This window comes from Pecten maximus, chromosome 18 (assembly GCF_902652985.1).
Source record: "Pecten maximus chromosome 18, xPecMax1.1, whole genome shotgun sequence".
Lineage (NCBI taxonomy): Eukaryota > Metazoa > Mollusca > Bivalvia > Pectinida > Pectinidae > Pecten > Pecten maximus.
Genome location: NC_047032.1, coordinates 23,882,168 through 24,024,516, shown reverse-complemented (window position 1 = coordinate 24,024,516; position 142,349 = coordinate 23,882,168). Strand labels below are relative to the sequence as shown.

Here is a 142,349-nt window from a genome sequence, read left to right as displayed (position 1 = left end):
ACTTCATTGTTCTTTTGCCTTACGGAATATGAAAATAAAAGTGCCCGATACCATTTAGTGGTGATCACAAACCCGGTTTTTATTCTGAGAACATGATCAATTTGAGCTAGATTTACATGGAGTGTCACTCCAGAAGTAGAAGACGCTTTACATTCCGGAACACTGGTCTTACTTTCCCATTTAATGATTTCCATGTACCTTCATCGTCGGATACACACGGCTGATTGGACTAAATATGGCAGGCCAAGTTGTCAGTTATTCACGGAGCAACGTTAATCCAGGATTTTACCAAATTATATAAGATAGCTTATAAACTTTATAAAATATCTTATATACTTTATAAGAAATCTTTTACATGTATAATACATGAGATATCTGATATACTTTTCGTTATAAGATATGTAATATAATAAATAAGATTTATTGCATTTTTGCCAGTGAAATATAGAAAATCAAACTAATAAAACTTATATTTTCACTGCAGCGATGAGCAGTGAAAATATAAGACTTTGCAGTGAAAATAAAAAAAAGTTTTGCAGTGAAAATAAAAGTTTTCCGTTTTTGACCAATCAGAGCGGAACTTTGTATTCACCTCGTTGAAACTTGCCGATTTTTCCAACCGAAGCGGAGATAGATAAATTGGTTATTTTGTCCTTTCAAAATGGCGCCGTCAAGTTGACGTGGAATTTATGAAATGCAATAAAAAGACAATTGAGTGGTTTCCCGTTAAATATAACATATATTTCACTCGTATGACAATATTTCGATATTTTTCACTCGTGTTTCGCACTCGTGAAAATATCGATACTCTGTCATACTCGTGAAATATATGTTATATTAAACGGGAAACCATTCAATATCCCCTATATCTTATATAATCAATAAAATATCTCATAAAAGATATAAGATATCTTATATATTATATGAGATATCTTATATATTATATACGATATCTCATAAACTTTAAATAAGATATCTTATAAACATATAATATATCTCATAAACATATAAGATATCTTATATAATTTGGTAAAATACTGGATCAACATTGCTCCACGAATGACTGACAACTTGGCTTGCCATAACTACACTACACATTACAAGTGTAGTGTAGCGTAGTGCAATCACCTTATATAATATCGATTTCTTCATACTTGCCCTCGTTTTCGATTTCGAATTATCACTATAATTTCTCACTTTCGAGACCGTTTATGTGTGCAGGTTGTACATTATAAATGGTATCTATTAACGAGGAGTCTATATTGTTGAACGATTGAATAATGTCAAGCGAGAAGACGATGAAGAAGATCATCTTTATTCAGCCACTGAAACGTTCAGTGGTAACAAGTCTGGAAGCAATAACAAGTCCATCTTCGCTAGTCAAGGCTTCCGATTACCCTTCACTGCACATTGGTGGAATGAAACCCAATCAGAAGCCTTGGCTAGTGAAGATGTATGAAGTCTAGAATGTCAGTAGATTCGACACGTATACAACCGTGTAACTTCGCTCGCCAAGCATAGTGTTCAATACGACACACTTTATGAAAAGTTTATCATAGTATTGGACAAGCTTGTTTGACGAAATCGGCATTGTCGGCCCCAAGGAGTCCTCTCTATCTTTCACTCGTTTGACCCATTGGAGCACTGGCTTGAATTCTTCGGCTTTACAGGAATATTCAAATTTTATCGACTAATAAAAATGCTTCTTAATTATTAATGAATCTCGTTTTAGCCTAGAAAATAGAAACGGTATACTAAGATGGCTGAGCTCATGTGGCGGTATGAGTTTGTTGTCTGCCAAGGAATATAATAAAACGACGTATCTGATTGGTAGGATTTTCGTAGCCATTTTCTACAGAACCAATTAGATTACTATATGTTGGCACAACAGAAGAGGATAGAGCACGAAGCCATGGTGTTTTCCATGACCGATGATAATTCTATCTTTCTCATTGACAGATTTGACCCCCGTAAAAATCCGAATCCGAGTGTTGTACCTAGTATTGTACCTAGTGTTGTACCCATCGGGTCCGCCGGTATTGTACCTAGTGTTGTACCCATCAGGTCCGCCGGTATTGTACCTAGTGTTGTACCCATCAGGTCCGCCGGTATTGTACCTAGTGTTGTACCCATCAGGTCCGCCGGTATTGTACCTAGTGTTGTACCCATCAGGTCCGCCGGTATTGTACCTTGTGTTGTACCCACCAGGTCCGTCGGTATTGTACCTAGTGTTGTACCCATCAGGTCCACCGGTATTGTACCTAGTGTTGTACCCATCAGGTCCGCCGGTATTGTACCTAGTGTTGTACCCATCAGGTCCGCCGGTGTTGTACCCAGTGTTGTACCCATCAGGTCCGCCGGTGTTGTACCTAGTGTTGTACCCATCAGGTCCGCCGGTATTGTACCTAGTGTTGTACCCATCAGGTCCACCGGTATTGTACCTAGTGTTGTACCCATCAGGTCCGCCGGTATTGTACCTAGTGTTGTACCCATCAGGTCCGCCGGTATTGTACCTAGTGTTGTACCCATCAGGTCCGCCGGTATTGTACCTAGTGTTGTACCCATCAGGTCCGCCGGTATTGTACCAGTGTTGTACCCATCAGGTCCGCCGGTATTGTACCTAGTGTTGTACCCATCAGGTCCGCCGGTATTGTACCTAGTGTTGTACCCATCAGGTCCGCCGGTATTGTACCTAGTGTTGTACCTAGTGTTGTACCCATCAGGTCCGCCGGTATTGTACCTAGTGTTGTACCTAGTGTTGTACCCATCAGGTCCGCCGGTATTGTACCTAGTGTTGTACCCATCAGGTCCGCCGGTATTATACCTAGTGTTGTACCCATCAGGTCCGCCGGTATTGTACCTAGTGTTGTACCCATCAGGTCCGCCGGTATTGTACCTAGTGTTGTACCTAGTGTTGTACCCATCAGGTCCGCCGGTATTGTACCTAGTGTTGTACCCATCAGGTCCGCCGGTATTGTACCTAGTGTTGTACCCATCAGGTCCGCCGGTATTGTACCTAGTGTTGTACCTAGTGTTGTACCTAGTATTGTACCTAGTGTTGTACCCATCAGGTCCGCCGGTATTGTACCTAGTGTTACACCCATCAGGTCCGCCGGTATTGTACCTAGTGTTGTACCCATCAGGTCCGCCGGTATTGTACCCAGTGTTGTACCCATCAGGTCCGCCGGTATTGTACCTAGTGTTGTAACCATCAGGTCCGTCGGTATTGTACCTAGTGTTACACCCATCAGGTCCGCCGGTATTGTACCTAGTGTTGTACCCATCAGGTCCGCCGGTATTGTACCTAGTGTTACACCCATCAGGTCCGCCGTTATTGTACCTAGTGTTGTACCCATCAGGTCCGCCGGTATTGTACCTAGTGTTGTACCCATCAGGTCCGCCGGTATTGTACCCAGTGTTGTACCCATCAGGTCCGCCGGTATTGTACCTAGTGTTGTAACCATCAGGTCCGTCGGTATTGTACCTAGTGTTACACCCATCAGGTCCGCCGGTATTGTACCTAGTGTTGTACCCATCAGGTCCGCCGGTATTGTACCTAGTGTTGTACCCATCAGGTCCGCCGGTATTGTACCTAGTGTTGTACCCATCAGGTCCGCCGGTATTGTACCTAGTGTTACACCCATCAGGTCCGCCGGTATTGTACCTAGTATTGTACCTAGTGTTACACCCATCAGGTCCGCCGGTATTGTACCTAGTGTTGTACCCATCAGGTCCGCCGGTATTGTACCTAGTGTTGTACCCATCAGGTCCGCCGGTATTGTACCTAGTGTTGTACCCATCAGGTCCGCCGGTATTGTACCCAGTGTTGTACCCATCAGGTCCGCCGGTATTGTACCTAGTGTTGTACCCATCAGGTCCGCCGGTATTGTACCTAGTGTTGTACCCGTCAGGTCCGTCGGTATTGTACCTAGTGTTGTACCCATCAGGTCCGCCGGTATTGTACCTAGTGTTGTACCCATCAGGTCCGCCGGTATTGTACCTAGTGTTGTACCCATCAGGTCCGCCGGTATTGTACCTAGTGTTACACCCATCAGGTCCGCCGGTATTGTACCTAGTGTTGTACCCATCAGGTCCGCCGGTATTGTACCTAGTGTTGTACCCATCAGGTCCGCCGGTATTGTACCTAGTGTTGTACCCATCAGGTCCGCCGGTATTGTACCTAGTGTTGTACCTAGTGTTGTACCCATCAGGTCCGCCGGTATTGTACCTAGTGTTGTACCCATCAGGTCCGCCGGTGTTGTACCCAGTGTTGTAACCATCAGGTCCGCCGGTATTGTACCCAGTGTTGTACCCATCAGGTCCGCCGGTATTGTACCTAGTGTTGTACCCATCAGGTCCGCCGGTATTGTACCTAGTGTTGTACCCATCAGGTCCGCCGGTATTGTACCTAGTGTTGTACCCATCAGGTCCGCCGGTATTGTACCTAGTGTTGTACCCATCAGGTCCGCCGGTATTGTACCTAGTATTGTACCTAGTGTTACACCCACCAGGTCCGCCGGTATTGTACCCAGTGTTGTACCCATCAGGTCCGCCGGTATTGTACCTAGTGTTGTACCCATCAGGTCCGCCGGTATTGTACCTAGTGTTGTACCCATCAGGTCCGCCGGTATTGTACCCAGTGTTGTACCCATCAGGTCCGCCGGTATTGTACCCAGTGTTGTACCCATCAGGTCCGCCGGTATTGTACCTAGTGTTGTACCCATCAGGTCCGCCGGTATTGTACCTAGTGTTGTACCTATCAGGTCCGCCGGTATTGTACCTAGTATTGTACCTAGTGTTACACCCACCAGGTCCGCCGGTATTGTACCCAGTGTTGTACCCATCAGGTCCGCCGGTATTGTACCTAGTGTTACACCCATCAGGTCCGCCGGTATTGTACCTAGTGTTGTACCCATCAGGTCCGCCGGTATTGTACCTAGTGTTACACCCATCAGGTCCGCCGGTATTGTACCTAGTTTTGTACCCATCAGGTCCGCCGGTATTGTACCTAGTGTTACACCCATCAGGTCCGCCGGTATTGTACCTAGTGTTACACCCATCAGGTCCGCCGGTATTGTACCCAGTGTTGTACCCATCAGGTCCGCCGGTATTGTACCTAGTGTTGTACCCATCAGGTCCGCCGGTATTGTACCCAGTGTTACACCCATCAGGTCCGCCGGTATTGTACCTAGTGTTGTACCCATCAGGTCCGCCGGTATTGTACCTAGTGTTGTACCCATCAGGTCCGCCGGTATTGTACCTAGTGTTGTACCCATCAGGTCCGCCGGTATTGTACCCAGTGTTGTACCCATCAGGTCCGCCGGTATTGTACCTAGTGTTGTACCCATCAGGTCCGCCGGTATTGTACCTAGTGTTGTACCCGTCAGGTCCGTCGGTATTGTACCTAGTGTTGTACCCATCAGGTCCGCCGGTATTGTACCTAGTGTTGTACCCATCAGGTCCGCCGGTATTGTACCTAGTGTTGTACCCATCAGGTCCGCCGGTATTGTACCTAGTGTTACACCCATCAGGTCCGCCGGTATTGTACCTAGTGTTGTACCCATCAGGTCCGCCGGTATTGTACCTAGTGTTGTACCCATCAGGTCCGCCGGTATTGTACCTAGTGTTGTACCTAGTGTTGTACCCATCAGGTCCGCCGGTATTGTACCTAGTGTTGTACCCATCAGGTCCGCCGGTGTTGTACCCAGTGTTGTAACCATCAGGTCCGCCGGTATTGTACCCAGTGTTGTACCCATCAGGTCCGCCGGTATTGTACCTAGTGTTGTACCCATCAGGTCCGCCGGTATTGTACCTAGTGTTGTACCCATCAGGTCCGCCGGTATTGTACCTAGTGTTGTACCCATCAGGTCCGCCGGTATTGTACCTAGTATTGTACCTAGTGTTGTACCTATCAGGTCCGCCGGTATTGTACCTAGTATTGTACCTAGTGTTACACCCACCAGGTCCGCCGGTATTGTACCCAGTGTTGTACCCATCAGGTCCGCCGGTATTGTACCTAGTGTTGTACCCATCAGGTCCGCCGGTATTGTACCTAGTGTTGTACCCATCAGGTCCGCCGGTATTGTACCTAGTGTTGTACCCATCAGGTCCGCCGGTATTGTACCTAGTGTTGTAACCATCAGGTCCGCCGGTATTGTACCTAGTGTTGTACCCATCAGGTCCGCCGGTATTGTACCCAGTGTTGTACCCATCAGGTCCGCCGGTATTGTACCCAGTGTTGTACCCATCAGGTCCGCCGGTATTGTACCCAGTGTTGTACCCATCAGGTCCGCCGGTATTGTACCTAGTGTTGTACCCATCAGGTCCGCCGGTATTGTACCTAGTGTTGTACCCATCAGGTCCGCCGGTATTGTACCTAGTATTGTACCCATCAGGTCCGCCGGTGTTGTACCTAGTGTTGTACCTAGTGTTGTACCCATCAGGTCCGCCGGTATTGTACCCAGTGTTGTACCCACCAGGTCCGCCGGTATTGTACCTAGTATTGTACCTAGTGTTGTACCTATCAGGTCCGCCGGTATTGTACCTAGTATTGTACCTAGTGTTGTACCCATCAGGTCCGCCGGTATTGTACCCAGTGTTGTACCCACCAGGTCCGCCGGTATTGTATCTAGTGTTGTACCTAGTGTTGTACCCATCAGGTCCGCCGGTATTGTACCTAGTGTTGTACCCATCAGGTCCGCCGGTATTGTACCTAGTGTTACACCCATCAGGTCCGCCGGTATTGTACCTAGTGTTGTACCCATCAGGTCCGCCGGTATTGTACCTAGTGTTGAACCATCAGGTCCGCCGGTATTGTACCTAGTGTTGTACCCATCAGGTCCGCCGGTATTGTACCTAGTGTTGTACCCATCAGGTCCGCCGGTATTGTACCTAGTGTTGTACCTAGTGTTGTACCCATCAGGTCCGCCGGTATTGTACCTAGTGTTACACCCATCAGGTCCGCCGGTACTGTACCTAGTGTTGTACCCATCAGGTCCGCCGGTATTGTACCTAGTGTTACACCCATCAGGTCCGCCGGTATTGTACCTAGTGTTGTACCCATCAGGTCCGCCGGTATTGTACCTAGTGTTGTACCCATCAGGTCCGCCGGTATTGTACCTAGTGTTGTACCCATCAGGTCCGCCGGTATTGTACTAGTGTTGTACCCATCAGGTCCGCCGGTATTGTACCTAGTGTTGTACCTAGTGTTTACTAGTGTTGTACCCATCAGGTCCGCCGGTATTGTACCTAGTGTACCTAGTGTTACACCCATCAGGTCCGCCGGTATTGTACCTAGTGTTGTACCCATCAGGTCCGCCGGTATTGTACCTAGTGTTGTACCCATCAGGTCCGCCGGTATTGTACCTAGTGTTGTACCCATCAGGTCCGCCGGTATTGTACCCAGTGTTGTACCCATCAGGTCCGCCGGTATTGTACCTAGTGTTGTACCCATCAGGTCCGCCGGTATTGTACCTAGTGTTGTACCCATCAGGTCCGCCGGTATTGTACCTAGTGTTGTACCCATCAGGTCCGCCGGTATTGTACCCAGTGTTACACCATCAGGTCCGCCGGTATTGTACCTAGTGTTGTACCCATCAGGTCCGCCGGTATTGTACCTAGTGTTGTACCCATCAGGTCCGCCGGTATTGTACCTAGTGTTGTACCATCAGGTCCGCCGGTATTGTACCTAGTATTGTACCATTGTACCTAGTGTTACACCCACCAGGTCCGCCGGTATTGTACCCAGTGTTGTACCCATCAGGTCCGCCGGTATTGTACCTAGTGTTGTACCCATCAGGTCCGCCGGTATTGTACCTAGTGTTGTACCCATCAGGTCCGCCGGTATTGTACCCAGTGTTGTACCCATCAGGTCCGCCGGTATTGTACCCAGTGTTGTACCCATCAGGTCCGCCGGTATTGTACCTAGTGTTGTACCCATCAGGTCCGCCGGTATTGTACCTAGTGTTGTACCCATCAGGTCCGCCGGTATTGTACCTAGTATTGTACCTAGTGTTGTACCCATCAGGTCCGCCGGTATTGTACCTAGTGTTGTACCCACCAGGTCCGCCGGTATTGTACCTAGTGTTGTACCTATCAGGTCCGCCGGTATTCTACCTAGTATTGTACCTAGTGTTACACCCACCAGGTCCGCCGGTATTGTACCCAGTGTTGTACCCATCAGGTCCGCCGGTATTGTACCTAGTGTTACACCCATCAGGTCCGCCGGTATTGTACCTAGTGTTGTACCCATCAGGTCCGCCGGTATTGTACCTAGTGTTACACCCATCAGGTCCGCCGGTATTGTACCTAGTGTTGTACCCATCAGGTCCGCCGGTATTGTACCTAGTGTTGTACCCATCAGGTCCGCCGGTATTGTACCTAGTGTTGTACCCATCAGGTCCGCCGGTATTGTACCTAGTGTTGTACCCATCAGGTCCGCCGGTATTGTACCTAGTGTTGTACCCATCAGGTCCGCCGGTATTGTACCCAGTGTTGTACCCATCAGGTCCGCCGGTATTGTACCTAGTGTTGTACCCATCAGGTCCGCCGGTATTGTACCTAGTGTTGTACCCGTCAGGTCCGTCGGTATTGTACCTAGTGTTGTACCCATCAGGTCCGCCGGTATTGTACCTAGTGTTGTACCCATCAGGTCCGCCGGTATTGTACCTAGTGTTGTACCCATCAGGTCCGCCGGTATTGTACCTAGTGTTACACCCATCAGGTCCGCCGGTATTGTACCTAGTGTTGTACCCATCAGGTCCGCCGGTATTGTACCTAGTGTTGAACCCATCAGGTCCGCCGGTATTGTACCTAGTGTTGTACCCATCAGGTCCGCCGGTATTGTACCTAGTGTTGTACCTAGTGTTGTACCCATCAGGTCCGCCGGTATTGTACCTAGTGTTGTACCCATCAGGTCCGCCGGTGTTGTACCCAGTGTTGTAACCATCAGGTCCGCCGGTATTGTACCCAGTGTTGTACCCATCAGGTCCGCCGGTATTGTACCTAGTGTTGTACCCATCAGGTCCGCCGGTATTGTACCTAGTGTTGTACCCATCAGGTCCGCCGGTATTGTACCTAGTGTTGTACCCATCAGGTCCGCCGGTATTGTACCTAGTATTGTACCTAGTGTTGTACCTATCAGGTCCGCCGGTATTGTACCTAGTATTGTACCTAGTGTTACACCCACCAGGTCCGCCGGTATTGTACCCAGTGTTGTACCCATCAGGTCCGCCGGTATTGTACCTAGTGTTGTACCCATCAGGTCCGCCGGTATTGTACCTAGTGTTGTACCCATCAGGTCCGCCGGTATTGTACCTAGTATTGTACCTAGTGTTGTACCTATCAGGTCCGCCGGTATTGTACCTAGTATTGTACCTAGTGTTACACCCACCAGGTCCGCCGGTATTGTACCCAGTGTTGTACCCATCAGGTCCGCCGGTATTGTACCCAGTGTTGTACCCATCAGGTCCGCCGGTACTGTACCTAGTGTTGTACCCATCAGGTCCGCCGGTATTGTACCTAGTGTTACACCCATCAGGTCCGCCGGTATTGTACCTAGTGTTGTACCCATCAGGTCCGCCGGTATTGTACCTAGTGTTGTACCCATCAGGTCCGCCGGTATTGTACCTAGTGTTGTACCCATCAGGTCCGCCGGTATTGTACTAGTGTTGTACCCATCAGGTCCGCCGGTATTGTACCTAGTGTTGTACCTAGTGTTACACCCATCAGGTCCGCCGGTATTGTACCTAGTGTTGTACCCATCAGGTCCGCCGGTATTGTACCTAGTGTTGTACCCATCAGGTCCGCCGGTATTGTACCCAGTGTTGTACCCATCAGGTCCGCCGGTATTGTACCCAGTGTTGTAACCATCAGGTCCGCCGGTATTGTACCTAGTGTTGTACCCATCAGGTCCGCCGGTATTGTACCTAGTGTTGTACCCATCAGGTCCGCCGGTATTGTACCCAGTGTTACACCCATCAGGTCCGCCGGTATTGTACCTAGTGTTGTACCCATCAGGTCCGCCGGTATTGTACCTAGTGTTGTACCCATCAGGTCCGCCGGTATTGTACCTAGTGTTGTACCCATCAGGTCCGCCGGTATTGTACCTAGTGTTGTACCCATCAGGTCCGCCGGTATTGTACCTAGTGTTGTACCCATCAGGTCCGCCGGTATTGTACCCAGTGTTGTACCCATCAGGTCCGCCGGTATTGTACCTAGTGTTGTACCCATCAGGTCCGCCGGTATTGTACCTAGTGTTGTACCCATCAGGTCCGCCGGTATTGTACCTAGTGTTACACCCATCAGGTCCGCCGGTATTGTACCAAGTGTTGTACCTAGTGTTACACCCATCAGGTCCGCCGGTATTGTACCCAGTGTTGTACCCATCAGGTCCGCCGGTATTGTACCTAGTATTGTACCTAGTGTTGTAACCATCAGGTCCGCCGGTATTGTACCTAGTGTTACACCCATCAGGTCCGCCGGTATTGTACCTAGTGTTGTACCCATCAGGTCCGCCGGTATTGTACCTAGTGTTGTACCCACCAGGTCCGCCGGTATTGTACCTAGTGTTACACCCATCAGGTCCGCCGGTATTGTACCTAGTGTTGTACCCATCAGGTCCGCCGGTATTGTACCTAGTGTTGTACCCATCAGGTCCGCCGGTATTGTACCTAGTGTTGTACCCATCAGGTCCGCCGGTATTGTACCCAGTGTTGTAACCATCAGGTCCGCCGGTATTGTACCCAGTGTTACACCCATCAGGTCCGCCGGTATTGTACCTAGTGTTGTACCCATCAGGTCCGCCGGTATTGTACCTAGTGTTGTACCCATCAGGTCCGCCGGTATTGTACCTAGTGTTGTACCCATCAGGTCCGCCGGTATTGTACCTAGTGTTGTACCCATCAGGTCCGCCGGTATTGTACCTAGTGTTGTAACCATCAGGTCCGCCGGTATTGTACCTAGTGTTGTACCCATCAGGTCCGCCGGTATTGTACCTAGTGTTGTACCCATCAGGTCCGCCGGTATTGTACCTAGTGTTGTAACCATCAGGTCCGCCGGTATTGTACCCAGTGTTGTACCCATCAGGTCCGCCGGTATTGTACCTAGTGTTGTACCCATCAGGTCCGCCGGTATTGTACCTAGTGTTGTACCCATCAGGTCCGCCGGTATTGTACCTAGTGTTGTACCCATCAGGTCCGCCGGTATTGTACCTAGTGTTGTACCCATCAGGTCCGCCGGTATTGTACCTAGTGTTGTACCCATCAGGTCCGCCGGTATTGTACCTAGTGTTGTAACCATCAGGTCCGCCGGTATTGTACCTAGTGTTGTACCCATCAGGTCCGCCGGTATTGTACCTAGTGTTGTACCCATCAGGTCCGCCGGTATTGTACCTAGTGTTGTAACCATCAGGTCCGCCGGTATTGTACCCAGTGTTGTACCCATCAGGTCCGCCGGTATTGTACCTAGTGTTGTACCCATCAGGTCCGCCGGTATTGTACCTAGTGTTGTACCCATCAGGTCCGCCGGTATTGTACCTAGTGTTGTACCCATCAGGTCCGCCGGTATTGTACCTAGTGTTGTACCCATCAGGTCCGCCGGTATTGTACCTAGTGTTGTACCCATCAGGTCCGCCGGTATTGTACCTAGTGTTGTAACCATCAGGTCCGCCGGTATTGTACCCAGTGTTGTACCCATCAGGTCCGCCGGTATTGTACCCAGTGTTGTACCCATCAGGTCCGCCGGTATTGTACCCAGTGTTGTACCCATCAGGTCCGCCGGTATTGTACCTAGTGTTACACCCATCAGGTCCGCCGGTATTGTACCTAGTGTTGTACCCATCAGGTCCGCCGGTATTGTACCTAGTGTTACACCCATCAGGTCCGCCGGTTTTGTACCCAGTGTTGTACCCATCAGGTCCGCCGGTATTGTACCTAGTGTTACACCCATCAGGTCCGCCGGTATTGTACCCAGTGTTGTACCCATCAGGTCCGCCGGTATTGTACCTAGTGTTGTACCCATCAGGTCCGCCGGTATTGTACCTAGTGTTGTACCCATCAGGTCCGCCGGTATTGTACCTAGTATTGTACCCATCAGGTCCGCCGGTATTGTACCTAGTATTGTACCTAGTGTTGTACCCATCAGGTCCGCCGGTATTGTACCCAGTGTTGTACCCATCAGGTCCGCCGGTATTGTACCTAGTGTTACACCCATCAGGTCCGCCGGTATTGTACCTAGTGTTGTACCCATCAGGTCCGCCGGTATTGTACCTAGTGTTGTACCTAGTGTTGTACCCATCAGGTCCGCCGGTATTGTACCCAGTGTTGTACCCATCAGGTCCGCCGGTATTGTACCTAGTGTTGTACCCATCAGGTCCGCCGGTATGGTACCTAGTGTTGTACCCATCAGGTCCGCCGGTATGGTACCTAGTGTTGTACCCATCAGGTCCGCCGGTATTGTACCTAGTGTTGTACCCATCAGGTCCGCCGGTATTGTACCTAGTGTTGTACCCATCAGGTCCGCCGGTATTGTACCTAGTGTTGTACCCATCAGGTCCGCCGGTATTGTACCCAGTGTTGTACCCATCAGGTCCGCCGGTATTGTACCTAGTGTTACACCCATCAGGTCCGCCGGTATTGTACCTAGTGTTACACCCATCAGGTCCACCGGTATTGTACCCAGTGTTGTAACCATCAGGTCCGCCGGTATTGTACCCAGTGTTACACCCATCAGGTCCGCCGGTATTGTACCTAGTGTTGTACCCATCAGGTCCGCCGGTATTGTACCTAGTGTTGTACCCATCAGGTCCGCCGGTATTGTACCCAGTGTTGTAACCATCAGGTCCGCCGGTATTGTACCTAGTGTTGTTCCCATCAGGTCCGCCGGTATTGTACCTAGTGTTGTACCCATCAGGTCCGCCGGTATTGTACCTAGTGTTGTAACCATCAGGTCCGCCGGTATTGTACCCAGTGTTACACCCATCAGGTCCGCCGGTATTGTACCTAGTGTTGTACCCATCAGGTCCGCCGGTATTGTACCTAGTGTTGTACCCATCAGGTCCGCCGGTATTGTACCTAGTGTTACACCCATCAGGTCCGCCGGTATTGTACCTAGTGTTGTACCCATCAGGTCCGCCGGTATTGTACCTAGTGTTGTACCCATCAGGTCCGCCGGTATTGTACCTAGTGTTGTACCCATCAGGTCCGCCGGTATTGTACCTAGTGTTGTACCCATCAGGTCCGCCGGTATTGTACCTAGTGTTGTACCTAGTGTTGTACCCATCAGGTCCGCCGGTATTGTACCCAGTGTTGTAACCATCAGGTCCGCCGGTATTGTACCCAGTGTTACACCCATCAGGTCCGCCGGTATTGTACCTAGTGTTGTACCCATCAGGTCCGCTGGTATTGTACCTAGTGTTACACCCATCAGGTCCGCCGGTATTGTACCTAGTGTTGTACCCATCAGGTCCACCGGTATTGTACCTAGTGTTGTACCCATCAGGTCCGCCGGTATTGTACCCAGTGTTGTACCCATCAGGTCCGCTGGTATTGTACCTAGTGTTGTACCCATCAGGTCCGCCGGTTTTGTACCCAGTGTTGTACCCATCAGGTCCGCCGGTATTGTACCCAGTGTTGTACCCACCAGGTCCGCCGGTATTGTACCTAGTGTTGTACCCATCAGGTCCGCCGGTTTTGTACCCAGTGTTGTACCCATCAGGTCCGCCGGTATTGTACCTAGTGTTGTACCCATCAGGTCCGCCGGTATTGTACCTAGTGTTGTACCTAGTGTTGTATCCATCAGGTCCGCCGGTGTTGTACCTAGTGTTGTATCCATCAGGTCCGCCGGTATTGTACCTAGTGTTGTACCCATCAGGTCCGCCGGTATTGTACCTAGTGTTGTACCCATCAGGTCCGCCGGTATTGTACCTAGTGTTGTACCCATCAGGTCCGCCGGTATTGTACCTAGTGTTGTACCCATCAGGTCCGCCGGTATTGTACCTAGTGTTGTACCCATCAGGTCCGCCGGTATTGTACCTAGTGTTACACCCATCAGGTCCGCCGGTATTGTACCTAGTGTTGTACCCATCAGGTCCGCCGGTATTGTACCTAGTGTTGTACCCATCAGGTCCGCCGGTATTGTACCTAGTGTTGTACCCATCAGGTCCGCCGGTATTGTACCTAGTGTTAAACCCACCAGGTCCGCCGGTATTGTACCTAGTGTTGTACCCATCAGGTCCGCCGGTATTGTACCTAGTGTTGTACCCATCAGGTCCGCCGGTATTGTACCTAGTGTTGTACCCATCAGGTCCGCCGGTATTGTACCTAGTGTTACACCCATCAGGTCCGCCGGTATTGTACCTAGTGTTGTACCCACCAGGTCCGCCGGTATTGTACCTAGTGTTGTACCCATCAGGTCCGCCGGTATTGTACCTAGTGTTACACCCATCAGGTCCGCCGGTATTGTACCTAGTGTTGTACCCATCAGGTCCGCCGGTATTGTACCTAGTGTTGTACCCATCAGGTCCGCCGGTATTGTACCTAGTGTTGTACCCATCAGGTCCGCCGGTATTGTACCTAGTGTTGTACCCATCAGGTCCGCCGGTATTGTACCTAGTGTTGTACCCATCAGGTCCGCCGGTATTGTACCTAGTGTTGTACCCATCAGGTCCGCCGGTATTGTACCTAGTGTTGTACCCATCAGGTCCGCCGGTATTGTACCTAGTGTTGTACCCATCAGGTCCGCCGGTATTGTACCTAGTGTTACACCCATCAGGTCCGCCGGTATTGTACCTAGTGTTGTACCCATCAGGTCCGCCGGTATTGTACCCAGTGTTGTACCCATCAGGTCCGCCGGTATTGTACCTAGTGTTGTACCCATCAGGTCCGCCGGTATTGTACCTAGTGTTGTACCCATCATGTCCGCCGGTATTGTACCTAGTGTTACACCCATCAGGTCCGCCGGTATTGTACCTAGTGTTGTACCCATCAGGTCCGCCGGTATTGTACCTAGTGTTACACCAATCAGGTCCGCCGGTATTGTACCTAGTGTTGTACCCATCAGGTCCGCCGGTATTGTACCTAGTGTTGTACCCATCAGGTCCGCCGGTATTGTACCTAGTGTTGTACCCATCAGGTCCGCCGGTATTGTACCTAGTGTTGTACCCATCAGGTCCGCCGGTATTGTACCTAGTGTTGTACCCATCAGGTCCGCCGGTATTGTACCTAGTGTTGTACCCATCAGGTCCGCCGGTATTGTACCTAGTGTTGTACCCATCAGGTCCGCCGGTATTGTACCCAGTGTTGTACCCATCAGGTCCGCCGGTATTGTACCTAGTGTTGTACCCATCAGGTCCGCCGGTATTGTACCTAGTGTTGTACCCATCAGGTCCGCCGGTATTGTACCTAGTGTTGTACCCATCAGGTCCGCCGGTATTGTACCTAGTGTTGTACCCATCAGGTCCGCCGGTATTGTACCTAGTGTTGTACCCATCAGGTCCGCCGGTTCTGTACCTAGTGTTGTACCTAGTGTTGTACCCATCAGGTCCGCCGGTTCTGTACCTAGTGTTGTAACTAATGTTGTACCCATCAGGTCAACCAGTATTTCTCTTGGTTTGGAACCACCACGTCAACCAGTATTTCTCTTGGTTTGGAACCACCAGGTCAACCAGTATTTCCCTTGGTTTTGACCCATCAGGTCAACCAGTATTTCTCTTGGTTTGGACCCACCAGTTCAACCAGTATTTCCCTTGGTTTTGACCCATCAGGTCAACCAGTATTTCCCTTGGTTTGGAACCACCAAGTCAACCAGTATTTCCCTTAGTTTGGACCCACCAGGTCAGCCAGTATTTCCCTTGGTTTGGACCCACCAGGTCAACCAGTATTTCCCTTGGTTTGGACCCACCAGGTCAGCCAGTATTTCCCTTGGTTTGGACCCACAAGGTCAGCCAGTATTTCCCTTGGTTTGGACCCACCAGTTCAACCAGTATTTCCCTTGGTTTGGACCCACTAGGAAAGTCAGTATTTCCCTTGGTTTGGAACCACCAGTCAACCAGTATTACCCTTGGTTTGGAACCACCAGTCAACCAGTATTACCCTTGGTTTGGACCCACCTGGAAAGTCAGTATTTCCCTTAGTTGTGACCCACTAGTTCAACCAGTATTTCCCGTAGTTTGGACCCACCAGTCAACCAGTATTTGCCTTGGTTTGGAACCACCAAATCAACCAGTATTACCCTTGGTTTGGACCCACCTGAAAAGTCAGTATTTCCCTTAGTTTTGACCCTCTAGTTCAACCAGTATTTCCCGTAGTTTGGACCCACCAGGTCAGTCAGTATTTTACTAATTTTGAACCCACGAGGCCATCCAGTATTCCCTTGGTTTGGATCTACAGGCCAGCCAGTATTCCCTTTGTTTCGACCTACAGGCCAGCCAGTATTTCCCTTTGTTTGTACCTACAGGCCAGCCAGTATTCCCTTGGTTTGGACCTACAGGCCAGCCAGTATTCCCCTTGGTTTGGACCTACAGGCCAGCCAGTATTTCCCTTGGTTTGGACCTACAGGCCAGCCAGTATTTCCCTTTGTTTGGACCTACAGGCCAGCCAGTATTTCCCTTGGTTTGGACCTACAGGCCAGCCAGTATTTCCCTTTGTTTTGGACCTACAGGCCAGCCAGTATTTCCCTTGGTTTGGACCTACAGGCCAGCCAGTATTTCCCTTTGTTTTGGACCTACAGGCCAGCCAGTATTTCCCTTGGTTTGGACCTACAGGCCAGCCAGTATTTCCCTTGGTTTGGACCTACAGGCCAGCCAGTATTTCCCTTTGTTTTGGACCTACAGGCCAGCCAGTATTTCCCTTGGTTTGGACCTACAGGCCAGCCAGTATTTCCCTTGGTTTGGACCTACAGGCCAGCCAGTATTTCCCTTTGTTAGGGGTTCATTGGGTCCGTTGCTATTTTACCTAGTTTTGGACCCACCATGCAAGTCTGTCAGTATTTCCCCAGTTTAGTGCTCATCAGGTCCTCCAGAACGGTACCCTGTACTAGTGATAAACTAGGTAAGAACAAACAGTGGTCTTATCTCTAACCACCCTTTAGGTTAAATAGGATTAAAGGGAACCACCCCCAGTAAGTTTACATTTCACAGACTCGTAGATATGAGAGGTCCACACAGAATGTCATTGACAAGAGCACGGCGTCAAAGTGTGAATGTAGTGGCATTTAGTTTAGGTGAGATATAATGAATCTCCCAACAGGTTTTATTTCCTTTAGAGAGATTTGATTCGAGTAAAGCATTATCAGGAGCATGATATGTTTTGATGATTATTTGAAGTAACTAGATTGTTTTAGTTTCATAATAGTTTTCAAAAAGCTGGAAAGCTTTAATTTTAGTTGAATATGATGATATATTATGCTCACCATGTTCTGGTCCGTGTTAATTTATTTTCTGGTATTTCTGATTTTTTTCTACACTTATTCTGTATTTTGTTAAATTTCGCAGAGCTTATATTTTGCGGTTAACTTCCAAGGTGGAAAGTCGCTAGTTATTTATTTTCGTGCTATATCTAATGATCTGGAATATACAGAAATTAAAACCTCGCGAACATTACCTACTATGCAGTATTACGCACCGTCACTGAATTCTGGTGTTCATCATATGACATAATGGTATCTTTATCTATACTTAATTTAGTTTTTATCACGTAACGTTTCCCTTCTTCAAACTTGATATCCTAGTATCAGTATGTAAATTATGACAAATAGCGACCCTATACAGAATCCCCGTTTAAATCCACTTTTATTGATGGACTCTTCTTTTAGAAATTATTACGCCGCTGTATCAGCCAATCAAAAGCGGCGTTACAACGGCGACGTCGTTCTTTTACGTATAAACAAAAAATATATAAATTATAAATTGAGCAACATTTTTCGCATCCATATTTTTTGTATTTTATTTTAAATTATGTACAGTCCTAGGGCTGGTTTTCTTTGGTATTTGATTGACTTACCAGATCAACTGCAACTCTCCAACTGAAATTGTAACCAGAATCAACAAGGGAAAACAAAGATTATTTACATAGGTTTATTAAGAAAACGGCAAATTGCTGTTTTCCCGTTCAGGATTGGGATACCACGACAAAAAAATTCTTTCAGCGGTTGAACATTTGCCAACTAATCTTATGGATATATCAGTTTGTTATTCAGAATATCAACGAATGAAACGAAAAGAAATATCAGTATTTAACAGTTTACAGCTACTAGACATAGGATCAAATACATCTTTCACTAAACAATGAGAGTTAGATACAGTAGAGCTAAAATAATGAACTAAACTGCATCATATATTTGTTTCGTCATTCTATGACTCGTCAGGGCCTGAAGCGAAACTCATAATAGATCGAAAGAAATTTCATAATCTTGATAGGGAAGTCCAATTACCCATATTCAATCAATTTCATAATAAATTGGAGTTGAATGGAGCTCCAAGTGCTACCAGTTTTAGCTTAGCTGGGAACTGATCAGAAGTCAGATGTAGAAATATCTCAATTTGAAATCGATTCAGTAATGTCTGCATGCTTGCAAGCGTAATAAGAACCGCAATATATTTAACCGATCTTAATAGCAAGGTATAGTGCATAAAGGGGCCAGTTTCATCACTATTCTGTAATCCAAGAACATTCCTTAGCTTAAACTTTCCTATAGGAAAGCATTGCATATTTTAAGGAAGGTTCCTTTACTAAGATTATGTCCTTATATAATGCTTTCCTAGTGGGGTGACTAGTAACCTTTAGTATCATACAGGAGATAAATGTTTAATGCCAAAATGAAAATGATGATATCGGAATACTGTACGATTTTCTTATTCAGATCAAATAGCATCACTAACGAGGCATAGAAGGACAAGCAGCTATATGACGTCTCTAGCATCACTGACGAGGCCTAGAAGGACAAACGGCTATATGACGTCTCTAGCATCACTGACGAGGCCTAAAAAGATACACAGCTGTATGATGTCTCTAGCATCACTGACGAAACCTAGAAGGATGAGTGCAAGGACAAAATAGCTGTATGATGTGACTAGCATCACAGAAGAGACCTGGACGAATAAAATAGCTTTATAATGGTCATAATATCACTGACGAGGTCTAAAAGGATAAATAGTTGTATTATGTCTCTAGCATTATAGACGAGGCCTAGAGGAACGAAATAGTTGTATGATATTCCTAGCCTCACTGACGAGACATAGAAGGACGAAACAGCTGTATGATGTCCCTATCATCACTGAAGAGACGTAGGACGAAACTGTTATATGTTGTTACTGGCATCAATGACGAATCCAAGGAGGAAATAGCACTATGATGTGCCTAGCATCACTGACGAGTCATGGAAGGACAAAATAGCTGTATGATGCCTCAAGCATCACTGACGAGACCTACATGTAGAAGGATGAAACAATTGTATGCTATTTCTAGCATAACTGACGAGACCCAGACGGACGAAACAGCTGCATTGTGTCCCTGGTATCAAGGACGAGTCCAAAGACAAAACAGCTGTATGATGTGCCTAGCATCACTGACGAGACATAAAAGGACGAAACAATTGTATGATATCCCTAGCATCATTGATGAGCCCTTGGACGAAATAGCTGTATGATGTCTCTAGCGCCACTGACGAGACCTAGAAGAACGAAACAGTTGAATGATGTCATTAGCATCACTGGTGAGACCCAGAAAGTTGAAACAGTTGTTTCATGTCCCTACTAACACTGACACGAATGAAATGATGGATTAGCACATTGTCAAATTTAAATAAATTAGTGTAATGATGAATTACCACATTGTCAAATTTAATCAGATTAGTGTAATGATGAATTAGCACAGTGTCAAATTTAAATAGATAAGTTTATGATAAAGTAGCGCATTGTGGAATTTAAATAAATATGAAATTGATTTTCGCTAAAAATAATTCGTATACAGTATATCTTTATACGATATTGATATTCAATTTGGAGATATCTTATTTGATATTTTTTACATAAAAATGTGCATTATAATGTTCTTTTGAAATTTAGTCGTTCATGAACACAATCGTTTAAGTTTTCAAATAACGTTCCATGTACTTTTATTTATTTGAAATTTGGTGCATGACGTCAACGTTAGTCACATTTCCTAAACAAAGAAACATGGACTTGATTAGACTTCAAACGCATCCATTATCAAATGAGTGCGAACTACTAATTCTAATCATTATCTACGTCACCGTTTACAGAACCATACGATATTTCTGTGGTACTGTAAGGTGTGAAATACGCTCTGACGCAGGTTACATTCAAATACGTTGCATTTCGATAAGACGCGAGGTGGTTAAAATCGGCTCATTCTACTATATCAACCTTATCAGTGTATATATATATTGCTTCACGATTTCAGACGTTGCCTTGTTTACTTTCACAATAATACTATCCTAGACCTCGAAGATGAATCAATATTACTGTAGCTTTAAATCCACGTTTTGTGATATTTCTTTATACGATAGCTTTTAAAGGCAGGGTGGACGTATGTGGCTAACGTCAGGACTTTTCATGTGTAATCAAACTGTGATTTTTCTTACCTGATGGGCGTTTACCGTCGGCAGGTAAATAGCAAACTTCATCTTTGATTATGATGAATGCTGTTTATATGAGTGTATGGGCGTTTTTGTACGTACATTGGCTATTTATAGTGATTTAGATGGGTATTTATTAATGTTCTCTTGATGTTCACTTACTAGCATAGGATACTAAAATATATCTGACTTTCTAAAAATAGTAAAACTGCAAGGACGCAGATAAGATAATGTTCTTGATTGGTTTCTCGGTAAATAAACCTATTTTACTAGGGAGTATAGCTTTAATTATATTGTTATGATAGCCACCAGCGTGTACAGCCATTGCCGATATAAAATACGGACTATCAGTACATGGTGTACTTAAGAAGCATTTGAATAAAACAGTACTGGTCTCTTGAATGATAAACATCCTGCGTGTTTGAGAAGGATTAAACTATGATATGTATTATTCATATCAAGAGGTTAGATGTGAAAGGAAATCACTGCTTGAAATTATTATCAGACGTTATATCTATCAAGATTTTTTTCGTAATTGCGAAAATGGAAAAAAACCAGCAATTACGTTTTATTAACACAAAAACAAAACGAGGTATGCCCTGCCTTTCGCATATATTGCTGCTCGTAACGCTGTGTAACCGTGTTTGTCGAGAGAGAAACACGACAAATGTTCAAAAACGAGAAAGTGAAGACGAAAAACAACTAGATTTATTACAACAAAATGATCAGGGAGGTTTATAGCTTCCTTCTTAACATTCTAGGTATACCGTACACATAACAGCCGAGGTAAACATCGCTAAAACCCGAAAACATACATCTTATCAAGTAAAGTCCACGGTGTACGATAGTGTATCATCAGTTATTATCATCAGTTATTTTATTATTTATACAGTAAAGTCCACGGTGTACCATAGTGTATCATCAGTTATTTTATTATTTATAAAGTAAAGTCCACGGTGTACAATAGTGTATCATCAGTTATTTTATCATTTATACAGTAAAGTCCAAAGTGTGCCATAGTGTATCATCAGTTATTTTATTATTTATACAGTAAAGTCCACGGTGTACGATAGTGTATCATCAGTTATTTTATTATTTATACAGTAAAGTCCACGGTGTACGATAGTGTATCATTAGTTATTTTATTATTTATACAGTAAAGTCCACGGTGTACAATAGTGTATCATCAGTTATTTTATTATTTATACAGTAAAGTCCACGGTGTAACATAGTGTATCATCAGTTATTTTATTATTTATACAGTAAAGTCCACGGTGTACAATAGTGTATCATCAGTTATTTTATTATTTATACAGTAAAGTCCACAGTGTACGATAGTGTATCATCAGTTATTTTATCATTTATACAGTAAAGTCCAAAGTGTGCCATAGTGTATCATTAGTTATTTTATTATTTATACAGTAAAGTCCACGGTGTACCATAGTGTATCATCAGTTATTTTATTATTTATACAGTAAAGTCCACGGTGTACGATAGTGTATCATCAGTTATTTTATTATTTATACAGTAAAGTCCACGGTGTACGATAGTGTATCATCAGTTATTTTATTATTTATACAGTAAAGTCCACGGTGTACCATAGTGTATCATCAGTTATTTTATTATTTATACAGTAAAGTCCACGGTGTACGATAGTGTATCATCAGTTATTTTATTATTTATACAGTAAAGTCCACGGTGTACAATAGTGTATCATCAGTTATTTTATTATTTATACAGTAAAGTCTACTGTGTACAATAGTGTATCATCAGTTATTTTATTATTTATACAGTAAAGTCCACGGTGTACAATAGTGTATCATCAGTTATTTTATTATTTATACAGTAAAGTCCACGGTGTACAATAGTGTATCATCAGTTATTTTATTATTTATACAGTAAAGTCTACTGTGTACCATAGTGTATCATCAGTTATTATATTATTTATACAGTAAAGTCCACGGTGTACGATAGTGTATCATCAGTTATTTTATTATTTATACAGTAAAGTCCACGGTGTACCATAGTGTATCATCAGTTATTTTATTATTTATACAGTAAAGTCCACGGTGTACAATAGTGTATCATCAGTTATTTTATTATTTATACAGTAAAGTCCACGGTGTACGATAGTGTATCATCAGTTATTTTATTATTTATAAAGTAAAGTCCACGGTGTACAATAGTGTATCATCAGTTATTTTATTATTTATACAGTAAAGTCCACGGTGTACAATAGTGTATCATCAGTTATTTTATTATTTATACAGTAAAGTCCACGGTGTACCATAGTGTATCATCAGTTATTTTATTATTTATACAGTAAAGTCCACGGTGTACGATAGTGTATCATCAGTTATTTTATTATTTATACAGTAAAGTCCACGGTGTACGATAGTGTATCATCAGTTATTTTATTATTTATACAGTAAAGTCCACGGTGTACGATAGTGTATCATCAGTTATTTTATTATTTATAAAGTAAAGTCCACGGTGTACGATAGTGTATCATCAGTTATTTTATTATTTATACAGTAAAGTCCACGGTGTACAATAGTGTATCATCAGTTATTTTATTATTTATACAGTAAAGTCCACGGTGTACCATAGTGTATCATCAGTTATTTTATTATTTATACAGTAAAGTCCACGGTGTACGATAGTGTATCATCAGTTATTTTATTATTTATACAGTAAAGTCCACGGTGTACGATAGTGTATCATCAGTTATTTTATTATTTATACAGTAAAGTCCACGGTGTACCATAGTGTATCATCAGTTATTTTATTATTTATACAGTAAAGTCCACGGTGTACCATAGTGTATCATCAGTTATTTTATTATTTATACAGTAAAGTCCACGGTGTACCATAGTGTATCATCAGTTATTTTATTATTTATACAGTAAAGTCTACTGTGTACAATAGTGTATCATCAGTTATTTTATTATTTATACAGTAAAGTCCACGGTGTACGATAGTGTATCATCAGTTATTTTATTATTTATACAGTAAAGTCCACGGTGTACCACAGTTTATCATCAGTTATTTTATTATTTATACAGTAAAGTCTACTGTGTACAATAGTGTATCATCAGTTATTTTATTATTTATACAGTAAAGTCCACGGTGTACCATAGTGTATCATCAGTTATTTTATTATTTATACAGTAAAGTCCACGGTGTACGATAGTGTATCATCAGTTATTTTATTATTTATACAGTAAAGTCCACGGTGTACCATAGTGTATCATCAGTTATTTTATTATTTATACAGTAAAGTCCACGGTGTACCACAGTGTATCATCAGTTATTTTATTATTTATACAGTAAAGTCCACGGTGTAACATAGTGTATCATCAGTTATTTTATTATTTATACAGTAAAGTCCACGGTGTACAATAGTGTATCATCAGTTATTTTATTATTTATACAGTAAAGTCCACGGTGTACAATAGTGTATCATCAGTTATTTTATTTTTTATACAGTAAAGTCCACGGTGTACGATAGTGTATCATCAGTTATTTTATTATTTATACAGTAAAGTCCACGGTGTACCATAGTGTATCATCAGTTATTTTATTATTTATACAGTAAAGTCCACGGTGTACCAAAGTGTATCATCAGTTATTTTATTATTTATACAGTAAAGTCCACGGTGTAACATAGTGTATCATCAGTTATTTTATTATTTATACAGTAAAGTCCACGGTGTACAATAGTGTATCATCAGTTATTTTATTATTTATACAGTAAAGTCCACGGTGTAACATAGTGTATCATCAGTTATTTTATTATTTATACAGTAAAGTCCACGGTGTACAATAGTGTATCATCAGTTATTTTATTTTTTATACAGTAAAGTCCACGGTGTACGATAGTGTATCATCAGTTATTTTATTATTTATACAGTAAAGTCTACTGTGTACAATAGTGCATCATCAGTTATTTTATTATTTATACAGTAAAGTCCACGGTGTACCATAGTGTATCATCAGTTATTTTATTATTTATACAGTAAAGTCTACTGTGTACAATAGTGTATCATCAGTTATTTTATTATTTATACAGTAAAGTCCACGGTGTACCATAGTGTATCATCAGTTATTTTATTATTTATACAGTAAAGTCCACGGTGTACAATAGTGTATCATCAGTTATTTTATTATTTATACAGTAAAGTCCACGGTGTACCATAGTGTATCATCAGTTATTTTATTATTTATACAGTAAAGTCCACGGTGTACCATAGTGTATCATCAGTTATTTTATTATTTATGCAGTAAAGTCCACGGTGTACGATAGTGTATCATCAGTTATTTTATTATTTATACAGTAAAGTCCAACGTGTACGATAATGTATCATCAGTTATTTTATTATTTATACAGTAAAGTCCACGGTGTACGATAGTGTATCATCAGTTATTTTATTATTTATACAGTAAAGTCCACGGTGTACCACAGTGTATCATCAGTTATTTTATTATTTATACAGTAAAGTCCACGGTGTACAATAGTGTATCATCAGTTATTTTATTATTTATACAGTAAAGTCTACTGTGTACAATAGTGTATCATTAGTTATTCTATTATTTATACAGTAAAGTCCACGGTGTACAATAGTGTATCATTAGTTATTTTATTATTTATACAGTAAAGTCCACGGTGTACAATAGTGTATCATCAGTTATTTTATTATTTATACAGTAAAGTCTACTGTGTACGATAGTGTATCATCAGTTGTTTTATTATTTATACAGTAAAGTCCACGGTGTAACATAGTGTATCATCAGTTATTTTATTATTTATACAGTAAAGTCCACGGTGTAACATAGTGTATCATCAGTTATTTTATTATTTATACAGTAAAGTCCACAGTGTACGATAGTGTATCATCAGTTATTTTATTATTTATACAGTAAAGTCTACTGTGTACAATAGTGTATCATCAGTTATTTTATTATTTATACAGTAAAGTCCACAGTGTACAATAGTGTATCATCAGTTATTTTATTATTTATACAGTAAAGTCCATGGTGTACCATAGTGTATCATCAGTTATTTTATTATTTATACAGTAAAGTCTACTGTGTACGATAGTGTATCATCAGTTATTTTATTATTTATACAGTAAAGTCCACGGTGTACGATAGTGTATCATCAGTTATTTTATTATTTATACAGTAAAGTCCACGGTGTACCATAGTGTTCATCAGTTATTTTATTATTTATACAGTAAAGTCCACGGTGTACAATAGTGTATCATCAGTTATTTTATTATTTATACAGTAAAGTCCACGGTGTACCATAGTGTATCATCAGTTATTTTATTATTTATACAGTAAAGTCCACGGTGTACCAAAGTGTATCATCAGTTATTTTATTATTTATACAGTAAAGTCCACGGTGTACGATAGTGTATCATCAGTTATTATATTATTTATACAGTAAAGTCCACGGTGTACAATAGTGTATCATCAGTTATTATATTTTCTTATAAGAAGAATAAAGGAATTCCTTAATATGTAAATTTTGTCACTTTTCTCACAAACGTGAATTATAAAGTACACTCAACAGAAGGTAACTAGGACTTGGTCAAGGATCAGACGACACGGCCAAAATTATCGTCGTCATCAAGAACGGACATCTTCGGGTTTACGAGTGAGATCATAAGTTACGTCGAGAAAAGTGTATCGTGTATCGCTTTACTATCAACTGATAGCTTATTGATAAGAAGAATTCGCTGTATCTGGTTATATAAGATTTGCCACTTTAAACGTATGACCATCACTAACAATATCGGATCATATATTGGTAACTAGGGTTTGGTAAAGATTCAGATGAATTAAATCTGAATTATCGGCGTCATCAAAAACGGAAATCGTAAGTGTGACGTGAAAAGTAATATTTTCGTTCATAGGGTAAGGAGTCCTCTTAATCTGCCACATGACTTAATAATCACAAGTAGGAGTACATTGTGTTTTAAGGAGAAGATATATGAAATTGTTTGAACATTTCTGAGGTACCAAGATAACAAACAGCGTGGTGACAATTTTGTTATCAGTGTTTTACTGAAAAGTGACAAAGTATAATACATAAATGTCCAATAACATGTTTGCCAATTGTGGTTATTGAATCCAATATTCCGTTAACCCGTTAATATAAAATGCATTTTGATTTCACGTAGATCCTTATCACACCAAGTCAGGTTTATAAACCTGTGCTGAAGGAAGGGGAATATGCTTGGTGTCGTGCCATTTAATGGTCTGTGGAGCACACTTACTGGTCGAGAGTAGTTTCTTCCATGTCGTCCACTGATGAGACAAAGCATTAGAGGCGACTGAAATAAATAGAGGATATCTAACAGTGTCTTCAGTAATACCAAATATATTTCACGAGTGGGGCTAATATTTTGATATTTTTCACGAGTGCGCAGTGAAAAATATCACTTTTATAGAATGAATAATTTTTGACATTTCACTGGTAAAAATGTAATAAACCTGGTTCTGAATATGTTATTGTCTTCCATATCTTTTTAAATTATTTATTATTGATTATTCAATTGAAACAACATGATCTGCTTTCTCCATTTGAACACTAGAAATCTTTACTTATAATATCCCTTAGTTCCTGTTCATTTCAACATATGTTTATTGGGAAACAAAAAAGACAAATATATGAGACTTGTTCTACTAAGAGAAAATATATGATACACAGTTGATACGTCACCCCTACCAAAGTCATAACACCTGGTCATTGTTTTTCTATATATTTGGTATTTCAACGATATCTCCCCAGCCACAAGAGATGAATTACATCAGCTATCTGAATGAGGGTCGATCTAGAGCGAAACAAAGTAAAAAACAAAAACAGGATACTGATCCTTGTTTACAAATCCTGACCTAAAGATCACCGAGTACAGGTCTACTTACTTGGTGGACAACTCAGTAAAACGTAGTTGCGGTTTTCTTGTGGTCTGTGACACACGATAATACGAGATATTGTTATCAAGTGTACGCACCACACTCTGACAGAGTTCCACAAGTACATCGCAAGTACTATCAAAACAAACCCTATAAGCTTCGTCACATTTTTAGATGTCGCTGTTTCCAATATTATAGCAAATAAGGGACTAAAAATAGTGTTAGTACAATGAATAAAATTGCATGATTTACGAAGTAATACACAATGCAAAAGAAAAACTCGACAATATGTCTTTAGCGCTTCCGTCGCATCTTGGCGATTCTTCTGACTGTTTTATTCAAAGACAAGTCTTGTGACGTCATATATGATATATTATAATATATTATTTATTAATTGAAAGGAGTTTCCAGGGTTTGGAAGCCCTGGTTTATTTCCCAAGGTAATAATGTATCCTCGCGCAGGATAGTTTCACATTGCACACATTTGGAATTGAATATTGAAATGTGTTTTAAAAAGAGAATGAAAAAAACAACATCAGTATGAATAATGTATTTTTACAAATTGATATCATATTATCATGGTTGTAAGGTTTACCATAGTTCATAGAGACCCAAAAGCTGGAAAAAAACAAATGCCAGTATATTTTTGAAAAAGATTAAATCAAAATTTCATTCAGTAAGAACCCATAACTCCATATATTCAAAAACAATCAAGCCAGGAGAAAAGCAATTGCAAATAATATTATGTTTTAATTTTAAATGCATTATGAAATATTTCAATAGCCCGTGCTTGAGCTTCTTTAAGATTTTTAAGTCGCCCAAATTGGGGCAACACTAATGGTATCGTAAGATTTTTCCAATAATTATCCATAGTGGATTTCAAAAGAACGTAAAGTACGTATGGATATTCTTAACCTTGTCACTAGTCAAATTAATTAAAACATGTCAATCAGGTTACGGCACATCTATTAAGGACAGCCTTAAAGAATTGGATAACACAGTTACCTACACATGAACTAACACTGACAAAAACGATATCAGTAAGATTTGTTCTCTCTATTGTCCTAGCGTTTCCTAGTATCAGTTGACACCTCATGTCGTATAATCGTGATATATGCTGAGAGCTAGCATGTAGCGAAGGTAATAATTCTATGTAGAGTATTTATTGCCGGCGAAATTGATATTTACTTAACACAAGTTAAAATGCTGACACTAGCAGTCTTAAGTAAAATGACTCGGAGCATTTTTTCGTGTTCACTAAGAAATAACAGTGGTGGACATATTTTTTTTGTGATTCCTAAGACAAATAAATGGAATTGTAAAATTCATATTTCAATTCAAATAGTTTTTTTTATTTAGTGTATATTTTAAGCATTTTCATTTACAAAGGCATTTCTCGAATGTTTACTAAGCTGAGATAAATGGCGACATGTGGCTATCTATGTTGTGTTTCTCTCTATAGTGACCGTTTCTATCATTAGTATTATATCACAGTCGTTATACCTTTCTTAGCGACCTACGAATTGGTATTTCTAGATAGAACAATTCCTAAATTCCCTTCCTGCGGTGTTGACGTGCCACAGAAAACACATATATTCCAGACTTGTTCCTCAGGGTTTCCGTCACAGATATCGGCTACCGACGGAGGACACAGGTTGATGAAGACCATGGTACATTTCATCGTCGACATCATGACTTCATTCGGAAATATTCTATTTTTTATGCGAATGAAGTCAGACGTGTTAAATGCTTGTTGATATGCCTTGTGGTTCAGTTGTCACCGTCATAACCCGATATTGTGACTTTATTCAGATGCTTAATATTTCAAAGCCCCTGGTTTTATTCTCCGTTAACTGTTTATGGGTCTCTGTACAGAATCTATATTTTTGTTCTAGCGGATCCAGGGGGGGGGGGGGGGGGGGAGGGGGGTCCTGGGACGCTCGCATTATCACTTAATTACTGGACCCCCCACCCCCCTTTCGAAAATCCTGGATCCGCGCCTGATGTCAGAATCAATTTTATTTCCACCCGATCTGTACAACTATATATGTTTCAGGTACAATATGCCTATCATGTCTATACTATCTGACGCGTTTTACATAAACTGGTGCTGAGGATAGGGTTTTAACACGGGAACTATGTAAGGTAAACAAGAGACCTCCTGGTCAGGTAACCACTAATAACATATACACAGCAACAAAAGGGATGATAATAGTAAGTCAGGTTTCTTTGTTCCACTGGATACATAATCCAAACTCTCTTTGTAGTATACATCAATGCACAGGTCATTTTAACAGTACCGAAACAGTACCCCTACCCCCAACCGTGAACATGAAAGATACAAATTACAATGCACCCATTTACTTTCTTTATATATAAACTCTTATCATGTCGGTATTGTTCGGTCATCACAATAGATTAGTAATTCCGCTGAATATCATCAATTTTACAGAATAATTTTATCTAATATGATTTAGAGATTTTTACATTTCCATTGAAGGCGTAAACCATTAATTTTCACAATGTACCGTTATCACGTTGTGGTTGACCCCTGGCGTTATTTTGTCGGGTATCTCGACTTCGTGGGGAGCTTGTTTGTAAAAGTCACATTTACTCCTAAAATAAATATCATTATCAGAGTAACTTAAACCCACAAACATTGCACAAATCAAATAGAATATTTCCTGTTAGAAAAAGAATCAAAATTAATTTTCAAAGTATATAGTTTTAAGAGTTAAAGAAAATAAAAGTGTAGATGTAAGCAATGCGCCTGCGCGATGTTTACCTTTAAGTGACCTGAGAGACGTATCTCGACCTGCGTTATTTTGGCCACCCTTATCATTGTCAGTCACCATGTCCTTATATAACATGACACGACTGTCAGAGCCGGGCGGCCTACCCCACTAACCAATGTTATGACTAGCTCACTTAGGTTGATAGCACGGTAGATGGCTTCGACTGTGTACACAAAACTACCAATATTCTCTCTATAGGTCAATACACAGTTGATAGGAGGTCTGATCCCGCAGAAAGTTTGTAACCTGTATTTATCTGACGATATCCACTTTATAAAATGTCCCCTTAAGTTTTCAGAATACATTGTGGCAGGAAATTGTCACTAATTAATAGTGTTGACATCTCTTCCTATAATTTGATATTTGTTTCCATCAGTTTTGAATTTTCTGACATCTTTTTAATATTAAAAACACACTCATGCCAACGACAACTGTCCCTAATGAAACATTTGGGACCTTAAATCCTTCATTTCTTTCCTCGTCCCTCTGTTTTCCATTGCTTTGTCTTCTTATTCTGTGTGTTTCCTTGACATCAGTCCTCACTGTATAACATAAGACATTAAAGGAATTTTGTAAAGACATTGTACAAAACAACGATACTTACTACGTGTCTCACTGTATTTATAACAAGTTTGATTTTATTAATATGTTTTAAATTCAGCTGTATTCAAACCCCGTGTTTGACAAAAGAAACATTTGAAGCAGCCAAGACGAACCAGCACTTTTCCCAAATATAGCTTGAACGGAATGCCAATTCCGCCGAAATTCAAATGAAATGTTTACATTTCCCGACCAATCGTCTATATAACAAGGTGAAGAATTTAATTCAATTGCTTGAAGAAGAATTCATAGTTTTGCAATGTTAAACCATTAAATAAAGTTTAAGAGACCGTTTTGGTACATAACATAGGGTTAAGGAATATTATCGAGGATGATTAAATCCGGAAAGAAACACTTCACTGATTTGAAGATGATATGATAATTAGATCTATGAATCTAGGCGTCAATGGCTCCAAAAACTTATTTGCATTTTAATGCAGGTTTTTGAAATAATTCCCAACGTGTTTTGACGACTGATATATCGAAGTTAAAGCAGTCTGTTGTTATACATCTAGTGGAGCAAAAACAATAGATAATGAAATAAGTAGCCTCAAGAAAACTCTCAAATTCGACAAATAATGAAAGTAAAGAGAATACGAATATGTATTATCTGAACAAAATAAACAACATCTGTAAACCCTGGATGACGTACAGACAGTGGTATTGAGGAGGTAACGCAACCGGGCATCTTATACTCTCGTCATCATGACCTCATTTCTAGGAATGTTTTACTTCCTTGAGCAATATGAAGCTTGGCTAGTCCCGATCACCATTATTGTGTTTTTTATGAAGTCAGATGCTCTTTCTATTCGATAACACATTGTATGTTTATCTTTGTTCTTTTGTCTTGACCTACCATTCGATCTTCCTTTGGTCGATATTCCCCCATTGTTTCTTACAGGTAAAGGTATGTTTATACATGTAATTACTTATTTTTTGTTAAGAGTAATTTTCTCCTCAACCACCGGGCTTTCTTCTGTCCATAATCTAGGACCGTGTAAAACTGCAAAACCTTGGATTGACATAAAGGTACTATGACATTATAGGAAGGTAGAAGTTAGATCGTTTATATAAATTCAATATTTTTCACTAGGAATGACATCACAGACAACAGGTATCTTACCGTCGGTATGACGAAGGACGTAGGAAGTGAAACTCGTTAATCTCTAATAGTACAATGCCATATCACAAAGTATGTTGCACTGAGTGGCACAGTGCTGACCTACAAATAAAGACAAAAAATATTGTGTCATATATGACGACAATCGCGCCGAGACCGACTCGCTTTATTATCAGTTTCGAGAATTGTTAGTTTTGGTCGAATATGCAAGGCTTTGCAGCGATTATGATAATTTCTATATTTCTGTCAATGAATCATTGCGATATTAAATAAAAATGCATGATGTAGAGTTGTCCATATAAAATCGAATGTGTAAGTTTTATATATAATACTGATATCGATTTGCAGAGATCAAGCTTACAAGACTCTACTTTTAAAATCAATTTTCAAACTGATCTACTGGAAATGATTTCTCATGCGTCTACGTTGTGTCGCCAAACATTTTACGCGCGAAAACCAAAGGTCATGACAACGGATGATAAGAGCTCCAATTAACACGATAACCTGAATTTCCATTGGACTGATGGACAAACGCGAGTTTCTTCTGATAGGACAAGGGCGTAGCGTACCACGTGCTCCAAGTTTTAAAAGTGCCGGTCTCTTAGACTCGGTGCCCAGATCTCCTGAAGTCACCACACACTAACCATGGACGCTCGTCTGATCCTCATCCTGGCTCTCTCCTCATGCTGCCTCGCCATCCCACAGAGACAGGTCAGTTCCTATTTACAATTTAATATTTCAGAATTAATCAATGATGTATCTATCCATAGTGTTGCAGGCCTCAGGCGCTCTTGTATGGTAAAATTGGTGCTCTAGTAAAATCATCTTCCATTAGACTTAAATAATTTGTTTATGGCATGTACTTTGTGTTTTCTGATTATGTTATATTGCTTCTTTAGATTTTTTTGTATTTCAGGGTAAATATATATTATAGGTATTATAAGTCAAATGGTTTCCATGAAATTGATATTTCTTCAACATTTTGCCACAGTAGGACCGAAAACCACAGTCTATTATCAAGTTGTCAATAACGAATTAAAATTTCAGCATCACCTAATGACTCATTTTATTTTCTCTGATGATATGTAATTGATAAATTAGATCCCATCTTTTACCTAGATACTTAGGGATCCTTAACATCTTTGATTTGTAGTTAAGATACCCTGTGCTCTGACATCCTCTGACCTACTGAACATGGCCCAAGCTGATGTAGGCGCTAGAAACTAAGAGTTTGACATATTTCAGTAAGCGTACATAGTCAAGGTACTGCAAGTCATTGTTATAGGAATCCGAATACACATAATGCAATACATAAGATAAGTGAAACGTACGTTAAATGAGGGAGTAGAATATTCCATATGAAGAGTAAATAAGATATCTTGATTAAAAGAATAGCCAGATTTATTGAATAAAGTCAGAATTATCAGACGCTGGTGAAAATGTTATCCAACTTTTCCAAACATCTTAATCATAATGTTAACTGCAGTTGCAATGTTTTTGCTGTTTATTTATTGGTTCCATTCCGTGTTTTAATCTTAGCCTAAGATTATCTAAGTAAACTGGAAATCAGATGCATTACTGCCGTGTTAGATTGTTTTCCGTTTACTTTTCATTGCAGTATTAAAGAAAACGGTTTTCAAGTAGCATCATTGCGTTCCTCGTGACGATGGATTTTCTGTTACAAAATACTAGTATATGGTTTGCTTTTCGTACACATGAGTCTGATGTGAAAATAGTCATGACAACTGTTATAATAAGGAATAAATGTTTGACTGTGTCAGTAATGTCTAGCACCTGCGTTACTAGGTGGCGGTCGTGCCCCAGACACCGTGACTGTCTGACATATCACTTGCCCCACATCATATCTCACATACATGGCGACAAGGTATCTTATCTCTGACCTCCATAGACGACACACAATTCTTTACCTTTTTTTTCAAAAAACTCTGCTATCTAGTATCTATATTACGTATCTTCTTAGATATAGCTGACTTTGCAAAATCATAAGTGTATTTCATTATAAAGGATTGCAAAGAAAATACTTATATTGTGTGTGAGAAGGTACTGTGTTACTTGTAAGTGTTTCATAAAGCGACGGTACTTGAGATGTTTTCTATTTATGCGTGTTTATAGAGATTGGAAATTCACGACTGAAAATATCATTGTCAAACTCACCGAAATAGCAAAATAATTGCGTATTATGATTCGATCGATGAATTTCAGATATATAACAATATAAAATCAGAAAAGATTCCGTCATCATTCAGGGTCTTTTTGAATATAGACATTGTTTCCAGAATTTCTTGATATGTTAAGTTCAGCCAAGAACACTTTTACTTTTGCCTCTTCAAAAAGACAAAGCATGAAACATTTGGAGAGTAAAGATTGACCTGACATCAATTGAACCCTCCTTGTCTATAACGTCGTATGGTCACGTACGATTTCGACAATCCACTGTTGTGAGGATACACCGGTATCTAGATAGCTCGCCACTAGGTCACAACGTTAACCGTGTCACGAGCTTCCATCACTCGGGTACGCAAAAATCGGTTTGTCATTGAGTTTTCTCATGGGCTGGTGTCAAGGTCATTTTCTTGCAAATTTTATTAACTTACATTCTCATACTGTCATTAATGCATTTCCATGTTGTTAAGAGTGAATCGGAACCATACTTTGTAAGAAATTTCTTCTCTTTTTTTTTTAAATTTCAGTTTCATATATAATTTTCTGAAATATTCTTTTTATGAAACAAGCTGTTTTAGACCTGTCCTGAATATGAAATTAGGGGTGTCTTTTTCAAACATTAGTATTATTGTTAATAGCAAATAAAGCCTAAAATCACCTTACGATGATGAAATGGTATATCGGTTAGTTAGATCTGAAGTATTCCCGTGGTCTTTCTTTGTTATTAAGTTGTGTATTATGTATCGCTTACACTTATCTGATATCGGGCTCACTGATGGAACGTTTGCAAAGCTATCCACTTAAGTCCACGAGCAACATAACCGATAAGATTGCTGCCCCGGTAATCCTGACCTCCGTGGACATCAGAGAGGCTAAGGGCAAAGTATTATCAGCTTAAAGGTTTCAAATTTAATTGATTAGTACACTCAAATAATATTGATTGAATCACTTAGGCTTCGGTGAGTGCTTTTAATTATAGTAAGATTGTGATGACTGGCAATGACGGCGGATATATACATTTTGTTTAAAAACTGGGGTTTTTTTGTGTTGAAACATGGAAAATAATCGTAAAGAAATTGGCCTAAGAGTTATTTCAGAGGATCTGTTATCGGACTTCCCTAAAGACAATCGGTGTTCTGTACGAAAAGATTGCGAATATATATCGTGATTTTGTAAAGGTTTATGCCACTAGCCAGGTCCTATGTCGCTTACCATTCTTTCTGTCTTTCCATTTTCCATGCTGCTAATCGCTAGTCTACCTTTCGCTTCAACACACAATAACACACTTCCTTTCTCAAAAGTGGCATCTCAAAGAGGACTTTGCAAAGCACTGTACCCTGGGCGTAGCGAATTGTCCTATACCGTCGTTTCCAATTTTTCTTGTCGTTGATTTTTGTATTGTTTTCCCTTTCCTCTGAATGTCTCCTCAGTTCCAATTTCTATTTGCTCTCAGCTCTGAAAATGGCCCTCTTCGTTGAAATATTTTCAAACAGGTTTAAATTGACGTAGTCGTCGTCGTCGTCGTCTTTGTTGTTGTTGTTGTTGTTGTTGTTCTTCTTCTTCTTCTTCTTCTTCTTCTTCTTCTTCTTCTTGAAAGCCACACAAAGTTATTAGTGTCTTCTACAGTTGGCATGCAAAGAATAACACATTGCTAGCCCTAACAATAATGCAATCAGATCGAGTAGAAGTTGAGTAGAATGTAACCGATCATTTGTGATTCTCGGGAACTGTTAGTTGCCATATGACGTCAGAAAAAAAAAAGATTTTGATAAATGTAAATGTGGTTGTTATTTACTTGCAGAAACGCAACATCCTCACAGATAAGAACAGACTATGGCAATTTGGTGTCGTCCCAGTCGAGTTCGACAAAAGCATTGGTAAGACTTAACATACAGGATAAGAACATCAGTAAGGAGAATATAATACTGATTTGTAAACAAAAACGTAATTCCAATCGTTCAAACTCGTTTCCTGGAAAGGTATGAGTCTTTTGTTTAATCCTTGAATGACGTCAGGAGAACTAAAAAAAGTTTTTGTGAAGTATTTGAAAAGAGGATGGCTGCAGTGGCATAGAGACCAAACGACAAACGCCTAAACGCCGTCAAAATGGCGAGAGAGAAAAGAAGAGTTCAAAATATGCACTTAATGCAAAATTCTAATAATTGATAATTGTTTTGTGTTATATTAGATGGATTCACATTGGAAAAAATCCTGGCATCCATGCAAGAGATTCAGATGAGCACTTTCAGCGGATCCAGGGCGTGTCTGGCATTCGTACCGAGGACAGACCAGAAGAACTACGCTCTCTTCACAGTCGTCCCTGGGTAATATCCATTTCTAATGTAAACGTGGTCTTCTGAAATTCAGTACAAAATAGTACACCTCCCCGTCCACCCTCCCCGTCCAGATTTTCATATTTCTTTCGATGTATTTTGAGTTTCCTTCGTCGATACATAGTGATTTAAGCCCTAGATTCATCACTGTTATAAAGTTTTGTTTTTGTCTCTACTGTATCTAACCATCTACGTGTATTTGTATACTGGTAATACCTGTCTCAGTAGTATAATGTTTACGGGTTCCCATGCCATTTGCCCACCATACATATTGCTGCCATATCGACAATAACAACATTAAAACCACTGTTCATTGCTTAAGTGAAATGTTTTATTAAGTCTTGCATGTAATGACGTTTTATTTATATTCACACTCACACAATGTACAGCTTACATGAATTAAAGATATGCTACAAGTTTTGAAGGTGTTGACATAATACCGACCATATAATTATTAGACACCATGGTTCCTCCAATCTTTCCACTCCCCAATCGGATGTGATCTCTCTGGGTATTCCGGTTACATCCCACAATAGGGTCCTCTCGCTCCTCAATCTAAACAAGAGTGGTTAAGATAACTTCTTCACGATTGTTGTAAAGGGATGAAGTTTACTGTTATATCACATCACGTTACGTTAGGATATTTGATATATATGACCCGTTTATATATCCTTTAGTGTGTCTGGTGACGGTCAGCCAGGAATGTCTGGTGGTGAACAGACTATCCATCTATACCCCAACATGGCCAAGGCTGACATTATGCAGGTGCTCGTCTACACCCTCGGCTTCTACAACGAGTTCCGTCGTCCTGATCGTGACAATTACGTCACAGTCAACATGGACAACATCGACGACAGTACGTACAAACACATTGAGATCGTTTTAACGACTATGTTTCGTGCTTCATTTTTTATTGCGATAACTTGGCATCAATAAAGTTGTTATGGATAGTAAAAAAAACATAAATCCATGTACATTGTACAATTCATAGTTACAGATGAATATACCAGGAAGTAGACAAATACTGATTGAGATTTTGTTGCGAGAATAAAAGCGAAAAAATATCATTTTCTGCTCAACTGTGTTAATAAAAGGGGAAAATGATACGTATTGATTAATCTGATATGGAGGCCCATTAACAAGAAAATAATAAATAAGATATAACTCTGATTTCGAAATGTATCTCCATGGCCAACTGGTTGCCGAATATTATTCTATAATAGAAAAACATAACTATGAATAGCATTGACAATAATGACGGTCATTCTTATGTTGAATTCACTATCTCTCATCCCAAGTATGAATCATACACCATTTCAATTTATACATTTTAAAATACCTATATGATTTGAGTATGTATATACCACAGAGGTAACTCTTAAAACACGTGGGTTGTTTTCTTAAGAGTAAAGTATTTGCTACATAATTTTATTTTAGTGATGTTATTTATCTATTTAAAGTTCTCTTAAAGAAAGTATTTTATTACATTTTTACCAGTGAAATATCAAAAATTATTCATTCTATAAAAATATCATATTTTTCACTATGAAAAATATCACTTTTGCTAATTTGACCAATCAAATTAATGATTAGAAAATACCAAAATAATTGACCAATCAGAAAGCCCGACATATACATGTATGTCAGCACCTGGACAGGGGGAACTACTTTTTTGTTTACAAATTATCGCTGTAGGCCTAGTTAGCATACGGGGTAGGTTTTTCGTTGATAAAAAATATAATAAACAGAATATCTAACAGCACTCGTGAAAAATATCAAAATATTAGCCCCACTCGTGAAATATATTTGGTATTACTGAAGACACTGTTAGATATCCTCTATGTAGTATTGCCTTGGTCGTCTTGACTTTTTGAGTACTGTGTTCTACGTTGTATTCATTTCAATTTCTACACCAAATATTCAGTACAATTGTTCAATTTTTCTTCCACATTATAGAAGATCAAAAATACTTCACCATTGGAAACCAAACAACATTTTTCAACTACCCATTCGACTTTGAGTCCATCACATTCTTTTACCCCTACGCATATGCTAAGGATCCCTCAAAGCCCACCATTCAGGCCAGGTACGAAAGCCAGGTATTCCCATGGAAGGTCAGTCTCAGCGGTTATGATGTCAGCAACCTCCAGAGGATCTATGAATGCGGAATAGGTAAGATATCAGCTGACGATCAAAGTCAGTTTGGTTCTGTAAGCATTAATAAACTACTGGCATATACCTAAAAATAGTTTTACTCTTTTTTTTACGATGTTGTAAAACTCTTAGTCAAAAAGCAAAACTCACGAAAAAATTGACTTGTTATTTCTTCTATGTAGCATTAAGCATAACAGACTTATGTCCCTTCTTAACAGACTTGTGTCCCTTCTTAACAGACTTGTGTCCCTTCTTAACAGACTTATGTCCCTTCTTAACAGACTTGTGTCCCTTCTTAACAGACTTGTGTCCCTTCTTAACAGACTTGTGTCCCTTCTTAACAGACTTATGTCCCTTCTTAACAGACTTGTGTCCCTTCTTCTTTCAGATGTCTTGAACATCTGCTCTAAGCTAGACAAATACCAGTTAGTTATGAAAGTGAAAATTTTGAATTTCGGCATTACCTCAAGCTAAGAAATGTTGATGAAACCGGTGCAAGATATGTATTTTTGCTGATTGAATATTGATTATTTCCATGTTTATCGATTACTATTATCGATTACTATTATGATTTCGTACTTTCAGATACCAACAATAGACTCGACCTTCTGTCAGGTAAGAAGAGTTCGTTTACCTTTATGTCTGGATCCGTCCACAATAATCGCTGCATTTTTTGTCAATAGTGTTGCTTTGTTATACAAAATCGCAAGAAAAGTTCGGAGATAAATCCGTATCTAAATGTGGGTGGTTTCGGACAATAGTAAATTCCGAGATAAATCCGTATCTAATTGTGGGTGGTTTCGGACAATAGTAAATTCCGAGATAAATCCGTATCTTATTGTGGGTGGTTTCGGACAATAGTAAATTCCGAGATAAATCCGTATCTTATTGTGGGTGGTTTCGGACAATAGTAAATTCCGAGATAAATCCGTACCTAATTGTGGGTGGTTTCGGACAATAGTAAATTCCGAGATAAATCCGTATCTTATTGTGGGTGGTTTCGGACAATAGTAAATTCTGAGATAAATCCGTATCTAATTGTAGGTGGTTTCGGACAATAGTAAATTCTGAGATAAATCCGTATCTAATTGTGGGTGGTTTCGGACAATAGTAAATTCGGAGATAAATCCGTATCTAATTGTGGGTGGTTTCGGACAATAGTAAATTCCGAGATAAATCCGTATCTAATTGTTGGTGGTTTCTGACAATAGTAAATTCCGAGATAAATCCGTATCTTATTGTGGGTGGTTTCGGACAATAGTAAATTCCGAGATAAATCCGTATCTTATTGTGGGTGGTTTCTGACAATAGTAAATTCCGAGATAAATCCGTATCTTATTGTGGGTGGTTTCGGACAATAGTAAATTCGGAGATAAATCCGTATCTTATTGTGGGTGGTTTCGGACAATAGTAAATTCGGAGTTTTAAAGTGTAATATCAAGACTATATGTATGGTCTCTCAAACAGATTTAACTGTTTATTGTCAACAGATTGAAAAGTGAGTTGTTTTAATTATTGGGAAAAAAGCAATCAATGTAAATAAAAACCTATAATCAAGAAAGTGTACATTGTTACGCATACTTAAATAGATATACAGTAGTTCTCATTGTTGCTATAGAAACAATCATCAGAAATCATCATAGTATGCAATGATTTCAATTGTTTCAGGCATGATCTCAAAATGTACCTTCGAGTTCAATTTCTGTGACTGGGAACAAGACACCACAGATGACTTTGATCTGGAGAGACACATGGGGCCAGCGTCCAACCTTGAAACAGGACCACAAGCCGACTTCAGTAGCGGAATCGGTAAGGAACCAAAATCAGTTTGGCATGCTCCATAGACTCAACTTTCGTGACGAAACTGAATGATTTCTTCACATAAATACCACAAGAGATTGATTTCTTTGAAGGTAGTACGGGGAGGTATTTGAATAATTTCTTATAGATATCGCAGATTCATTCTATTTGCTTTCATATCATTCGTGTTAAAACATTTCTATTACCGAAAAGCTTACGAGGACGTATCCGCATTATTTTCACTCTGTTAATAATACTGACGAATTTCCAGTCAAAACGGATATCCAAAAATCGGGTTACGGTTGATTAGGTTTTACCCGATGTTGTTAATTGAATTATTAATATGACTATTTTCACTAATCCGGAATTAAAACACTTGCTGAATTATCTACGGCACACTGGTCCTCTTCACGTCTGATATGTAGATTAAAGAAATTGAAAAAGAACACTCGAATCTCAACTGCCCAAATCTTCTATGATTTAATTTGCCCGTGTCAGTTTAAAAAGTCGAAAAAACACTTTCTTCTCAGTTGCCTGTTAAGATATTTGTTCAAGAACCAATAGAGGTTTGGGTATTTGGATTGGTAATATGTATGTTTACAATCAACAGGTTACTACGCTCTGGCTAGTGCCAGGAATAATCATAACTCTGCTGCCAGGGTGATCAGCCCGGAACTTCCGGCCGGAGATTATTGCATGCGATTCCATTACTACATGTACGGAGGTGATGTCAGGAAGGCAAGACTGGTGCGCAGGATGGGCGGAAATGACGAGGTCTTGGCAGAAATAGAAGGAAGCCAAGGCAACTTGTGGCACAGATACAGTGAAAGCATATCTAGTACCGATAAATTTAGGGTAAGAATATATTTTATCTGGTAATTAAATTCCACATCAAGCACAGTGTTCATAGTGGCTCTATATTAGCTAAGACTATTTTAGTGTGATGGAATTTAAAAAAAAAAACCCAGATATTATGTACCTTAAATAAAAAAAATCAATTAAGAATTTGAATGTTACAAAAATGTATCATTGGCGATTAAAATATTGAGATTTACAAAACAGTAGATGATGCATTCGCATGTTTATTTGGTATAATCATGATATATGAAGTAAAAAATTTAATATGTAATTGAATTGTTCTATGATATAATTAAATTATTGTTTATTTTGTCTTCCCAACAGTTCGTTCTCGAGGCTATGACTGGCGGAAGTGACACTGGGGATATAGCGATTGATGACGTGTACATCTTGAGAGGAAAATGCCTTGTATAAACATTTTTATATTGCGGAGTAACTTTTTTCATAGAGTCTATTGTGATGGAGTGATTCAACATAAATAGTTCATATTCACCAGATTGAATTTGAGTTGAAACACTCATATTCGATTTTTTCACATAAAACTATTCTATATATCTTTTGTAATTCATTATTAAATTTCTGTAGTGTTCCGATATGTCTTCATGTTTTGGTCCATCCCGTACTACTTGTCGCCTAGGACTGTCGTAAGACTAGTTACAAAATATATAGGGGTACATTTGTGAAACCATCGTGTTTGTCTTGTTAGTTTCTGAATAAAGTATATGGTCACAATCCCTTCTTACTGTCTTATTTACTTGTTTACCAAGGAACACTACTCATCCTACTGGTTAAAGAGGCCGTGGTAGCCGAGTGGTTAAGGTGTCCCGACACTTTAACACTAGCTCTCCACCTCTGGGTTGCGAGTTCGAAACCTACGTGGGGCAGTTGCCAGATACTGACCGTAGGCCGGTGGTTTTTCTCCGGTTACTCCAGCTTTCCTCCACCTCCGAAAACCTAGCATGTCCTTAAATGACCCTGGCTGTTAATAGGACGTTAAACAAAAACAAATCAAATGATCCTACTGGAGCTGAGTATGGAGAAGGACACGCCCACCTGTCACTTATTCCTTGCGAAATATTGATCTAGTACTTTACCAAATTATGTATACATGTATATATTTTGTAAGATATCTTAAACTAATTCACTAAATTGCAAAAGATGTCTTAGGTACGAGGGCTGATTGATAAGATGTGAGCCTCGTATTGATAAGATGTGAGCCTCGTATTGATAAGATGCGAGTCTCGTCTTTTAGGTCCTACTATTCTCTGGCTATATAGGGCCGTGTATTTTGGTCTCATTTGGTTAGTTTGTATCGACGAGGTAGCACTATAAGGACCAACCAACCAATTGTTTTTCCATAGACTTTAGTGTTAACGTTTTTGAGTATATCATTAAAATTATTTAATTCAACATGGCAATTATGGTTTATAACAAAAGTGTAGGGTCGCATATAACACGTAATAAAAAAAGTTGGGTCCTTGAGCTCAAAGTTTTTCCAGGGTAGCCATTTTGAAAATCGGTGAATTTCGCAGTAAAATTCTCAAAAATCTGAAATGTTAACCTGTTAATTATTATTACCTGAACTTTTGGAAAAACATTCAATCGGACTTAAAAAAATTATCAACATTTCTTATGGATAGTTACCTATCAGGCTACATATCTATTTTGTTACTTCATAACATACTGGCCAATCAGTGGCTGCCAGACATTTTGTTACTTCATAACATATTGGCCAATCAGTGGCTAACAGACATTTTGTTACTTCATAACATACTGGCCAATCAGTGACTGTCAGACATTTTGTTACTTCATAACATACTGGCCAATCAGTGGCTGCCAGACATTTTATCCCTGGCTCAACTTTCTATAAACAGGAGATGTTTCAAAAGTCTTTTTTTCAATTGGTTGGTTATTCCCTCTAAAGTAAACAAGACAAGCCGCTTTTCCGAAAAGGACAAAATCGGTTAGGGTGAAAGAGTCATAGCCGCCATTTACGATTAAGGCTTTAAATTGATTGAGCATCCGCCTTATTCACCTTATCTCGCTCCATCAGACTTTCATATATTTCCAAAACTGAAAACAGCTATTTCAGGCACCCTAACCCTAACATGCAGTGGATGACACCCTGAACAGCCAAGAAAAGGAGTTCTATACAAGTAGAATTGAGGCCCTTCTGATGGTTACATGTCAGACGTTCTATAGGGTGTCTGATGGTTACATGTCAGACACTCTATAGGGTGTCTGATGGTTACATGTCAGACGTTCTATAGGGTGTCTGATGGTTACATGTCAGACGTTCTATAGGGTGTCTGATGGTTACATGTCAGACGTTCTATAGGGTGTCTGATGGTTACATGTCAGACGTTCTATAGGGTGTCTGATGGTTACATGTCAGACGTTCTATAGGGTGTCTGATGGTTACATGTCAGACACTCTATAGGGTGTCTGATGGTTACATGTCAGACGTTCTATAGGGTGTCTGATGGTTACATGTCAGACACTCTATAGGGTGACTGATGGTTACATGTCAGACGTTCTATAGGGTGTCTGATGGTTACATGTCAGACACTCTATAGGGTGTCTGATGGTTACATGTCAGACACTCTATAGGGTGTCTGATGGTTACATGTCAGACACTCTATAGGGTGTCTGATGGTTACATGTCAGACACTCTATAGGGTGTCTGATGGTTACATGTCAGACACTCTATAGGGTGACTGATGGTTACATGTCAGACGTTCTATAGGGTGTCTGATGGTTACATGTCAGACACTCTATAGGGTGTCTGATGGTTACATGTCAGACGTTCTATAGGGTGTCTGATGGTTACATGTCAGACGTTCTATAAGGTGTCTGATGGTTACATGTCAGACGTTCTATAGGGTGTCTGATGGTTACATGTCAGACGTTCTATAGGGTATCTGATGGTTACATGTCAGACACTCTATAGGGTGTCTGATGGTTACATGTCAGACACTCTATAGGGTGTCTGATGGTTACATGTCAGACGTTCTATAGGGTGTCTGATGGTTACATGTCAGACACTCTATAGGGTGTCTGATGGTTACATGTCAGACGCTCTATAGGGTGTCTGATGGTTACATGTCAGACGTTCTATAGGGTGTCTGATGGTTACATGTCAGACGTTCTATAGGGTGTCTGATGGTTACATGTCAGACGTTCTATAGGGTGTCTGATGGTTACATGTCACACACTCTATAGGGTGTCTGATGGTTACATGTCAGACGTTCTATAGGGTGTCTGACGGTTACATGTCAGACGTTCTATAGGGTGTCTGATGGTTACATGTCAGACACTCTATAGGGTGTCTGATGGTTACATGTCAGAAACTTTATAGGGTGTCTGATGGTTACATGTCAGACACTCTATAGGGTGTCTGATGGTTATATGTCAGACACTCTATAGGGTGTCTGATGGTTACATGTCAGACACTCTATAGGGTGTCTGATGGTTACATGTCAGACGTTCTATAGGGTATCTGATGGTTACATGTCAGACACTCTATAGGGTATCTGATGGTTACATGTCAGACGTTCTATAGGGTATCTGATGGTTACATGTCAGACACTCTATAGGGTGTCTAATGGTTACATGTCAGACGTTCTATAGGGTGTCTGATGGTTACATGTCAGACGTTCTATAGGGTGTCTGATGGTTACATGTCAGACGTTCTATAGGGTGTCTGATGGTTACATGTCAGACGTTCTATAGGGTGTCTGATGGTTACATGTCAGACACTCTATAGGGTGTCTGATGGTTACATGTCAGACGTTCTATAGGGTATCTGATGGTTACATGTCAGACGTTCTATAGGGTATCTGATGGTTACATGTCAGACGTTCGATAGGGTGTCTGATGGTTACATGTCAGACGTTCTATAGGGTGTCTGATGGTTACATGTCAGACGTTCTATAGGGTGTCTGATGGTTACATGTCAGACGTTCTATAGGGTGTCTGATGGTTACATGTCAGACACTCTATAGGGTGTCTGATGGTTACATGTCAGACGTTCTATAGGGTATCTGATGGTTACATGTCAGACACTCTATAGGGTATCTGATGGTTACATGTCAGACGTTCTATAGGGTGACTAATGGTTACATGTCAGACGTTCTATAGGATGTCTGATGGTTACATGTCAGACACTCTATAGGGTGTCTGATGGTTACATGTCAGACGTTCTATAGGGTGTCTGATGGTTACATGTCAGACACTCTATAGGGTATCTAATGGTTACATGTCAGACACTCTATAGGGTATCTGATGGTTACATGTCAGACACTCTATAGGGTGTCTGATGGTTACATGTCAGACGTTCTATAGGGTGTCTGATGGTTACATGTCAGACACTCTATAGGGTATCTGATGGTTACATGTCAGACACTCTATAGGGTGTCTGATGGTTACATGTCAGACGTTCTATAGGGTGTCTGATGGTTACATGTCAGACGTTCTATAGGATGTCTGATGGTTACATGTCAGACACTCTATAGGGTGTCTGATGGTTACATGTCAGACGTTCTATAGGGTATCTGATGGTTACATGTCAGACGTTCTATAGGGTATCTGATGGTTACATGTCAGACGTTCTATAGGGTATCTGATGGTTACATGTCAGACACTCTATAGGGTATCTGATGGTTACATGTCAGACGTTCTATAGGGTATCTGATGGTTACATGTCAGACACTCTATAGGGTATCTGATGGTTACATGTCAGACACTCTATAGGGTGTCTGATGGTTACATGTCAGACGTTCTATAGGGTGTCTGATGGTTACATGTCAGACGTTCTATAGGGTGTCTGATGGTTACATGTCAGACACTCTATAGGGTGTCTGACAGTTACATGTCAGACGTTCTATAGGGTGTCTGATGGTTACATGTCAGACGTTCTATAGGGTGTCTGATGGTTACATGTCAGACACTCTATAGGGTGTCTGATAGTTACATGTCAGACGTTCTATAGGGTGTCTGATGGTTACATGTCAGACGTTCTATAGGGTATCTGATGGTTACATGTCAGACACTCTATAGGGTGTCTGATGGTTACATGTCAGACGTTCTATAGGGTGTCTGATGGTTACATGTCAGACGTTCTATAGGGTGTCTGATGGTTACATGTCAGACACTCTATAGGGTGTCTGATGGTTACATGTCAGACGTTCTATAGGGTGTCTGATGGTTACATGTCAGACACTCTATAGGGTGTCTGATGGTTACATGTCAGAAACTCTATAGGGTATCTGATGGTTACATGTCAGACGTTCTATAGGGTGTCTGATGGTTACATGTCAGACACTCTATAGGGTGTCTGATGGTTACATGTCAGACGTTCTATAGGGTGTCTGATGGTTACATGTCAGACACTCTATAGGGTGTCTGATGGTTACATGTCAGACACTCTATAGGGTGTCTGATGGTTACATGTCAGACGTTCTATAGGGTGTCTGACGGTTACATGTCAGACGTTCTATAGGGTGTCTGATGGTTACATGTCAGACACTCTATAGGGTGTCTGATGGTTACATGTCAGACGTTCTATAGGGTGTCTGACGGTTACATGTCAGACGTTCTATAGGGTGTCTGATGGTTACATGTCAGACACTCTATAGGGTGTCTGATGGTTACATGTCAGACGTTCTATAGGGTGTCTGATGGTTACATGTCAGACGTTCTATAGGGTGTCTGATGGTTACATGTCAGACACTCTATAGGGTGTCTGATGGTTACATGTCAGACGTTCTATAGGGTGTCTGATGGTTACATGTCAGACACTCTATAGGGTGTCTGATGGTTACATGTCAGACGTTCTATAGGGTGTCTGATGGTTACATGTCAGACGTTATATAGGGTGTCTGATGGTTACATGTCAGACGTTCTATAGGGTGTCTGATGGTTACATGTCAGACGTTATATAGGGTGTCTGATGGTTACATGTCAGACACTCTATAGGGTGTCTGATGGTTACATGTCAGACGTTCTATAGGGTGTCTGATGGTTACATGTCACACACTCTATAGGGTGTCTGATGGTTACATGTCAGACGTTCTATAGGGTGTCTGACGGTTACATGTCAGACGTTCTATAGGGTGTCTGATGGTTACATGTCAGACACTCTATAGGGTGTCTGATGGTTACATGTCAGAAACTCTATAGGGTGTCTGATGGTTACATGTCAGACACTCTATAGGGTGTCTGATGGTTACATGTCAGACGTTCTATAGGGTGTCTGATGGTTACATGTCAGACACTCTATAGGGTGTCTGATGGTTACATGTCAGACGTTCGATAGGGTGTCTGATGGTTACATGTCAGACGTTCTATAGGGTGTCTGATGGTTACATGTCAGACGTTCTATAGGGTGTCTAATGGTTACATGTCAGACGTTCTATAGGGTGTCTGATGGTTACATGTCAGACACTCTATAGGGTGTCTGATGGTTACATGTCAGACGTTCTATAGGGTATCTGATGGTTACATGTCAGACACTCTATAGGGTGTCTGATGGTTACATGTCAGACGTTCTATAGGGTGTCTGATGGTTACATGTCAGACGTTCTATAGGGTGTCTGATGGTTACATGTCAGACGTTCTATAGGGTGTCTGATGGTTACATGTCAGACGTTCTATAGGGTATCTGATGGTTACATGTCAGACGTTCTATAGGGTGTCTGATGGTTACATGTCAGACGTTCTATAGGGTGTCTGATGGTTACATGTCAGACGTTCTATAGGGTGACTAATGGTTACATGTCAGACGTTCTATAGGATGTCTGATGGTTACATGTCAGACACTCTATAGGGTGTCTGATGGTTACATGTCAGACGTTCTATAGGGTATCTGATGGTTACATGTCAGACACTCTATAGGGTGTCTGATGGTTACATGTCAGACGTTCTATAGGGTATCTGATGGTTACATGTCAGACGTTCTATAGGGTATCTGATGGTTACATGTCAGACGTTCTATAGGGTATCTGATGGTTACATGTCAGACACTCTATAGGGTATCTGATGGTTACATGTCAGACGTTCTATAGGGTATCTGATGGTTACATGTCAGACACTCTATAGGGTATCTGATGGTTACATGTCAGACACTCTATAGGGTGTCTGATGGTTACATGTCAGACGTTCTATAGGGTATCTGATGGTTACATGTCAGACACTCTATAGGGTGTCTGATGGTTACATGTCAGACGTTCTATAGGGTATCTGATGGTTACATGTCAGACGTTCTATAGGGTGTCTGATGGTTACATGTCAGACACTCTATAGGGTGTCTGATGGTTACATGTCAGACGTTCTATAGGGTGTCTGATGGTTACATGTCACACACTCTATAGGGTGTCTGATGGTTACATGTCAGACGTTCTATAGGGTGTCTGACGGTTACATGTCAGACGTTCTATAGGGTGTCTGATGGTTACATGTCAGACACTCTATAGGGTGTCTGATGGTTACATGTCAGAAACTCTATAGGGTGTCTGATGGTTACATGTCAGACACTCTATAGGGTGTCTGATGGTTACATGTCAGACGTTCTATAGGGTGTCTGATGGTTACATGTCAGACACTCTATAGGGTGTCTGATGGTTACATGTCAGACACTCTATAGGGTGTCTGATGGTTACATGTCAGACGTTCGATAGGGTGTCTGATGGTTACATGTCAGACGTTCTATAGGGTGTCTGATGGTTACATGTCAGACGTTCTATAGGGTGTCTAATGGTTACATGTCAGACGTTCTATAGGGTGTCTGATGGTTACATGTCAGACACTCTATAGGGTGTCTGATGGCTACATGTCAGACGTTCTATAGGGTATCTGATGGTTACATGTCAGACACTCTATAGGGTATCTGATGGTTACATGTCAGACGTTCTATAGGGTATCTGATGGTTACATGTCAGACGTTCTATAGGGTATCTGATGGTTACATGTCAGACACTCTATAGGGTATCTGATGGTTACATGTCAGACACTCTATAGGGTGTCTGATGGTTACATGTCAGACGTTCTATAGGGTATCTGATGGTTACATGTCAGACGTTCTATAGGGTATCTGATGGTTACATGTCAGACGTTCTATAGGGTATCTGATGGTTACATGTCAGACGTTCGATAGGGTGTCTGATGGTTACATGTCAGACGTTCTATAGGGTATCTGATGGTTACATGTCAGACGTTCTATAGGGTGTCTGATGGTTACATGTCAGACACTCTATAGGGTATCTGATGGTTACATGTCAGACGTTCTATAGGGAGTCTGATGATTACATGTCAGACGTTCTATAGGGTATCTGATGGTTACATGTCAGACACTCTATAGGGTGTCTGATGGTTACATGTTAGACGTTCTATAGGGTGTCTGATGGTTACATGTCAGACGTTCTATAGGTTCTCTGATGGTGACATGTCAAACGTTCTATAGGGTGTCTGATGGTTACATGTCAGACACTCTATAGGGTGTCTGATGGTTACATGTCAGACGTTCTATAGGGTGTCTGATGGTTACATGTCAGACACTCTATAGGGTGTCTGATGGTTACATGTCAGACACTCTATAGGGTGTCTGATGGTTACATGTCAGACGTTCTATAGGGTGTCTGATGGTTACATGTCAGACACTCTATAGGGTGTCTGATTGGTTACATGTCAGACGTTCTATAGGGTGTCTGATGATTACATGTCAGACGTTCTATAGGGTGTCTGATGGTTACATGTCAGACACTCTATAGGGTGTCTGATGGTTACATGTCAGACGTTCTATAGGGTGTCTGATGGTTACATGTCAGACACTCTATAGGGTGTCTGATGGTTACATGTCAGACGTTCTATAGGGTGTCTGATGGTTACATGTCAGACACTCTATAGGGTGTCTGATGGTTACATGTCAGACACTCTATAGGGTGTCTGATGGTTACATGTCAGACGTTCTATAGGGTGTCTGATGGTTACATGTCAGACGTTCTATAGGGTGTCTGATGGTTACATGTCAGACACTCTATAGGGTGTCTGATGGTTACATGTCAGACGTTCTATAGGGTGTCTGATGGTTACATGTCAGACACTCTATAGGGTGTCTGATGGTTACATGTCAGACGTTCTATAGGGTGTCTGATGGTTACATGTCAGACGTTCTATAGGGTGTCTGATGGTTACATGTCAGACGTTCTATAGGGTGTCTGATGGTTACATGTCAGACTGTTCTATAGGGTAGTCTGATGGTTACATGTCAGACGTTCTATAGGGTGTCTGATGGTTACATGTCAGACGTTCTATAGGGTGTCTGATGGTTACATGTCAGACGTTCTATAGGGTATCTGATGGTTACATGTCAGACACTCTATAGGGTGTCTGATGGTTACATGTCAGACACTCTATAGGGTGTCTGATGGTTACATGTCAGACACTCTATAGGGTGTCTGATGGTTACATGTCAGACGTTCTATAGGGTGTCTGATGGTTACATGTCAGACGTTCTATAGGGTGTCTGATGGTTACATGTCAGACACTCTATAGGGTGTCTGATGGTTACATGTCAGACGTTCTATAGGGTGTCTGATGGTTACATGTCAGACGTTCTATAGGGTGTCTGATGGTTACATGTCAGACGTTCTATAGGGTGTCTGATGGTTACATGTCAGACGTTCTATAGGGTGTCTGATGGTTACATGTCAGACACTCTATAGGGTGTCTGATGGTTACATGTCAGACGTTCTATAGGGTATCTGATGGTTACATGTCAGACGTTCTATAGGGTGTCTGATGGTTACATGTCAGACACTCTATAGGGTATCTGATGGTTACATGTCAGACGTTCTATAGGGTGTCTGATGGTTACATGTCAGACACTCTATAGGGTGTCTGATGGTTACATGTCAGACGTTCTATAGGGTGTCTGATGGTTACATGTCAGACGTTCTATAGGGTGTCTGATGGTTACATGTCAGACGTTCTATAGGGTATCTGATGGTTACATGTCAGACGTTCTATAGGGTGTCTGATGGTTACATGTCAGACGTTCTATAGGGTGTCTGATGGTTACATGTCAGACGTTCTATAGGGTGTCTGATGGTTACATGTCAGACGTTCTATAGGGTGTCTGATGGTTACATGTCAGACGTTCTATAGGGTGTCTGATGGTTACATGTCAGACACTCTATAGGGTATCTGATGGTTACATGTCAGACGTTCTATAGGGTATCTGATGGTTACATGTCAGACGTTCTATAGGGTATCTGATGGTTACATGTCAGACACTCTATAGGGTATCTGATGGTTACATGTCAGACACTCTATAGGGTGTCTGATGGTTACATGTCAGACGTTCTATAGGGTGTCTGATGGTTACATTTCAGACGTTCTATAGGGTATCTGATGGTTACATGTCAGACGTTCTATAGGGTATCTGATGGTTACATGTCAGACACTCTATAGGGTATCTGATGGTTACATGTCAGACGTTCTATAGGGTATCTGATGGTTACATGTCAGACGTTCTATAGGGTATCTGATGGTTACATGTCAGACACTCTATAGGGTGTCTGATGGTTACATGTCAGACGTTCTATAGGGTGTCTGATGGTTACATGTCAGACACTCTATAGGGTGTCTGATGGTTACATGTCAGACGTTCTATAGGGTGTCTGATGGTTACATGTCAGACGTTCTATAGGGTGTCTGATGGTTACATGTCAGACACTCTATAGGGTGTCTGATGGTTACATGTCAGACGTTCTATAGGGTGTCTGATGGTTACATGTCAGACACTCTATAGGGTGTCTGATGGTTACATGTCAGACGTTCTATAGGGTGTCTGATGGTTACATGTCAGACGTTCTATAGGGTGTCTGATGGTTACATGTCAGACGTTCTATAGGGTGTCTGATGGTTACATGTCAGACGTTCTATAGGGTGTCTGATGGTTACATGTCAGACGTTCTATAGGGTGTCTGATGGTTACATGTCAGACGTTCTATAGGGTGTCTGATGGTTACATGTCAGACGTTCTATAGGGTGTCTGATGGTTACATGTCAGACACTCTATAGGGTGTCTGATGGTTACATGTCAGACGTTCTATAGGGTGTCTGATGGTTACATGTCAGACGTTCTATAGGGTGTCTGATGGTTACATGTCAGACACTCTATAGGGTGTCTGATGGTTACATGTCAGACGTTCTATAGGGTGTCTGATGGTTACATGTCAGACACTCTATAGGGTGTCTGATGGTTACATGTCAGACGTTCTATAGGGTGTCTGATGGTTACATGTCAGACACTCTATAGGGTGTCTGATGGTTACATGTCAGACACTCTATAGGGTGTCTGATGGTTACATGTCAGACGTTCTATAGGGTGTCTGATGGTTACATGTCAGACGTTCTATAGGGTGTCTGATGGTTACATGTCAGACGTTCTATAGGGTGTCTGATGGTTACATGTCAGACGTTCTATAGGGTGTCTGATGGTTACATGTCAGACGTTCTATAGGGTGTCTGATGGTTACATGTCAGACACTCTATAGGGTGTCTGATGGTTACATGTCAGACACTCTATAGGGTGTCTGATGGTTACATGTCAGACGTTCTATAGGGTGTCTGATGGTTACATGTCAGACGTTCTATAGGGTGTCTGATGGTTACATGTCAGACGTTCTATAGGGTGTCTGATGGTTACATGTCAGACGTTCTATAGGGTGTCTGATGGTTACATGTCAGACGTTCTATAGGGTGTCTGATGGTTACATGTCAGACGTTCTATAGGGTGTCTGATGGTTACATGTCAGACGTTCTATAGGGTGTCTGATGGTTACATGTCAGACGTTCTATAGGGTGTCTGATGGTTACATGTCAGACGTTCTATAGGGTGTCTGATGGTTACATGTCAGACGTTCTATAGGGTGTCTGATGGTTACATGTCAGACACTCTATAGGGTGTCTGATGGTTACATGTCAGACGTTCTATAGGGTGTCTGATGGTTACATGTCAGACACTTCTATAGGGTGTCTGATGGTTACATGTCAGACGTTCTATAGGGTGTCTGATGGTTACATGTCAGACACTCTATAGGGTGTCTGATGGTTACATGTCAGACACTCTATAGGGTGTCTGATGGTTACATGTCAGACGTTCTATAGGGTGTCTGATGGTTACATGTCAGACGTTCTATAGGGTGTCTGATGGTTACATGTCAGACGTTCTATAGGGTGTCTGATGGTTACATGTCAGACGTTCTATAGGGTGTCTGATGGTTACATGTCAGACGTTCTATAGGGTGTCTGATGGTTACATGTCAGACGTTCTATAGGGTGTCTGATGGTTACATGTCAGACGTTCTATAGGGTGTCTGATGGTTACATGTCAGACACTCTATAGGGTGTCTGATGGTTACATGTCAGACGTTCTATAGGGTGTCTGATGGTTACATGTCAGACACTTCTATAGGGTGTCTGATGGTTACATGTCAGACGTTCTATAGGGTGTCTGATGGTTACATGTCAGACGTTCTATAGGGTGTCTGATGGTTACATGTCAGACGTTCTATAGGGTGTCTGATGGTTACATGTCAGACGTTCTATAGGGTGTCTGATGGTTACATGTCAGACGCTCTATAGGGTGTCTGATGGTTACATGTCAGACGTTCTATAGGGTGTCTGATGGTTACATGTCAGACACTCTATAGGGTGTCTGATGGTTACATGTCAGACGTTCTATAGGGTGTCTGATGGTTACATGTCAGACACTCTATAGGGTGTCTGATGGTTACATGTCAGACGTTCTATAGGGTGTCTGATGGTTACATGTCAGACACTCTATAGGGTGTCTGATGGTTACATGTCAGACACTCTATAGGGTGTCTGATGGTTACATGTCAGACGTTCTATAGGGTGTCTGATGGTTACATGTCAGACGTTCTATAGGGTGTCTGATGGTTACATGTCAGACGTTCTATAGGGTGTCTGATGGTTACATGTCAGACGTTCTATAGGGTGTCTGATGGTTACATGTCAGACGTTCTATAGGGTGTCTGATGGTTACATGTCAGACGTTCTATAGGGTGTCTGATGGTTACATGTCAGACGTTCTATAGGGTGTCTGATGGTTACATGTCAGACACTCTATAGGGTGTCTGATGGTTACATGTCAGACGTTCTATAGGGTGTCTGATGGTTACATGTCAGACACTTCTATAGGGTGTCTGATGGTTACATGTCAGACGTTCTATAGGGTGTCTGATGGTTACATGTCAGACACTTCTATAGGGTGTCTGATGGTTACATGTCAGACCGTCTATAGGGTGTCTGATGGTTACATGTCAGACGTTCTATAGGGTGTCTGATGGTTACATGTCAGACGTTCTATAGGGTGTCTGATGGTTACATGTCAGACGTTCTATAGGGTGTCTGATGGTTACATGTCAGACGCTCTATAGGGTGTCTGATGGTTACATGTCAGACGTTCTATAGGGTGTCTGATGGTTACATGTCAGACGTTCTATAGGGTGTCTGATGGTTACATGTCAGACGTTCTATAGGGTGTCTGATGGTTACATGTCAGACGTTCTATAGGGTGTCTGATGGTTACATGTCAGACGTTCTATAGGGTGTCTGATGGTTACATGTCAGACGTTCTATAGGGTGTCTGATGGTTACATGTCAGACACTCTATAGGGTGTCTGATGGTTACATGTCAGACGTTCTATAGGGTGTCTGATGGTTACATGTCAGACACTCTATAGGGTGTCTGATGGTTACATGTCAGACGTTCTATAGGGTGTCTGATGGTTACATGTCAGACACTCTATAGGGTGTCTGATGGTTACATGTCAGACACTCTATAGGGTGTCTGATGGTTACATGTCAGACGTTCTATAGGGTGTCTGATGGTTACATGTCAGACGTTCTATAGGGTGTCTGATGGTTACATGTCAGACGTTCTATAGGGTGTCTGATGGTTACATGTCAGACGTTCTATAGGGTGTCTGATGGTTACATGTCAGACGTTCGATAGGGTGTCTGATGGTTACATGTCAGACGTTCTATAGGGTGTCTGATGGTTACATGTCAGACGTTCTATAGGGTGTCTGATGGTTACATGTCAGACACTCTATAGGGTGTCTGATGGTTACATGTCAGACGTTCTATAGGGTGTCTGATGGTTACATGTCAGACACTCTATAGGGTGTCTGATGGTTACATGTCAGACGTTCTATAGGGTGTCTGATGGTTACATGTCAGACGTTCTATAGGGTGTCTGATGGTTACATGTCAGACACTCTATAGGGTGTCTGATGGTTACATGTCAGACACTCTATAGGGTGTCTGATGGTTACATGTCAGACGTTCTATAGGGTGTCTGATGGTTACATGTCAGACGTTCTATAGGGTGTCTGATGGTTACATGTCAGACGTTCTATAGGGTGTCTGATGGTTACATGTCAGACACTCTATAGGGTGTCTGATGGTTACATGTCAGACGTTCTATAGGGTGTCTGATGGTTACATGTCAGACACTCTATAGGGTGTCTGATGGTTACATGTCAGACGTTCTATAGGGTGTCTGATGGTTACATGTCAGACGTTCTATAGGGTGTCTGATGGTTACATGTCAGACACTCTATAGGGTGTCTGATGGTTACATGTCAGACGTTCTATAGGGTGTCTGATGGTTACATGTCAGACGTTCTATAGGGTGTCTGATGGTTACATGTCAGACACTCTATAGGGTGTCTGATGGTTACATGTCAGACGTTCTATAGGGTGTCTGATGGTTACATGTCAGACGTTCTATAGGGTGTCTGATGGTTACATGTCAGACGTTCTATAGGGTGTCTGATGGTTACATGTCAGACGTTCTATAGGGTGTCTGATGGTTACATGTCAGACGTTCTATAGGGTGTCTGATGGTTACATGTCAGACGTTCTATAGGGTGTCTGATGGTTACATGTCAGACACTCTATAGGGTGTCTGATGGTTACATGTCAGACGTTCTATAGGGTGTCTGATGGTTACATGTCAGACGTTCTATAGGGTGTCTGATGGTTACATGTCAGACACTCTATAGGGTGTCTGATGGTTACATGTCAGACGTTCTATAGGGTGTCTGATGGTTACATGTCAGACGTTCTATAGGGTGTCTGATGGTTACATGTCAGACATTCTATAGGGTGTCTGATGGTTACATGTCAGACCGTCTATAGGGTGTCTGATGGTTACATGTCAGACGTTCTATAGGGTGTCTGATGGTTACATGTCAGACACTCTATAGGGTGTCTGATGGTTACATGTCAGACGTTCTATAGGGTGTCTGATGGTTACATGTCAGACGCTCTATAGGGTGTCTGATGGTTACATGTCAGACACTTCTATAGGGTGTCTGATGGTTACATGTCAGACGTTCTATAGGGTGTCTGATGGTTACATGTCAGACGTTCTATAGGGTGTCTGATGGTTACATGTCAGACGTTCTATAGGGTGTCTGATGGTTACATGTCAGACGTTCTATAGGGTGTCTGATGGTTACATGTCAGACACTCTATAGGGTGTCTGATGGTTACATGTCAGACGTTCTATAGGGTGTCTGATGGTTACATGTCAGACGTTCTATAGGGTGTCTGATGGTTACATGTCAGACGTTCTATAGGGTGTCTGATGGTTACATGTCAGACGTTCTATAGGGTGTCTGATGGTTACATGTCAGACGTTCTATAGGGTGTCTGATGGTTACATGTCAGACGTTCTATAGGGTGTCTGATGGTTACATGTCAGACACTCTATAGGGTGTCTGATGGTTACATGTCAGACGTTCTATAGGGTGTCTGATGGTTACATGTCAGACGTTCTATAGGGTGTCTGATGGTTACATGTCAGACACTTCTATAGGGTGTCTGATGGTTACATGTCAGACGTTCTATAGGGTGTCTGATGGTTACATGTCAGACGTTCTATAGGGTGTCTGATGGTTACATGTCAGACGTTCTATAGGGTGTCTGATGGTTACATGTCAGACGTTCTATAGGGTGTCTGATGGTTACATGTCAGACGTTCTATAGGGTGTCTGATGGTTACATGTCAGACGTTCTATAGGGTGTCTGATGGTTACATGTCAGACACGTCTATAGGGTGTCTGATGGTTACATGTCAGACGTTCTATAGGGTGATCTGATTTCATGTCAGACACTCTATAGGGTGTCTGATGGTTACATGTCAAGACGTTCTATAGGGTATCTGATGGTTACATGTCAGACGTTCTATAGGGTATCTGATGGTTACATGTCAGACACTCTATAGGGTATCTGATGGTTACATGTCAGACACTCTATAGGGTGTCTGATGGTTACATGTCAGACGTTCTATAGGGTGTCTGATGGTTACATGTCAGACGTTCTATAGGGTGTCTGATGGTTACATGTCAGACGTTCTATAGGGTGTCTGATGGTTACATGTCAGACGTTCTATAGGGTGTCTGATGGTTACATGTCAGACGTTCTATAGGGTGTCTGATGGTTACATGTCAGACACGTTCTATAGGGTGTCTGATGGTTACATGTCAGACGTTCTATAGGGTGTCTGATGGTTACATGTCAGACGTTCTATAGGGTGTCTGATGGTTACATGTCAGACGTTCTATAGGGTGTCTGATGGTTACATGTCAGACGTTCTATAGGGTGTCTGATGGTTACATGTCAGACGTTCTATAGGGTGTCTGATGGTTACATGTCAGACACTTCTATAGGGTGTCTGATGGTTACATGTCAGACACTCTATAGGGTGTCTGATGGTTACATGTCAGACGTTCTATAGGGTGTCTGATGGTTACATGTCAGACGTTCTATAGGGTGTCTGATGGTTACATGTCAGACGTTCTATAGGGTGTCTGATGGTTACATGTCAGACGTTCTATAGGGTGTCTGATGGTTACATGTCAGACGTTCTATAGGGTGTCTGATGGTTACATGTCAGACGTTCTATAGGGTGTCTGATGGTTACATGTCAGACGTTCTATAGGGTGTCTGATGGTTACATGTCAGACGTTCTATAGGGTGTCTGATGGTTACATGTCAGACACTCTATAGGGTGTCTGATGGTTACATGTCAGACGTTCTATAGGGTGTCTGATGGTTACATGTCAGACGTTCTATAGGGTGTCTGATGGTTACATGTCAGACGTTCTATAGGGTGTCTGATGGTTACATGTCAGACGTTCTATAGGGTGTCTGATGGTTACATGTCAGACGTTCTATAGGGTGTCTGATGGTTACATGTCAGACACTCTATAGGGTGTCTGATGGTTACATGTCAGACGTTCTATAGGGTGTCTGATGGTTACATGTCAGACACTCTATAGGGTGTCTGATGGTTACATGTCAGACGTTCTATAGGGTGTCTGATGGTTACATGTCAGACACTCTATAGGGTGTCTGATGGTTACATGTCAGACACTCTATAGGGTGTCTGATGGTTACATGTCAGACGTTCTATAGGGTGTCTGATGGTTACATGTCAGACACTCTATAGGGTGTCTGATGGTTACATGTCAGACGTTCTATAGGGTGTCTGATGGTTACATGTCAGACGTTCTATAGGGTGTCTGATGGTTACATGTCAGACACTCTATAGGGTGTCTGATGGTTACATGTCAGACGTTCTATAGGGTGTCTGATGGTTACATGTCAGACACTCTATAGGGTGTCTGATGGTTACATGTCAGACGTTCTATAGGGTGTCTGATGGTTACATGTCAGACGTTCTATAGGGTGTCTGATGGTTACATGTCAGACGTTCTATAGGGTGTCTGATGGTTACATGTCAGACCGTCTATAGGGTGTCTGATGGTTACATGTCAGACGTTCTATAGGGTGTCTGATGGTTACATGTCAGACGTTCTATAGGGTGTCTGATGGTTACATGTCAGACGTTCTATAGGGTGTCTGATGGTTACATGTCACACGTTCTATAGGGTGTCTGATGGTTACATGTCAGACGTTCTATAGGGTGTCTGATGGTTACATGTCAGACACTCTATAGGGTGTCTGATGGTTACATGTCAGACGTTCTATAGGGTGTCTGATGGTTACATGTCAGACGTTCTATAGGGTGTCTGATGGTTACATGTCAGACGTTCTATAGGGTGTCTGATGGTTACATGTCAGACACTCTATAGGGTGTCTGATGGTTACATGTCAGACGTTCTATAGGGTGTCTGATGGTTACATGTCAGACGTTCTATAGGGTGTCTGATGGTTACATGTCAGACACTCTATAGGGTGTCTGATGGTTACATGTCAGACGTTCTATAGGGTGTCTGATGGTTACATGTCAGACGTTCTATAGGGTGTCTGATGGTTACATGTCAGACGTTCTATAGGGTGTCTGATGGTTACATGTCAGACGTTCTATAGGGTGTCTGATGGTTACATGTCAGACACTCTATAGGGTGTCTGATGGTTACATGTCAGACGTTCTATAGGGTGTCTGATGGTTACATGTCAGACACTCTATAGGGTGTCTGATGGTTACATGTCAGACGTTCTATAGGGTGTCTGATGGTTACATGTCAGACGTTCTATAGGGTATCTGATGGTTACATGTCAGACACTCTATAGGGTGTCTGATGGTTACATGTCAGACACTCTATAGGGTGTCTGATGGTTACATGTCAGACACTCTATAGGGTGTCTGATGGTTACATGTCAGACACTCTATAGGGTGTCTGATGGTTACATGTCAGACGTTCTATAGGGTGTCTGATGGTTACATGTCAGACGTTCTATAGGGTGTCTGATGGTTACATGTCAGACGTTCTATAGGGTGTCTGATGGTTACATGTCAGACATTCTATAGGGTGTCTGATGGTTACATGTCAGACGTTCTATAGGGTGTCTGATGGTTACATGTCAGACGTCTATAGGGTGTCTGATGGTTACATGTCAGACGTTCTATAGGGTGTCTGATGGTTACATGTCAGACGTTCTATAGGGTGTCTGATGGTTACATGTCAGACACTTCTATAGGGTGTCTGATGGTTACATGTCAGACGTTCTATAGGGTGTCTGATGGTTACATGTCAGACGTTCTATAGGGTGTCTGATGGTTACATGTCAGACACTTCTATAGGGTGTCTGATGGTTACATGTCAGACACTCTATAGGGTGTCTGATGGTTACATGTCAGACGTTCTATAGGGTGTCTGATGGTTACATGTCAGACGTTCTATAGGGTGTCTGATGGTTACATGTCAGACGTTCTATAGGGTGTCTGATGGTTACATGTCAGACACTCTATAGGGTGTCTGATGGTTACATGTCAGACGTTCTATAGGGTGTCTGATGGTTACATGTCAGACGTCTATAGGGTGTCTGATGGTTACATGTCAGACGTTCTATAGGGTGTCTGATGGTTACATGTCAGACGTTCTATAGGGTGTCTGATGGTTACATGTCAGACGTTCTATAGGGTGTCTGATGGTTACATGTCAGACCTCTATAGGGTGTCTGATGGTTACATGTCAGACGTTCTATAGGGTGTCTGATGGTTACATGTCAGACGTTCTATAGGGTGTCTGATGGTTACATGTCAGACGTTCTATAGGGTGTCTGATGGTTACATGTCAGACACTCTATAGGGTGTCTGATGGTTACATGTCAGACGTTCTATAGGGTGTCTGATGGTTACATGTCAGACGTTCTATAGGGTGTCTGATGGTTACATGTCAGACGTTCTATAGGGTGTCTGATGGTTACATGTCAGACGTTCTATAGGGTGTCTGATGGTTACATGTCAGACACTCTATAGGGTGTCTGATGGTTACATGTCAGACGTTCTATAGGGTATCTGATGGTTACATGTCAGACACTCTATAGGGTATCTGATGGTTACATGTCAGACGTTCTATAGGGTGTCTGATGGTTACATGTCAGACGTTCTATAGGGTATCTGATGGTTACATGTCAGACACTCTATAGGGTGTCTGATGGTTACATGTCAGACGTTCTATAGGGTGTCTGATGGTTACATGTCAGACGTTCTATAGGGTGTCTGATGGTTACATGTCAGACGTTCTATAGGGTGTCTGATGGTTACATGTCAGACGTTCTATAGGGTGTCTGATGGTTACATGTCAGACGTTCTATAGGGTGTCTGATGGTTACATGTCAGACGTTCTATAGGGTGTCTGATGGTTACATGTCAGACGTCTATAGGGTGTCTGATGGTTACATGTCAGACGTTCTATAGGGTGTCTGATGGTTACATGTCAGACGTTCTATAGGGTGTCTGATGGTTACATGTCAGACGTTCTATAGGGTGTCTGATGGTTACATGTCAGACGCTCTATAGGGTGTCTGATGGTTACATGTCAGACGTTCTATAGGGTGTCTGATGGTTACATGTCAGACGTTCTATAGGGTGTCTGATGGTTACATGTCAGACGTTCTATAGGGTGTCTGATGGTTACATGTCAGACGTTCTATAGGGTGTCTGATGGTTACATGTCAGACACTCTATAGGGTGTCTGATGGTTACATGTCAGACGTTCTATAGGGTGTCTGATGGTTACATGTCAGACGTTCTATAGGGTGTCTGATGGTTACATGTCAGACACTCTATAGGGTGTCTGATGGTTACATGTCAGACGTTCTATAGGGTGTCTGATGGTTACATGTCAGACGTTCTATAGGGTGTCTGATGGTTACATGTCAGACGTTCTATAGGGTGTCTGATGGTTACATGTCAGACGTTCTATAGGGTGTCTGATGGTTACATGTCAGACGTTCTATAGGGTGTCTGATGGTTACATGTCAGACCGTTCTATAGGGTGTCTGATGGTTACATGTCAGACGTTCTATAGGGTGTCTGATGGTTACATGTCAGACACTCTATAGGGTGTCTGATGGTTACATGTCAGACGTTCTATAGGGTGTCTGATGGTTACATGTCAGACGTTCTATAGGGTGTCTGATGGTTACATGTCAGACACTTCTATAGGGTGTCTGATGGTTACATGTCAGACGTTCTATAGGGTGTCTGATGGTTACATGTCAGACGTTCTATAGGGTGTCTGATGGTTACATGTCAGACGTTCTATAGGGTGTCTGATGGTTACATGTCAGACGTCTATAGGGTGTCTGATGGTTACATGTCAGACGTTCTATAGGGTGTCTGATGGTTACATGTCAGACGTTCTATAGGGTGTCTGATGGTTACATGTCAGACGTTCTATAGGGTGTCTGATGGTTACATGTCAGACACTCTATAGGGTGTCTGATGGTTACATGTCAGACGTTCTATAGGGTGTCTGATGGTTACATGTCAGACGTTCTATAGGGTGTCTGATGGTTACATGTCAGACGTTCTATAGGGTGTCTGATGGTTACATGTCAGACGTTCTATAGGGTGTCTGATGGTTACATGTCAGACACTCTATAGGGTGTCTGATGGTTACATGTCAGACGTTCTATAGGGTGTCTGATGGTTACATGTCAGACACTCTATAGGGTGTCTGATGGTTACATGTCAGACGTTCTATAGGGTGTCTGATGGTTACATGTCAGACGTTCTATAGGGTGTCTGATGGTTACATGTCAGACACTCTATAGGGTGTCTGATGGTTACATGTCAGACGTTCTATAGGGTGTCTGATGGTTACATGTCAGACACTTCTATAGGGTGTCTGATGGTTACATGTCAGACGCTCTATAGGGTGTCTGATGGTTACATGTCAGACGTTCTATAGGGTGTCTGATGGTTACATGTCAGACGTTCTATAGGGTGTCTGATGGTTACATGTCAGACGTTCTATAGGGTGTCTGATGGTTACATGTCAGACACTCTATAGGGTGTCTGATGGTTACATGTCAGACGTCTATAGGGTGTCTGATGGTTACATGTCAGACGTTCTATAGGGTGTCTGATGGTTACATGTCAGACGTTCTATAGGGTGTCTGATGGTTACATGTCAGACGTTATATAGGGTGTCTGATGGTTACATGTCAGACACTTTATAGGGTGTCTGATGGTTACATGTCAGACATTCTATAGGGTGTCTGATGGTTACATGTCAGACTCTATAGGGTGTCTGATGGTTACATGTCAGACGTTCTATAGGGTGTCTGATGGTTACATGTCAGACACTCTATAGGGTGTCTGATGGTTACATGTCAGACGTTCTATAGGGTGTCTGATGGTTACATGTCAGACGTTCTATAGGGTGTCTGATGGTTACATGTCAGACGTTCTATAGGGTGTCTGATGGTTACATGTCAGACGTTCTATAGGGTGTCTGATGGTTACATGTCAGACGTTCTATAGGGTGTCTGATGGTTACATGTCAGACGTTCTATAGGGTGTCTGATGGTTACATGTCAGACGTTCTATAGGGTGTCTGATGGTTACATGTCAGACGTTCTATAGGGTGTCTGATGGTTACATGTCAGACGTTCTATAGGGTGTCTGATGGTTACATGTCAGACGTTCTATAGGGTGTCTGATGGTTACATGTCAGACGTTCTATAGGGTGTCTGATGGTTACATGTCAGACACTCTATAGGGTGTCTGATGGTTACATGTCAGACGTTCTATAGGGTGTCTGATGGTTACATGTCAGACGTTCTATAGGGTGTCTGATGGTTACATGTCAGACGTTCTATAGGGTGTCTGATGGTTACATGTCAGACCGTCTATAGGGTGTCTGATGGTTACATGTCAGACACTTCTATAGGGTGTCTGATGGTTACATGTCAGACGTTCTATAGGGTGTCTGATGGTTACATGTCAGACGTTCTATAGGGTGTCTGATGGTTACATGTCAGACGTTCTATAGGGTGTCTGATGGTTACATGTCAGACGTTCTATAGGGTGTCTGATGGTTACATGTCAGACGTTCTATAGGGTGTCTGATGGTTACATGTCAGACGTTCTATAGGGTGTCTGATGGTTACATGTCAGACGTTCTATAGGGTGTCTGATGGTTACATGTCAGACACTCTATAGGGTGTCTGATGGTTACATGTCAGACGTTCTATAGGGTGTCTGATGGTTACATGTCAGACGTTCTATAGGGTGTCTGATGGTTACATGTCAGACACTCTATAGGGTGTCTGATGGTTACATGTCAGACATTCTATAGGGTGTCTGATGGTTACATGTCAGACGTTCTATAGGGTGTCTGATGGTTACATGTCAGACGTTCTATAGGGTGTCTGATGGTTACATGTCAGACGTCTATAGGGTGTCTGATGGTTACATGTCAGACGTTCTATAGGGTGTCTGATGGTTACATGTCAGACGTTCTATAGGGTGTCTGATGGTTACATGTCAGACGTTCTATAGGGTGTCTGATGGTTACATGTCAGACGTTCTATAGGGTGTCTGATGGTTACATGTCAGACACGTCTATAGGGTGTCTGATGGTTACATGTCAGACGTTCTATAGGGTGTCTGATGGTTACATGTCAGACGTTCTATAGGGTGTCTGATGGTTACATGTCAGACGTTCTATAGGGTGTCTGATGGTTACATGTCAGACGTTCTATAGGGTGTCTGATGGTTACATGTCAGACACTCTATAGGGTGTCTGATGGTTACATGTCAGACGTTCTATAGGGTGTCTGATGGTTACATGTCAGACGTTCTATAGGGTGTCTGATGGTTACATGTCAGACGTCTATAGGGTGTCTGATGGTTACATGTCAGACGTTCTATAGGGTGTCTGATGGTTACATGTCAGACGTTCTATAGGGTGTCTGATGGTTACATGTCAGACGTTCTATAGGGTGTCTGATGGTTACATGTCAGACGTTCTATAGGGTGTCTGATGGTTACATGTCAGACACTTCTATAGGGTGTCTGATGGTTACATGTCAGACGTTCTATAGGGTGTCTGATGGTTACATGTCAGACGTTCTATAGGGTGTCTGATGGTTACATGTCACACGTTCTATAGGGTGTCTGATGGTTACATGTCAGACGTTCTATAGGGTGTCTGATGGTTACATGTCAGACGTTCTATAGGGTGTCTGATGGTTACATGTCAGACGTTCTATAGGGTGTCTGATGGTTACATGTCAGACGTTCTATAGGGTGTCTGATGGTTACATGTCAGACGTTCTATAGGGTGTCTGATGGTTACATGTCAGACGTTCTATAGGGTGTCTGATGGTTACATGTCAGACGTTCTATAGGGTGTCTGATGGTTACATGTCAGACGTTCTATAGGGTGTCTGATGGTTACATGTCAGACGTTCTATAGGGTGTCTGATGGTTACATGTCAGACGTTCTATAGGGTGTCTGATGGTTACATGTCAGACGTTCTATAGGGTGTCTGATGGTTATAGGGTGTCTGATGGTTACATGTCAGACGTTCTATAGGGTGTCTGATGGTTACATGTCAGACGTTCTATAGGGTGTCTGATGGTTACATGTCAGACCTTCTATAGGGTGTCTGATGGTTACATGTCAGACGTTCTATAGGGTGTCTGATGGTTACATGTCAGACGTTCTATAGGGTGTCTGATGGTTACATGTCAGACACTCTATAGGGTGTCTGATGGTTACATGTCAGACGTTCTATAGGGTGTCTGATGGTTACATGTCAGACGTTCTATAGGGTGTCTGATGGTTACATGTCAGACGTTCTATAGGGTGTCTGATGGTTACATGTCAGACGTTCTATAGGGTGTCTGATGGTTACATGTCAGACGTTCTATAGGGTGTCTGATGGTTACATGTCAGACGTTCTATAGGGTGTCTGATGGTTACATGTCAGACACTTCTATAGGGTGTCTGATGGTTACATGTCAGACGTTCTATAGGGTGTCTGATGGTTACATGTCAGACGTTCTATAGGGTGTCTGATGGTTACATGTCAGACGTTCTATAGGGTGTCTGATGGTTACATGTCAGACGTTCTATAGGGTGTCTGATGGTTACATGTCAGACGTTCTATAGGGTGTCTGATGGTTACATGTCAGACGTTCTATAGGGTGTCTGATGGTTACATGTCAGACGTTCTATAGGGTGTCTGATGGTTACATGTCAGACACTTCTATAGGGTGTCTGATGGTTACATGTCAGACGTTCTATAGGGTGTCTGATGGTTACATGTCAGACGTTCTATAGGGTGTCTGATGGTTACATGTCAGACGTTCTATAGGGTGTCTGATGGTTACATGTCAGACGTTCTATAGGGTGTCTGATGGTTACATGTCAGACGTTCTATAGGGTGTCTGATGGTTACATGTCAGACGTTCTATAGGGTGTCTGATGGTTACATGTCAGACGTTCTATAGGGTGTCTGATGGTTACATGTCAGACGTTCTATAGGGTGTCTGATGGTTACATGTCAGACGTTCTATAGGGTGTCTGATGGTTACATGTCAGACGTTCTATAGGGTGTCTGATGGTTACATGTCAGACGTTCTATAGGGTGTCTGATGGTTACATGTCAGACGTTCTATAGGGTGTCTGATGGGTTACATGTCAGACGTTCTATAGGGTGTCTGATGGTTACATGTCAGACGTTCTATAGGGTGTCTGATGGTTACATGTCAGACGTTCTATAGGGTGTCTGATGGTTACATGTCAGACGTTCTATAGGGTGTCTGATGGTTACATGTCAGACGTTCTATAGGGTGTCTGATGGTTACATGTCAGACACTCTATAGGGTGTCTGATGGTTACATGTCAGACGTTCTATAGGGTGTCTGATGGTTACATGTCAGACGTTCTATAGGGTGTCTGATGGTTACATGTCAGACGTTCTATAGGGTGTCTGATGGTTACATGTCAGATGTTCTATAGGGTGTCTGATGGTTACATGTCAGACGTTCTATAGGGTGTCTAACGGTTACATGCCAGACGTTCTATAGGGTGTCTGATGGTTACATGTCAGACGTTCTATGGGGTGTCTGATGGTTACATGTCAGACGTTCTATAGGGTGGTTGATGGTTACATGTCAGACGTTCTATAGGGTGTCTGGTGGTTACATGTCAGACGTTCTATAGGGTGTCTGATGGTTACATGTCAGACGTTCTATGGGGTGTCTGATGGTTACATGTCAGACGTTCTATGGGGTGTCTGATGGTTACATGTTAGACGTTCTTTAGGGTGTCTGATGGTTACATGTCAGACGTTCTATAGGGTGTCTGATGGTAACATGTCAGACACTCTATAGGGTGTCTGATGGTTACATGTCAGATGTTCTATAGGGTGTCTGGTGGTTACATGTCAGACGTTCTATAGGGTGTCTGATGGTTACATGTCAGACGTTCTATAGGGTGTCTGATGGTTACATGTCAGACGTTCTATAGGGTGTCTGATGGTTACATGTCAGACGTTCTATAAGGTGTCTGATGGTTACATGTCATTTGAAAAACGTGGCATAACCTGACCGTCTAGATTTGCATGTCTGTTGTCGGTGATGAAGCATGTCTACGATGACCTAAATTAGTATCCTCTAATGATAATTCACTGGGAGTTAGCTCTAATTCCCAATCCCACTGTCCGCATATATGTATATTTTTATATGATGCACATCAATAGATGTTGGTTTGAAATGTGAACCAAGTCCCTGTGTAAGTACCCTTGTAAACCGCTTGGGCTAGAAATTATTGTATTCGGTAACAGAGGTTTAACAAAGGAAATCAATTCTAGTAGAACCCAAATATCTTAATTAACGACGGTACAAATTAGCTTTTTAATCGATTTTCGTGGTATATCTGTCCATTTTAACACGACCTCCAGAATTATAAACACTATTTTGACAGATATTTTCTTACTAGTTTTCGTCATGCTAGTTCAGCTTATGTAATGTTGAAATAAGATAATGGATGCTTTTAAACATCAATTTATTTTGATTGTGGCTGTGAATAAGTGAATAAAAGATACAAAGTGACTACCTTTAAAAAAATAAAATAACAAGACTCTAATGAACTACGTTTTCATTGTTTTATTGTTTACCGCAATTATCCACAATACAATAGCATACAGAGATTGAATCTTTAAGTATATTTTCCGGCTTTTACGGAATATGGCATCCGTCAACGCGCGAGACGTACACATCCTGCACGGCATTGTCTTTTAAAAACAATGTGTCCAAGTGCTTTACTACGAGACACATCAGAACATCGCATGCGATACTTTCAGAAAATCCAGTCTTCTACCGACAATTAATAATTGAGGTTTTTGGATTAAATGTTTTGCGCTAAAAATGGCGGACTACATCGCTAGACAATGGTTGCTAATGCGATGCCCTCCTTTTTGTTAGAGTCGGCCGAGGTTAGCGTATAGATGATATATACGGTGATGTACGTTAGAGATGGTTAGCGTATAGATGATATATACGGTGATGTACGTTAGAGATGGTTAGCGTATAGATGATATACATATGTACGGTGATGTACGTTAGAGTTGGTTAGCGTATAGATGATATACATATGTACGGTGATGTACGTTAGAGATGGTTAGCGTATAGATGATATACATATGTACGGTGATGTACGTTAGAGTTGGTTAGCGTATAGATGATATACATATGTACGGTGATGTACGTTAGAGATGGTTAGCGTATAGATGATATACATATGTACGGTGATGTACGTTAGAGATGGTTAGCGTATAGATGATATACATATGTACGGTGATGTACGTTAGAGATGGTTAGCGTATAGATGATATACATATGTACGGTGATGTACGTTAGAGTTGGTTAGCGTATAGATGATATACATATGTACGGTGATGTACGTTAGAGATGGTTAGCGTATAGATGATATACATATGTACGGTGATGTACGTTAGAGTTGACTAGTGTATAGATGATATATACGGTGATGTACGTTAGAGTTGGTTAGCGTATAGATGATATATACGGTGATGTACGTTAGAGTTGGTTAGCGTATAGATGATGTATACGGTGATGTACGTTAGAGTTGGTTAGTGCATAGATGATATATACGGTGATGTACGTTAGAGTTGGTTAGCGTATAGATGATATATACGGTGATGTACGTTAGAGTTGGTTAGCGTATAGATGATATACATATGTACGGTGATGTACGTTAGAGTTGGTTAGCGTATAGATGATATACATATGTACGGTGATGTACGTTAGAGATGGTTAGCGTATAGATGATATATACGGTGATGTACGTTAGAGTAGGTTAGTGTATAGATGATATATACGGTGATGTACGTTAGAGTTGGTTAGCGTATAGATGATATATACGGTGATGTACGTAAGGGTTGGTTAGCGTATAGATGATATATACGGTGATGTACGTTAGAGTTGGTTAGCGTATAGATGATATATACGGTGATGTACGTTAGAGTTGGTTAGTGTATAGATGATATATACGGTGATGTACGTTAGAGTTGACTAGTGTATAGATGATATATACGGTGATGTACGTTAGAGTTGGTTAGCGTATAGATGATATATACGGTGATGTACGTTAGAGTTGGTTAGCGTATAGATGATATATACGGTGATGTACTTTAGAGTTGGTTAGTGTATATAGATGATATATACGGTGATGTACGTTAGGGTTGGTTAGCGTATAGATGATATATACGTTAGAGTTGACTAGGGTATAGATGATATATACCGTGATGTATGTTAGAGTTGACTAGGGTATAGATGATATATAGGGTGATGTACGTTAGAGTTGGTTAGCGTATAGATGATATATACGGTGATGTACGTTATAGTTGGTTAGCGTATATATAGATGATATATACGGTGATGTACGTTAGAGTTTACTAGGGTATAGATGATATATACGGTGATGTACGTTAGAGTTGACTAGGGTATAGATGATATATACGGTGATGTACGTTAGAGTTGACTAGGGTATAGATGATATATACGGTGATGTACGTTAGAGATGGTTAGTGTATAGATGATATATACGGTGATGTACGTTACAGTTGGTTAGTGTATAGATGGTATATATACGGTGATGTAGGTTAGAGTTGGTTAGTGTATAGATGATATGTACGGTGATGTACGTTAGAGTTGACTAGGGTATAGATGATATATACGGTGATGTAGGTTAGAGATGGTTAGTGTATAGATGATATATATACGGTGATGTACGTTTGAGTTGGTTAGCGTATAGATGATATATACGGTGATGTACGTTAGAGTTGGTTAGTGTATAGATGATATATACGGTGATGTACGTTACAGTTGGTTAGTGTATAGATGATATATACGGTGATGTACGTTAGAGTTGGTTAGCGTATAGATGATATATACCGTGATGTACGTTAGAGTTGGTTAGTGCATAGATGATATATACGGTGATGTACGTTAGATTTGGTTAGTGTATAGATGATATATACGGTGATGTACGTTAGAGTTGGTTAGTGTATAGATGATATATACGGTGATGTACGTTAGAGTTGACTAGCGTATAGATGATATATATACGGTGATGTAGGTTAGAGTTGGTTAGCGTATAGATGATATATGCGGTCATGTACGTTAGAGTTGGTTAGTGTATAGATGATATATACGGTCATGTACGTTAGAGTTGGTTAGTGTATAGATGATATATACGGTGATGTACGTTAGAGTTGGTTAGCGTATAGATGATATATACGGTGATGTACGTTAGAGTTGGTTAGCGTATAGATGATATATACGGTGATGTACGTTAGAGTTGGTTAGCGTATAGATGATATATACGGTGATGTACGTTAGAGTTGGTTAGCGTATAGATGATATATACGGTGATGTACGTTAGAGTTGGTTAGCGTATAGATGATATATACGGTGATGTACGTTAGAGTTGGTTAGTGTATAGATGATATATACTGTGATGTACGTTAGAGTTGGTTAGCGTATAGATGATATATACTGTGATGTACGTTAGAGTTGGTTAGCGTATAGATGATATACATATGTACGGTGATGTACGTTAGAGTTGGTTAGCGTATAGATGATATACATATGTACGGTGATGTACGTTAGAGATGGTTAGCGTATAGATGATATACATATGTACGGTGATGTACGTTAGAGTTGGTTAGCGTATAGATGATATACATATGTACGGTGATGTACGTTAGAGATGGTTAGCGTATAGATGATATACATATGTACGGTGATGTACGTTAGAGATGGTTAGCGTATAGATGATATACATATGTACGGTGATGTACGTTAGAGATGGTTAGCGTATAGATGATATACATATGTACGGTGATGTACGTTAGAGTTGGTTAGCGTATAGATGATATACATATGTACGGTGATGTACGTTAGAGTTGGTTAGCGTATAGATGATATACATATGTACGGTGATGTACGTTAGAGATGGTTAGCGTATAGATGATATACATATGTACGGTGATGTACGTTAGAGTTGACTAGTGTATAGATGATATATACGGTGATGTACGTTAGAGTTGGTTAGCGTATAGATGATATATACGGTGATGTACGTTAGAGTTGGTTAGCGTATAGATGATGTATACGGTGATGTACGTTAGAGTTGGTTAGTGCATAGATGATATATACGGTGATGTACGTTAGAGTTGGTTAGCGTATAGATGATATATACGGTGATGTACGTTAGAGTTGGTTAGCGTATAGATGATATACATATGTACGGTGATGTACGTTAGAGTTGGTTAGCGTATAGATGATATATACGGTGATGTACGTTAGAGTAGGTTAGTGTATAGATGATATATACGGTGATGTACGTTAGAGTTGGTTAGCGTATAGATGATATATACGGTGATGTACGTTAGAGTAGGTTAGTGTATAGATGATATATACGGTGATGTACGTTAGAGTTGGTTAGCGTATAGATGATATATACGGTGATGTACGTAAGGGTTGGTTAGCGTATAGATGATATATACGGTGATGTACGTTAGAGTTGGTTAGCGTATAGATGATATATACGGTGATGTACGTTAGAGTTGGTTAGTGTATAGATGATATATACGGTGATGTACGTTAGAGTTGACTAGTGTATAGATGATATATACGGTGATGTACGTTAGAGTTGGTTAGCGTATAGATGATATATACGGTGATGTACGTTAGAGTTGGTTAGCGTATAGATGATATATACGGTGATGTACTTTAGAGTTGGTTAGTGTATATAGATGATATATACGGTGATGTACGTTAGGGTTGGTTAGCGTATAGATGATATATACGTTAGAGTTGACTAGGGTATAGATGATATATACCGTGATGTATGTTAGAGTTGACTAGGGTATAGATGATATATAGGGTGATGTACGTTAGAGTTGGTTAGCGTATAGATGATATATACGGTGATGTACGTTATAGTTGGTTAGCGTATATATAGATGATATATACGGTGATGTACGTTAGAGTTTACTAGGGTATAGATGATATATACGGTGATGTACGTTAGAGTTGACTAGGGTATAGATGATATATACGGTGATGTACGTTAGAGTTGACTAGGGTATAGATGATATATACGGTGATGTACGTTAGAGATGGTTAGCGTATAGATGATATATACGGTGATGTACGTTAGAGTTGGTTAGCGTATAGATGATATATACGGTGATGTACGTTAGAGTTGGTTAGCGTATAGATGATATATACGGTGATGTACGTTAGAGTTGGTTAGCGTATAGATGATATATACGGTGATGTACGTTAGAGTTGGTTAGTGTATAGATGATATATACGGTGATGTACGTTAGAGTTGGTTAGCGTATAGATGATATATACCGTGATGTACGTTAGAGTTGGTTAGTGCATAGATGATATATACGGTGATGTACGTTAGATTTGGTTAGTGTATAGATGATATATATACGGTGATGTAGGTTAGAGTTGGTTAGTGTATAGATGATATATATACGGTGATGTACGTTAGAGTTGGTTAGTGTATAGATGATATATATACGGTGATGTAGGTTAGAGTTGGTTAGTGTATAGATGATATATACGGTGATGTACGTTACAGTTGGTTAGTGTATAGATGATATATATACGGTGATGTAGGTTAGAGTTGGTTAGTGTATAGATGATATGTACGGTGATGTACGTTAGAGTTGGTAAGTGTATAGATGATATATACGGTGATGTACGTTAGAGTTGGTTAGCGTATAGATGATATATACGGTGATGTACGTTAGAGTTGGTTAGTGTATAGATGATATATACGGTGATGTACGTTAGAGTTGACTAGCGTATAGATGATATATATACGGTGATGTAGGTTAGAGTTGGTTAGCGTATAGATGATATATACGGTGATGTACGTTAGAGTTGGTTAGTGTATAGATGATATATGCGGTCATGTACGTTAGAGTTGGTTAGTGTATAGATGATATATACGGTGATGTACGTTAGAGTTGACTAGTGTATAGATGATATATACGGTGATGTACGTTAGAGTTGGTTAGCGTATAGATGATATATACGGTGATGTACGTTAGAGTTGGTTAGCGTATAGATGATATATACGGTGATGTACGTTAGAGTTGGTTAGCGTATAGATGATATATACGGTGATGTACGTTAGAGTTGGTTAGCGTATAGATGATATATACGGTGATGTACGTTAGAGTTGGTTAGCGTATAGATGATATATACGGTGATGTACGTTAGAGTTGGTTAGTGTATAGATGATATATACTGTGATGTACGTTAGAGTTGGTTAGCGTATAGATGATATATACTGTGATGTACGTTAGAGTTGGTTAGCGTATAGATGATATACATATGTACGGTGATGTACGTTAGAGTTGGTTAGCGTATAGATGATATATACGGTGATGTACGTTAGAGTTGGTTAGCGTATAGATGATATATACGGTGATGTACGTTAGAGTTGGTTAGCGTATAGATGATATATACTGTGATGTACGTTAGAGTTGACTAGCGTATAGATGATATATACGGTGATGTACGTTAGAGTTGGTTAGTGTATGTATGATATATACGGTGATGTACGTTAGAGTTGGTTAGCGTATAGATGATATATACGGTGATGTACGTTAGAGTTGGTTAGTGTATAGATGATATATACGGTGATGTACGTTAGAGTTGGTTAGCGTATAGATGATATATACGGTGATGTACGTTAGAGTTGACTAGTGTATAGATGATATATACATATGTACGGTGATGTACGTTAGAGTTGGTTAGAGTATAGATGATATATACGGTGATGTACGTTAGAGTTGGTTAGTGTATAGATGATATATACGGTGATGTACGTTAGAGTTGGTTAGCGTATAGATGATATATACGGTGATGTACGTTAGAGTTGGTTAGTGTATAGATGATATATACGGTGATGTACGTTAGAGTTGGTTATAGTGTATAGATGATATATACGGCGATGTACGTTAGAGTTGGTTAGTGTATAGATGATACATTTTGTATATACGGTGATGTACGTAAGGGTTGGTTAGCGTATAGATGATATATACGGTGATGTACGTTAGAGTTGGTTAGTGTATAGATGATATATACGGTGATGTACGTTAGAGTTGGTTAGTGTATAGATGATATATACGGTGATGTACGTTAGAGTTGGTTAGCGTATAGATGATATATACGGTGATGTACGTTAGAGTTGGTTAGTGTATAGATGATGTATACGGTGATGTACGTTAGAGTTGGTTAGCGTATAGATGATATATACGGTGATGTACGTTAGAGTTGGTTAGTGTATAGATGATATATACGGTGATGTACGTTAGAGTTGGTTATAGTGTATAGATGATATATACGGTGATGTACGTTAGAGTTGGTTAGCGTATAGATGATATATACGGTGATGTACGTTAGAGTTGGTTAGTGTATAGATGATATATACGGTGATGTACGTTAGAGTTGGTTAGTGTATAGATGATATATACGGTGATGTACGTTAGAGTTGGTTAGTGTAGATGATATATACGGTGATGTACGTTAGAGTCACAGGTACTTGTGGACATGATTATGATGTTTTTAATTTAAATGTTACATTACAGACGAGTAAATTATTGTATGACAATCGCATGCGTAATTTGTAAAAAAAAAATATCGTACCTCGGCCTTATAAATACTAATAGATATCTTATAAGGCCAAGGTACAATATTTTTTTGACAAATTAAGCATGCGATTGTAATACAATAATGTACTCGTCTGTAATGTAACATTTAAATTAAAAACATCATAATCATGTCCACAAGTACCTGTGGTTAGATCAACCATCGTTGAAATGAGAGAGTTGTTATATGATAAAATACTTCCAATAGAGATCACGTCATGTACAATGTCTACCTACTTGAAGTTTATCACACTTCTCAGGAAATCGTACATACCGTAGTCGGGCCCATCCCTTAAACAGTATTTATTCAAGTAAGTGGTTCATGTAGATATGAACGTATGCATACAAAAGATTACATGGAAACAAGTACAGAAAGGGTATTATATACTCTCGTCATTTTCAACAAATAATCAAACCGCTAAAATTACATATATACCGGTACCCTTAAGCTTTATATTGACCACTAACGAGTAAACACCTTACATAGTAAATATTCTTTTCATAACGAAATACGAAATAAGAAAGAAAGATAATAAGGACATAGAGGGGAAGACGTGATAAGTAATTGGGTTTGAGTTTACCCGGTTGGATAAGTACAGTTTGTGTGTAGTTGAGTTTACCCGGTTGGATAAGTACAGTTTGTGTGTAGTTGAGTTTACCCGGTTGGATAAGTACAGTTTGTGTGTAGTTGAGTTTACCCGGTTGGATAAGTACAGTTTGTGTGTAGTTGAGTTTACCCGGTTGGATAAGTACAGTTTGTGTGTAGTTGAGTTTACCCGGTTGGATAAGTACAGTTTGTGTGTAGTTGGGTTTGAGTTTACCCGGTTGGATAAGTACAGTTTGTGTGTAGTTGAGTTTACCCGGTTGGATAAGTACAGTTTGTGTGTAGTTGGGTTTGAGTTTAACCGGTTGGATAAGTACAGTTTGTGTGTAGTTGAGTTTACCCGGTTGGATAAGTACAGTTTGTGTGTAGTTGAGTTTACCCGGTTGGATCAGTACAGTTTGTGTGTAGTTGAGTTTACCCGGTTGGATAAGTACAGTTTGTGTGTAGTTGAGTTTACCCGGTTGGATCAGTACAGTTTGTGTGTAGTTGAGTTTACCCGGTTGGATAAGTACAGTTTGTGTGTAGTTGAGTTTACCCGGTTGGATAAGTACAGTTTGTGTGTAGTTGAGTTTACCCGGTTGGATCAGTACAGTTTGTGTGTAGTTGAGTTTACCCGGTTGGATAAGTACAGTTTGTGTGTAGTTGAGTTTACACGGTTGGATAAGTACAGTTTGTGTGTAGTTGAGTTTACCCGGTTGGATAAGTACAGTTTGTGTGTAGTTGGGTTTACCCGGTTGGATAAGTACAGTTTGTGTGTAGTTGAGTTTACCCGGTTGGATAAGTACAGTTTGTGTGTAGTTGGGTTTACCCGGTTGGATCAGTACAGTTTGTGTGTAGTTGAGTTTACCCGGTTGGATAAGTACAGTTTGTATGTAGTTGAGTTTACCCGGTTGGATAAGTACAGTTTGTGTGTAGTTGAGTTTACCCGGTTGGATAAGTACAGTTTGTGTGTAGTTGAGTTTACCCGGTTGGATAAGTACAGTTTGTGTGTAGTTGAGTTTACCCGGTTGGATAAGTACAGTTTGTGTGTAGTTGAGTTTATCCGGTTGGATAAGTACAGTTTGTGTAGTTGAGTTTACCCGGTTGGATAAGTACAGTTTGTGTGTAGTTGAGTTTACCCGGTTGGATAAGTACAGTTTGTGTGTAGTTGAGTTTACCCGGTTGGATAAGTACAGTTTGTGTGTAGTTGAGTTTACCCGGTTGGATAAATAGAGGTTACACAACGAGTGGTTGTTGGATATGGAATTTATTTCACACGAGTAAGTTATTTTTTAAAGTTACAAAAGACACGAGCTTTAGCGGAAAATGCTTAAGAAATATGTATATATATCGGCGGTATACATGTACTCACTGTGTTACTTATTTTGGTATTTAGTTTATCTTTCAAACTTTCCTATTTTGTTCAAATAAATATTTATTTTATCTGTTTTTTGACAATCTGCGTTCTTAGTTTAGTAATTAAGTTACATAATTATTTAATTAGGCAAGTGCATCATCGGTTAATTTGGGTTAGCCGAGGGAACCAACTTTTATGACACAAAACAATGTATCGGTGAGTGGTCTCCAAGTGTAAAAGTGTAATCTTAAGGCCGACCCCTATAGAAATTAACATTGCTGGAAAACGTGCCTTTATCGGAAACCAGGAACATTGATTACAGCCATGCTAAGTCGCTCAATACTGCATCTGAATAATATAACATGTATTTTAATAGACAATCGGTACAGATAATTATTTGAAATAAAATAAATACATTGAACGTGCTACTTGTTTGATATACATGTACAATTATAATACTGCCCTGCAGGTAGGGCGTAAGAATTGTACCTGCTGCCCCCATTGCATGATCATAAGAGGCGACTAAATTTGGGATCTTATATTTTCTCTTCTTTCTGAACAACTTTCTTCTTCCTAATGTCTCCCTTGACAATGCCTCACTTTTGGTCTTCAGTTGAGCGTTCGCCGCTGTGAGGAAAGCTTTGGGTTCTGTCCCCTCGCCGAGACATACCAGAGTCATTAAAAATGGTAGTTGCTACTCCTGCTTAGCGCTCAGCATATTTGGAGTGGGGCGACTGGTTCGCCCGTTGTCAGTATAATGTGACCGGGTGGGCTGTGCTGCTGGGTGTCTTCGGCAGTATGCTTCAGTGAGGTAGCACTATAAATCGGCAAAAGTTCCGGCCTATTATAAAGGAGACTTAACACGAACGTACCGCAGCCTCCCAAAACACACATACGCACTCACCGCACGCATGCATGTCGCACGCACGGGAGGCCGTCCTTAAATGACCTTAGCTGTTAATAGGACATTAAACAAAATAAACCAAACAATTATAATAAGAACATGTGTGTCCTTTTCCACCAATCAACACACATACTGACACACAGACAAAGGTAGTGTCATATGTGATAGACACATGGATATATTTACATTTCTCTCTTCTTCAGTTCAGTAAACTCTGACTGCGAATAAAATATCATATACGCAATGAAAAAAGGGCTCAGCGGATTGATAAGCGCGGGAATCGGTAACATAATTATGACGTCGTCTATTTGTGACGTTACCTGAACGTCAACTAGACGGCGCCATTTGGAAAGGACTGATCAACGCAATTTTAGCGTTTTCTCCTGTTATCCGATGATTTCTGAACAAAAACTAATAAGTCAAGTAAGTATTTTGTCAAAAACTAAACTGGATATTTCGGAAATGTGTGCAAATTTAACTTCTCCACGAAGTAAGCTAACAACAAATAATTTAATTTTGCTTGTAACAAGCATTTTCATTGGCTCAAAAAATTATGTTATCATCTCATAACATAAAAAAAATAAACTGTGACGTCAGCGGAGTAATCGTTGTTCACGGGATTTTGTATTTATCGATGCGTTTTTAAATATCTGGAGCAAAATAAACATGTTAAACTTAATGAAAATGTTTCTTATCGTTGTTAATTAAATTATAAGGGTTAACTGTAATATTTGTTTTACGTTATTGAGCAATAACACAAAAAAATGGGGTGTACTCTTTTCATAAACCGCTCTTCGCGCTCTTCGCGGTTTATGAAAAGAGTACACCCCAGTTTTTTGTGTTATTGCTCAATAACGTAAAACAAATATTACAGTTAACCCTTAAATAGCTGAAGCGTACAGCTTCTATAGAACATTCGACCACGTCACTACTAAATCTGCGTCATTACACGCTGTGCTTGACAACCATAGTTAATCTGAGACGGAACTTGTGGATTGTGAGTAGATCAATTAATTAAAAACGTCACTACTATATCTGTGTCAATACTCAATACTGGTGTCTTTACGTAGATTCACTGGAACTATATTATCTTAGCAACCACGACTGTCGTAGTAAACAACGTCGCAACACATTCCGACTTTTATTTTCTTCGTACGATATTTCAACGATTTGTTTGATGTAAATAAATGCATTGAACAGTGTTTTTATTGCGTTTACGATAGTATGCACGCGATGGGATATAGACATATTCTATATTGCGCGTTATTGCGTTTACAGCGGTATGAACGCAATGGGATACAGACATATCCAATATATATCGCTAACGCGCTATTTAGAATGTCTATACCCCATTGCGTTCATACCACCGTAAACGCAATAAAAAAAACATCGTTCAATCCCTATATAAATTAAGGTTGCCAGTTTTGATGAACTAATGCGCACTTCTAAAAATCGTAATATCCGAGTCCATGGGTAGATTTTTGTCCCCGAAAAGAAGTACAATAATGATGATATTTTACATCTACATCACTGAGGCTGGGGAAAAGTAAACACACCTTAAAGTCAAAACGAGGGCAATCAAAGAAAAAGTGAAACGCGTTCTCACAAGGGTTACCACATACACATTCAGGGGTTTCTACAAGATCAACATGAAATAAGTCGTATCAGGGAGATTTGCTGACGCCACTTTGTATGCATTATATAAATTTTCCTATCACCATGTCCAAAATACATGTACTTTGGAAATTGCTACTTATTTAAATCTGACGTAATAGTTATTTTCAAAATGGAAGGTGTAGATCTAGAGCTTATATCTAGGTCACTTCATAAACGAAGGGTTGATGGTAAAAGGGATGAATTTGTAGTAAATAATCTGCGGTATGGAATTTCAAAATCACTTCTATTTCTAGGAGGACATGGGGTATTTTATTAAGCTGTATGGGGTAGAATGGCACTTAGAAAATCTGGTGTTAAACCGTGTTTCATCTTATAAAATAACTTTATTTTTTCTCTTAAATCTACCAGAAAGTGTTTCTAATCAGGTTTCCAAATACAGATAATCACTACTTGAGTAGGAAGGTAAACCAGTTATGATCCGAGCAGCTTCACATTGGGCTTCTTCTAATAAATTAGATTCAAACACATTACAACCACCCCGTAGCTCACTAGCATATTCCAATACTGGTGAAAACAAAAGTTTGATATATTTTTAAAAAGATATTTCGTTTGGACATACTTCAATTTTCTCACAGCAGAACTTTTAAAAAAAACCCAGATATTTAGCATTGAAAGTAACCCCCAAATGCCTATAACAATTTCAAAAGTTTAAAAACTCGCTGTCAAATTTCAATTGGAGATCCCCATCTAATTCTTCTGTATTTGATACAAAAATAACTTCTTTTTTTACTACGATTTAAATTGACCAACTATTTTTAGCCCAATATTATTCAACGATTTGAAGTCATGGTTAATGTTAGTTTCTATCTCGTTACAAGAAGACAATACCCTCATAAGTGACGTGTCGTCAGCAGACAGACGAGACGCTGAACATCAGCAACATCATTTATATAAATTAAAAACTAATATAAGATCTATCAAATGTAAAACTGACAGTGACCTTAGAACTCTGAAAGGTTAACTTCGTCATGCTATTTTCATAAATAATCGGGACATAAAAAGGGAACTACAAATTAAACTATAACTATAAACGTACAAATTGATACGCTTGATTAATTTTCATGTATAGGGTTCCAGTCCAACGTGTACAAATTAAGAAGGCGAAAAACTACTACCCGTGTCTATGGCAAGCCGTTTAATCCCATTTCCTCTTAAGGTAAAATATGCTTCAAATTTATTTCACTTAAGTGAAATACTTTTTACTTTAAGGTTAAAAGACTTGTTTTGCATTATGTTTTATTTCACTTAAGTGAAAAAGAATTTCCGTGTCCGCCATATGATCCCGCTTAGTCGTTTGGTATCAGTATACAGGTAGAATATGTCAAATCATCACATTTTATTTCTTCAAATGAATCGTCAGGCAAATGCCTTATGATGAATTAATATTTACGTACACAGCGTTTACAAATCTAATGTCATAAGTAGTAGACTTTAATTAGGATCCGTTAAATGAAAGTAAATTTACTTAAATGTTGCCAACAATACTATAGAATGCCACCCATCACAGTCAATTCAAAACACAATAAAATAGACATATATATCATATAATGGCTCTCAGAGTGATTGCCTGCCGTATCCCACTAACAACGACAAATATACATGCAAGATACATTTTTTTATTCGTTGTTGTTGGGTTTTTTTTTAATGGAAATGTAAGCTTAAATGAGGAAATATGTAGAAACATAATACTCATTATCATTATGCTCAATGTTACAGAAACATGTGAACATATATGTTATTTTGCCCAAAGGCGTTTTTTTCCGTGGCGGACATTATGTTTCTCTTCGGAGCCATGGCTAGTTCAGTTTTCAGATTCCTTCTGGTCTATCAAAGTTACTTCCCTTTGTTTCACTCTGCAGATTGGTAGGCTTGTCAGTCGATGGGACCGATAATGGCTGTAGTGCACGTACTCATAACTTGACAGGTCTCGATTCGTTCACGACGATTGTAGTTATTGGAGACAATAGGACACATTGTAGATAATTAAACGAATCAGCCTATCTAGCATATAAGATCAAGTGATGCAACTCCGGACCTCCCATTTGACACAAACGCATATGTGATTATGACTGAAAAAGAAACCAAAAGTAGATTCAGGGGAAGCAGGAAGTCTATTTATAGTTACTTGGTCACCAAAATACATTTACCTTTTCCGAGAATCTAACAATTAGATATATATTATAGCAATTCTTCGAAAGGCCAACTACAACATGATGGTGACCACGGACATTGTTTCTGAATTCGACTGATGGATTAAATCTGTCGAGAAGCTTCATTTTTCTGTTGTAACGCCACCAAGAACTGCGGAGGAAACGGAGAAATATGCTGAATTGTGCTTTTAAATTTCATTGAGAATTTATAAATTCAGACTGTCAGTTGTGCGCAGGTAAGTCATCAAGTGCAGATTTAAGATAACACTTAAAAAATATGGTATGTCAATGTGCATAAATGGCCATATGCGAGGCATAGCATTATACTGCATGTGTGTGTATTTTTCAATTTTGTGAAGATCTATACTATACTGTACAGTAGATCTACAGATGTAGAAAAATAAAATGAAAAACCACCTCCTATTGTCTCTGTGCAGTTAAAAATGAAATTAAGAGGCAGGATAAGATTATCTGTACTAAAAATCATCCCACACTTATATATACATTCATGTATGTGGGGCCGTGCATGTGTGGGATGATTTTTAGTACAGATTATCTTACCCTGTCTCTTAATTTCTTTTTTAACTGCACAGAGACAATAGGAGGTGGGTTTCTTTTTAATGTTATTTTTCTACATCTGTAGATCATGTCAGAATATCGGGCCGACTTAATCACTGCGCCATTGAAACGTTCTTTTTTAAGAACGCTGATGTGGCGCAGTGGTATATTGAGCTGCAGATATTTCTGACTAGGCAATTGGGTGCTGTAGATCTTTAGTTTGAGGCCCGATAAGGGGATGAGTCATAAAGTTGTCTTCCTTCTTCAATTATATATATATATACATGTACATGTATATATATTTGTAGCAAGCTACATTTTGTATCTGTAATAAAAATCATCCTGCGCTTATATATACAAGGTCAGGTAGCTCAAATGGTTAGAGTGTCCGTCTAGAGGTTGGAGATCCCTAGTTCAAATCCTGGTCTGGTTGTTGCATTTTTCTTTCTCTGTTACATTTGGTGCCCAACTAAATACTCATGGAGATGGTTGTAGTGTCCGAGAACGGTGATGAAACTGCACAAGCAAGGGAGACAACTACCTACAATAAATACAATTTATTTACATATAGTTTATACTAATATAGTACACATCTAAAGAGCTTACTCTCACAGCTGGAACACTGGCATTCTCACTCACACAAATGGTTTTATACTATGAGCTAATGGAGTAAACATTCATGTAAAGTTCTATCCTCGAAGAAATGTCAAGTTCTATCCTCAAAGAACATGATTGTCTTTGCACACTAACTGACGTTCAGTGCTGAGGCTAAGGGGTCAGTGATATGGTCCTGAAGTTCCACAGAGGAATCAGAATGTTGTTGCCGTCACCACGTTTGGATGACCCGGTCTAGCCCGTGGTCCAAACAAGATAGGTGAGACACGCCAAAATATAGAAGTATCCCTCAGACACTTCTGACAGGATGATGAGGCAGCAGCTCAAGTACAGCTCCCTATGACCCCGACTCCTACATGTATGTGTTGCTCATACAGTGCATCTGGGATAGGTAGTCTGTCGATCGAGTTATCAGAAAAACCTTTCTTATATGAAAGTTAATGATATTAACAAAATATTACATAATTATATCCCATACATATGAATAGAGATATCTACATTCCAACAGCTAAATATACACAAGAAAGATTAACATTTCACGTTATAGGCTATAATATTGCCATAAAACATTAAACAAACTAACTTGGATGAAACATATACTCATAAAATGAACATATGAACATGTAAACAAGATACACATGACTAATGCTCACTGGTATCTGGCCTACTTTTTATACCTAATGTACGCACACTATTAACCATTATAAACAATGTCCAACCCGAAGGAATATAGAAATATTAAGTTCAAGAACGATACAAAATACTTACCCCATTTCTTGGGATAACTTGTCTTGTTAACAACTTGACACCTGTTACCACCTGTAGCCTCTGAGTGTCAAAATACCTACCTAGCGAGACTAATAGCCAGAACGGAACAAATAATTATCCAGAAAGTGCAAAATACCTACCGCAAATATGAATCGTGACAGTGGTATAGTGTCTCATGTATTTCTTCGCGGTTGAGGACTTTGTTAAATAGGGAGGAATGTAGCAGAACGGGACTGCGCTGAATGCCAGTGTCTATAGCTATATAGGTAGCTCAAATAGTTAGAGCATCCGTCTAGAGTTCAGAAGTCCTGGGTTCGAGGCCTAGTCTGGTCGTTGCATTTTTCCTCTCCTGTTTGGCTGTTAAATATCTATATCAAGCAAGGTTTTGTATTAAAATCATCCTACACTATATATATAGCAAGCTTTATTTTGTATCCACTAAAAATTATCCCACCCTATAAATATAGTACCTGTACTCAGCTGGTTATGCCAAAGCGTTATGACTACATTATCTATTCATAAATATGTAATCATGATTTTGAGGTTGTTTTTGTTTTTGTTTTTTTTTCATGAAAATTAACTGATCCTCCTTACACAAAACCCAAACCTGCTCACTTAAAAGGGGCTGTAATATATAGCTCATTTGGTTAGAGTGTCAGTCAAGTAACCTCAGGTGAAGATCGGAGGTGTGTGGTTCGAGGGGCTGCTATAGCTCATTTGGTTAGAGTGTCGGTCAGGTAACTTCAGGTGAAGATCGGAGGTGTGTCATTCAGGTAACCTCAGGTGAAGATCGGAGGTGTGTCAGTCAGGTAACCTCAGGTGAAGATCGGGGGTGTGTCAGTCAGGTAACCTCAGGTGAAGATCGGAGGTGTGTGGTTCGAGGGGCTGTTATAGCTCATTTGGTTAGAGTGCCGGTCAGGTAACCTCAGGTGAAGATCGGAGGTGTGTCAGTCAGGTAACCTCAGGTGAAGATCGGAGGTGTGTGGTTTGAGGGGCTGTTATAGCTCATTTGGTTAGAGTGCCGGTCAGGTAACCTCAGGTGAATATCGGAGGTGTGTCAGTCAGGTAACCTCAGGTGAAGATCGGAGGTGTGTGGTTTGAGGGGCTGTTATAGCTCATTTGGTTAGAGTGCCGGTCAGGTAACCTCAGGTGAAGATCGGAGGTGTGTGGTTCGAGGGGCTGTTATAGCTCATTTGTTTAGTGTGCCGGTCAGGTAACCTCAGGTGAATATCGGAGGTGTGTCAGTCAGGTAACCTCAGGTGAAGATCGGAGGTGTGTGGTTTGAGGGGCTGCTATAGCTCATTTGGTTAGTGTGCCGGTCAGGTAACCTCAGGTGAAGATCGGAGGTGTGTCAGTCAGGTAACCTCAGGTGAAGATCGGAGGTGTGTGGTTCGAGGGGCTGTTATAGCTCATTTGGTTAGAGTGCCGGTCAGGTAACCTCAGGTGAAGATCGGAGGTGTGTCAGTCAGGTAACCTCAGGTGAAGATCGGAGGTGTGTGGTTCGAGGGGCTGTTATAGCTCATTTGGTTAGAGTGTCAGTCAGGTAACTTCAGGTGAAGATCGGAGGTGTGTGGTTCCGCGCTCTCTGCCTGTGTTGATTTGTGTTTCTCTGGAAGCTGAGAAACAAGTTGGTCTGTGCTGGTTTTCCCCAGGGCAAGATCTAGATTACTGTGGATGGCATGCGACAGGCCTCCCATATGTTGTTATTAGTGAGGTAGTCATGGGGCGATAAACCCAGCAAACAAATAAACAATTAATGCACACTTAAAACATATTGTGTACTTTATTTTTGTCACATGTGTATCATTAAAATGTTCATGTATTAATCAAGGTGTCCTGTTTTGACCCTTAAAGCAATCATATATAGTTTAATCCAGCTAGGTAATGCAATTTCAGCTTTGATAGATAAAACATTTGTGTATATATAGTCCAGCTGCAAATGTAGCTTGATGTTGAGAGCAGATATCTCACTTCTTAGAAACAATTATCAGCTTTCATATGTATGCGATTGAGTATTGATGTTACATGTACACTATGTATTGTTGATCATGTGTATATGGCCATGCATGTTGATTTCCTGTATACCAGTCATTGTGTGTCTGTACCTGTTAGTATATGATGTATGATAATTTATTATCTCACGTTGTGGAATGTACAGTACATATTGAGTTCAGCTAATAATGACAGTCAAAATAGCTAGAAAGGTATATTTTACACTCATTTTTACACAAGTACTATGTATTTATACAATGTAGGTAATGAGTGTGTAGCGAAACTGGACTGGTATGTCGCCGGCGAAACAGGTAGCTCAATTGGTAGAGCATCTGGCTAGCGTTCGGAGGACCCAAGTTCGAACTCCGGTCTGGCCGTACATTTTCCCTCTCCTATTACAAGTGAATGTAAACCTTTAATTACTTTCTGAAGTATGTAAAAGCTTGATAGAATGTCCTGTTTCTAATTGTAGGTGTGCAACCTTATAACAATATTAAGGAAGTTTCATCCAGCCAGAAACACAGACTTTATCAAGATTGAGATACAGGTATGAAATTGAACAGCACTTTGAAAATATCTCCAGGACAAGAAACAGACATGATGATCCACTAAGTCCCGATTTTACCAAAACCTTGCTGCATTCTGGAAAATACAGATGTCTGGATCTGGCCATACTTTACTGCTGGGAAGTGCCAGTGGTACAACTTTAGACAGTGGTACAACTTTAGGCAGTGGTACAACTTTAGGTACAACTTTAGACAGTGGTCAGATGGGGTGTTTGCTGTCAAGAAATTCTTCATGTGAAGTCCCAGATGTGTCGGAACAGCCAATTCTGGTAACAGTTCATTTGCATGGAGGATTCTCCGAATGTCTCCGGATGGAAGACACAACCAGGTCTGTTGAGGAAATTATTAGAAAATTGCTTAGCATTCACTATCCCACTGTTGGACCAGCGGCCATTCATTTGTTTGGATTTGCTTTGCTGGACATGAGAAAAAATGACCGCTTCATCTGGAAAAGTCCAAGGTGCTTGATGAAAGACCTACAAGGGCAAATGAAAAACAATGCAAATTTGAAGTTGTATGTGCGTGTAAGGTTTGTGCCAGCTAAAGACAGACTGTCAAAGTTGAAAGTTTTTGGAAATGATGTGATAAAATATTTGTACCATCAGTTAAGAGAGGATCTTCTCAGCGAACGAATCAGGCACATTTATGGGTCACGGAATCAACTGACCTCAGCAAAATGTCGGGGGTTGGCAGTGTTGAACCTATTGATCGACAGCCGTCTCAAGAAAAAACCTGTTGAAATTATTTTGGAACAGCACAAACTGAAGGACTTCCTACCTCCGAGTGAATGTGTGGCATTTTTGAAAAAGATGAAACTAGAAAAAAATATGAAAGATCATGTAAGGAAATTTGACCAAAGTCATCCTGAGAATAGTACAGACATAGAGGAACTGATGACTGGGTATATACGCGACATCCTCAAGGAAATACTCGACTATAGTGTCGAACAGTATGACGCTAAGGTCCTGGACATGACTCAAAACAAACGTGTTCCAAAAAGAATTCTTGTGGACATTCATCACAATCCTTCGGGGGTTTTCATTGATGGTGTAAGTAAAAAAAAACGTTAAAACTCCATAAAAATCACTTTAATGAGCCATAAAAAAAAACAGAAAAAAAATCATTGTGTCATTAATGAGTTATCATTAAAACTTATCAAGGACTGCATTCATTTGCAGTATGAATGTAATTTGGTCATATGACAGATAAGTTGATTATTGTCTAGCTGTTACAGGTACAGTGTATTTCCTAATTTTACTTTAAAAATTAAGTCCCTCTTTACCACATGGAACTATATGCATCCCCCAACTCCTAATGGCGACATTTTATGCCTCCTCTAAAGTCACGAAACTCATGTTCATTTTTGTGTAAAAAAATAATTTCCTGCACAATAAATAACTGTTGTACAGTAAATTATCAATTTTGAAAAAATGTACAATTTTCACCCGTTACAGAATTATGGTTAATTATGGCTGATGTGGAATTAAACTTACCATTTCATATTCAATTCAGAATCTTATTCTAGAGATTCTCATAATCAATTTGATGTAAGGCAGTCATCTCTTGGACAATAAATACACTGTACGTCGATCTTTTACAGTGATTTAAGTTGGTATCAATTGAAATTTCATTATGTTTTAATCATTCCAGGGCTCTACCTAGGTTTAAGTGTGCTGAAATAGCAGGGGTGTCATATGCCTTTATCATTAGAGGTTTAAGATTTAATAACTGTAAAGAGCCTACTTTCGTTTTGTATATAGATTAAACAAGTAAATTCTTTATTCACAGAAAAAGTTATTTACAATTTCAACTGCTTCATATTAGTATAATGGATCACAATAATTACAGTTCATGGACCTATGAGAAGTATGATCCGATTTTATACCATACTACGGGGATACCATCGACATAACCTTCGTACATGATGTTATAACTGCATCCACAACACATGCTGATTTTTTTGTTCTTATGTCTCTTGCAGATGCCATTTTCAGAAATTGAAGAGCTTTGTTCTGCTAGCATTACTCCCAGTTACGATTCTAATGCCTGGAATGTCCATCTTGATCGTACCAATGGGAGGCCAGAGGTCAGTATACACAAGTATATACATATATTCAACTTGAGATTACTCCAAATTCATCACCAGATGTTATACATGGGGTGTCTTTGGCAGTATACTTCAGTGAGATAGCACTATAATGTGGGCATCAGTTGAACACTATCACAAGGAGACTAACATACCTCATCCTCCCAAATCGCACACATACAATTGTACACGCATGCCTCTTGCACACGTCCTTAAAAGACTACATATAGCTGTTGTTAAATGTTAAACTAAATCATACGTTAGGTATTGTGATGTTAATAACAAACTAAATCATACGTTAGATATTGTGATGATAATAACAAACTAAATCATACGTTAGGTATTGTGATGATAATAACAAACTAAATCATACGTTAGGTATTGTGATGTTAATAACAAACTAAATCATACGTTAGATATTGTGATGATAATAACAAACTAAATCATACGTTAGATATTGTGATGTTAATAACAAACTAAATCATACCTTAAATATTGTGATGTTAATAACAAACTAAATCATACGTTAGATATTGTGATGTTAATAACAAACTAAATCATACGTTAGATATTGTGATGTTAATAACAAACTAAATCATACGTTAGATATTGTGATGGACATGAGACATATGTCCCTCATGACTGGTGTTGGGGACAGATAAAACTAATTCTATGTTATGACATTTATGTTGCCATGCAGTTATGTACAGGTTTGACTGAATCCTTCTATGTATATGTCACGCCGACTTCAAACGGACACCATTCAAAATATAATTGTATGAGTAAGGTACATAGGTATATTCATAATTTTAAAGGGTCATTCCTTTGTTTGAATAAAGTTTAAGTTGTTAAAATTAAACTTACTGGAAATTATTAATTTTTTCCAAATAGTAAAAGTTGTAATTTTTACATTATTAAGGCATAGGTGCTTAGCACTTTTATCTTATAAGTCCAAGACCGATTATAGACTAATATATATATTAGTCTATAATCGGTCTTGGACTTAAAAACGTGCTAAGCACCTATGATTAAGGCAGTTTTTCTCTCAAGATAAAAATTCTTCAAGTATTCAGGCCTGAAAATTCTTAATTTGACCCAAAGTATCACGAACTACTGCAAAGACATACGGAATTTGTATACGATACGCCTTTTCCCTGTACATTTTGGCGTTAATTTCATTATTTGTAGGCACAAACACTCATATAATCACCATTCGGAACTAGATTTCATCAATAGAAATTGAGCATGTTTAAAAATTAATCCAATTTTGATTTAAAGAGATGGTGAAGCTGTATCAAAGTGGTATAAAATGTCTAACGGTCTCGGTGGATGTGAAGAACAAATGCAATTAAGATGATAAAGTTTTGGTATATAACATGTAATGACTTACCTCCCTTGATTGTTCATCCTGTCAGGTGCTGGAGTTTGAGAGTGAGGAAGTTGCAGAGTCATTTGTGTCCTGTTTAGATGGATACTACCGCCTCATCCACGACTTTTACTTCAGTTTATGCAGTAATATGGAGCCACTGTCTTTACAGTCGCTCAGGCGAATCAAATCCTACGGACCTATCGAGTAAGTCCCAAAAGCAAACTCAGGCGAATCAAATCCTACGGACCTATCGAGTAATTAAAGTCCCAAAAGCTAACTCGATCAAATGAAGAAATTAATAGAGAAATATATAGAGTCATCAGTGGATTGCAAATGCAATGTAATGCATGTACATATGATATGCAATTTCTTGATGATAAATTACAGTGTCTATTTATAGTAATATGACCTCATCTTCTGTAACAGTTAGGGTGAAATATAAACAAGTACTAAAATCAGCTTATTGGAATATTTGATATCACTAAATCAACTTATTGGAATATTTGATATCACTTAATCAGCTTATTGGAATATTTGATATCACTAAATCAGCTTATTGGAATATTTGATATCACTAAATCAGCTTATTGGAATATTTGATATCACTAAATCAAATCAACTTATTGGAATATTTGATATCACTAAATCAACTTATTGGAATATTTGATATCACTAAATCAACTTATTGGAATATTCACGATCATTAAATTAACTTATTAGATTAATCAGACCTACCTCAGTATCCATTTAAACGATCTAGGGGAGAGACAGTGAAAGATTATACATGTTGATTATAGGCAGATTTTACTTTAGAGGTATTTTTAGGAGAGTTAATTTAAACAATCAATGGAATAATTGTTCAGATAAAGATTATGGGTAATTATAGAGAGCCAATATAATGTGTTTTAAGGGCCAATAAATGATAGTGGGGAAAGATAGAGATATTATAGAGATAACTTGGAGTGACTTATATGAGACAGCGGAGATACAGACAAAGGTCAGGGTGATTTCAATCAGGACATCTTGTCTTTTTTACATGAAGTGTGACTCAAATATGAGGTATATAGGATTTGTTTTTAATTTTAGGACCTCCAGTGCAATAGAGAAACTAACCTTGAAGATGGATGACCAAGAAAGCTTTTATCTGTGTAAGCAGGACATCAACAGCTTTGACAAATTCATCCTCGCGTACCCACTTAGAGGTCAAATCATGACAGAAGTCGTACAACGAGAGAGTGGCGTCTTCTACTTGCTGCGAGACAATGAGAAATCATTCCAGGATCCCGGCCGACTAGTGCCTCACCTTTTACAGACAGAGCATAACAACATCCTGTCCAACAATATGAGGCGTCTGAAACCCAATGGTAACTTAACATCATGTAGCAAAATTGTCTCCCCTAACATCACCAAATGATTCTACTTGGGTTGTGGATGTACATTTTTGGGTCACTTGGTCTAACCAAATGACTCCTTGTCCGCCCCTAAACAATTGGCATTTACAATACCTCAAAAACCAGTTTGGTGTGTTGAAAAGAATTTTTAGAATTTCAGCTGAAGCATGTGGTGTGTTGAAGGGTGTTTTTTTGTATTTCAGCTGAAGAGTGTGGTGTTTGAAGGAGTTTTTTTTGTATTTCAGTTGAAGCATGTGGTGTGATGAAGAGAGATTTTTGTATTTCAGTTGAAGCATGTGGTGTACTTTGAAGGAGGTTTTTTTGTATTTCAGTTGAAGCATGTGGTGTGTTGAAGGAGGTTTTTTTGTATTTCAGTTGAAGCATGTGGTGTGTTGAAGAGAGATTTTTGTATTTCAGTTGAAGCATGTGGTGTTTGAAGGAGGTGTTTTGTATTTCAGTTGAAGCTTGTGGTGTGTTAAAGAGGTTGTTTATGGAAGAGAAGGAAGCCATTCTTGATGAGGACAAGCAGCAGAAAGACGAGCGGATGTTGTCACGGCAACCAGTTATAATCCCTGAATCCCATCTTAACATAAAAAAGCTTATTGGTAAGTAAACCTGTATTACAGATTGTGTCCCTATAAATGTTTCCTGAGTGATATGCAGCAAAGCTAGTACATATTTTTATTTTCAATCCCCGATCATTTGGTTTGTTTGTTTTTGTTTAACGTCCTATTAACAGCAAGGGTCATTTAAGGACGTGCCAGGTTTTTGAGGTGTATCCGAAGAAAACCACCCAACTGCCCCACGTAGGTTTTGAACTCGCAACCCAGAGGTGGAGGGCTAGTGATAAAGTGTCGGTACACCTTAACCACTCGGCCACCGTGGCCCCGATCCCCGATCAAACATCTACATAACATATTATTATGTAAAAATATACTGATATAAAGTTTTTCTGTATATATTGTAATGATATTCCTGGCCAAGTCAAATAAACTGTCGTCTATTACGTTTTTTACCTGGCTGACAAGGTGCGAACATCTTTTAACACAAACAATATACATGTATAGCTATGTGCGTACATGTGTGCAGCCACCCGTATCCAATTATTCGCTTCACTCTTTAAAATTTATTGGCATTATGAATGAATAAAAAATCATATGTAAGGTGTAAAATCTACTCACAGTATGTTTACAAGTGTAGGACTTGCTCTACGTATCCATTTTCATTGTTGAGTCTGGCTTCCGAGTGGCCGTCGCAGAAACAAAAGGCACTCTCTTTGGAATCTAAATTACGCGTGCAGGCTCCGGAAATGTGTGGAAACGATGCTGAGGATTATATGTATGTGTCCATTGAGGATATTGTATAAACTACCACAGTGCTTTCAGAAACTGATATAAAGTTTTGTGAAATCACAAACACAGAGTGACGAAGAGGATGATACAGGTGACATGCACGATTATAATCCAACCGTTTTGTTTATGTCGAGTCATTTGTCAGAAATTCTGTCATATGTAAACTCACTGACTGACGTTCCAGACGTTTTTTTTTTTTTTTTGTAAAATAATTGTCGCTTGTATTTGTCATCAACATGTTGTATATATGTACATACATGTACAGTGATTAAGCTTGTTGAATAAAAATACATTACCACATTAACGTTGTATGTAAGTATTTTCTGTTGATAACGACAGGTCACATTTTGTGAGGATTGTTTATAAAGTTTTCTGGATATGACGTTTTAATTATGGAGTCTCAAGGAACACATCATAGACAGATTTTACTACAGTACGTGTTTCTGTAGTTTACTTATCTCAGTAAATTCTGGGTGTTACTACAGTACGTGTTTCTGTAGTTTACTTATCTCAGTAAATTCTGTGTGTTACTACAGTACGTGTTTCGGTAGTTTACTTATCTCAGTAAATTCTGGGTGTTACTACAGTACGTGTTTCTGTAGTTTACTTATCTCAGGAAATTCTGTGTGTTACTACAGTACGTGTTTCTGTAGTTTACTTATCTCAGTAAATTCTGTGTGTTACTACAGTACGTGTTTCTGTAGTTTACTTATCTCAGGAAATTCTGGGTGTTACTACAGTACATGTTTCTGTAGTTTACTTATCTCAGTAAATTCTGTGTGTTACTACAGTACGTGTTTCTGTAGTTTACTTATCTCAGTAAATTCTGGGTGTTACTACAGTACGTGTTTCTGTAGTTTACTTATCTCAGTAAATTCTGGGTGTTACTACAGTACGTGTTTCTGTAGTTTACTTATCTCAGTAAATTCTGTGTGATGCCGTTGTCTATAGAAGATTTGAGTTATACAGTAACATCTATTTTATCCCCATTTTCTGTTGAGATACAGAATTTATATGTAATCCAGGTATCCTCTTGGTCAGGATAACCCTGTCATTGTGTAGATGTTGGAATGTTCCATTTGTATATAATCCAGGTATCCTCTAGATCTGGATAGCCCTGTCATTGTGTAGATGTTGGAATGTTCCATTTTTATATAATCCAGGTATCCTCTAGATCTGGATAGCCCTGTCATTGTGTAGATGTTAGTGTTCCATTTGTATATAATCCAGGTATCCTCTGGATCTGGATAGCCCTGTCATTGTGTAGATGTTGGAATGTTCCATTTGTATATAATCCAGGTATCCTCTAGATCTGGATAGCCCTGTCATTGTGTAGATGTTGGAATGTTCCATTTGTATATAATCCACTGGTATCCTCTAGATCTGGATAGCCCTGTCATTGTGTAGATGTTGGAATGTTCCATTTGTATATAATCCAGGTATCCTCTAGATCTGGATAGCCCTGTCATTGTGTAGATGTTGGAATGTTCCATTTATATATAATCCAGGTATCCTCTAGATCTGGATAGCCCAGTCATTGTGTAGATGTTGGAATGTTCCATTTGTATATAATCCAGGTATCCTCTAGATCTGGATAGCCCTGTCATTGTGTAGATGTTGGAATGTTCCATTTGTATAATCCAGGTATCCTCTAGATCTGGATAGCCCTGTCATTGTGTAGATGTTGGAATGTTCCATTTGTATAATCCAGGTATCCTCTAGATCTGGATAGCCCTGTCATTGTGTAGATGTTGGAATGTTCCATTTGTATAATCCAGGTATCCTCTAGATCTGGATAGCCCTGTCATTGTGTAGATGTTGGAATGTTCCATTTATATAATCCGGTATCCTCTAGATCTGGATAGCCCTAGTCTGTCATTGTGTAGATGTTGGAATGTTCCATTTGTATATAATCCAGGTATCCTCTTGGTCAGGATAGCCCAGCCCTTGTGTAGATGTTCAAATGTTCCACGTGTAAAATCTATCACATTTGAAATACTTTAGACATCATAACCAGCCCTGACTGTAGATGCACCATAAGGGAGGTAATTCATTAATCACCAGTTGTATTGTTTTTACAGGGATAGGTAAATTCACAGAGGTACATGAAGGTACTTACAAGGAAAGTCAATCTGTGGCCATCAAGTGTCTCCGGACAAAAACCTCCCCTTACCAGCTGTATAACTGCCTGGAGGTAAATCATTTACTATTGAACAATAGGTTGTCTCCTCGTAAACCAGGAAGTAAGATTCCATATTTAATTTTCAAGTCTAAGAGCAGTTAAGGGGTTACATGTGAGACAGAGAATACCAGTAAATATAAGAGATTCAAAACAACAATAGACTATGTTATATATTTCCATGTATTATAACCAGCTTTGCTTGTTTTGAAGATAATAAGTAGGTCGTAACCCTTGGCAGGATGACCTATAACCTCGATCCAAAAGTTTTAAGCTTCTCTTTGAAATAAATGATGGTATTGCAGTTGTTTAATTCATCAATATAAAATTATTAGTCATTAAACTTGTATCATTGATATTTATTAACTTATGAACACAACAAAATCGAATTCAACTCTTTTCAGCCATTTCTTTATGCTCTGCGACAACACATGAAATTCTCTGAAGTACAGGAACCTAACTTTTTCGCTGGAGTTCTGGGGGTTTGTATGACCATGCCAATGAAAATTGTCATGGACTACGCCAAGGAGGGATCATTGTCTCATTTCTTCTCAAATCGACGAACAGATCAGCCAATCTATATGCGCCATCTTGTTTATGCTGCGACACAAGTTGCCCAGGGGCTTTTTCAGCTGGTAATTATAGAACCGCATTTTAGTATGCATTTTACAGTACTGTAAACGTGGAAATTTACGCTAATTACGAAGATCCCTTTTGATCGCGAAAATTTCCAGTGTATTATTTTTATATTAATTTGAGTATATACTTGAACTACAAACGAAGGTTGGTCAATCGCGAAAATTACTCCCACGTGTATAGTTTACGTAACGAAATCGCAAATTAAACCCTTGCAAAAGTAACCATGTTTACAGTAACTGGCTCTATCTGTTTGACATTAACATGCCTTAATTCAAACACAACCTGACATTTATATATATTTGAGCCTTGTTTATCACATGGTAACTGACATATTCTACCAAGTGAAAAGGGTGTGTCATATATATCATAAGACACATGTTTAAAAACACTATCACGATATTGTTGTGTAAGATGACAGTATACGATTTATACACCAGGGTATAATATGCTGACAATGGCAAGTGTAGTCTGCGATCACGCTAGTGAGGTATGTCAATATGCCCTGATACAAGCTTGACCAGACTGTAGACTTCACCGATTGCAGTCATGCACCGCCGAACATCACCTTCGGGACAAGCTGACATAAACACCTAACTAAGAGAATTCACAACGATATCATTAACGATTTATTGATATACACATATAAAGACAACAATCAACACCAAATCTTGTCTGAGCTATCCATTCAGACACCAAGTTTGTTGTAAGCGTTATAAGACCATGTCAAACCTTAACTCTCTGAGTACACTCGATATATATAAATGTAGGAATACAATTCTAAACAGTAATAATAATGAATATTCAGGAGGAAAAGAATCTTCACCATGGTAACATCTGCTGCCAGAATATCCTGGTGTACCGTTACGACATCAGTGAAATCATCGTGAAGATAGGAGATCCTGGTATGATACAAGTGTACGAAACTCCATCCATGGCCAACAACGAGAAAGTCAACAAGAAGAGGTGGGTCTGCATGAATTGGTCAAATACCTTTACCAAGTAGATAAATACTCTCAGGCTCAATATATAGCTTTACCAAGTAGATAAATACTCTCAAGGCTCAATATATACCTTTACCAAGTAGATAAATACTCTCAAGGCTCAATATATACCTTTACTAAGTAGATAAATACTCTCAAGGCTCAATATATAGTTTTACCAAGTAGATAAATACTCTCAAGGCTCAATATATAGTTTTACCAAGTAGATAAATACTCTCAAGGCTCAATAGATAGTTTTACCAAGTAGATAAATACTCTCAGGCTCAATATATAGCTTTACCAAGTAGATATTTAAGGATTAAACTGTCTTTTTTTGGTGTCTATGGTTGATATAGATGCCAGAGCTTTGCAAACAAACGTCATATTGTGTGCTAGCACAATATGACATGTTGTCACACATATCTATGTGTGCCCCTGTACAGATATCTTTTATTGACGGGTGATATATCTATGTGTGCCCCTGTACAGATATATTTTATTGACAGGGGGATATATCTATGTGTGCCCCTGTACAGATATATTTTATTGAAGTGGGGGATATATCTATGTGTGCCCCTGTACAGATATATTTTATTGACGGGAATATATCTATGTGTGCCCCTGTACCGATATATTTTATTGACGGGTGATATATCTATGTGTGCCCCTGTACAGATATATTTTATTGAAGGGGGGATATTTCTATGTGTGCCCCTGTACAGATATATTTTATTGAAGGGGAGATATATCTATGTGTGCCCCTGTACAGATATATTTTATTGACGGGTGATATATCTATGTGTGCCCCTGTACAGATAAATTTTATTGACGGGGGGATATATCTATGTGTGCCCCTGTACATGAATATATCTATGTGTGCCCCTGTGCAGTTATATTTTATTGACGGATGATATATCTATGGTTGCCCCTGTACAGATATATTTTATTGACGGGTGATATATCTATGTGTGCCCCTGTTATATCTTATTGATATAGATATAGATATCTTATTTCTATGCTACACAGGTTTCCGTGGATTGCCCTAGAACTCTTTGCCAACAATCCCAGCTGTGCCAACATAAAATCTGACATATTTGCTTTTGGCACAACAATTTGGGAAATGTTCGCTCTGGGAGACAACCCCATTGACAAGCCACCATTGTCATCAATGTCATTTGAAAAAGTAAGTTTTTTATATTGATTTTCACCAAATCGGATCGAAAATATTTGTTTTTCAGGCAAGTTCTCATCCTGTCTTGTCAAATTTTCAGTAAGGGCATTATCAACATTTGTATATGATATGATACCTGTACAGAGTTCTAGGGTTGATATGTTACCTGTACACAGTTCTAGGGTTGTTGATATGTTACCTGTACACAGTTCTAGGGTTGTTGATATGTCACCTGTACACAGTTCTAGGGTTGTTGATATGTTACCTGTACACAGTTCTAGGGTTGTTGATATGTCACCTGTACACAGTTCTAGGGTTGTTGATATGTTACCTGTACACAGTTCTAGGGTTGTTGATATGTTACCTGTACACAGTTCTAGGGTTGTTAATATGTTACCTGTACACAGTTCTAGGGTTGTTGATATGTTACCTGTACACAGTTCTAGGGTTGTTGATATGTTACCTGTACACAGTTTTAGGGTTGTTGATATGTTACCTGTACACAGTTTTAGGGTTGTTGATATGTTACCTGTACACAGTTCTAGGGTTGTTGATATGTTACCTGTACACAGTTCTAGGGTTGTTGATATGTTACCTGTACACAGTTTTAGGGTTGTTGATATGTTACCTGTACACAGAGTTCTAGGGTTGTTGATATGTTACCTGTACACAGTTTTAGGGTTGTTGATATGTTACCTGTACACAGAGTTCTAGGGTTGTTGATATGTTACCTGTACACACAGTTCTAGGGTTGTTGATATGTTACCTGTACACAGTTTTAGGGTTGTTGATATGTTACCTGTACACAGTTTTAGGGTCGTTGATATGTTACCTGTACACAGTTTTAGGGTCGTTGATATATTACCTGTACACAGAGTTCTAGGGTTGTTGGTATGTTACCTGTACACACAGTTCTAGGGTTGTTGATATGTTACCTGTACACAGTTCTAGTGTTGTTGATATATTACCTGTACACAGTTCTAGTGTTGTTGATATATTACCTGTACACAGAGTTCTAGGGTTGTTGATATGTTACCTGTACACACAGTTCTAGGGTTGTTGATACGTTACCTGTACACAGTTCTAGGGTTGTTGATATGTTACCTGTACACACAGTTCTAGGGTTGTTGATATGTTACCTGTACACAGTTCTAGGGTTGTTGATATGTTACCTGTACACACAGATTTAGGGTTGTTGATATGTCACCTGTACACAGTTCTAGGGTTGTTGATATGTTACCTGTACACACAGTTCTTGGGTTGTTGATATGTTACCTGTACACAGTTCTAGGGTTGTTGATATGTTACCTGTACACACAGTTCTAGGGTTGTTGATATGTTACCTGTACACAGTTCTAGGGTTGTTGATATGTCACCTGTACACAGTTCTAGGGTTGTTGATATGTCACCTGTACACACTGTTCTAGGGTTGTTGATATGTTACCTGTACACAGAGTTCTAGGGTTGTTGATATGTTACCTGTACACAGTTCTAGGGTTGTTGATATGTCACCTGTACACAGTTCTAGGGTTGTTGATATGTTACCTGTACACACAGTTCTTGGGTTGTTGATATGTTACCTGTACACAGTTCTAGGGTTGTTGATATGTTACCTGTACACACAGTTCTAGGGTTGTTGATATGTTACCTGTACACAGTCCTAGGGTTGTTGATATGTCACCTGTACACAGAGTTCTAGGGTTGTTGATATGTTACCTGTACACTGTTCTAGGGTTGTTGATATGTTACCTGTACACAGAGTTCTAGGGTTGTTGATATGTCATCTGTACACAGTTTTAGGGTTGTTGATATGTCACCTGTACACACAGTTCTAGGGTTGTTGATATGTTACCTGTACACATATCTAGGGTTGTTGATATGTTAAGTGTACACAGTTTTAGGGTCGTTGATATGTTACCTGTACACAGTTTTAGGGTTGTTGATATGTTACCTGTACACAGTTCTAGGGTTGTTGATATGTTACCTGTACACAGTTCTAGGGTTGTTGATATGTTACCTGTACACAGTTCTAGGGTTGTTGATATGTTACCTGTACACAGTTTTAGGGTCGTTGATATGTTACCTGTACACAGTTTTAGGGTCGTTGATATGTTACCTGTACACAGTTCTAGGGTTGTTGATATGTTACCTGTACACACTGTTCTAGGGTTGTTGATATGTTACCTGTACACAGTTCTAGGGTTGTTGATATGTTACCTGTACACAGTTCTAGGGTTGTTGGTATGTTACCTGTACACAGAGTTCTAGGTTTGTTGATATGTTACCTGTACACAGTTCTAGGGTTGTTGGTATGTTACCTGTACACAGAGTTCTAGGGTTGTTGATATGTTACCTGTACACAGGTCTAGGGTTGTTGATATGTTACCTGTACACACTGTTCTAGGGTTGTTGATATGTTACCTGTACACAGAGTTCTAGGGTTGTTGATATGTCACCTGTACACAGTTCTAGGGTTGTTGATATGTCACCTGTACACAGTTCTAGGGTTGTTGATATGTTACCTGTACACACAGTTCTAGGGTTGTTGATATGTTACCTGTACACACTGTTCTAGGGTTGTTGATATGTTACCTGTACACAGTTCTAGGGTTGTTGATATGTTACCTGTACACAGGTCTAGGGTTGTTGATATATTACCTGTACACAGTTTTAGGGTTACTAAATAATAGAATCTGTTTTTCACATTTTGATGTAGCTGGTTTAGACAGGTGTTCATCAAAACAGGTTTAACTACAAAATGAAACAAATCAGTCAAGTTTGGTCAAGGAACCAGCAAAATGCTCACTTTTGACTGGTGACCTTAATTCATATAGAGGTTAATATACTATGAATTGTGTTATATTTGGAATGGAAACAGTTGGCATTTATTGGTAGCATTGACAGCAGAGTATTTGTTTCTGATAGACATTTTCTAGTTGGTATATACAGGGGATATTTATAGACCAGTTTTTCAGCTGAATGAAGACTCATTTGAGCTTTAATTTGCTAGTGGAGTCAGCTGTTGTCTTGGGTGGGCTATCTGTAAGTTTTTCTCAACCAATTGGGCAATATTGTTAAAACTTACTTTGAATTGAGTTGGCAGTCGTGAATGCAAAAAAAAAAGTATGTTAAGGTGACCTTTCTGAACGACTGTTTTAAAAGTCTAAATTTCAAGGTAGTTTGACTGTATAACTGGAAGTATACTATTAATATGACAAAATTAGGGAGTTTCCAATTGATTACCCTGACTGATCATTAAATTTCAGCAAATGAAGTTCTACCGAGAATCCGAGAGCCAATTACCCATTAATGAAGGACTGAGGGTAATGTCTAATGATTCCATCCATATCAAAAAGTGTAAGATGGCCATGTCAGACCTGATCCAGAGATGTAGAGTTCCCTCCCCTGATGACCGCCCCACAGCCAAGGAGCTTGTGCGGGATCTGAACACTTTAACTGCATCGTATGGTAAATGAATGTTGTTGTATTGGTATTTGTCAGTCTGACATCCTTCTATGATAAACTTCTGGAGTATGTTTGGTTGTCATGCAATAATTTCACTAACAAATGTGCAGAGAGACAAAGAAAATGAACTATTTTGGTGTTGCATTCACGCATTTGTATTTAATCACAGAAAAATTAATTCTGTTCCTTTTGGCATCAGTTTCCCACCCCAAAGCTTTAAGATTTTTAGCACACCTGGCCAAAGGGCCTGTGGGCTTATGGCATGACACAGCATCCGTCATCCGTCAGCATTTCCTTTAAATCCCTACTAGTCTTGAACATCTGGGGACCAATAGGGGTAATAGAGGTAAATGGGGTATTGAATCCTTTAAAGCACTACTAGTCATGAACAACTGAATGGAAATTTGGTCCGGAGCATTATTGTCCAAAGAAGATTCATACTAATGTTGTCTGTAAATGAGGAGTGTGGCTCCCCTGATGGTGGCTCCCCTGATGGTGGTTCCCCTGATGGTGGCTCCCCTGATGGTGGCTCCCCTGATGGTGGTTCCCCTGATGGTGGCTCCCCTGATGGTGGTTCCCCTGATGGTGGCTCCCCTGATGGTGGCTCCCCTGATGGTGGCTCCCCTGATGCTGGAGTGAGGGGGTCCAATAGGGGAAATAAAGCAAAAAAATTTAAAATCCTTCTTCTTTACGAATGACAGCATTTGATCTACAGCTGGTTTGCATTATTGTTGGGAGAGACAGCTCTGAAAAAGGAGCAAAATATTTATAATATAACTTATATGAGAGTATTATGCCATGATTACTGAAATATCCAGGTGAGGTGATGACAAACTGATTTTATGTTTTCAACAGCTAATGAATACCATGACTATGATCAAATCATGGATGAAGATTACCCAATTTGGTCAGATGCAGAAACTTCAGAAATGTCACGTAACCTTGACAGCGATGAAGAAGTCCCGGATATCCCACAAAGTTTTCCAACTCCGGAATTTGAGGAGATCAGACCCAGCAATCAACAGTTCAAATCCCAAAAAGGTAACTAACTAGAAGTGCCTTAAGACCACTTGCAAACATACATGCTAATAACATGAACCTCTTTATAAAGACCACCTGTATGTAAGACCACCTGTATGTAACAAAACATGTCTATAAAGACTGCATGTATATAACAAAATTTGTCTTTAAACCCCACCTGTATGTAACAAAACCTGTCTATAAAGACTGCATGTATATAACAAAAACCTGTCTTTATAGGTCACCTGTATATAACAAAAACCTGTCTTTAAAGGTCACCTGTATGTAACAAAATCTGTCTTTAAACCCCACCTGTATATAACAAAATCTGTCTTTAAACCCCACCTGTATGTAACAAAAACCTGTCTTTAAAGGTCACCTGTATATAACAAAAACCTGTCTTCAAACCCCACCTGTATATAACAAAAACCTGTCTTTAAACCCCACCTGTATATAACAAAAACCTATCTTTAAAGGTCACCTGTATATAACAAAAACCTGTCTTTAAACCCCACCTGTATATAACAAAAACCTGTCTTTAAAGGTCACCTGTATATAACAAAAACCTGTCTTTAAACCCCACCTGTATGTAGCAAAAACCTGTCTTTAAAGGCCACCTGTATATAACAAAAAAATGCCTATAAATACCATCTGTATATGTAACAAAAATAAAATGTCTGTAAAGGTCATACAAGGTCATACAAGGTCATATATATAACAAAATCTTCAAAAAATACACTGTTAATATTTTTAGAAAAGCTTTTGTCAGTGCTCTGACAACTTCATTCCTCGAGGGATTTTTATGAAACTTCACACACTTACAAAGGACCATAGCAGTGGCCAGTAAATTACATGTGTTTCTTTATCAATATTCAGTATGCTTGTTAACCAATATTTCTATGCCTTCATCTTTCTCAATTCCCTAGGAAACATACAGCCAGAGCTAACAGCATGTACTTGACATTTCCAGCACTGCCCTCTCATAATCATTTACATACGAGTCTACTGGAACACAACGGAGTAAAGTATCTTGTTTAAGAATACAATAGTGTCCATTACAGGACTCAAGTTGATGATCCTTTTATCACCAGCCAAGCATCCTAACACTAGTCCTTTGTGTTGACAAAATATCTTGAAAGATCAGTGAAAAAAGAAATGAAGGAGATTTTCATGAAAGACAAACGATATCTAAAGGAAACAATACACAGGGACATGTTACAATCTGGGCAGATTAGTATGATCGTAGTTTACCAGACTGACAAAGAAACATTTGGCCCTGTGAGACAAAACATCAAAATCAATCCAAGATAAAATTCATTGTCATAGATACAAGAAAAGTGTTTTCATAAGAAACATTGACAGAAAATGATTTTTTTGATTTGAATAATCTCTTTATTTAACAGAAAATGAATTTGCTTTACAGAACAAATTTCATTGCCATCGATACAAGATTTGAATACATGTAATCTCTTTTTTAACTGAAAATGAATTTGCTTTGCAGAACAAATTTCATTGCCGTGGATACAAGATTTGAATAATCTCTTTTTTAACAGAAAATGAATTTACTTTACAGACATGACTGTGATGAATTTACTTTACAGACATGACTGTGATGAATTTACTTTACAGACATGACTGTGATGAATTTACTTTACAGACATGACTGTGATGAATTTACTTTACAGACATGACTGTGATGAATTTACTTTACAGACATGACTGTGATGAATTTACTTTACAGACATGACTGTGATGAATTTACTTTACAGACATGACTGTGATGAATTTACTTTACAGACATGACTGTGATGCCCGTACCCGACTTGCAACAGATAAGTCCAAGACAACCTGGTCCTGTCCCCTCTAGACCCTTCAATGGCCCACCTCCTAATAGACCTCTACCACAGCACCCTGCTATGGAAAATCCAGCCATGATCAGGAGAAGTCAACTAGATATCTCCTCAGTGACTATTGGAGAGGTAAGTTTGTTATGTTTATAATGATTCAACAAAAACACAAATTATTTAGTTATTGCGCAACAGAACTGGGCTATGCTGAATGCTGTTGGCTAGGTAGCAATTAGCATTTGTTTAGAGTTTGGAGGTTCTGGGATCAAGTCAAGTCTACTCATTAGAGTTCTAGTTGAATTCTTTATTTCATAATAATACTGAATTCTATCATGTCATTGCACATAACACTGTTATAAATAAATGGCTTCTTGATCACATCACATGATTCGTTTGGAGGCAGAAATTACCCAGTTTAATGGGACACATATTTTTTCTTCATGAGTATGAGGCTTTTGATTGGCTTGTGACATATCAAATTATTGAACTTGTTAATCCATATCATAATGACATTCATGTACGATCCTACTGTACTGTATATATATACCGGTATATATATATATATCCTAGCAACACAAATGACGAAGGAAGACAACTTTTTGACTCGTGCCCTGACCGGGCCTCGAACTCAAGATCTACATCACCCAATCGCCTAGCCAGAAATACACGCAGCTTATACCGCTGCGCCACAACGGCGTTCTTAAAAAGAACGTTTCAATGGCGCGGTGATGGTCGGCCCGATACCCTGACATGATCATTGTGGAAGTCATCTATAAGATGATATAGAATACCTGGATCGCAATGTATTTACATACATGGATACGAATTGTACATATATATTTTTCTCTCGGTACAACTACGACAGGAAATTCAAATCTATATCTTCTCGGTATATATAAAGATATATATATATTTACAGTAGTGTGATTTAAATAATTCACAATGTTGAATTTTACTATAAATTATTTGCATTTTCGACTTTTTCCTGTCAATTGCCCGGACTTTATTCGTTTATGGATTTTAATCATATTTTGTATGTTGAAAAAGACGGTACAAATGTGTCTAGCATTTCCTCCCATAATATTGAAGTAATTCACAACTGCATGTATACATGTTGGAAGAAATAACAAACCAAATTTCCTGCAACACCATGTTGCCTCATACTCTAATTACCAAAGTAACGTAAAAATAGTGTTTCAAAAATTTCATTTGGTAGATAACTGATGAAAACATCCTGAAACTTCAAACCAATACCTTTCATTTTTGATAAAATAGGCCTATTATTCATTTAAAAAAAGATTATATAATTATAATTAAATTTTGAGAACTCAGTTATTTCACACTACACTATACACAGACCTTACCACTTTTATCTCTATACATTTATTGACTTGGTTGTGGAGAGATAAGATAATTTGTTTACCCAAGTCATTTACAACCAGGAAAATGAATTGTTTTTATACAGAAATACAAAATCTTTACTTTGACAACAGTCAACAAAATGAATAGCAAAATGAAAAAAAAAAGAAACATCTCAGAATCGCGGCCCATACCTTGATCTGGCCTTTCCAATCCCTGTTAATCCGGCCCATACCTTTTCACGTTCAATTGGGATATTGAACCCTGGCCGCCTAGGTGGAAGGCAAGTGCATTTCCACTGTGCCACCCTACTAATAAGGTCCTTACAGAAGGCCAAACTTTCTCATGATACACTGTGAAAATGCAGATGTGCAATAGGAACTTTAAAAGTTTCAAGGTCAAGGTCACTTTTTACTTTAACAGATACAATTTTCTTTGAGAGCATTTTGACTTTTGCTTGTTACATATGCACCTATAGCTACAGACACACAGACGATCCCTTGCTTATTTGTTTTTTTTTAAACAATTTTTTCTTTGGATGAAACTAGCAAAAAAAAACAACCCATCAAAACAACAATAATTGTTTGTTTGCTGGGTTTATCGTCTCGTGAACAGCCCAGGTCATTTTGAGACTAGGTCTTCTTGTAGTAGTTGGTGACTGCCTCACTGAACAACATACGGGAGGATCATCACATGCCATCCAGAGCAATTAGGGTAAAGTGTGTTGCTAATGGACAAAACCATGGCAGCACTGTCTGGCTCTTTTCTCAGCTTCCCGAGAAACACAAACAGACACAGGTAGGGAACGTCGAACCACACACCTCGGATCTTCACCCGGCACTCTAACGACTGAGCTACGGTGACCCCTATGAATAACAAGATTTACTAACAGCGATTGTTTCTATTGTAGGGACATTATGGGATGGTGAAGAAAGGCTGCCTGAAACGGTTCAATGATCACAAGCTTCCAATAGCTGCAAAATGTTTAAAAGGCAATGAATACGAATCTGTCCTTCAGAGTCAGGAATTCAAACGGGAAGCCACAATGATGGAAGCGCTCAATCATCCCAACATTGTTCATTTCTACGGCATCTGTAACAATAGTAAGTGTTCACTTGTTTATACATTTCATATGGATACAATGTCACAACTCTGGATCATTTACATTTTACATAGATTCAAATACACTCAGCTGACGTAGTGGGTCAGTGTGAGCTGACGTAGTGGGTCAGTGTGGCTTGTACCTAGTGTTAAATACGGTCTCTATCACTCAGCTGACGTAGTGGGTCAGTGTGGCTTGTACCTAGTGTTAAATACGGTCTCTATCACTCAGCTGACACACAGTGGGTCAGTGTGGATTGTACCTAGTGTTAAATACGGTCTCTATCACTCAGCTGACACACAGTGGGTCAGTGTGGATTGTACCTAGTGTTAAATATGTCTATCACTCAGCTGACACACAGTGGGTCAGTGTGGCTTGTACCTAGTGTTGAATACGGTCTCTATCACTCAGCTGACACACAGTGGGTCAGTGTGGCTTGTACATAGTGTTAAATATGGTCTCTATCACTCAGCTGATGTAGTGGGTCAGTGTGACTTGTACATAGTGTTAAATACGGTCTCTATCACTCAGCTGACGTAGTGGGTCAGTGTGGCTTGTACCTAGTGTTAAATATGTCTATCACTCAGCTGACACACAGTGGGTCAGTGTGGCTTGTACATAGTGTTAAATATGGTCTCTATCACTCAGCTGATGTAGTGGGTCAGTGTGACTTGTACCTAGTGTTAAATATGGTCTCTATCACTCAGCTGACGTAGTGGGTCAGTGTGGCTTGTACATAGTGTTAAATACGGTCTCTATCACGACTGACACTCAGTGGAATTCAAATGGGACTGTACATAGTGTTGAAATACGTCTCATCACTCACATGTATGGTCGGGGCTTGTACATAGGTAATACGGTCTCTACACTAGCTGAGTTGGGTCATTGGCTGTACATAGTGTTAAATCGGTCTATCACTACTGCACCAGTGGTCATTGTGACTTGTACATAGTGTTAAATATGGTCTCTATCACTCAGCTGATGTAGTGGGTCAGTGTGACTTGTACCTAGTGTTAAATACGGTCTCTATCACTCAGCTGACGTAGTGGGTCAGTGTGGCTTGTACATAGTGTTAAATACGGTCTCTATCACTCAGCTGACACACAGTGGGTCAGTGTGGCTTGTACATAGTGTTAAATATGGTCTCTATCACTCAGCTGATGTAGTGGGTCAGTGTGACTTGTACCTAGTGTTAAATACGGTCTCTATCACTCAGCTGACATAGTGGGTCAGTGTGGCTTGTACCTAGTGTTAAATACGGTCTCTATCACTCAGCTGACACACAGTGGGTCAGTGTGGCTTGTACCTAGTGTTAAATATGGTCTCTATCACTCAGCTGATGTAGTGGGTCAGTGTGGCTTGTATAGTGTAAAATACGGTCTCTATCACTCAGCTGACACACAGTGGGTCAGTGTGGCTTGTACATAGTGTAAAATACGGTCTCTATCACTCAGCTGATGTAGTTGGTCAGTGTGGCTTGTACCTAGTGTTAAATATGTCTCTATCACTCAGCTGACACACAGTGGGTCAGTGTGACTTGTACCTAGTGTTAAATACGGTCTCTATCACTCAGCTGACGTAGTGGGTCAGTGTGGCTTGTACATAGTGTTAAATACGGTCTCTATCACTCAGCTGATGAAGTGGGTCAGTGTGGCTTGTACCTAGTGTTAAATACGGTCTCTATCACTCAGCTGACACACAGTGGGTCAGTGTGACTTGTACCTAGTGTTAAATACGGTCTCTATCACTCAGCTGACGTAGTGGGTCAGTGTGGCTTGTACATAGTGTTAAATACGGTCTCTATCACTCAGCTGACGTAGAGGGTTGGTGTGGCTTGTACATAGTGTTAAATATGGTCTCTATCACTCAGCTGACACACAGTGGGTCAGCGTGACTTGTACCTAGTGTTAAATACGGTCTCTATCACTCAGCTGACGTAGTGGGTCAGTGTGGCTTGTACCTAGTGTTAATACAGGTCTCTATCACTCAGCTGATGTAGTTGGTTGACATGGCTTTTTCATAGTGTTAAATATTTGAGGTCAAAGGAGTCAAATTGGCCATAACCAATAGACCAAAAACATGAGACTGGGTCTCTAGCATGCTAGGTTAAATAACTACCAAGTTTGTTCAAATGAATAACATTTACCTACATTCAAGGTCACAGGGTTCAAATAGGCTAAAATCTTCAGATGACTTCTTCTTAATAACCTAAATTCAAGGTCAAATAGGCTAAAATCTTTAAACAATAATTTCTCGATAGCCATGAGACCTGATATTACACAAAAGTAGGCCATTAGTATGTTAGATTGAAGGAATAGAAAATATATTGACATGAATAAACCTAGCCTACTCTGATGTTAGAATAAAGTAGTAATCAGCTTTTTAGCTCACCTGCCCAAAGGGCAAGTGAGCTTATGCCATGGTGCGGTGCCCGTCATCTGTCTGGCATCCGTCCGTCCGGCATCAACTTTTCCATTTAAACAATTTCTTGTTAATAACCAAGAGGCCCAGAGACATAATATTTGGCCTGTAGCATGCTGGGATGAATGGCTACCAAGTTTGTTCAAATAAATGACCTTGACCTACATTCAAGGTCACAGGGGTCGAATAGCCTGAAATGTTTAAACGACTTCTCAATTACCAAGAGGCTCAGGGACTTGATATATGGTCTGTATCCTGCTGGGGTGAAGGGCTACCAAGTTTGTTCAAATGAATGACCTTGACCTTCATTCAAGATCACATGGGTCGAATGGACTGAAATATTTCTATGACTTATTTTCAATAACTAAAAGATCCAGAGACCTGATATTTGGCTTGTATAGCATGCTTGGGTGAAGGCTTGAAAGTTTGCTCAAATGAATGACTGGGACCATAGTTTAAGTTCGAAAGAGTTAAATTGACCAAAATATTTAAAACACACCTTTTCAAATAACTGCAAGACCCTGAGATCTTAGATCTGGTCTCTAATACATTTGTTCTCAATTATGTTTATGTATAAAAAGGATCACTGGTTAGCAAGCTCGCGATTCGGGCTAGATCAAATTTTAATTTGCTGTAGAATCAGGTGAGCAATACAGGCCCCATTGGGCCTCTTGTTTTTTGTTACACACCTGGTATATTGTGATATCTTATCTTGTTACATTTGGAGTTTCTGTTTGTATTCAAGTGATCATTATGGAGTATGTTGACAATGGTGCTATGAGTGTATTCCTGAGAGAACAGAGGAAGAGTAACAACTGTCTGTCTGCAAACAAATTAATGAAGATTATGTTGGACATTGCAGAGGTATGAACATGTTAATGAAAAGTATTCTAATATCGAACAAACGTCTTATTGATCTAATACCGTACAAAACATGTTAATGTAAAGTATTCTAATACCGTACAAACGTCTTATTGATCTAATACCGTACAAAATATGTTAATGTAAAGTATTCTAATATCGAACAAACGTCTTATTGATCGAATACCGTACAAAATATGTTAATGTATAGTATTATAATACTGTACAAACATCTTATTGAAAAGTATTCTAATACCATACAAACATGTTAATGAAAAGTATTCTAATACCGTACAAATATCTAAATGGAAAGTATTCTAATACCGTACAAACATGTTAATGAAAAGTATTCTAATACTGTACAAATATCTAAATGGAAAGTATTCTAATCCCGTACAAACATGTTAATGAAAAGTATTCTAATACTGTACAAATGAAAAGTATTCTAAAACCATACAAATATCTAAATGAAAAGTATTCTAATACCATACAGACATCTTAATAAAAAGCATTCTAATTTAAATAAATTTCCTCAAGATTCCAATAAGATGAGATTTTGCATGAATTCCTTTTACATGAAAGTTTTAGTGTACATGCCTGGTTACCTAAGGTGAGAGAATTCTACCCCACCTACCAGAGTTATCAAATAACTTTAGAAATGACCTCTGAGTGAAGAAATTACTTCTGAGTGAAGAAATTACCTCTCACTGAGTGCATGCATAAAACCACTGACCATGCAATTATCTTTATTTTAAATAAAAATGTCCTCCTATTTTTACAGGGAATGAAATACATGTCAGGCCAGAGGATCATCCACTCTGATCTCGCTGGGAGGAATATTTTAATGACAAAAGATCTGCATGCAAAAATCTCTGATTTTGGACTAGCCAGATACTTGAGTAAAGGGAAAGACTATTACCGTCGATCCAAGGAAAAGGAACTCCCAGCCTCTTGGTGAGCAAATGGATACTCTTGTTCGAATAAGTTAAATGGTTCCTTTTGAAAGCAACGCTGCTTATATATCAATGTATATAAAGTGTGAAAAGTTATATTGCAAGTGATTGTAGATATAAAAGTAATCTTATTTAAAGTATATTCATCATAAAAATAGTATATTTATTATACAAGATTATATATGTCATACTAAAGAATACTCATCATGCATAAGTATATTTATCAAACAAAAGTATATTTATTACAAAAAAGTACATTTATCATACAAAAGTATATTCATCATAAAAATGTACATTTATCAAATGAAAGTATATTTATCATACTAATCTATCATACAGAAGTATATTCATCGTACAAATATCAACTGTAATCACAATTTTACAAGCTCAGACTGTGGAGATCATCTGATTTTACCGTCCATCCAAACTTTCAATTTTGGACTAAACATTCTGGAAGTCTAAAATTCCTGACATTACAAAAGATAACACAACCTTTTTATCTAGATATGCTGTAGGAGTTTGTTGCAATCCTTAATTCAAGGTCACTTTCTAATGGATATACACTTGTGTGTTCTATCTAATTATTATATGAGGAAGGCCATGGTTGATTCATCTTTAACTTTGGGTGGTTGGGTGGTCAGTGGTAAGACACTTGTCTTTGGGTGGTCGGGTGGTCAGTGGTAACACACTTGTCTTTGGGTGGTCAGTGGTAACACACTTGTCTTTGGGTGGTTGGGTGGTCAGTGGTAACACACTTGGGTGGTTGGGTGGTTAGTGGTAACACACTTGTCATTGGGTGGTCAGGTGGTCAGTGGTAACACACTTGTCTTTGGGTGGTCAGTGGTAACACACTTGTCTTTTGGTGGTTGGGTGGTCAGTGGTAACACACTTGGGTGGTTGGGTGGTCAGTAGTAACACACTTGTCTTTGGGTGGTCAGTGGTAACACACTTGTCTTTGGGTGGTTGGGTGGTCAGTGGTAACACACTTGGGTGGTTGGGTGGTTAGTGGTAACACACTTGTCATTGGGTGGTCAGGTGGTCAGTGGTAACACACTTGTCTTTTGGTGGTTGGGTGGTCAGTGGTAACACACTTGTCTTTGGGTGGTTGGGTGGTCAGTGGTAACACACTTGTCTTTGGGTGGTTGGGTGGTCAGTGGTAACACACTTGTCTTTGGGGTGGTTGGGTGGTCAGTGGTAACACACTTGCCTTTGGGTGGTCGGGTGGTCAGTGGTAACACACTTGTCTTTGGGTGGTTGGGTAGTCATTGGTAACACACTTGTCCTTGGGTGGTCAGTGGTAACACACTTGCCTTTGGGTGGTCGGGTGGTCAGTGGTAACACACTTGTCTTTGTGTGGTTGGGTGGTCATTGGTAACACACTTGTCCTTGGGTGGTCAGTGGTAACACACTTGCCTTTGGGTGGTCGGGTGGTCAGTGGTAACACACTTGTCTTTGGGTGGTCGGGTGGTCAGTGGTAAGACACTTGTCTTTGGGTGGTTGGGTGGTCAGTGGTAACACACTTGGGTGGTTGGGTGGTCAGTGGTAACACACTTGTCTTTGGGTGGTTGGGTGGTCAGTGGTAACACACTTGTCTTTGGGTGGTTGGGTGGTCAGTGGTAACACACTTGTCTTTGGGTGGTTGGGTGGTCAGTGGTAACACACTTGTCTTTGGGTGGTTGGGTGGTCAGTGGTAACACACTTGTCTTTGGGTGGTCGGGTGGTCAGTGGTAACACACTTGTCTTTGGGTGGTTGGGTGGTCAGTGGTAACACACTTGTCTTTGGGTGGGTGGGTGGTCAGTGGTAACACACTTGTCTTTGGGTGGTTGGGTGGTCAGTGGTAACACACTTGTCTTTGTGTGGTTGGGTGGTCATTGGTAACACACTTGTCCTTGGGTGGTCAGTGGTAACACACTTGCCTTTGGGTGGTCGGGTGGTCAGTGGTAACACACTTGTCCTTGGGTGGTCAGTGGTAACACACTTGTCTTTGGGTGGTCGGGTGGTCAGTAGTAACACACTTGTCTTTGGGTGGTCGGGTGGTCAGTGGTAAGACACTTGTCTTTGGGTGGTTGGGTGGTTAGTGGTAACACACTTGTCATTGGGTGGTCGGGTGGTCAGTGGTAACACACTTGTCTTTGGGTGGTTGGGTGGTCAGTGGTAACACACTTGGGTGGTTGGGTGGTTAGTGGTAACACACTTGTCATTGGGTGGTCAGGTGGTCAGTGGTAACACACTTGTCTTTTGGTGGTTGGGTGGTCAGTGGTAACACACTTGTCTTTGGGTGGTTGGGTGGTCAGTGGTAACACACTTGTCTTTGTGTGGTCGGGTGGTCAGTGGTAACACACTTGTCCTTGGGTGGTCAGTGGTAACACACTTGCCTTTGGGTGGTCGGGTGGTCAGTGGTAACACACTTGTCCTTGGGTGGTCAGTGGTAACACACTTGTCTTTGGGTGGTCGGGTGGTCAGTAGTAACACACTTGTCTTTGGGTGGTCGGGTGGTCAGTGGTAAGACACTTGTCTTTGGGTGGTTGGGTGGTTAGTGGTAACACACTTGTCATTGGGTGGTCGGGTGGTCAGTGGTAACACACTTGGGTGGTTGGGTGGTCAGTGGTAACACACTTGTCTTTGGGTGGTTGGGTGGTCAGTGGTAACACACTTGTCTTTGGGTGGTTGGGTGGTCAGTGGTAACACACTTGTCTTTGGGTGGTTGGGTGGTCAGTGGTAACACACTTGTCTTTGGTTGGTTGGGTGGTCAGTGGTAACACACTTGTCTTTGGGTGGTCGGGTGGTCAGTGGTAACACACTTGTCTTTGGGTGGTCGGGTGGTCAGTGGTAACACATTTGTCTTTGGGTGGTCGGGTGGTCAGTGGTAACACACTTGTCTTTGGTTGGTTGGGTGGTCAGTGGTAACACACTTGTCTTTGGGTGGTCGGGTGGTCAGTGGTAACACACTTGTTTTTGGGTGGTTGGGTGGTCAGTGGTTACACACTTGTCTTTGGGTGGTTGGGTAGTCAGTGGTAACACACTTGTCTTTGAGTGGTCGGGTGGTCAGTGGTAACACACTTGTTTTTGGGTGGTTGGGTGGTCAGTGGTTACACACTTGTCTTTGGGTGGTCGGGTGGTCAGTGGTAACACATTTGTCTTTGGGTGGTCGGGTGGTCAGTGGTAACACACTTGTCTTTGGGTGGTTGGGTGGTCAGTGGTAAGACACTTGTCTTTGGGTGGTTGGGTGGTCAGTGGTAACACACTTGTCTTTGGGTGGTTGGGTGGTCAGTGGTAACACACTTGTTTTTGGGTGTTCGGGTGGTCAGTGGTAACACATTTGTCTTTGGGTGGTCGGGTGGTCAGTGGTAACACACTTGTCTTTGGGTGGTTGGGTGGTCAGTGGTAACACACTTGGGTGGTCGGGTGGTCAGTGGTAACACACTTGTCTTTGGGTGGTTGGTGGTCAGTGGTAACTCACTTGGGTGGTTGGGTGGTTGGGTGGTTAGTGGTAACACACTTGTCATTGGGTGGTCGGGTGGTCAGTGGTAACACACTTGGGTGGTTGGGTGGTCAGTGGTAACACACTTGGGTGGTTGGGTGGTCAGTGATAACACACTTGGGTGGTTGGGTGGTCAGTGGTAACACAGTTGTCTTTGGGTGGTTGGGTGGTCAGTGGTAACACACTTGTCTTTGGGTGGTCTGGTGGTCAGTGGTAACACACTTGGGTGGTTGGGTGGTCAGTGGTAACACACTTGTCTTTGGTTGGTTGGGTGGTCAGTGGTAACACACTTGGGTGGTTGGGTGGTCAGTGGTAACTCACTTGTCTTTGGGTACTCGGGTGGTCAGTGGTAACACACTTGTCTTTGGGTGGTTGGGTGGTCAGTGGTAACACACGTGTCCTTTTGTAGGTTGAGAGTCGACACCAGCCAACAAAAGCTAAAGAAAAAGTCCAAGTTTGAGTCAATTTTAATTCCGGAAACTTTGGCGTGATATAATGACGTGACATCATCGTTCTGTCCATCGTTCTATTGTTCTACATCATTTATTTTCAAATCCCAATCCTGTGGCACTCAAAGGGTTAATTACACAACTTAAATTTTCCATAAGAAAGCTTCATTAATTACACAACTTAAATTTTCCATAAGAAAGCTTTATTAATTACACAACTTGAATTTTCCATAAGAAAGCTTTATTAATTACACAACTTAAATTTTCCATAAGAAAGCTTAATTAATTACACAACTTAAATTTTCCATAAGAAAGCTTTATTAATTACACAACTTGAATTTTCCATAAGAAAGCTTTATTAATTACACAACTTAAATTTTCCATAAGAAAGCTTTATTAATTACACAACTTAAATTTTCCATAAGAAAGCTTTATTAATTGCACAACTTAAATTTTCCATAAGAAAGCTTTATTTGATTTAAAGAAAAATCTTTTAATTAGGAGTGGAACCTTCCTTAAATTTTGTAGATTTTTTCCGATTGACAAGTTTTTGAATTAAACGAGGCCTGGTGTAGCTTCACTAATAAGACTTTGTTGGTTTAGGTGCTCACCTGAGGGTCTGACGACATTGAAATTCACAACGGTTGGAGATGTATGGAGTTACGGTGTTGTTTTGTGGGAAGCATTCACACATGGAAAGCGGCCGAGCTACGGTAAGGATTTAAGACAACTTGCCCAGCGACTTTTTGACGGAGAGAGACTTGAACGACCAAACGGAGAAGAGGGGTGTCCTGATCAGGTATGGGACCTGATGAAATGGTGCTGGAAGTACACACCAAATGAGAGGCCATCATTCCAGGAAATCGCAAATGAATGCATGTAAGCAACCAAGTTTTTATTTCGCTATTTATAGATCAGCAATTTTTGGCTCTAGCAACTTCCTTGGGTTATTTTCATCGAAATTCAGACTCTTATTTATGATCATGATATCTTGGATGTTGTATGAGTATCAGGGATGTAAGGTCAAGGTCACTGTTATTTTTTTTTTTAATATTCAATGTCAACACTGTAGTGGTTTCATTGCTCGAAGGATTTTTATCAAACTTCACACACTAATTAAGGACCAAAATATCTCAGATAAGTTTTAGTTTCATGGCTGTAGGGTCAAGGTTACCATTTCTATATTTTTAGGAAATCAATGTCAGCGCTTCTGAGACTGAGGGATTTGAATCAAACTCCAGATACTTGTAAAGGGCTATAATAGCTAGCGGGGGGCTGTAGGGGACATTTACTGCTTTAGCAATACTCAGTATGCTTGTTTTTAACGGGTTTATATCATCCGCTATTACGGCCTTTCGATGGACAAGTAATGCTTATCTGATTTTGTTAATTACAACCAGACAGGTAACTAAACCCTGGAAGTTTTTACTCATTTCTTTTAAAGTATGTACATTCATTCAACATAGTACAATTACAACAGGAAATGCATATATTTAACCTTCATGTATTTGTGTATAAGATACATTATGTTATTAGTTAGATATATAGGGTCTGATTTTTCTCAATTCATATACGGTCTGATTATTCTATATTCTCATTGGCTAAAACATGGTCACATGGTCAGTATTTTGGGATATTAACTTGATGTTTCTTTTTTTAGTAGCACTAAGTTAATATTGCATTTTTGACGTCATAATCATTGTGATGTCATAATGCCCCAAATGTTGTTTTTTTTTTTGCTGTTATCAAGGTTAATATAACCTTAGTATCCACCCTTTTGAAACCAATTTTCATGTCTATAAAAAATGTTAAAAAAGACCTTTTAATCAGTTGATAAACATGGTGTCATACCGACCTGATAGAATCTAAAATATTGACCTTGGACTTCATCCTCGGTCAATATTTGATTCTACCAGGTCAGTATAACACATATTAACCTTACCAAAGGTAACACAAATGATGAGGTACATGTAAGTATATACTGATATCACATATTTTACATGTTCTGTCAACATTGTCATCAATAACGTAAGACTTGATGTACATTTTCCACTTCTTCTCAGAAACCCCTGACCCAATTTTAAAGAAATTTTGCAGAAACTTTACATGGCCAAAGGTCAACGCAAATCATATGGTCCCCACCTCCCAGGGGACTGAGGGGCAGGGCCAAAAGAGGTCAAATTGACTGAAATTTCAAAAAATCTTCTTTTCAAAACCCAAACAAGGTAGAATCAAATACTTTTCATACATAGAAGGGTCTTAAGATATTTAACCAAAATTGTGAATTTCATGACCCTGGGGTCTCAAGTTTGCCCCTGGGGAAACTTACTATAGTTTATATAGGGAAATCACAATTTTGACTATCATTTGTTGGATTTATTTTGGAATCCATTCTAACTTGATTAGAATTAGCAGTTTTGGAAGGCAGTTTGATGGTATGCAAATGTTAGCTCTACTGACCGCCAGGGGAGGAGTCAAAAAGGGTTTAAATTGACAGAAATATTTCAAAACTTAGTTTTAGTATTAACGTATTTAATTTTATTTTGCAACCACGGTTTTCAGTGAAATTTTAAAAGAAATACGACTGGACACTGATAGTGAGGAGATACAGCCCGATCCCAATTTACAACAACAAGATGGAGTTCCTCCAAGCCGACTACCAACCCCTGTCGCCGGAGTAATCCCCCCTGTCATACCTGGAGTTAATGCCCTGGAGACTACTCAAGTACCTGTGCCAGGAGGACAAGATTCTGTGATTGGCTCTAACATCCGTACCAATTTACCATCTAATAATATTCCACATCAAAATGGCATAGTAATTACCTCCCCTGAATTAAACAGGAACACAATACAGTGTTCACAAGGTGCCAGCTTACCTACTTCACCTAACTCACTTAGAACTAATCTACACAACAGCCGAGTTCCTCTCAGTCCTGTGGGCCAACCATTTGACAGAGAATTACCAAGGAAACCTAGAGATGATTTCAGCTTTCTTCTTGTCAAGAAGGAACTGGAGGTCAATAGGGCAGACATGCTTGGACAAGTGAGTATACAAATATGTACCGTATTGATCCTCAAATTATTCAAGGTCAAAGGGGTCAAAAAGGCTGAAATATTTAAACGACTTCTTCTCAATAACCAAGAGTCCCATGGAGTTGATATTGGGTCTTTAATTAGCTTGCTGGGGTGAAGGGCTACCAAGTTTGTTCAAATGAATGACCCCGACTCACATTCAAGGTCACGTCGATCAAGTATGCTTAAATTTTTAAATGACTTTTAGTGAATAGCCAAAGTGCCGAGAGACATTATATTGGTCCTGTAGCATGCTTTCAAATAACTGCAGGATCCATATATGAAAAGATCACTGCATTGCAGGTGAGCGATTCGGGCCCATTGGGCCCTTGTTCATATTGCATTTTGGGACCGATCGAAAAACAACATGGCTGAAAGGCGGCCATCTTGGATTTTGACTATTGCAGGTTGCTCCTGCTATATTGTGCTATATCAAGTTATTAAATGTTTTGAAAGAAGAGTGAAGGCAGGAAAAATAAGAGAAAAGATCAATCTTTCATTCAAACTGATATAGATCATTCAATTTTGGGGGCCAAGATCCTTCAGGGATCTCTTGTTAAAAAAAATGCAGAACATTTTTTGTCATTTTTTTTTATTATTATTTTGTTTAAAGGGTGAATTTGGCTTTGTGTACAAGGGACAGTACAGGCAGAAAGAGGTCGCTGTAAAGGTGATAGAAGAAGGTCACCTTAACAAGTACAACGAGGAACTCTTTTGGGAGGAGGTTGATGTGTTTGGAAGAGCTTGCCACCCTAACATTGTCACATTTCTTGGATTTGTCAGAGATAGTACGTTCACTGCCTTAGTTTCTACACCATTCACTTTGTGGTACTTTCTTGATGTAGACAGATACACTGAAATCCTAATTGGCTTATTTCACCTTGTTTTTTGTGTACCTATTTTTTTCGATATGCCTATTTTTATTGCAGTTATTCTCCTTAATATGCTGTATGACTTTAAAATGAATGGTGTTTGGGCAATTCCTCCAACAGTTTTCCATCAACTTTTTTTAAACTGCTGTTGGCACACACCGACATTGTGCAACTGAACTTGCACTTGTGATTCCACTTTTTTGATAGCAGTTATTCCCCTTTGCTTATATTTGTAGACAGAATTTTCTCTGGACAACTCTTTCAACAATTTTCATGCAAACTTTTTCCAAACTTTTGTAGTCAGCATCCATGCACACTGAAGTTGTGCACTCATATATGCTTACTGTTTTGATCAGCTAATTTGTCCCATTTTAACTTAAGGACTCGCACAACTAAATCAGCCAATCAGCTGCTTTTTCACCTGAACCATGTCCCTGATGAAAATGTGTTTCTTAGGTTTGTAGCTGTTTTCCTGAGTAAATAACATATAAAATTGGTACTAGTGGGGTGACACCTAAAGGAGTGTCACAGAAAGAATGAAGTGTAGTTAGGGAAGATAACTCTGGATGAGCATGAAAGACAGAAAAAAATAAATGCTGAGAGTGATACAGAAATGTCCGTCTTGAGTTCAGAGGTTCCATGCACGAGTCCTGGTTTACATCAAAATCGTTCAATGTCAATATTTCGACAAATAAGAAGCATCAGCGTGGTTATATGGCAAGAAAAACCGTGAGGTTGAATTTGCATCTAAAAGTTGACCGATTGAATTCCTCAATGTGGTTGCTATGGCAATGAATCCCATGTGGTTGAATTCGAATTCCCCTATTTACAAAAATGTACCATTTTGCATCCAAATCCATTGTCTAAACTTCGACAAATCAGAAACCTTGATATGGCAATGATACCCATGCAATGGAATTCGCAGTCCCCTAATACCAATATATACCATATACCAATGATAATCGAAATCAAACAATATCTAAATTTTTACCAGTCAGAGGCAAATAAGTCTGTGGCGGCCATCTTGGCTGACCGATCGGAAAATAAAAGATCAGTTGCAAACCCCATGACATTGAAGAACATTTGTGTCAATTTTTTTTTAAGTTGGCTACTAAATAGATTATTGGTTATCTTATAACACTGGTAACCCCAAAAACCTTTATTTCCTTTCCTTTAGCATAAATACCTTCACTTGCTCTTAATTTCCTCACTTTCACTTAATTTTCTGACTTGCACTTAATTTATTCCCGCGACATTTAAAACTCAAAAATACGTTTACAAATTAATACTGGCGCGAGGAAATTGAAGGTTTGAGGGTTACCACTGTAATAATTTTCACAATTCTTCAGTTTTCTGGAATATGACACATTAATTGATTATGAGACATCAATTGGCATCTATGCAAGCATACGTTATGGTCTCTCGTGTGTTGTTGTTCAGTGAGGTAGTCACCCACTACTATAAGGAGACCCAGACTCAAAACGATCCTGATTGCAATATATACACGTGTTGATAAAACAACCAAACAATCAACCCTAAGTTCATCTTAGTAACAGATGTACTCGCGGTATTCTAATCGATAAATAATTACATATACGATAAAAGATCAAAACAAATGTCATCTATATCATTATGATGTCAAAATCAGGGCTTCTAGGGACCACCCAACCAAATCGAAAATAGATTGTGGGTTTTTCCCGTTTGGGCAGAAGATTTAATAGGAAGGTGAATGCATCCGGGCCTACTGATTGGATATTTAGGTGACTGTTGACGTAACATCCGCCACCTCTCAATAAAATACGACCCTTTTTCAAAACCCTATTGTGTCCGTTCTATGAAAGATATAGAAAAACTAAAGATAAGCTTTTCTTCAGAACTATCTCTTCTTGTTTTGTTTGGAGTTTCAGATTTTTGGATTAAAACGCTGATTTTTAAGGACCTGTTAAACAGAAGCTACCGGTCAAAGTGACGATTTTGGCATGTTTGACCCAAAATATCTCATAAATACGAATTTCCACAGGGATACCAAATACATCCAGACCTAGATCGAGCCGAGTTTTACAACGGTTCAAAAGACCATCAAAATTGTATGTGCCATTTTTTCCGCTCCCAAATCGCTACAATAGCCGGCAAAAATGGCGAATTAGCTCATACTATCATTACGTTCCGTAAGGAACGATAACGAGTTATCGTCCCTTACTACACTTCATTCTTTACTTTCTGTATATGAGAATAAAGAGTAGGGTCTTGAGATTTGAAAAATCAAAAATATATACTCCTACTGAAAATAAAATGATGTAGGATTCTAGGTGTAAAAAGGCAGGAATTCCCCAGGTGGGGATTCCCCAGTGCACTGTAAATATCAGGGTTACTGTCTTTTGAGTACCTATGTCCTCTTAAATGCCATTAAACCTATACAATAACAACATTTATCTGATAGAAAAAATTTGATATGAATTTCACCTCATTTAAATTTCAAACGAGCGAAAGAAGGGATGGAGTCACTAGTAATAACATGTAAGTAAATGATTTAGTTGTGTGAGCCCTTACGAGTATTAGTTTGTCATCCTAGCAACAGTTCTAGTCTTAATTAGAAGTGTTTTGGGGCTGGGTGTGAATCGGGGAGGACTGGTGATAGACATCTTGTTGGTAGACATCTTTGCACCCTGTATTACTTTGTTCCTGTTAAATTTCTGACATCCCTGTTATTTTATCTATTTTTAGCCCACATGCTCGTAATGGAGTTTGTGCCCAAGGGATCTTTATCCATGTACTTATCTAACTGTAGTAAAGGCGAAGCAACACTTTCTCTTCGTCAGAATCTCGGAATCATGACTGACATTGCCTCGGTAAGTTTTTTGAGCGATTTGGGTACTCCACTGCAGCATGTGTTACTGATCAAAGAGATGCATGACCCTGGGATCTCACATTTGCCCCTGGGAAGGGGATAAACTTTACTATATTTTATATACGGAAATCACATTTTTCATCATCATTTGTTTTATTTCTATTGGAATTCATTCTAACTTTGTTAACATTATCAGCATGGGATGACAGCTTAATGCTATCCACATGTTGGCCCTGACTGGGTCCTTGGACTGATGAGTTGGACCAATTAAATTTACCGAAATATTTCGAAACGGATTTGCATTTATTAGTCTCTTAAACATACATTTTCTGGAGTGAATGTATTTACAAATGAAAATTAAGATTGATAATAACCTATCGTTACTAGTTTTTGGATGTTATCAATCCTACTTTTCAAAATAGTTATACCTCCACAACTAAGTTAGAGGGTGTACTTAAATCATGGTGTCATTTCTGTCTATAAATGGAACATTGTCTGAAGTAATACTCTTCACTCTCTTGCAACTTGACATACATAAATGATATCTAAAAGTAGTTTTTATGCTTTGGGAATTTCTGGGAATTCTGGCCATTTAATAATTGCACAAATTTCAGTGCCAGAGTTGAATATTAAATTAGCCTTTGACTTTTATTTCTATCTGAGTAAACAGATAAAACATGGACAAGTGTGGAAGTTATTATTTGGCTTACAATTGTAGTTTTCTTACACAGGGAATGCAGTATCTTGTCCAGCAAAATATCATTCATTGTGATTTAGCAGCCAGGAACATCCTGTTAATGGACAACATGATGGCTAAAATCTCGGACTTCGGCCTCTCCAAAGCATTGTCTAAAGATAAGGACTATTACTGCCGTGGCTCCCAAAAGAGGATGCCATGTTGGTGGTATGTATAATATATAACCCACACATCTAGGTGGGTCTCCGTTTGTCTTGTATATTTGTCCATCAGTCTAGCAGTCTATCATTCTGTCCATCTGTCTATTTGTCTGTCCATCAGTCTGTATGTACATGTATGTCTAACTATCAGTCCGTCCGTCCATCTGTATGTCTGTCTGTCCGTCCATCTGTATGTCTGTCATTCAGTCTGTTCATACATTTATCAGACTGAACATACCTATATGTCTGTCCATCTGTCTGTACATGTTATAGGTGAATATATGTGCCAATAATAGTATGATATTACTTAAATGTGAGTGATTTGCCATGATTACCAGTAATTAAATATTTACTTGAGCAATGCAGGTCCTCTGGGCCTCTTGTATTAAGCTTGCCAAGGTAAAGTCCAGAGGAGCTTATTGCTATACCTCCTTATGTCAATACCAGCATCATCCATACACAGCTAGGCTAAGTTTTTATAAAACAGTGTTGTGTCAATACCAGCGTCATCCATACACAGCTAGGCTAAGTTTTTAAACGAACATTAATGTTCGGTTATTGTGACTGAGAAATATAACCATATATGGTAGCCACATTCACCAATACGCCATCTACTGTCTGTTTCAATGAAATATGGCTGCCCCCATTGCCTTACGCTTCAAATAATTTACTTGCAAAAACATCTTCGTTTTATATAGTAGTTTTACCGAAAAGGTTGAAATGTATTCAGTAGGTGTTTTCAAGATGCATACGATTTGAGAAATGCATAACTCTAGCGAAATGAAAAGACTAAATGAACCTGAACTTTGCGAATAACTCCGGTCCAGGTCAATATATTTATGTAAACAACTATTGCGCAGGCGCATTCATCTCCGGATGTTTAGAAAGTTTTGCTCTTCTGTGTTCTTTCCAAAACGGCTGACATTATAGCATAGGTCTGCAAATTTGTCCGCGATTTACTTAAATGTGTAATATATATATTCTAGAATGTTACATCATTATCAACTAGGTGTGTATTTCTATAATTTAGAGAAAGAAATATATCAATGACGGCATACGAGACGATACATTGTATCATACTATACTGTAGTTACTGTACGTGTTTGCGAGAAAGAACTGTACATATGTACAGGCTTACAATTAGGTGGCATTTGTGGTCAGGGTGACTGGTCATAGCGTTAAAATTGTCATCGATTTCCATATACCATTTTCCTTTGACGAAAATGACCCAATAAATCAAATGCAAATGATAATATCTTGCTATGTGCACGGGATTGCTTGTTGTAGGCGATACTTGGAACGTATTTACTGTTGTAAGGGAGGTAACTGCAAGATTTACGGAAATCAAAAATAAACCAATTTGATTGGTCGATTCTTCCTTCACTTTGGCATGGGGTGTACAATCGAAGTGACAGATAACTACGGCAATATTCAGATGATATCAACAATAACATTTTTGGATACGTGTGGTTGGCAGTTGTTGTCATGTTTAAAATGAACAATTATATAGCTTGTTTTTATTTCGGCAAAGACGAGAATATTTACTGAAACGGACCACACGTGAAGCAGACTTGGAAATACCGAAACGAAGAAAAATCGGGCTTAATTATAATATAAATTGGCATTATTTTCAGAGGATTGACCAAAATATATGTTCTGCAATGCCTGATTGTATCATATATAAAATATTAGAGGTTTATTTGACCGAATTTTAAATTAATTCATTTGCGAATCGCGGCCCGATTGTCGTTGGAGTTGAATTACCGAAATGGCCGATAGTCGACCCAAAATCGATATTTTTACGAGAATTTTTGTTTTCTTTTACCTGAAAGTATTTTGAAATAATTTGCAAAATACCGAATTCACGACCAAATTTTCGATTGCGACGAACTTCTGTGACGGTGTTAAGTTCATGTTAAGTTATATCTGAATAAAATCAGCTGTTACATGGCTACGTTTACTATGCACTACGTCTACTAGGTTATTTTTTTTTAAAGACGGAAATCCGGATTATCTAAAAACAAATGCAAAAATACTTGTGATATTCACTTAATATGATATTCAGTCGTTAATTGTTATCTGTAGTTTGATAACTTCTGATATTTTGTGATTGATACTCTATATAATATTGCTGTGGAACTTGTGTTATTTTTCAAACAAATTCATTTTAATAATTTGTTAATTTAGAATTTTCATCAAGTCATAATCAAGACTTGAAATTCTCACTACACCATACTTCAAACACAGAGTAATCGATGAATTGATAAACTGAAAATTTAAGTCAAGCAAATGAGTTAATATTTACCTTAAATATTTTTTCAATATACAACAAATGTTCAGATGACTATTTGTGCCATGCTGTTACAAGATTTCAGTTACAATTCTAAAATTGAATTAGTATGTAAATTAATATATGTTATCCTGTCAATATCCACAAAGCGAGTGTAGTCTACTGTACTCAAAGTCATGCCAGTAGATAGCGGTACATATACTTTCTGCTTACATCTAGTGCTTACTTGTGTGAACTATTAATCAATAACAAAATGGTTCATATATTTCTATATATGACTTCACAAATTATGTGGTGTCTGAAGATCTGAATGAAGTGAATAAACGATGTATTAAATTATTTTTATGAAATATTCAAGTCACAGATCATTCTCTTTTTTAAAATATTGATTTCAGGTCCATTTTGGTAATTCAAATATGACGGCAATCAGGCCTCGAATGGCGAATGATTACAAACATTTTAAATACGTCTCGGTCAAATAAACCCCTAATATTTTACATATGATTAATTTTGACATTGGAGAACATATAATTGTGTCCATTCTCTAATATAAGCACTGGTAGAAAGTACAGAATAGAGCTTGATAAATATATAATCAAAATTACTAATTACCCCGGTAAATATAACATTTTACGTAAACCTCCCATGACTGATGGTGAACTTAAACTTGCAAATCTCCTGTGTCATTCCAATTTTGATATGTGTAAATATATACACGAACGGTATATATATAGATAAAGATATGGAATTATTCACAAATTTGCATACAATTATGGAATCTTATAACACCCCAAAAACTGTTCTCTCCACATAAAGGATGTGATTTGTGCAATTCATGTGTCATCCCATCGAATGGACTGTAACCTTTATCAGTTTGAAGTTGAAAATGAAGCTTGAAGTTTTCTTTTCCTGTTTGCTGAATTATTTGATGAAGATAGTCTTTATATGGTTGTTATTCTTTATCACATTGTGTACAATGCTGTAATTATACCAGAAGTATATCTTCTCATATAAAGATTTATTAACATCAAATGATTCCTGAACAAAAGGAGTCGAAGTTTTTTGTTTTGAAGTACCATACATGCTTGAGTACAGTTTCAATAGGATACATTCCTAATCCGGGCCTTGATTAGCAGCTCTGGTTTTGGTTTTCAGTAGTTCTTTAAGTGTGTTTCATCATATTAAGTTGAAATATGCTAAACTAACGATGGAACTAGCCTAAATTTAGTGCATATTAGAAGTTGGCATCAATAAGGTCACAGAGTCCTGGCTGTATTATAACTGATGATGGCTTCCCGAAAGAAAGAAGACATATTTTATTTTCATCCATCCAAGATAGATCAATAAACTTCCAATTTCAATCAGGACCTTACAGAAATATGCATGTGTCCAATCATATCAGAACAGCTGCAAACATTTCAAATAATTGGCAATTAATTCCTAAACCAATATCAGTAAATTTATCGACTTTAAACTTAGAAGATTACTGATTTTGCATTAAACAATAATGTTCGTTTACAGTACTTCCAGTACTTTGATTATAAAACAGTGTTGTGTCAATACCAGCGTCATCCATAGACAGCTAGGCTAAGTTTTTATAAAACAGTGTTGTGTCAATGCCAGCGTCATCCATAGACAGCTCTAGGTTAAGTTTTTATAAAACAGTGTTGTGTCAATACCAGCGTCATCCATAGACAGCTAGGCTAAGTTTTTATAAAACAGTGTTGTGTGATCAATGCCAGCATCATCCATAGACAGCTAGGCTAAGTTTTTATAAAACAGTGTTGTGTCAATGCCAGCGTCATCCATAGACAGCTAGGCTAAGTTTTTATAAAACAGTGTTGTGTCAATGCCAGCGTCATCCATAGACAGCTAGGCTAAGTTTTTATAAAACAGTGTTGTGTCAATGCCAGCGTCATCCATAGACAGCTAGGCTAAGTTTTTATAAAACAGTGTTGTGTCAATGCCAGCGTCATCCATAGACAGCTAGGCTAATTAAGTTTTTATAAAACAGTGTTGTGTCAATACCAGCGTCATCCATACACAGCTAGGTTACAGTTTTTATAAAACAGTGTTGTGTCAATGCCAGCGTCATCCATACACAGCTAGGTTACAGTTTTTATAAAACAGTGTTGTGTGATCAATGCCAGCGTCATCCATAGACAGCTAGGTTAAAGTTTTTATAAAACAGTGTTGTGTCAATGCCAGCGTCATCCATACACAGCTACGTTAAAGTTTTTATAAAACAGTGTTGTGTCAATGCCAGCGTCATCCATACACAGCTAGGTTACAGTTTTTATAAAACAGTGTTGTGTTCATTCTAATGAGAATACAGGTAATGTATTTGACATGTGTGTACCTTGTGACAATTAGACCTTATCATTTGCAGACCTGCTGACCTTTACCTTGATCTTTGACCTACTTTTAACTGTGGTTACACTATATATGTTAACAATATGAGGAAGGGTTTTCATATTTGATGTCTGTGTACCTTGTGACAAGACCATTCCTTTGGCGCTACAGTTGTGGATCTGCTTGCCTTGACTGTGAACTTTGACCTACTTTTAAAACACTAACCCACTTGGCGAACTATGTTCTCTTCTAAAAACTTTGTTTGTAACTCTCGTTGGCAGTAACGTGACCTAGGGTATCTAGCTAGATATGTAGATTATACTTAGTGTGATTGTTGTATGTTAATTAAGGTCACATGATCTATATACAGGTGTGCCCCGGAAGTGCTTCTCTATCGACGCCTCACACACCAGAGTGATGTGTGGAGTTACGGTATTGTGACGTGGGAGATCTTTACTCTAGGGGAAACCCCTAACATCTGTGAGGTTGGTGGTAAGGACATCAAGGATCTCATACACATCGGCCTCAACCATATGGAGAAAGGGTTCCGCCTTAAGAAAGAGAAGACAAAAAATTGTCCAGATGATGTTTATGAATTGATGATGAAATGTTGGGCTTGGGAGGCCAGAGATCGGCCACAATTCTCCTTTATATATCAAGAGTGTCTGTAAGTGTATCCAGAATTTACTGCATATTATGGCCTTTCCATAAATCCTGTCACTAGTATTATTAATATCAAATGTCTGTTAATATTCATGTGCCGAAGGACAGCACTATATCAAGTTCTACATAAGCCTGTTTAATGTATCGTAAGGTTTGGATGGTTTGGTGGTTTGTGAAACATTCTGTGATGAAGTTGACAACACTGGTCAGCCAATGTCTCATCGCTCTCTTAGTAGTACAGAAAGGTTTCTCGAGTTACAATAAGAATACATTTTGAAAAGCACAATTTAGCAGAACTCAATAAATGTCAACAAATTTGGGATCTATTTAATAGCTTTATATCTTTAAACACTTTGTTCAGAAGGTAGCTTGTGCTGCCTTCTGAAATGCCAGTTGTACAATGGAACTTTGCCAGAAACCATGTAACAACTCGACCAATGGTTTGTCAGCAGCAGTGCTCTCATCTTCACTAGCCAACTCCATGAACCAGCAGCCTTGGCTAGCCAAGATCCAGTGCTCTATATAATGCTGAAATATCTGTATCTGTTTTAGATGTATTTATATATAGTGTAGGGGTAAAATCATGCCACTGGTCAAGGCTGTATACCATTCATCTATGCTCAATACTTGACATCTTGTGTTAAAATCTTCTATTTTGATGCCTTTTTGGTATGCATTGTCTTCTCATCAAGGAAACATGTAGTGTCAGAATTGATTCAGTGGCCCTCATAAGAAGAACACAGAGAGCTAAGTCAGCTTTCTGCTTGTTTTGTTTGTTGGGTTTATCATCCTGTGAACAGCCAGGGTCATTTTGAGGCAGGTCTCCATGTCGTAGTTGGTGGCTACCTCACTGAACAACATAGGGGAGGCCCATTGTATGCCATCCACAGTAATTAGGGTAAAGTGTCTGACCCAAGGACACAACCAGGACAGCACAGACTGGTCAGTTTCTCAGCTTCCCAACAAACACAAACCAACATGGATAGGGAGCATCGAACCACACACCTCAGCTGTTCACCTGAGATTACGTGGCTGGCACTCTAACATGCCGAACTGTCGCGACCCCTGAGATTATGTGGCTGGCACTCTAACATGCCGAACTGTCGCGACCCCTGAGATTACGTGGCTGGCACTCTAACATGCTGAACTGTCCCGACCCCTGAGATTACGTGGCTGGCACTCTAACATGCCGAACTGTCCCGACCCCTGAGATTACGTGGCTGGCACTCTAACATGCCGAACTGTCCCGACCCCTGAGATTACGTGGCTGGCACTCTAACATGCCGAACTGTCGCGACCCCTGAGATTACGTGGCTGGCACTCTAACATGCCGAACTGTCCCGACCCCTGAGATTACGTGGCTGGCACTCTAACATGCCGAACTGTCGCTACCCCTGAGATTACGTGGCTGGCACTCTAACATGCCGAACTGTCGCTACCCCTGAGATTATGTGGCTGGCACTCTAACATGCCGAACTGTCACGACCCCTGAGATTACGTGGCTGGCACTCTAACATGCCGAACTGTCGCGACCCCTGAGATTACGTGGCTGGCACTCTAACATGCCGAACTGTCGCGACCCCTGAGATTATGTGGCTGGCACTCTAACATGCCGAACTGTCGCGACCCCTGAGATTACGTGGCTGGCACTCTAACATGCCGAACTGTCGCGACCCCTGAGATTACGTGGCTGGCACTCTAACATGCTGAACTGTCGCGACCCCTGAGATTACGTGGCTGGCACTCTAACATGCTGAACTGATTACGTGGCTGGCACTCTAACATGCTGAACTGATTACGTGGCTGGCACTTAACATGCTGAACTGATTACATGGCTGGCACTCTAACATGCTGAACTGTCGCGACCCCTGAGATTACGTGGCTGGCACTCTAACATGCTGAACTGTCGCGACCCCTGAGATTACGTGGCTGGCACTCTAACATGCTGAACTGTCGCGACCCCTGAGATTACGTGGCTGGCACTTTAACATGCCGAACTGATTACGTGGCTGGCACTCTAACATGCTGAACTGTCGCGACCCCTGAGATTACATGGCTGGCACTCTAACATGCCGAACTGATTACGTGGCTGGCACTCTAACATGCTGAACTGTCGCGACCCCTGAGATTACGTGGCTGGCACTCTAACATGCCGAACTGATTACGTGGCTGGCACTCTAACATGCTGAACTGTCGCGACCCCTGAGATTACGTGGCTGGCACTCTAACATGCTGAACTGTCGCGACCCCTGAGATTACGTGGCTGGCACTCTAACATGCCGAACTGATTACGTGGCTGGCACTCTAACATGCTGAACTGTCGCGACCCCTGAGATTACGTGGCTGGCACTCTAACATGCTGAACTGTCGCGACCCCTGAGATTACGTGGCTGGCACTCTAACATGCCGAACTGATTACGTGGCTGGCACTCTAACATGCTGAACTGTCGCGACCCCTGAGATTACGTGGCTGGCACTCTAACATGCCGAACTGATTACGTGGCTGGCACTCTAACATGCTGAACTGTCGCGACCCCTGAGATTACGTGGCTGGCACTCTAACATGCTGAACTGTTGCGACCCCTGAGATTACGTGGCTGGCACTCTAACATGTTGAACTATCGCGACCCCTGAGATTACGTGGCTGGCACTCTAACATGCTGAACTATCGCGACCCCTGAGATTACGTGGCTGGCACTCTAACATGCTGAACTATCGCGACCCCCTTAGTGCTGTGAAGGGTTATACATGTTTTTCTGATCAATCAATTGCCAAAGTTATTCCCCTTTAAAAATATGTTTAGATGTTTCTTATAACCTTGCTTAATTATCTCACTGTAATAAAAACAGTTTTACTCGAAACAGGATGTTTCAGAAACTGTTTTAGAATTGTGCAGTCAATAGTTTCTCTACAAAAACTAGTTCCTGCATCTCTACAGTTATTTTAGTGAAGTAATCCTCAATTTTATTTTGGTATGTGATATACTATGGTTTATTTGATTGTTGATGACATCAGACTATAAAACATAAGATTCTATGAAAAAAGAATGCAACATGCTTATATTTTATACAATTGATAATTATATTTTTTGCAGATCATTTCTGAAAAAGTATGGAGAGACTATTCAGCAGTAACAAGCAATCATCATGTAAGTCGTCATGTAAGTCGTCATGTAAGTCATCATGGAAGTGTGGGACAGCTAGGTTGTCATGGAACGAGGTTTATGTGACCAGATGGGCTGCAACACAAAATAGTGGTTCAGATGGATGAACCTTAAAGTAAACGACAGGGATGGATTGCAACACAGCCAGTCCTCAAACAATATTCAGCATGTCCAAATCAATGATTCTAGCCTCACCTATCCAAAAAGAGACATCACATTATCTGATAGGTTTTTTTTGTTGTTGTTGTTGTTTTTGGGGGGGGGGTTGCAGATTTTTTCAGAAACAAGGGTTGTTAGATATGTATTTTAAGAAATGAGAAAAAATAACAAAGCAAAATGTCATAAAAATATTGAATTTTATATATGAACTCAGCATATTATGTTTAGCATTATCTGGTAGAGATTCACTAGTAACCATCAAGTATCCTGAAACAGCATTCAGTGTTTATGATTTTCACTCAGGATATGACCCGTATCATCTTCTAGACATATACACACATGTAGCTTTCTTTCAAATATGGAGACGTTATATCTACATTCATCAGTTATATGGAAGGATGCTTGGATTTTGTACATGAAAATTAACTTTCTGCTTTAAAATTTTCTTGTGTTTAGATAATTGATGATATGTCAGATTAATTAACTTCAAACTTGTTATTTAAATTAATTATATGAATTTAATTTTTTTTTACCAAATATAAATTTGGACTCCATTGTATATTTAGAGTTATTGCTCATCATATGGCTGTAAACTGTCCACTTCATAATTTTATTTATTCGTAATGATTGACAGATAAATATCAATAATTAACTTGATACAGCTGTGATAGATTATGGTTCAGATATAATGTGTAGTCATGTGGTACAAACAATGTACTGGTACAGGGATAATTATGGTACAGTGATGATATGTGTACATGGATAATTACGGTACAGAGATAATATATGTACATGGATAATTACTGTACAGAGATAATATGTGTACATGGATAATTACGGTACAGAGATAATATGTGTACCTGGATAATTAGGGTACAGAGATAATATGTGTACATGGATAATTACGGTACAGTGATGATATGTGTACATGGATAATTACGGTACAGTGATGATATGTGTACATGGATAATTACGGTACAGAGATGATATGTGTACATGGATAATTACTGTACAGAGATAATATGTGTACATGGATAATTACGGTACAGAGATAATATGTGTACATGGATAATTATGGTACAGAGATAATATGTGTGTTTGGATAATTACGGTACAGTGATGATATGTGTACATGGATAATTACGGTACAGAGATAATATGTGTACATGGATAATTACGGTACAGTGATGATATGTGTACATGGATAATTACGGTACAGAGATAATATGTGTACATGGATAATTACGGTACAGTGATGATATGTGTACATGGATAATTACGGTACAGAGATAATATGTGTGTTTGGATAATTACGGTACAGTGATGATATGTGTACATGGATAATTACTGTACAGAGATAATATGTGTACATGTACATGGATAATTACGGTACAGAGATAATATGTGTACATGGATAATTACGGTACAGAGATAATATGTGTACATGGATAATTACGGTACAGAGATGATATGTGTACATGGATAATTACGGTACAGTGATGATATGTGTACATGGATAATTACGGTACAGTGATGATATGTGTACATGGATAATTACGGTACAGAGATAATATGTGTACATGGATAATTACTGTACAGAGATAATATGTGTACATGGATAATTACGGTACAGTGATGATATGTGTACATGGATAATTACGGTACAGAGATAATATGTGTGTTTGGATAATTACGGTACAGAGATAATACGGTATGTGTATAAGGATTTAGTTAGTCATGTGGTACCTGCATAGTATTGGTATATAAATATTACAAATATAGTCATATCATCGAATGTTATGGTAAATGGATAATTTTGGCACAGATATATATTTATTACATTTTTACTAGTCAAATATTGCAATTTATCAATTTGATAAAACATTTTATTACTGCAGGGTTGATATTACAGCGATGATAGAAGAAATCACAGTGATAACCTTTTTTTTCTTATCGAAACAGTACTTTTTTTAGCTCTGATGCAAATTTAACCACGGTGTAATATAAGTGGTTATCTTACCGAACTTCTGAAGTATACATTGCAGGCTTTGATAAAATACTTATTTGAAAATAGTTATAGAAGCAAAACTTGCCTGGTAAGAGCAGAAAATGGTGGATTTGTGTTGAGCATGCTGCTCATTTAAAATGGTCTGGTAATGTTGTCAGTAATTAAGGTCATACAGATATGGCATCATACATTATGCTACTGATTCCTGCGCTTTTTAATGTATTCTTTTTTCTGTCTTTTTTTTTCGTCTTTAAGAATGAAATTAGAAAATTGAATGGTTTAATATAACATATATTTTGCACTCGTGAACATTATTGCTATACTTGTGAAATATATGTTATATTCAAAGAATATTATTCAATATTCTCTATGATATAGATGTGGTTGTACATATAACATAGTCACACAAATGACTAAGGAAGACAATTGTCTGGATATCGGGCCAACTATCACTGTGCCATTGAAACATCCTTTTTTAGCTCACCTTGTTCCAAAGGACCAAGGCGCACTTATGCCATACTGTGGTGTCTGTCCGTCCATCCATCAGTCAACAATTGACTGAATTTGGTAAGAAGTATCCACATGTGGCTGGGATTCAAATTTATACAAATGATGGGGCGAGTCATAAGATTGTCTTCGGCAGTATGCTTCAGTGAGGTAGCACTATAAATCGGCAAAAGTTCCGGCCTATCACAAGGAGACTTAACACAAACATACCGCAGCCTCCCAAAACACACATACGCACTCACCACAAACATGCATGTCGCACGCACGGGAGGTTGTCCTTAAATGACCTTAGCTGTTAATAGGACGTTAAACAAAATAAACCAAACTAAACCAAGATTGTCTTCCTTCATCATTTTCATCATTTGTGTTACTACGTTATATATCTAATTATTACCACAATGCATGTGTTGTTGATTCAAAGATAATAAATTTGAATTTCCCATTGTAGTTGTAATATGTTGAATATAGATATTTATGTACAGTACTGTTGAATGTAGGAATCATTTTTCAGTTTTTAGGTCTCCTGAGAGGAAGTCTCAAGTAATCTATTCCAATCACCTTTTGTCTGTTGTCATCCGTCATTAAATTTTTGTAAATTGCATCTGTAAATGATTTACATTTTCGACTTCTCAGAAACCACTGAACCAATTTCTACGGTGTTTTGCAGAAACATTTCATGGGTAAAGATCAACCAAAATTGTGAATGATATGGTCCCCCATGACCCTGGTGTCTTGAGTGTGCTGATGAGTGGGGCCGAAAAGGGTCTAACTGATTAAAATATTTCAAAACTCAGGTGGCTGTTAAGGCCCATGGGCCTCTTGTTGTTATCAAAAACCTTAATGAGTAATTCATGCTTTTCATCTTACATTCTTTTGTTCATTGAGAACAATACATTATACAATTATAACTATACATTGTCATAGCGTTTTGAACAGTCCTAATTTTATATACATGAATGATGTTGTGATATTTTGGTTGCCTGTATATTATGCAATATTTCAGTATTATTTTGGTTATGTAGGAAGTGTTTGTATCAGTCGTTCATAAAAAGTTTACAAAAAAAGTTGTTTAATAAGATATCGAGATACTATCATTTATTTGCTGTACTGCAAGAGAAACCTAAAGTAATCTTCACATCCGTGTGAAGTGGTTATTTTTAGGAACCCATTCAAACTTTCCCTATGGCAATCTCATGATATAAAGGATTGTTCATACCCAAGTCAATGGTATTGGTTTGTTATACATACCATATATGGTAAATTATCACAGGGGTTGGACACATTCTATGACATGGAATGAACCTTTACCCCATGGTTCGGCCTCTAGGTCAGTTACTATTGGCAGTAAAGGATCTAGGGGGTGTACTCTGGGGTTAATGTTCAGGATCTAGGGGTCAGACCCTGGGGGTAATATTAGTGATCTAGGGGTTAGACCCTGGGGGTAATATTAGTGATCTAGGGGTCAGACCCTGGGGTTAATCTTAGTGATCTAGGGGTCAGTCCCTGGGGGTAATATTAGTGACCTAGAGGTCAGACCCTGGGGTTAATCGTAGTTATCTAGGGGTCAGACCCTGGGGTTAATCTTAGTGATCTAGGGGTTAGACCCTGGGGGTAATATTAGTGACCTAGAGGTCAGACCCTGGGGTTAATCTTAGTGATCTAGGGGTCAGTCCCTGGCGTTAATCTTAGAGATCTAGGGGTCAGACCCTGGGGATAATCTTAAGAGATCTAGGGGTCAGACCCTGGGGTTAATCTTAGTGATGTAGGGGTCAGACCCTGGGCTTAATCTTAGTGCTGTAGGGGTCAGACCCTGGGGGTAATCTTAGTGATCTAGGGATCAGACCCTGGGGGAAATCTTAGTGATCTAGGGGTCAGTCCCTGGTGTTAATCTTAGAGATCTAGGGGTCAGACCCTGGGGATAATCTTAAGTGATCTAGGGGTCAGACCCTGGGGTTAATCTTAGTGATGTAGGGGTCGGACCCTGGGGTAATCTTAGTGATGTAGGGGTCAGACCCTGGGGTTAATCTTAGTGATCTAGCGGTCAGACCCTGGAGTTAATCTTAGTGATCTAGGGGTCAGTCCCTGGCGTTAATCTTAGAGATCTAGGGGTCAGACCCTGGGGATAATCTTAAGAGATCTAGGGGTCAGACCCTGGGGATAATCTTAAGAGATCTAGGGGTCAGACCCTGGGGTTAATCTTAGTGATGTAGGGGTCAGACCCTGGGGTTAATCTTAGTGATGTAGGGGTCAGACCCTGGGGGTAATCTTAGTGATGTAGGGGTCAGACCCTGGGGGTAATCTTAGTGATGTAGGGGTCAGACCCTGGGGGTAATCTTAGTGATGTAGGGGTCAGACCCTGGGGTTAATCTTAGTGATGTAGGGGTCAGACCCTGGCGTTTATCTTACTGATGTAGGGGTCAGACCCTGGCGTTTATCTTAGTGATGTAGGGGTCAGACCCTGGCGTTTATCTTAGTGATGTAGGGGTCAGACCCTGGCGTTTATCTTAATTAAAAATAATTAAGATTTCTCTTTTATCGTCTTGTTTTTAGAATGGCCAAATATTGTTTTAACGACAGTACATTGTATTAGTATAATAATATTTGTAAAAATCTAGATGTTTGTGTTTCTACGGGGATATACAATGACACTTTAATTCCATTTAATTTTACTTTATTTTGATACATATTTTTGAACTGAAAATGATGTCTTGTGATTCAGTCATATCTCAAGATTAGTCACCTATCGGTTGACTTCAGATTGATAATACAAACGATTAACAACTACAGTTAAGCATTGTTTATATTCGTCTTGGCTTAGCGATGTATTATTGTCAAATATTCAGATTTCTTATACAGTAATTAATTTTTCTTTGTTTTCATGGTAAATACTCAAGTGTGATTGGTCGAAAAATTCTTTTCATTCTTCTTTATGAAAGAAATTCCGAGAATGGCGCGAAAAATGTGACGTCACAATACGACTATTGACGTTGCGTATTGATTTGAGAAAAAGATTCCCATTTAAAACCAGTAAAATTGTACATAAAACATGTTTTAAATTAGAAAATAATTTCCAAAAATTAATTATAAGCGTTGATGTCAATTATTTTTTAGTTTCATCGGGGTATGAAACAAATTTTGTTTGCAAACTTCTGTAAGAATCCGCGGATTCATACAGTTTGCAAACAAAATTTGTTTCATACCCCGATGAAACTAAAAAAAAATGACATCAATGCTTAATTAATGTTGGGGGCCATAGATCTAGAGTTTGGGGCCTCGATTGAATACAACTCTTATGTTTTTCATCATGAATTTTGTTATTATACATGTACAAACAAAAATATATATACTTCTTAGGTTTTTTTCTTAGATAAGCCGTGCCATGTCTTTCTTCCTGTCTGCACGAGGTATCAGCTTGTTTTATAATCAGTAATAAAACAACAGCATTTCATAATGTGATCGTGTTTGTATTGAAATCTCTTACATTTGGTTGGGTAAGTCACAGGCACTCGCCTCAATATTGACAGATGAGGCGTTTCCAGACAGCCGGTGTAACGTTGATGATTGATCCCTGTTCCAGTTACACCGACACTTCAGTATTAATTGGAACAGAGACCTATATACTATATAGGTCTCTGATTGGAATGAGCAACGAGCTGCCCATCATCCTGCCACCCAGATGGGGCACAGCACAGGTACTTGGGGTAAGACATTATATTTGTATATATATACTATAAGGCCTCCTATTACTATATAATATAGAGTATTTTATATAGTAATAGGAGGCCTTATAGTATATATATACAAATATGATTTCTTACCCCAAGTACCTGTGGGGCACAGGTGCTTGGTGTATAAAAATTACACTGCATACATATTTTGTATGTGTATTAAATGAGCCTCGTATTACTATATGAAATAGAGAAGTACACATATGCAAAATATAATTTCTTGCCCCCAAGCACCTGTGAGGTGGGGAGACCACATTACACGGCTGCTTAGTTGGGTCAGCAAGCTGCCCGTCCTGTCACCCAGGTGGGGAGACCACTGTCACCGACCACATTACCCCGTCACTCAGTCGGGCCAGTCAGCGATCGCGAGCTGCCCGTCCTCCCCTCACCCATATGGGGAGACCACATTACCCCAGCGGGGCCAGTCAGCGAGCTGCCCGTCCTCCGTCACCTCGGTTGAAGAGATATTGGAATGGCATAAATATCCATCATCTCCTCCTCCAGCCTTCCAGCCAGGTGTGCTAGATTCAGACCCAATGCCCCAACAACCTACAATTGTACCAAAGCTTTCATGAATATTATAATGAGCATTAACAGATTGAAAATTTATAAGTGGTATGTTCATATAGAAAATATAACAATAGTGTATTAATAAATCTAGACATACATAATTATATCAATTAATCTTAAGAACTAATCTAAATAGCAAATCGTTTGTACAATATCTATACATATCGAAATAGCATTTAAAAAATTGGAAGGCCAAGAAGTTTTTCACATGATCTTGTTTAATTCAAACGGTTTTTTTTTTTATTTTTTATAAATTAATTCTTTAACAGATTGCAGAATGTTAATATTAAAATCATCTGGTAGCTCGTAATATCCATGAGTACTTTCAGTGTATAATGTTGCGTATTATCTATTTTTCCCCTAATCCCTGCCTTTGTTGTTCATATAGATAATATCAAAAAATTACAGTATGAAGTTTCCTCTCTTCTGTTACAGCTGCATAATAGTTAAACGGAGGATGGGTCTTTGTATCTCAAAATTTAGATTGCTTGCATTGTTTCGAAATTGACAACTAAAGCAAATTTTCGTTCATTCTTCCATTATTATTTAATACATTAGTAGTTTGAACAATAACCTAATCTAGATTGAAGGGAGAGATAAGTTTTTTTTAAATCTACATTGTACTCAAAGATGCACCGTTTAGGATTTCAGAGTCCAAGGAATTAAATTCACTGGCATTATTGGGGAAAAACTGGTAAAATAATTTTCTGTTCTGCATAAAGGAGGATTGGACAATCGTTGTCTACGAAGATTATGTGTAGAGTTCTCTGTATCATTTATGAATTGATTGACAATACCACCGAAGTATTTAATTGATTGACAATATCACTGAGGTATTTAATTGATTGACAATATCACTGAGGTATTTAATTGATTGACAATATCACCGAAGTATTTAATTGATTGACAATATCACTAAGGTATTTAATTGATTGACAATATCACCGAGGTATTTAATTGATTGACAATATCACTGAGGTATTAAGGTGTAGTATTATGTGATATTTGGTACATTCATTCCCATCCTAGCTCAATGTAAAGTGTGTTGTGGGATGTTCCTTTCCTAAGCCCTGTACCAAGTCGTGCAGCCTCTATCTGAACTGATTCAAATAAATGTTTACATGCATTATTACAATTGTACCAGACAATATCTTCATACACTAGTGTTGGTCTGACGAATGCTACGTATATACTAATTAATGTGTTTCTATCTAATTAATATTTAGACTTATGAGAATGTTGACACGTTTATATCATTTCTCGAAAATATTTTGTATATGTTCAGACCATGATCCTCCAGTCTTAAAAGTTAAACCTAGTTTATGATTCTGAGAATTATCTATAGGATTGTGTATGAAAAATACAACTGAGGCATACTTTTTCTTGATTGCTTAGAGTGTTGGGTAAGTCATTAATAAACATGGACACTAGGCCATCATACCCTTGATATCTCACACTCCCAAACTCACCTAGGTACAGTGTTTTCGTCCAAACTGTCTAACACCGAACGTATCACCAACGCTTGTGATAAAGGTAGAAGAACCTTACATTCTATTGTTGGTGTAGCTCCCTCCTTATCTGCAATAAGTCCTGTCGTTAAAACCAGTCTCTACAAGAAAGTCGTTTTACCGTCGATTCTGTATGGGTGTGAACATTGGACTAATCTCACTGTAACAGAAATCTCCAAGATTGCTTGTTTTCAACACTACGCTGTAAAACTCATACTGGGTTTACCACGTCGTACAAGGTCAGATATAGCCGAATCTATACTTGGTCTTTTCAGAATCTCAGCAGAAGTCGACCGGAGGAAACTACTGTTTCTACAAAAAATGATAGCTATGGACCAATCCTATCTGCCGAAGCAAATTTTTACCATACGTCTACATTTATATATTTCAGTGTTACCCAACACACCAGCTAACCATAAAGGATATTTCCCTGATATAGTTAAAGTACTCCGGAAATACAATCTTCTTTATTATTTGGAGACATATCTACGGTCTTACATATTTCCAACCAAGTCCCAATGGAAACGCATAGTGAAATCCACTATTAGGTCCTACGAAAACTCGACTATCAAGGAACGTATGGCAAATGATAATGACTTCTCCTTTTTCCAAAAGATTCATTGCTCATATGACCTATATAGCTTGTGGCATGCTGCGGATCTCCGTCCGATATGCAAAACATTTATTATATATTTTCTGTGTTGGCTCTGCCTAGTGGCCTTGCCGATGAACAATGCCCACTCTGCACAATGTCTCATGACGTCGCAGTAATTCATCTGTGTGCTGATTGTATAGCCAATACTGCTCTAAAACAAAGCTTTATGGAAGACATTCTCATTACCTTCGGTCCAACTGTATTCCATTTCATTGAGAGAATGGATGCTACTGCCTTCACCCGCACCATATTAGGAGCCAATACAGGAATTCCCTTCATTGACGATACAGACTATGAACAATTCCTCATAAAATCTGTTCGATTTGTCGCTCGTGTTACGCGATGTCTGTTGTAATGTCTTGACTTAACCACAGGGGCATGTCTAGTTTTATATTACAAAAAAAAGTCAGAAATCCAACGTAACTGTTTCGCGCGGACATGAAAATCCCTTTCAATGCCGCGCTTGCATCTCGATGTATATACATATTTTTTTCGCGTTTCCTTCTAATTCCTCTGTTCATTTACTTTTTTTTTTATGTCGATTTCCTTGTATTTAAAATCTCCAACTGGAGGAAATAAAGTATGATGATGATGATGATGAGAATGTTGACACGTTTATATCATTTCTCGAAAATATGTTGTATATGTTCAGACCATGATCCTCCAGTCTTAAAAGTTAAACCTAGTTTATGAGTCTGAGAATTATCTATAGGAGTGTATGAAAAATATAACTGAGGCATACTTTTTCTTGATTGCTTAGAGTGTTGGGTAAATCATTAATAAATAAAAGAAATAGAAAAGGGCCGAGAACCGACCCCTTGTGCAATAGCCCAATGTGCCAAACCCGATCAAATGCTTTCTTATATCACAGAAGATGAATCTTACCTCTTTGTGAGAGTCCAAATAACTAGTAATTGTATGATAAATGGAGAAGAGTTGATTGGTAGTAGAGTCACCAGGTATGTTTCCAGATTGGTGTTTTGGTATGATGTCGTGTTCCGTAATATAGTTAAGATACTTAAAAGCGGTCTTTTCATTTATTTTACTGAAACAGGAAGTAACTTATATTGGTCGATAATTACATATTATGTCACTATGTTTCCCAGATTCCTGGGTGTAATCTTGTAAGGATTCTGCGGTAAACATTTCTATCGTCTATACATTTGTGTGCATATTAAAAAAAGTTACTGGATATTTATTTTCATGTTGATTTAAGGACCGCGAATATAAATACATTAAATCCCGCACGAAAATTACTAATTATACAGTATCATGGTATCGGCATGGCAGTACAACGGCAGATACTGAAGTCACAAGTAAATAGAGACAGCTACAACATCGGTAACGACAATGACGGAAACCCACGAGATACCGCTCTTACGTTTGTATCGTACAGTAACGAAGAGCGGCCAATCGCAACATCTCGGGGAAATTTCCGGCAACACTCGGAAATAATCTATTTCCGAGTGTTGCCGGAAATTTCCCCGAGATGTTGCGATTGGAAGAGCGGTGTGTCGTGGGTTCCCGACGATGGGGTAACGAATATCCAACTACATCACACAGCTGTTGCTGGTAGATAAAAGGATTGTACAAAAAAGACAAACAAGATATTAACAGTCTTTAAACAAAATCAGAGATATATAGATAAAATGAAAACTGCATCATACAGCTGTTACGTCCTTCTAGGACCCGTCAGTGATGTTAGGGTCATCATGCAACTGTTTCGTCTTTCTAGGCCTTGTCAGTGATACTAGGGACACCATACAGTTGTTTCGTCCTTCTTGGACTTGTCAGAGATACTAGGGACATCATACAACTGTTTTGTCCTTCATGGACACGTCAGTGATATTAGGGACATCATACAACCGTTTGTCGTTCTAGGACCTGTCGGAGATACTAGGGACATCATACAACCGTTTGTCCTTCTAGGACTTGTCAGTGATGTTAGGGACATCATACAGCTGTTTCGTCCTAGTAGGACTCGTCAGTGATGCTAGGGACATCATACAGTTGTTTCGTTCTAGGACCTGTCGGAGATACTAGGGACATCATACAGCTGTTTTGTCCTTCATGGACACGTCAGTGATATTAGGGACATCATACAACTGTTTGTCCTTCTAGGACTTGTCAGTGATGTTAGGGACATCATACAGCTGTTTCGTCCTAGTAGGACTCGTCAGTGATTCAAGGGACATCATACAGTTGTTTCGTCCTTCTTGGACTTGTCAGTGATACTAGGGACAACATACAACTGTTTGTCGTTCTAGGACTCGTCAGTGATTCAAGGGACATCATACAACTGTTTCGTCTTTCTAGGCCTGTCA

General features: G+C 39.7%; 2 protein-coding genes across 3 annotated transcripts; both read left to right on the top strand.

Annotated features, from left to right (window-relative positions):
• Window positions 1-32,561: 32,561 nt before the first annotated feature.
• LOC117316630 (meprin A subunit alpha-like) lies at window positions 32,562-42,092 on the top strand. The gene is made up of 9 exons (XM_033871309.1): window positions 32,562-32,742; window positions 36,017-36,092; window positions 36,404-36,539; window positions 37,226-37,404; window positions 38,505-38,720; window positions 39,288-39,317; window positions 40,371-40,511; window positions 41,113-41,357; window positions 41,685-42,092. The coding sequence occupies exons 1-9, from the start codon at window positions 32,677-32,679 to the stop codon at window positions 41,772-41,774; spliced, it is 1,179 nt and encodes a 392-aa protein (XP_033727200.1). The 5' UTR covers window positions 32,562-32,676; the 3' UTR covers window positions 41,775-42,092.
• Window positions 42,093-81,950: 39,858 nt separating this feature from the next.
• Window positions 81,951-131,204, top strand: LOC117316576 (tyrosine-protein kinase JAK2-like). 2 transcript variants are annotated; one of them, XM_033871237.1, is made up of 23 exons: window positions 81,951-82,344; window positions 86,514-87,656; window positions 88,589-88,693; window positions 90,109-90,266; window positions 91,149-91,426; window positions 91,912-92,058; window positions 94,887-94,999; window positions 95,389-95,619; window positions 96,429-96,586; window positions 97,630-97,786; window positions 101,041-101,242; window positions 102,095-102,280; window positions 104,057-104,238; window positions 106,376-106,568; window positions 109,734-109,852; window positions 110,631-110,803; window positions 115,337-115,612; window positions 117,296-117,776; window positions 118,419-118,593; window positions 121,402-121,526; window positions 122,257-122,429; window positions 127,435-127,731; window positions 130,822-131,204. In XM_033871237.1, exons 2-23 carry the CDS (start codon window positions 86,697-86,699, stop codon window positions 130,859-130,861), a joined length of 4,929 nt encoding a protein of 1,642 aa, XP_033727128.1. In that variant the 5' UTR covers window positions 81,951-82,344; window positions 86,514-86,696; the 3' UTR covers window positions 130,862-131,204. The 2 variants fall into 2 exon arrangements, with proteins under 2 accessions (XP_033727128.1, XP_033727129.1); XM_033871238.1 differs by lacking the exon at window positions 127,435-127,731.
• Window positions 131,205-142,349: the final 11,145 nt, after the last annotated feature.

Coding starts and splice junctions, on each gene's coding strand:
- LOC117316576 (XM_033871237.1), top strand. CDS start 86,697: ATGTCTGGATCTGGCCATACTTTACTGCTGGGAAGTGCCAGTGGTACA. Junction 104,239..106,375: donor CCTCAGTGACTATTGGAGAG/GTAAGTTTGTTA, acceptor TTTCTATTGTAG/GGACATTATGGGATGGTGAA. Junction 115,613..117,295: donor GAAATCGCAAATGAATGCAT/GTAAGCAACCAA, acceptor CACGGTTTTCAG/TGAAATTTTAAAAGAAATAC.
- LOC117316630 (XM_033871309.1), top strand. CDS start 32,677: ATGGACGCTCGTCTGATCCTCATCCTGGCTCTCTCCTCATGCTGCCTC. Junction 38,721..39,287: donor GATCTATGAATGCGGAATAG/GTAAGATATCAG, acceptor TCGTACTTTCAG/ATACCAACAATAGACTCGAC. Junction 41,358..41,684: donor CTAGTACCGATAAATTTAGG/GTAAGAATATAT, acceptor TCTTCCCAACAG/TTCGTTCTCGAGGCTATGAC.